The sequence below is a fragment of the Typha angustifolia genome, chromosome 15, assembly GCF_048772165.1.
Source record: "Typha angustifolia cultivar Huaian chromosome 15, ASM4877216v1, whole genome shotgun sequence".
In the NCBI taxonomy this organism is placed as follows: domain Eukaryota; kingdom Viridiplantae; phylum Streptophyta; class Magnoliopsida; order Poales; family Typhaceae; genus Typha; species Typha angustifolia.
In genome coordinates, this window is record NC_133253.1 from 13,229,268 (window position 1) to 13,373,446 (window position 144,179).

At 40.2% G+C, this 144,179-nt stretch overlaps 3 protein-coding genes and 1 pseudogene across 3 annotated transcripts; 3 read left to right on the plus strand and 1 right to left on the minus strand.

Annotated features, from left to right (window-relative positions):
• Window positions 1-14,732: 14,732 nt before the first annotated feature.
• LOC140779147 (uncharacterized) lies at window positions 14,733-55,665 on the plus strand. The gene is made up of 10 exons (XM_073124128.1): window positions 14,733-15,215; window positions 15,785-16,258; window positions 16,369-16,526; window positions 16,652-16,735; window positions 16,831-16,883; window positions 36,743-36,824; window positions 51,342-51,449; window positions 54,207-54,330; window positions 54,571-54,656; window positions 55,074-55,665. Exons 1-10 carry the CDS (start codon window positions 14,813-14,815, stop codon window positions 55,290-55,292), a joined length of 1,791 nt encoding a protein of 596 aa, XP_072980229.1. The 5' UTR covers window positions 14,733-14,812; the 3' UTR covers window positions 55,293-55,665.
• A 4,779-nt stretch (window positions 55,666-60,444) lies between these two features.
• On the minus strand, window positions 60,445-62,319 carry LOC140776985 (uncharacterized; annotated as a pseudogene).
• Window positions 62,320-93,714: 31,395 nt separating this feature from the next.
• Window positions 93,715-95,659, plus strand: LOC140779105 (LOB domain-containing protein 25-like). The gene is made up of 2 exons (XM_073124072.1): window positions 93,715-94,030; window positions 94,569-95,659. Exon 2 carries the CDS (start codon window positions 94,577-94,579, stop codon window positions 95,144-95,146), a length of 570 nt encoding a protein of 189 aa, XP_072980173.1. The 5' UTR covers window positions 93,715-94,030; window positions 94,569-94,576; the 3' UTR covers window positions 95,147-95,659.
• Window positions 95,660-122,293: 26,634 nt separating this feature from the next.
• On the plus strand, window positions 122,294-122,731 carry LOC140776986 (uncharacterized mitochondrial protein AtMg00860-like). Its single transcript, XM_073120885.1, has one exon. It carries the CDS (start codon window positions 122,294-122,296, stop codon window positions 122,729-122,731), a length of 438 nt encoding a protein of 145 aa, XP_072976986.1.
• Window positions 122,732-144,179: the final 21,448 nt, after the last annotated feature.

The following is a 144,179-nucleotide window of genomic DNA, read 5'->3' on the forward strand; positions in this document are numbered from 1 at the left end:
TTATTATCATTCTTTCCATCTAATCAAATTCACACAATCAACAACTTTTAAACTAAACCTGCTATCTTACTATCCAGAAATATATACATTAAGTCTCCACTACTGAAATAATTCATAATCCAATAATTATATCCATGTCATATTTCATATGCTCATTGCCCTATTTGGTAATCATCAACTTAAAGATTTAAACAAGACATTAATCCTCTAGTAATACTATTGGACAAACATATCCCTATTAAATTATCCATCTTGTCGGTACAATAGAAATTTTATACCTACTAACACAAGTATCTTGCAAACATAATTTATCATACTAGTCATCCCAAATATTCTTTTCCATATACAATCTACAATCATCTATATTACATCACCTAATATCTTTTCCACTATACCAAATCATCACATATCTTACTAATCAATCCACAATTAATAATTATGACCCTCATAAAGAATCAAAATTATCCTAATCTCAAATGTATCCATAAAAGATTAAAAATCTCAAAAATATGCTATATCTGTTCAGAATAACCTCCAGTCTGCTGATAATAATTCTTCTGCATAAATAAATATCTCCACATGTTTAGAAATTTCTACATTTTATCACATCATATGAACATGTCGACATCTCCAATATTATGCTCCAAAGACTATAACACTTCGACATCCATAATATCAATGCATGATTTAGTAATATCTCTTCCTATTCATTAGTCGCTTAGATAAATTCTCAATATACAAATATCACAAATTATTTCTATCAATATCGATAAGTATCAAAACTTAATAATCTCAACATCACAACCTAAATCTCTATCTTAACTAATTAATATCCCACTCGTAAAAATCGATTACTAGTATAATCCTAAAATAAACCGACAACTACTATACTTGATGATTTGCCAGATCATCCTTAAACCTAGGCTCTGATACCACCTGAATTGTAACGCCCCTGCCCGGCATAGGCACGTGCATGCTCACGCACCCACACGGCACACGCGGCACACGCGATAGGTCGGGCGGGGCCCGTCACGCACAGATACTCTCCTGTGCACATATAATTATGACATTAGCAAATAAAACTTGCTGACCTATCTATAATCACATAATCCATCACCAAATAAATTATACTATTAATCAAATAAACCTGTTAACATATGAATATCCAAGTCCATAATAATATACACTAGACCACTACATAATCTAGCAGGACCCACATAGACCACAACAAACCATCAAAATATAACTAAAATAACTAATACAAGAGTACACTATGATTCGACTTGTATTATATAAATCACCGTCTAATACAAAAGAGTACAAATATCAAATACTAGTACAATTTAATTTCTATATAAACTATCATCTATACCATCTTACATCTATAGCTCACCTCATCATCGCTCTAAAATATCTTCTTAAGATATCTCAAGTCGCTATCACAGACCATATATCTGAGTGGGTTAGAAAAGAAATAAAGAGAGTCATGAGTAAAAGGCTCAGTGATTAGACCTTACCCCGAATCAGTGATGCTAAATAGAGAGTAAATCATGTACTGGATAATATGAATTAGAAAGCAGCATGATGTCATGTATGAACATTTATATATGTATCCTCAATGACATATATATAAATGGAATCAATTCTCATGAATGAGCATATTATATCCTCAACCAAAAATATATCTCATGATGAAATTACAATATAATATCACCGAATGTAACAACATATGATGTATAACAATCATGATCCAATGATACTAGTTACATCAATGATGATGCATGATGCATACTAACCACTAGATAATCGTATATGTTAGAGCCAGATATAATCCACATATCTCTCACTATCATAATCATTCATCTTAACTCTGAATAACATCCATCATACTATACTACGGTACCCAACCCCAAACTCGATACACATCATGCCACAAGCTCAGAGCATACCTTGTCATACGCTAAGAGTATCTTTGGAGATAAATCATACCTTGCTATACGCTAAGGGTATCTCAGAAGAAAGTAATCATACTCTGCCATACGCTAAGGGTATATCAATGATAGTTGTACCATGTTATACGTTAAGAGTACAACCATCAACCATCACCATATTCTGTCATACGCTAAGAGTATGTCCAATACCAATTCGGACCAAATACCGTTCTAGCCATCACATCACATCACATACACATGTATTTTTATGATTTTCTAGACATGATAAATCATATGCATATATCCAGTACTGCAATAGATCATCCAACTCAAAAATTTAGGTGGTAAAGAAGCCAAGAGAAAAATAATGTAATGTAGACTCTAACCATGTATCTAACACATGCATACTTCTCCTAGTCAATCATGCACACTTATGATTGAGATCATCCCGACATAAAACCATAATAGTATAATCATCTCTAATCATCTCTATATATCACCAATGTACTTATATCCCAGATCAGCCTAATCAAATGCATGATAAAATATGTTTGACTAAAATTATCTTTATATAAAGTCATATAATCATACTGGAGGATAAAACATACATGTATATAATATATAATATAACCTAATTTGAGAAAGGCATCTAAGGGATAAGATTACTCACAGTCTGATTAGAAGACACAAACCATGCATCTCTCAAGTCCGTCAGTCAAACATCAACTCATCATTAGGGTCCACGGGGTCTCACATAAGGGGGTTCGGGGTCTGAAAATATTTAAGTACTATAAAGTTAGTCGTTTATCCAATTGGGATCCGTTTGTGTAATATATGATGATTTATTAGGTTTAAAATTTCTTCTTTTGTTTTTATTAAATAATTTGATCTTTATCATATATTTAATTATAATGATATTAATATGTTATTATTCTAATTGTAGATTTATTTATAAAACCATACTTTGCTAATTATATATTAAGTATATAATAGTCAATCTCTTTTGATAAAAAAGAACGTAAAATAGCTACATGTACAATAATATAATTTAAAATACAAGCACCTATATTATATAATATTATATAATTATACTTTAATTATTTTGTCACTACTACCCTTACTAAACAAATTAAGAGTTGCATATATTATAATCTTTACTTAATCATGTAATATAAACATTAAGTAAGCCTACTATTATATTACATGCATAATAATGTATAATAAGTTGTACATATATATATATATATACCAAATTATAAAGACATGTATTAATCTAATAAAAATATATGAAGTTAAAAGTATGTTTATGTACATAATTATAATTATAATTATAATTAACTGAAATCACACTAATTACACTTATTTAATAACCATGTTACTAAATATATCTATTCTTGAAAAATTAAACTAAAAATCTAATTTAGATTAACTAAATAACATAAGTAATTTAGACATGTGTTTTATTGCCAGAGAGGTAAAATGGAGGAAAAAGAAGTAGAGGAAAAGAAGAAGAAGAAGAAGAAGAAGAAGAAGAAGAAGGAAGGGAAGGGAAGGGAGGGAGGATCACCTAGGCGGCGGCAACAATGACGGCGACAGCAGTAGGCCGGCATCGGTAAGAGGAGAGAGAGAGAGAGGTAGGTGATGAGAGAGAGAGGTAGGTGATAAGAGAGAGAGTACAAGAGAGTCTTATAGAGAGAGCGCGAGACTCTTAGAGAGAGAGATAGCTATAGAGAGAGAGGCGATGAGGGGGTGTGGTGGCAGCGGCAGCGACGGCGACGGCGACGTCGGTAGACTGGTGTCGGTAAGAGAAGGGAAAGAGAGTTCGAGAGAGAGAGGTGATTAAGAGGAAGAGAGAAGAGGGTAAGAGAGAGAAAGTGCTAAAGAGAGAGAAGGCGATGAGGGGTGCGGCGGCAACGACGGCGAGAAGGAGAGAAAGAGAGAGCTCGAGAGAAAGAGAGAGCTCGAGAGAAAGAGGTGATTGGGAGAGAGAGAGGAGGGTAAGAGAGTGAGAGATAGAGAGAGAGAGAGAGAGAGAGAGAGAACGAGTCTTAGAGAGAGAGAGCTATAGAGAGAGAGACGGTGAGGGGGGTTGCGGCGACGACGACGGTGGAGGTAGGTCAACGTCGACAAGAGAGAGAGAGAGAGAAAGAAAATAAGTGAGAGAGAGAGGTGGTGGAGGAAGGGAAGGGCAGTAGCTGCAACGGCAGCGAAGCCCGCTGCAGCCAGCTGGCCCGGCCCGATTGACCGGGCCAACGGTTGTGGGCGCACGTGGCGCCCTCAACGTGTACCCACAATTTGCATGGCACAAGCTTGTGCCATGCAACACCAAATTTTTTTTTAATTTCTTTCTTTTTGTCTCTTTTTTTATTTAATTTATACATTATTATTATTATTTATTTTTCTGGGTTACTATTATTATTATTATTATTATTATTATTATTATTATTATTATTATTATTATTATTATTATTTTTGGGGGTTATTACACAGTGTCTATGGGGAGTACCACAAGTGGAGTATTTAAGCCACATCATTTCAGCGGAAGGTGTAGCGATGGATCCTCAAAAGGTAGCATGCATGACCGCTTGGCCTATTCCTACTACCACCACTGGATTGTGAAGATTTTTGGGGCTGACTAGATATTATCGCCGCTTTATCGCTGCTCTTTTCACTTCTTTGTTGAAGAAACTCTTTTAGATGGACGGATAAAGCCACTACAACATTTGAAAAACTAAAAATACCAATGATGATGGTGCCCGTTTTAGCGTTATCGGACTTCACTAAAGAGTTCATTGTGGAATGTGATGCGTCGGGAGTTGGCATAAGAGCTGTACTAATGCAAGGAGGACGTCTTATTGCCTTTCTTAGCAAAGCTTTATCACAAAAATCTCAGCAATTATCGACTTACGAGAGAGAGAGATGTTGGAAATTCTGCATATGGTGACAAAGTGGAGATCTTATTTGATCGGTAGACGATTCATTATCCGAACCGATCAAAGGAGCCTTCTATACTTTATGGGATAGCGTATACACACTCCGGCATAGCAGAGATGGGTCACAAAATTGTTGGGGTATGATTATAAAATTTAATACAAGAAAAGAACAAAAAATAGAGTGGTGGATGCATTATCACAGCAACCCAATACCGCTGATCTAGCAGCCTATTCTTCCCCCACTTTTTCTTTTCTTGATGAGCTAAAGTATGCATATACATCTGACCTAGATATTTTGAGATTGTTATAGGAGGTGATGGATGATCTAGAGCACCATCTAGAGTTGGAGAATCGATATGGTTTGCTACTAAACCGCGGATGCATTCAAGTGCCCGCAAATGATATATTGCGGTGAAAATTGTTACAACACTTTCACTAAACTCCAGAGGCTGGTCATGAGGGTGTCTTGAGGACTTATAGGAGGATATCACAGAGTTGCACGTGGCTAGGATTGAGGCGCGATGTGAGGTGTTTTGTCCGTGCTTACGAAGTCTGTTAAAGGGCTAAGGCAACCATATTGAAACCGGCCGTATTCCTTCAGCCTTTACCTATATCGAACTATGTTTGGAAAGATATTTCTATGAATTTCATAGAGGGTCTTCCGCTGGTACGTGGTAATTCCATTATATTTGTGGTGGTTGACAAATTGAGCAAGTATGCGCACTTTTTGACATTGCCATATCCATTTTAGGTGGTGTATGGACACACAACTCCGACATTATGTTCTTATGATCCAGTGGCATCTATAGATCGGACGGAAGTGGGCCTAGCTTTGATGGATAGATATACTACATTGAGGAGGTTGTGTGCCCATCTTAAACTTGCTCAAAGCCGCATGAAGCAAATTTGTGATCGCATCCATAGAGAGCAAGAGTTCGACATTAGTAGTTAGGTATTTGTGAGGGTGCAACCATATCAACAGGTGACCTTGCATCTGATGTGAAACCAAAAGTTATCACATCGCTACGTCGGTCCATTTCGGGTGTTAAAGCGTATTGGTCCGATTGCATATTGTTTGGAGCTGCCGGAGAGGTTGAGACTGCATCCTATCTTCCATGTTTTATTACTGAGAGGGAGTGGATTGGAGATTATGAGGTCGTTCGAATTTACGAAGATCAAGAAGTTACGGATCGATTTTACTTGATTTTTGTAATTTTCTGACTATAGGAGAATATTTAGTGAATATTTTCCTTCGGTTGCGCGGACTGCTTTTTATAATAAATTTAGATCGTGAAGGAATCGTTTCATAGACATACAATTGGTATCAGAGCCTATCTTTTGGTACCGTAGAGACTTATCAAATACATATGTACGTCCCACCATATAATGAGCATTGGTAGATACATAAAGCATAATAATGTTTAATATTGCTTGTCAAAGGTAATACACGGTTATACTTGATATTGCTTGCTCAAAGATAAATGCAGTAAATACATACCAGCGCATAATGTATATATATGCTCTTACTATAATAATGGATGTTTAATGCTTGATATTGCTTGCCAAAAAGTAAATGTATTATATATTTACCAACGCCCATTACATATGTATGCTCCTAGCATAGTATTAGGCGTTAGTAGACAGGTAAAACATAATAATGCTTGATATTACATATATACTAGCGCATAATGCATATGTACGCTCCCACCATAGTAATGGACGCTTAATGCATAATATTGTTTGCCAAAAGGTAAATACATTACATACGTAGCAATGCCCATTATATATGTACGCTCTCATCATAGTAATAAGCGCTAGTAGATAAGTAAAGCATGGTAATACTTGATATTTATTGTCAAAAGGTAATGCATGACATACGTATTAGTGCCAATTACATATGTATGCTCCCACCATAGTAATATGCATTGTTATATAATGCATAATAATACGATATTTCATGCTTGCATTGAATTTAATAATATTATAAGTGTAACGCCCCTGTCCAGCACAAGCACATACAAGCTTATACGACAAGTGCGGTGCACGCAATAGGACCGGCGAGGCCTCCACTGTAACAACCTAGCACTAAGAAAAAAAATCTATCTGGGCACGATGTAACTAGCCACATTATGACAGGCCTTGTGCCCAAGCTAAGCCCAACAGGTGAGAAATTTTCTCACCTGCTGTGGTTGGTTTCGAGCATGCCACATGCACCCAATCGGTAGGCTGGCCAACCCGGCCGAGCCAGCTAGGTGTTGCGGGACTCCTAGCCACCGCCAATAGCCCCCTCCACCGCCTCTCTCTCTCTCTCTCTCTTTTTCTTCTCTTCTCTCTCTCTTTCGATCTCTCTCTTTGACCCTCCTCTCTCTCTCTCAAACTCTCTCTCTTCCCTCGTGTCGTCGCCGACTTGCTGTCGCCAAGGTGACCCTCTCAATCTCTCCCTCTCTCTCTCTCTCACTCCCTCTTTCACTCTCGAGTTCGCCGAAACCGAGCCACCGACAAGAGGCCGGCCGCTGGCCCAGTCCCCTCCCCTCTTTCTTCTCTTCTCCTCTTCTTCTTCTTCTTCTTTCTTCTTTCATCTTCCTTTCTTCTTCTTCTTCCTTTCTTCTTCTTCTTCCTCAGTTTCTTCTCCTTCTTCTCACTCTCTTTCTACAACAGTGCTGGGCCAAGCCCAGCACTAGTGGCAGTGTTATTTTATTTTATTTTATTTATGTTATTTATTTAGGTATTTCTTTCTTAATTAGTGAAAATAGATCATTTAGATATTAATTATTTTTAATAGTGATATATATTCTTCAATATGATTATTATTAATTATAATTAGTATAGTTAATGATTAATTACACATAGATATAGGTAATACTTATATTTATTTATTTACATCTATAGATTAATGGATAGTTTTGTAAATTATAATTATTAGATTTATGTCCTAATATTCATAATATATAATTTTAAGTATTTTTAACCATTTATTATATACAATTGTGTGTAGAATAAGATACTAGTCTTATTAATTAATTAATTAATTAATTAATTTGTATAATTAAGTAAAAACTGTATAGTTTTTGGTTAATCAAGATTAAGTAAGAATTATAAATTTTATTATAAAATAGATCTTGTTTATACTTATATTTTATTTATAATTATTTAGCTTTTATTTTATAATTATATATTTAAAATATTTTATATAGAAAGAAACAGATATTATAACTAATATTTTATGATAATAGTATAATTATAGTATTTTGAATTGTATCTATAATATAGATCTAGTTATGTATCTATAAGATTCATACTAGACTACTATGCATAGTCAACACTCGATACCCAGTCTCATAATTCAACTCAAAGGTTTAGCGCATACCCTATTATCCACAAAGGGTATCTCAATCATAATCATACCCTGCCATCTGCTAAGGGTATCAATATTCTTTTAGACCGAACACTCTTTTAGCTGATAGAAACCACGTGAGGATAACTCGTCACATATGCCCTAGCAAACGGTATATGTATGAATGTCTATTATGCACATAGACTAACAACCTCGGATGTAAGGTCATAAGATCGCAACTATGTCGAGCGATCGATCATCCACCAAATATATCCTAACCCTCGCGCCCACTCAGGTACTCTCATGCTTTTTATCAACTATCATATTAATCAGATTTTCTACATTTCCTTTTAAATGACAGATCATAAATATTTTATCCAGTATTATAACAAGTCATGCACATTAGGAATTTAGATGGTAAAGATGCCAAGAAAAATATGATGTCATGTAATCTCCAATTGTACATGTATTACATGCATACTCATGCTAAAAACCATCTCGGCATAAAGTCATAATAGATAATAATCTCTAATCATCTCTATATATCACTAGTATATTCATATCCAAGATTAGTCTAATCAAATGAATGATAAAATATGCTCGACTGAAATTATCTCTAGATAAGATCATATAATTATGCTGGAGGCCAACATATGTATATATATAAGTATATAATATATCCTAATTTGAGATAGGTGTCTAAGGGATAAGACTACTCGTTGTTTGATTAGAAGACAAAACACGTATCTCTCAAGTCCGCCAATCGAGGGTCAACCATCGTAGGGTCCACGGGGCCTCACATAAGGGGTTCGAGATCTGAAAATGTTTAGGTAATATGAATTTAACCATTTATCTAATCAAAATCTATTCGTGTAAAATATAATGATTTATTAGATTTTAGAATTTCTACTTATCTTTATAACTAGTTAGATTTGCATTATAAATAAATGTCTAATGTTAAGAATATACTGTTATTATAAAATGTCATATATGAAATAAGAATAAAAGTGTTGCTCCTTTTTAGATAAAAATAGTCTAAGAATGACATTATAAAATAAAATAAAAGGCTATATATAAAATTATATATAGATATAATTGTAATGATAAATAAACATATAAATACAGGTAAAAAACCTAATTATAACTAAGTTGGTTCTTACTCTATCTTGATTAATTAAGGACTATGTAGTTACTTTATAAAATAATAAATAAATAAGCCTAGTAATTTATTTGTTACAAAATAATAATATGTAATAAATTATTAGAATTGCTTAAAATGTATTTCATAAGATTGTTAGTATACCTCTATAAATCTAATGATTATAATTTATGAATCTATCTATTAATCTAATAGAAATATAAATAAAAAATAAATAATATAAGTATAACCTATATTTAAAAGTAATAGCTTATAACATAATTAATCATTAATTATACTATTTGTAATTAATAACAATCATATTAATGAATATATTATTAATAAAATAATTCATGTCTAAATAATTTATTTGCATTAATTAAGTAAGAAAATAAATAAATAAAGAAAAATAAAATAAAATAAAATAAAAAGAGTATTGCCACTAGAGCTAGGCTCGGCCCAGCACTATTGTAGAAAGAGGAGGAGAAACTAAGGAAGAAGAAGAACAAAGGAAGAAGAACAAAGGGAGAGAAGAAAGAAGAGAAGAGAGAGAGGAGGAGAGCTAGGCCGATGGGGAAGGGCTTGGTTTCGGCAAACCCGAGAGAGAAAGAGGAAGAATAGAGAGAGGAGGAGGAGGAGGGAGGAGGCTCATTGTAACGCCCCCGCCCGGCACGGCACGTGCACGCCCACGCGCCCACACAGCACGCGCGGCGCACAAGACAGGTCGGGCGGGGCCCGTCACGCACAGATACTCTCCTGTGCACCTATAAACATGACATTATCAAATAACACCCACTAACATATCCATGATCACATAATCCATCGTCGAATAAATCGTACTATCAATTAAATAAATCTGTTAACATATGAATATCCAAGTCCACAATAATAAACACTAGACCGCTACATAATCTGGCAGGACCCATACAGGCCACAACAAACCATCAAGATACAACTAAACAGCTGATACACGAGTGCTATAAAAATCTGACATATACTATATAACTCATCATCTGATACAATAAGGTACAAATATAGCAAACAACGATACAACCCAATGTCTGGTTAAACTATCTTCCATACCATCTCGCATCAATAGCTCACCTCATCATCACTCTAAAATATCTTCTCAAGATACCTCAGGTCGCTTTCACGTACCACAAATCTGAGGGGTTAGAAAAGAAATAAAGAGAGTCATGAGCAAAAGGCTCAGTGAATAGACCTTACCCCGAATCAGTGATGCCAAACAGAGAGTAAATCATGTATTGGATAATATGAATCAGAAAGCAGTATGATGTTATGTATGAACATATATATATATGTATCCTCAATGACATATATATGAATAAAATCAGTCCTCATGAATGACCATATTATATCCTCAACCGAAATTATATAACCTGATGAAATTACCATATAACATCACCGAATATAACACCATATCATGTATAACAATTATGATCCAATGATACTAGTCACAACAATGATGATGCATGATGCATGCCAACTACTAGATAATCATATATGTCAGAGCCAGATATAATTCACATATCTCTCACTATCACAATCATCCGTCTCAACTCTGAATATCATCCACCATGCTGGACTACGGTACCCGGCCCCAAACTCGATACACATCATGTCACAAGCTCAGAGCATACCCTGTCATACGCTAAGAGTATCTCTGTAGATAAATCATACCCTGCCATACGCTAAGGGTATCTCTGAAAAAAGTAATCATACCTTGCCATACGCTAAGGGTATATCAATGATAGTTGTACCCTATCATACGCTAAGAGTACAACTATCAGCCATCACCATACTCTGCCATACGCTAAGAGTATGTCCAGTACCAGTCCGGACCAGATACCGTTCCAGCCATCACATCACATCACATCACATCACATACACATGTACTTTTATGATTTCCTATACATGATAAATCATATGCATATATCCAGTACGACAACAGATCATACAACTCAGGAATTTAGGTGGTAAAGAAGCCGAGAGAAAAATGATGTAATGCAAACTCCAACCATGTATCTAACACATGCATACTCATTCTAATCTAGCACATGCATACTCATGATAGAGATCATCCCGACATAAAACCATAATAGCATAATCATCTCCAATCATCTCTATATATCACCAATGTACTCATATCCCAGATCAGTCTAATCAAATGCATGATAAAATATATGCTCGACTGAAATCATCTCTATATAAAGTCATATAATCATGCTGGAGGTCAAAACATGCATGTACATAATATATAATAAATCCTAATTTGAGAAAGGGATCTAGGGGATAAGACTACTCACTGTCCGATCAGAAGACACGAACCACGCATCTCTCATGTCCGTCAGTCAAACATCAACTAATCATCAGGATCCACGGGGTCTCACATAAGGGGGTTCGGGGTCTGAAAATATTTAAATATTATGATGTTAGCCGTTTATCCCATTTAGAATTCATTGGTGTAAAATACAATAAATTATTTGATTTTATTAAATAACTTGATATACATTATACATATATATAATTATGATAACCTTATTCAATTATTTGGCAATCAATACTTTTACCTAACTAGTTACTAATCATACATATATTAATCATTATTCATAAATATAAAAATAATTATCTGAGCTCAGCATTTTATTGCATAGAAAATAATATATAATAATAATAATAATAAGGTGCTAGAAACACATTGTATACTCAAATGTATTAAATATATGCATGTATAAGCATATATAAACATTAATAGAAACTTATAAAATTTAATTATTTTTAATAAAACTAACTATATAAAATATAAGATTATTATCAATATGATTACATGTATTAATCTAATAAACAGTGGCTAAACTATATATAATCATATGCAAGTACTTATAACTATAATTAATAAATTAATATACTAATAATACTTAGCTAATACTTATGCTAGTGAGTATAAATTATCAAAATAATCTATCATCTAGATAACTGATTTACCTAAATTTTAGAAACTAAATCATATGATTAATATAAACAAATTAAAAAGGGAGCAATCCCTTGCCATAGTGCTCGGCTCGGCACTGTCTGCTACAGTGCTGGGCCGAGCCCAGCACTATTGCAGAAGGGAAATAGCTAAGGAAGATGAAGAAGAAGAAAGAAGAAGAAGGAAGAAAGGAAGAAGAAGGAGAGAAGAAAAGAAAAGGGAAGAAGGGAAGGAGGAGGAGGGAGGTGTGGACCCGGGCCGGCGGGGAGGGCACCGGCAACTGGTGGCCAGCCAGCTGCCGGCCTCTCGCTGGCGGCTCGGCTCCGACGGGCCCGAGCCCAAGGTAAGAAAAAGAAAAAGAGAGAGAGAGAGAGAGAGAGAGAGAGAGAGAGATTTAAAGAGAGAGAGGGAAGGCGGTGAGGGGGGGGGGGGGGGGGGGGGCGGTTTGCGATGGCGCCGGGGCCCGCCGCGGCCAGCTGGTCGCAGCCCATTGGCTGCAGCAGCGGTAGCGGGCACGTGGCGCCCCCACCACGCAAGCTGCATGCGCAGCTTGCATGGGCACGAGGCCGGCCATAGTGTGGCCGGTCGCGTCGTGCCCAGAATTTTTTTTTTTTTTTTTTTTTAAGATTGGGTTGTTACACTCATCAACGCTCCATGGAAGTGGCAGTAGTGAGTTCCAAGGACAGCAGTGATGGTAGCTAGAGTTGGTGAGAGAGAGAGAATAAGTGAGAGAGAGGGAGAGAAATAGAGATTTAGAGGGAGAGAGCGGTGGATAAGGGGAAAGGTGGCGGTTGCGGCGACGTTGGGGCCCACCGTAGACAGCTGGCCATAACCGATTGGCTACGACAGCAGCATTAAGGGTGTGTGGCACCCCCATGCCCATGCAATTACATAATAGATTTTTTTATAGGTTGGGTTGTTACAATAAGCTTCTCTCTATCTATCCTATAGATATATTTTAAATCAAATCAAAAGGTATTATAGTAATTTTCCCATCTTTTTTATTTACTTTACATCATAGTAAAAATAATTATTACACCCATATTCTAAAATACAAGTAAATATAGGAATATCTATTCTTAGAATAAAACTATCATTTTTAGTAATAACAAATTATATTTTGTTATTCCTATTCCTCCATATTCTAATGTGAATAAGACCTTAGGTTTTTTTTGGTGTACTTCGAATGGAGATTTTCCTCTTTAGCTAGTTCCCATTTTGGTCTCAGATATTAACATAGCTTTTTATAATCATAGTCGTGGTGGCTAATATATAAAATTATTTATAAAAATTTGCATATAACACCTTGTCTTTTAATGAAATTATGGTTAGGTCTAAGTTCAATTCACCCATTATATTTTTTATTTATATCATTTTACCTCTTTATGGTTATATTCAAACCAAAAAGTCATATTTGACAAATTCTAAATATCAAATAAAATACTTATTAGATACAAAGTTATAAATAACCAGATAATCTTTCTAATACATCTAAAATAATACAAGTATATATTCATTATATATCAGACAAGTATATATTCATTATATATCATATCCTTATCATTTGAAATCCAATTTGTGTTATTTTTGATGTATTAGGAAGCTTATTTAATTTTCTACGCCTTTGCCTTTAATAAGTATTTTCAAATTTAACCTATAGTAATCAAATATGATGGAAAAATAATAAATTTAGTTTATATATACCCAAAAGGGAGTGAAGTAACATAAAACTAAGTAAATGAATTTAGGCATGGGGTGAAATGTAGAGTTGGTAGGTACCATTATTTATGACTAAGGAGGTCATGAAATCGACGACTTGGTTGATAGTTTGGTGATGCAAGGGCTTAGAGGAGTAGCTCTACAGTGTGATGGTTTAAAATAAGTTTCAGCGACATTTAGTTTGGAGCAATAGCTTGACGTACACATAGATTGAAGTATATACTAGACAACTTATTATATTGGCTAAAATTTGGTGGGGTCTAAGTGCCTTTGTATCTAAAGAAGGTTAGCTCTTTATCCGGCCTATATCTAGTACTCGGTATAATAAAAAATTAATAATTTGGTTTAAATATTTAAATATAAATAAAAGGGAGTGAAGTAACATAAATAAAACTAGGTAAAGAGAATTTAGGTCCAGTTTGAAATGTAATTTTTTTACCAACTAATTTTTGTAAAGTTAGTAGGTAACCTTCTCTGACTTAGAAGTTTATATGATTAGCTCAAATCGGTAGTGTAATGGTTTGAATCAGATCTCGGCTGCGTCTGGTTCATAGTAGTAGCAGATCATCTATGCATTTAAGAATGCTCGGCCCTTTATTGAGACCATATTTATGGTTGGACCTCTTCAATGATAAAAACATAATGTAGATTTTATTTCCTTCTAATAAGAAGGACCATCCCCAGTCCGCGCACCTATTCCAAATACTTATATTGTATCTTTCGTCTTCGCCTTTTCGACCTCGCTAAGGCCGAAGGTGTTAGAAGATGGCCACCATCACCATGAACTCCCTCCGCAAATCAAACCCTAACACCGATCCCAAACCTGATCTCTCCCTCTCCTCCTCTCCAGTGAGGAAGACGAGTCTCTTGAGATCGAGGAATCAGGTCGCGTTTCCTCTCGAGGAGAAAAAATTCGGCGTCTCGATTCGAAGGAAGCGTGGATTTGCAGTAGTAGCGGCTCTCGATTCGTCTACGATTAATGAGGCTGGGCTCCTCGAGTTGGATCACCGGAATCCGGCCATCTCGGCGTCGTATCGGCCGTCGGATATCCCCAAGCCCAATCAGACGGTGCTGGAAGCGCAGGCCAAGGTTTGCACAGGGCCGGAGCAGACGAGGCCGCTTAACGAGGAGCAGGCTATGAGGGTTCTTGACACTATTCTCAGATCAGGTGATCTCAGCTCTGTTCTTCTCTGTTAAGTAATTTGATTTGGTGCTTGCTAGCTTGTTTCCAAATTTGGACGAGCAAATAGATATGAGTTCTTTTTCTAATATTTCTCTACCGGAGTCGGCTACCAACTACTCAGGACGATGCAGTTATTTTCGTACTAAATTTTGCTTTTCACGACCCGCTATCCTAATGCCTTTCCTCAAGTTCAGAAACAATGTATTATTTTATTTTTTATGACAGAAAGGTTAACTGATCAAAGGCATCTGAACCCTTCTCTCCAAAAACAAAAAGACATCTGAACTGACTTTTAGGTACTTTATTGTCCTTCAAATTTATCATGTGTAACTTTTGAAGTCTTGGAATCAAAACATTAAAGACAATTGCTAAAGATAGGTGGTTTTTTTTTGTTTTTTGCACTTGTTGTCTACATATAAAAACTAATGCATGTATATTCTGAACAGATGTAAACCAACCAAGTCCGGTTTTTATGTGAATAACGTAGATGGAAGTAGTTTAAAGATTATTATTGGTGAGTAAATATGCTCTCCTAATATTTTCTGTCTCTTAAGCTCGGGGAGAAATCAAAGATGAAGTAGTATCCAAAGCGCAACTCGGGGCATTTTTTGCTGGTATGACAATACGAGCAAATGCTTTTCCAGAAGCCACTCAATGGAGTGAAGGCGAAAGGCACGCTATGAATATATACTGGCCGCGCCTTGTTCAGGTTCTTCCACCAGAGATAATCTTTATAGCAGATCCGGAAGGCACAATCATGGGAGCAGGTGTAGGACCACATTATGTTGGCCAAGGAACTGCTGAGATGAGACTGGTCGGTGCTCTGAGGGAAGTTTTGGCTGGTGGTCATTTAGGTTATGAGGAAGTTCAAGGCATTCTAAGGGACGTTCTTCCTATTAGTACAGAGAGCAATAAGTCGTCAAAGGTTAGTGACTCATTGCTTGCTGCATTTTTTATTGGACAGCGGATGAACAGAGAGAACGATCGTGAGCTTAAAGCATATTGTCTAGCATTTGATGATGAACTAGGTAAGGCTTATATTAGGAGATTCAGCTATTTGTGGAAGATACTATTTCTTTGTCCATGATTTGTGAGAATGCACAAAGGATTTTACTTCTAATATCTTCATTGTTTATAGGTGCTCCTCCTGTTGCTGATGTTAACTCCTTGACTCACTATGGTGAACCTTATGATGGAAATACACGCTTCTTTAGGAGTACATTATTTGTTGCTGCTGTGAGAGCTTGTTATGGTGAATCTTGCTTGCTCCATGGTGTTGAATGGATGGCACCCAAGGTCAGTAGCATTAATTGTGTCACATACTTTCTGTCCAAATTCCTTTGCAAAGCTTCAAAAATCATCTTGCCTTGATAGTCGTGCAATGGACTTTGTCTGAATTACTTAGTTGTTAAGGTTTTCAGGGTGGCATAACGGAAGGACAATTGCTTAAATTCATGGGAGCAAACACCCACTTATCTCCAGCTCAGGCTAAAACTTTGTTAGAGGTCCACTGCAATTCTGCACCTAATTTGCAGCCCTTTTTTTTTTGTTTTCTCTTCTTTTCTCCTTCCATTTCAGTATCTGAATATGACTATTCCAGGATGAAAATGTTGGCTTTGCGTATATGGGTCTTCAAGAAGCTCGTCCATCCTTGTAAGTATACATAGAAGTTCTTGAGTTCAGTCTATTTATAATGATATCCCTTTCTTTTCTATTCATTCTTTCATTAATAGTTATTTTCATTGATGGTGGACAATGTTAGAATATATTTTTCTCAATCATAGGTGTTGTTTTGGTCAAGAGTGGATGCCACTAAATGAAAAGTGATAAAGTGTCAATCTTTTCCTTGCTCCATTGGACCATCAACATTGTATATAGATTAATGTTTGTTTACTTGTTATTAGGATTAGCATTAATGGTTTGCAATCAATGGTTTAAGAAAATATAGACAAGAGGAAGGTGGCAAAGATGTTCCCTAGCCTGTAGGTGCTTCGCAAGTGCCTAGGTCGGTATCTAGAACTAAAGCTATCGTATAATGCAAAAGTTGCGAAACCTCAAAATATTCATATGGTGCAAAACACCCTCTATCAGTCAAAACATAGGTCTTTTCAATGTTGTTACAGAAAATAATAGAAAGTATGACAAAATAATAGGAATTAACAAACCACTTAAAATGTGAAAGATAGGTAGGTTTGGATTACCATGTTACTAATAATAATGTGAAAATGTGGAATTTTAATTTAGTACTTTTTGGTAACTTATATGTCTTTTAATTGTCTTAGTTCTGTTCTTACTTTTTTAGAGTTCCAATTTCTTTAATAAGGCTGAAATTTAAGAAATCATTTGAGTGACACATAAAGGGTAGACTACATGAAATTTCATGTATATCTTCTAGTGATTACCAACTTAATGGATTTTTCAAATTTTTCCAAAAATTTGGTTTAAGGATTAGGAGTCCAATTTGTCCTTATTTTATTGAGTTTGAGGTTGAAATTATAGGAGTTGATTTTATATGGACCATTTGAAGAGTATATCTAACGATTTCTTCCAAGTGATAACAAAATTTACATTTTGTCCACTTTTTTTATTCTCAATTTAGTAACTTATGTAAATGCATAAAAGTAATTTGCCTAATTTTATTTGAAATTAGAGTTTGAAGCCTATAAATTCATAGGAGATTGAACTAACCAATGCCTTATAATTTATTCATGTGTTCTTTCCTAGAAAGCACAAATACTCCAAAATAGGTGGAGTATCCATATTCAATATATATTGGATACGAATATGAGTCGGATATGCACGGATACGTATCGAAAATATTTGGGTTAAAAATATATTATTTTAATTGCTATATTCAATACTTTTGTTTCTTTTCTTTTTTTCCTTGAAGTTGGTGCAAAAAGAGAAATATGTTAGAATAGGCCATAGGGTTTGTATAAAATGTTTTGATATTAGGAATATGTTAGTATAGGCCATAGAGTCTTTTTAAAATTTTTTGATAATAGAAATATATTAGTTTAGGCCAATAGGAGAAATATTTTAGTCTGCAAATGCTTTGATGTTGACAATAGATTTATAAATATACTTTTTATTAGTAATTTATTAATGTATCCTTATTGTATCTGTATCCCGTTTTTTAAGCATTTGCCATATCCCCATATCCGTATCACCTTATTGTTGTATTTCATATTCATATCCGTGCTTCATAGGACTTCTTTCCTTTGACTTATCGCCAATTTTAGAAACTTCCTTAACATTCTTGAATTTCTAGTTTTCTGAGTTAAAATTAAAACTTTCTCAAAATTTTGGCCAAAATGTGTTCATGGATTCTATCTCCTATGTCTATGAGCTTCACCCAAATCATGGAAAAGGAATTAGGCTTAATTCTTGCTTTTAGTTTTTTCATGTTTCAGTTTACAATTAGCTTTATGGTGTGTTTAGTTGATGGAAAATAGGGAAGTGAGTTCTCCACTTTTTTGGAACTATTCAACTTTCCTTATTTCACTTCCTATTCTAAAAAGAGAGTGACACTTCTCACATTTTTATTTATTGTATGCAATCATTAATTGCAATAATTGCTTAACTTTAACTATGAATGGTCGTTACGATCGGCATACCAGCACGTGGCATGAGGGATGCCATACGACACTTGTTCTAGTAGCTTCGCCGCGACCTCGTCGTCGAGCTTATCGTCGCCGATTGCCGAGTTGCGGCTTGTCGCTCGAGTTTGCATTCCAGTTGTGTTCCCTAGCGAGAGAGAGGGTTGGTTTAAAAATTTAAATTGTGGATTCGATCCGGATTCGCATCCACAACTTAAGTTTTTAAATTGACTCTCTCTCTTTCTCCCTCCCTTTCGTCCTCCCTCCCTCGGGCTAGGGCACCCGATAGGGGTGCGCACTTGGGCGATGATGAGCGGCGACGACGACTACGAAGATGAGTAGTCCCTTACCTTTTTCTCTCTTTTACGGCACGGTTGGCAAGTGCCACGACACGTGCCGTGCCGTGCCGTGCTTGGCTGGTTGGTGGCCGGCACAGCCCGTGCCTGTGACACGGCCATCATTGCTTTTAACCAATACTTTTGATTTTTACTAAATACCAATATATCATGATTACTTACTAGATATGACTTCACTAGAACTTTCCACCATTTTTCTCTCTATTCCTTGTCAACCAAATACACCCTTAGCAAGAATCTTCTCGAGTACTCTTCAAATGCCACTCCTCTTTTATCCATTTTGAACTAGAAATTGACTTTTTAAGGTCCAAATATCTTTGTGGTGAATGTTCGTTATTAGCCTAGAGAGACCCCTTTGACACCTTAACTTGGAAGACCACTTGAAGTTGTGCTTTTAATAAAGAGTGTTTACCAACTACAAAACTCGAGGAAAAAAAGCAATGTCATTGGCACAATTGATTGGCCCATGACCTAGGAAAAGGTGTTAGAAAATTTGAACGGAGTGATTGAGATTGAGAGCTAGAAGAGATTTCTTACTAAAGGAAAGGAAGAGTAGAAGCAAAGGATTTTCTAGCTATTGATCGAAGAACTTGATGGAACATTCGTCGGCGATTGACCATTGACTACTGATTTTTATAATTATCAATAAAATAACTCGACCAATATGGTAAAATGGGAATCCACTCTTAGTAATCATTAATAGATAAGATATATATATATATATATATATATATATATATATTACAGCTTCTGCACTTTTAGCCAAGAAGTTACCTACCACCAGATCTTAAGCCTCACCACTTGGGGCTCACATGTAGTATGTACATGTTTCACACAACCAAAAGTGAGCTAAAATCTCGGATGGAACTCAAAAAGGATGTCAAAAGTTGACATTTGTATATTTTTCAAAAAACAAAAAGTTTTCCAGAGGTAAGGAGCATTGAGTTTGTTGCACATAACTTATTTATGTTTTGGCAAGAACAGTTGTTGTTTCAGCCAAACTCTCAAAACTTGCTCGACGTCGTCTGAAAGATTTCTCACTAAAGATCTGTTTTAATAATAGACAAAATTCACGCATGATTGTGGGAATTACACTTTCCCTAGGAAAATCCAGAGGGATAGGAAATATTTCTGTGTTTAGAGAGCTTTTTCTAAGGAAGATATGACTCTTTTGGAAGGGAAAAAAGAAAAGTCAGACATCTTTTTTTAATATTTTTTCTGATACTCTCTTTCACACTCTCTCTTTCACTGGTTCTTCCCCTTCCCTATCTTTCTTGAAAACTCGTGGGGAAGAGATAAGAGTACTAGACCGATTAGGTTTATAGATATGAAAAATCAAAGCCCAAGTCAAAGTTAAAGTCGAAAACCGAATTGGAGTTGGTTTAAGAAAAAACCTAATCCTATTATATTTAAAAAACTGATTAAAATCGAACTTTGGAAATAGAAACTGATTAGGAAATTTGAATCTTATTCTACTAATAAAAACTAAACTCAAGTCGATGAGTGAAGAACCAAGAGTAGAAAAAAAAATTGAATACGAAGAGGAAAAGTAAAGCACGACAAACACATTGACATGATTTTTTTAACGTTAAAGACCTCTCAATGCATTGAGAAAGAAAAAACTATGGATCCATTCAAACTGAATCAATCTAATCATATTGTTCATAGAAACAAAAAGTACTTAAAACTCCCTTGACAGTTCGTCGTCTAAGTATCGAAGTCTGCATCTCTTACTTGAAATCCATCTCGATAAAATACTCCATGACTAGATTGCCTTCATATCTAGTTCGCAGTACGTCGTGGCGGTTCACTTCTCAAACTCCTCATGTCAATGGTGATAGTTGATGTAGACTTAGCTTTTTCGATGTTCTTGATCAATCTCTGATATAGAATTAGCATTAAGACATATTTAGAAGCTCTCCACATAAAAGATAGGAACTTAACTCTATTATAGAACTCTTCTAAGTTCAAACTAGATATTCTTAGAGTATTGATGTGATCGAACCAATTGGATCAACTCAGAGGATATTGGGTTTGATGGATTGAGGCTATTTACCATATTTATTTTATTAGCTTATGTGAGTTAGTCAGAGTTTTAGTTATTTAAGTCATTACTTATTTGCATATGCTATTTTCTTAATTGCTTGAGTAAGAGTCCTAGTAGGATAGAACTTGTTTAATTAGCTAAATCCAGTTAAGTTAAGTTCAAAGCAGTTTTAGGAAAATATTCATCAGATATTTATAAGATATCCAAATTATATAAAACTAGATGGATAAGATCGGTGATGTCATGATCTACAATTTTCGTATTTTTTTTTGATTCATAATTTATCTAGGCTGCTAAACCTCTAGGTTAGAATTCTAAAAAGTGATACATATGATGGTGGAATGTGGCTAGGGTTGAGGATATGATGTGATCAATGATGGAGACTAGCGGTAGGGTGGAGGCTATGGATTTAATTGAAGTGGCTCAGTTGTAGATGGTGGTGGTGGCTTGCGGATCTAAATGTAATAGATGGCTGAAAGCTATGATTGGCCTATACTTATGGTAGTGGGCAAAAACGAGAACCATACGAGAGATAGAGATGGTTAAGGCAAAAAGAGAGGAAGTGAGAGAAGTCAGAGATAGGGATGTAAACGAGCCGAGCTTATCTAGTCAGGCTCAGGCTCAGGCTCAGGCTCAGCTCAATTAATTTTGAGCTTAGTTTTTTTTTATTTTTTATTTAGGCTTTGCCCAGCTCAAATTAAATCGAGCTCGATTCGAGCCAGCTCGAGCTTAAGTTCGACCCTAATTGGAGGAGGTGGCGGCTTGTTGAAGGAGGAGGAGGTCGAAGGAGAATAGGATGAGGAGGTCGGAGGAGTAATAGGAGGAAAATAGTTGCTTTTAATAAATATTCCTTTAGTTGGTGAGGTGTGCAATCGAAAAAGACAACCCACACTGATTTAAGCATTAAATATACATCTCTAGCAAAAGAACAAACAAAAAATTTTATTCAAAGAAGACCAAATTAGAAAACAATTAAAAGGATTGATGTGAAAGAATCTGCCCCTAGTCTACTACTCTGCCACTTTTACCTTACACCTTTTTGATTTGTCCAATCCCAAATTAAACCACACAGCTACCAATATTAAGCCGAGTCGTCTTTCTTCTTGGTCTCATCGCTAGCTTCCAATTACTGTTAGGAGACAATTTATGACCATCGATGGCAATGAGCAAAGCTGCGTGTCCTCTTTAACTGGCTCCGCCTCCATCGTCATGGAGTTGATCGACACTCGCGGCATCCTCGTCGTGGCCTACCTCATCGGCGGTCCAACTATACTGGTCATGGGTCGGCTGTGCCGCAGCCGACAAGGAGGACTGTCGCATTGGCGGGTCGCCTGAGCGCCAAAAAGTGCTAGCAGGCCGTGTGGCCCGATAAGGCGGGTTGGCGCTTCGGCCCGCCAAACCTGCCTTATCAGGTTTTTCTATAGTGGATCGGATTATCCAATATCCACTGAAAAAACTAACCAATACCATTAACCATTAATATTTCTTCTCTGTCTCTCGCTGCTCGCTGCACGCTCTCTCTCACTAGAGTTCCTAAATCCCTAATCTCTCTCTCGCTGCGCCATTTCTCCCGGTGCGCCCTCTCTCTCGGTGCGCCCTCTTTTGGTGCGCCCTCTCTCTTTCTCTCGCTGCGCCCTCTCTCTCACTGCGCCCGCTCTCGCTGTGCTCGCTCTCGCTGTGCTCGCTCTTGCTGCACTTGCTCTCGCTGCAGAAGTATGGACCCCCCTCTCTCTCTCTCTCTCTCAAAATCTCACTCTCTCACTCTCTCCTCTCTCTCTCACTCTCTCACTCTCTCACTCTTTCACTGTCTCACACCGAAGTAGTTAATTTTTTTTTTAATTTTCAATTCTGTCTAAAGTAGTTAAATCTTAATCTGTTAGTTACTTAGTGATTATCTGATAATAATGATAATATGTTCGTTAATTAGTTAATCACTTAATCTGTTAATGATGGTTAATTACTTAATTCATAAATTAATTTAGTAATTATCTGATAATATGTTTTTCAGTTTTTCTTTGTTTCAGTGTTTCTTATTACTTAATTCCTTTAGTTAATTTAGAAATTAATTGAAGTAGTTATCTGCGATTCTGCTAATCTGTTGAATACTTGAATGTTAATTAGTAATCTGTTAATGATTGTTAATTACTTAATTCATAAATTAATTTAGTAACTATCTGATAAGTGATAATATGTTTTTTAGTTTTTCTCTATTTCTTTTCACTTAGTTCCTCATTTCTTCTATTTTTTCTCTAATTCTGTTAATTAAGATTGTTAATTATTTGATTCAGAAATTAATTCAGTAATTGTCTGATAATATGTTTTTCTCTATTTCTTATTTCTTAATTCCTCTAATTAATTCAGAAATTAAGATTATAGATTAAGATTTAACAGTGAGTTAACTTTTAGTGTTAATCTGTTTCTAACATTTCTCTTGAATTAGTGAATTACTGGATTAAGTTATTAAGTATTAACTAGAGAGTAAATTAGTAATCAATAATTAGTAAATATCTTACTATCTGTTTTACTGGAGGAGATAAAATAGTAATTAATTACTATTTTCAAATCTGAAATGTGAATTATGAATTATCAATCATATTTGTTTTTTACCTAATTTCATTATAGAATACAGGTAGTCAAATATGAAATTTTTGTGGTTGGGTCAACTTCATCTGAATTTTTTGTGTCTGTTGGCTCCAATAATCCAAGGTGGCAATATGGATACTTTCCAAATAAAATAATGCCAACACGGTGAAATGTAGATTTTGTGGGAAGGTTACTAAGGGAGGAATTAGTAGATTCAAGAAGCATATTGCTCATGTTAGAGGTGATGTTGCGCCTTGTCCAAAAGCTATAGATGAGGCAAAAAAAGTTATTAAAGAGCATATAGAGGGGAACAAAAGGAGAAAGGAGGATAAATCAAAAGAGGAAGCAGAATTGAGAGCAGAAGTAAATATATTTGGAGAAAAGGAAGATTCAGAAATTTTAGAAGTTGGAAGTAAAAGGCCAAGAAATAGAGGTCCTTTAGACAAACAAGTATAAAATATACTTTTGCAAAAGAACAAAGAGATAGAGTGCTAATATATTTAGCTCATTGGGTTTATAAGTGTGGCATTCCTTTTAATGCTGTTACTGATAAATCATTTCATATTTTGATGGAAGCAGTTGGTCAGTATGGTCTGAGGTTCAAGTCGGCAACTATGCATGAGTTACGTGAGCCACTTTTGAAGAAGCAAGTGGCTAGAACAAATGATGATTTGGAGAACCATAGAACTGCATGGAAGAAAAAAAATGGCTGCTCCATTTTAACTGACGCTTGGATAGATCGAAAAGGAAGAAGCATTATGAATTTATGTGTCAATTATGAGCTGGGGGTTAGTTTTCTACGTTCAGTTGATTGTTCTAAAGATTCATATACAGGTGAATACATTCACAATATTGTTGTTGAGGGTATTAAGGAAGTGGGAGAGGAAAATGTACTTCAAGTTGTGACTGATAATGCTGTTGCTAATTTAGCAGTTGCACGGTTGCTAAAGCAAAATTATCCTCATATATATTGGACATCTTGTGTTGCCCACTGTATAGATTTGATGTTAGAGATGATATCAAAGGAAGGAAGGATTAAGGGTTCAATTGAACGTGGAAGGGAAATCACCGTGTTCATTTATGGACATTATAAAACATTGAGTTTGATGCGTCAGTTTACACAAAAAAGGGAGATCGTGAGACCCAGGGTTACAAGATTTGCCACTTCATTTCTCACATTACAGAGTCTTTTGGAGAAGAAAGAAAAATTAAGGCTTATGTTTACTTCCGATGAATTTTTAAGTTGTAAATGGTCAAAAACTGCGAAAGGAAAGAGGGTTTATTTTACTATCCTCAATAACCAATTTTGGAGGCAAGTGTCATTAGCAGTTAAAGTATTCACTCCTTTGGTGAAGTTGCTATGAGTTGTTGATGGTGAAAGAAAGCGACCAATGGGATTTATATATGGTGGATTGAAATATGTCAAGAAAGAAATAAAGAATTTTTTCAATAATAATGAGACATCTTCCAAGCCTTTTCTAGATGCAATTGATCACTATACAAATGGAAAGCATGATACACATTTCCACGCTGCTGCTTATTACTTAAATCCATACTATTTTTATAGAGATTTGGATGAGATGTAGATTGACTTCAATATAATGGATGGTGTTCTTAGTTGTATTAAGAACTTTTATCCGGATCAAGCCATTTAAGTTCACATTTCAAATGTGAAGATGAAAACATATAAGGATGCCACTGGGATATTTGGGAGACCGCTAGCAAGATTAACAAGAGAAGTTTACAATGATGAATTCAACATATGTAATAATTATTAATTAGCATATGTTGTAAAAGTGTAAAACATGTCTTTTACAGTTTTATTCTTTGTATGTTACTAAGTTACTTTTTAATTTTTATGGTTATAGCTTATTGGTGGAGTGTATATGGAGCCGGTGCCTCCTACTTGAAATGTATGCTGGTTAAGATTCTTAATTTAACATATAGCTCCTCAGGATGTGAAAGAAATTGGAGCTCCTTTGAATGAGTAATATATCATTAATCATTGTATTGAGTAAGCTAAATTGATGAATTTTATTATCAAATTGATTTATTCTTTGATTTGATAATTTCAGATTCATTGAAAGAAGAGAAATAGATTGGAAGTGAAGAGGCTAAAGAATCTTGTTTATGTACAATTTAATGCAAGAATGAAGGATCGAAATATAGCGAAAGAGAAAGATCCAGTCGTTTCAAAAGAAAGAAATAATGCAAGGGAATGGTTGGATAATGATTATGTAGAGCAAGAGGTCTTTCTAGGTGAAGGGTTAACTTGAGAGATGGTGACAGGAGCATTAGGAGTCGAAGAATATTTAAGATCAAGGAGGAGCACTAGATCTACTCAAGCTACTACTAGTAGCACTTCTTCCACTTCTCTAGATGAGCAATTAATTGAGTCGGATGAAGAAACAGATGATGAGGATGATGTTGAGCTAGAATTTGATGATGATTCTGATGATAATCTTTTGGTTGATGAAGTTCCTCCCATAGATTGTGAAGAAGATTAGAAGATGACCTTTATGTTATAATTGTGAACTTGTTATGAACTTTGTCACGACCCAAAATAGGAATCATGACCGGCCATGCATCTCAATATGCTTGAGATGCACGAAGCCTTAATAATACTCTCTAATATATAAATAAAATGAGAACATGCTTTATTAAATTTTTATAAATAATTGCAATAAAGATAAACTAAAATAAAACATAATGTTAATGTTTTTGAGTCTCTAAACTAAATAAATAAAACATCTAATCTAAAGCATAAAATCAAAGGAGCGGAAAGGTAAATAGGTGAATCCTAAGTGGAGGTGGAGTCCGGGTACATCTCGCTCAGTCGCCCCGCTGACTATTACCTGAAATAAATAAACAAATACAAAAACAATAGAACCCATGAGCCAACAACTATAGCTCAGTGAGTGGAATTCACTCGAAAACCAAATAAATTTTAATTCATATTAATGTTGAATAAAATTAAACTAAAAGCAACAATATCCATCACAATATGCAATAGGCATGCTCTCTAAATAATAACAATGATAACAATAGAGAGATGTCACAACTTGTACCTTGCACGTTTTCAACATATTAACATCTTTTTGATATTTTTACTGTCATGTCTCAATGGGTCTAAACCCTGTGGATCCACATCAACTAGAAGTCACCTCGAGATGACGCTCGGGACTTTTCTTAATAGCTGATCCGGTTAGGGTCATCAGAGGGTATCACCCTGTGATCAACACACTCTGTCTTTTCCTTTAATTGTTGAGAGAAGTTAGAGTCACTTAGGAAATTTTCTCATTCATCCTAGGACTGTTTCCTAACTCTGCCAGAGTCACTTAAGAAAGTCACCGTAGTGATCTAATTTAGGACTTTCCCCTGGACTTCCAGATAGACTTGAGTTACCACGGAAAATCGCCAACGATTTATACCGGGACTGTTCTTTAAGTCGTATCAATACTAGTCTCATTTTTTCTTTTCACAAATTTCAATATTTGCACGAAGTATGGTGATGCACTGAATATAATGATTAAATACACAGAAAATAAAATAATTAAATATTCGCACGTACGGATGAAATAAATATATTTGCACACAGAAATTGTAACAATTTAATTTTTACACATAAGGGTGAAATAAATAATTTGCATACAGAAAATTTACATGGTCTGACAAAAATACGAAATACAATAAAATAAACATGTGAGTGAACCCACTCACCTGAGTCTAGGCAAGACAACCGAAACCTCAAATCTCTAGCTCACGTACTTGAATTCACCACCTTAAATAATAAATAATATTCAAATTTTTAATTTGAATAATAACAATATTTTTAAAATTTAAAAACCAAAAAGAACTAAAATGGGTTTAAAATTACCCATTGGATTGGGCTGGGCTACTGCTGACCCAACCCATTCCAAAAATTTTAAATTAATCGGGTTGGGCCGAGGCCCAGCCCAAAACTAGGTGGACTGGGCTACGGGCTAACCTAGCCCACCAAACTTAAGTGGTTCGGTTCGGGTTTGTGGATCCGAAATCCAAACCCGAACCGAACCTGACTTAAAAGGAAAAAGGGGGTTGGCTCGGGCCCAGCCAACCCCTTATTCCCTTTCGCGGCCGACGCGAGAAGGTGACTGAGGGAGAGGGTGACCGCCGGCGACTCCATCACGACCACCCTTCAACCTCTCCTCTCCTTCTCTCTCTCTTACTCTTTCTTTGTCGTCCTCATGAGGTCGAGGAGAACTCATCACCGACAGTTGACGCGGAAGCTAACGCCGATCGGAGCCACGAGGGCCCCGTAGAAGACATCTCTGACAACAGGCTTGGAGCACGAAGCCTTCGGTGACGATGCGATTGCGACTCGAAGCCGCCGGCCGGCCAGATTTGCCGACGAGGTCGAATTCTGCGAATTAGGTATTTCTGATTTACCTATTTAAATTTAAATTAAACTAGAGGGATGAGAGAGGGCTCACCGGGGAGGAGTGTGGTGGTTCCAATTTTCTCTGGCGACGCTCCGGCTGGCCGATTCCACGGCAACGACTCTAACGGTGAGGAAGAAGCGAATGAAGGGAGGAAGGAGAGAGAGAAGAGGGCTGGGGGGTTGAAGAGAGAGGATTATGGCTAATTTATAGATTAGAAGAGGATTAAATCTAATCCGATTCGGATTAGATGAAATCCCCCCTTATCAGCGCCTCGACGCGTGCTGGAGAGGGAGAGGGGAGGGGCTGCACTAACTTAAATCTAATCCGATTCGGATTAGATGAAATCCCCCCCCTTTTTTTTGTTTCTGGTTCTGACAAACTTGATAATTTTGAATTTTTGATTATATGTTATTTGTTATGGACCTTATGATTTTGATATGTTTTATCATATTATTTGTTTTGATTGTGAACTTGTTGCTAGGAACTTATGGTTGTGATAATTTTGAATCTTTGATTATGTATTTATGTTATTATAATTGTGAATTGTGGTAATGTTATTGTGGTTGTGAATTGTGATTATGTTATTATGGCTGGGAATTGTGATTATGTTATTTAGTATTTTATTTTAGAACTTGTTGCTATTTATGTATTTATGTTATTATAGTTGTGAATTGTGATTATGTATATTATATATGTTTATTTATTTATTTATAATTTTTTTATATTAAAAATACTAGACTGCCTTGTCATACGCCTTCCGCCTAGGCGCTAGGTGATAGGGTGACCGTCCGCCACTCGCGGCCGCCTTTCAATACATTGGATGGAATATTAATGTTGACTCATAGAGGGGGAAATGGGAGAGAGGTCTAGGTCCTTTTGTCTTATATAGATGGTGGTAATTTTTGTCTTTAGATGGGTGTAAATGAGCCTATTGAGTCGAGCTTGAGCGAGCCGGCTTTAGCTTATGCTTGGCTCAAAGTTTAAATCGAGCCTCAATTTTGAGCCTCAGGTTTGGCTTAGCTTGAGTCAAACCGAGTCGAGCTCGAGCCATTTGTTTATTTTGACACCCTTAGTCAGAGACAAAAGAGATAGCTAGGGCCACTAGATATGAGGAGATAGAAGAAAAGAATAATCTATTCAATAATTCAAAAATATGCCTAAGATATAAGTCATAAAGCCCTATTTGTATAGAGAATAAAACAAAAGAGTCCTAAATTAACTCAAAATTGAATAAGAAACAAACTAATAAACTTAACTAAACTGGTTCCCATATCTCCTTTAAATTTTCTGTTCTGCGCCAGATAGATTTCAGATGACGTCATCGATCTGGTTTCATATTATTTGGATATTTATGAATATTAGATGAATATTTCTCTAGAACTTCGCAAAACTAAATATAACTGGAATTAACTAATTAAACAAGTTATAGCCTACTAGGACTCTTACTGAGTAATTAAGGAAATTAGCACATCCAAATAAGTAATGACTTAAGCAATTAGGACTTTAAGGAAATCACATAAGCTAATAAAATAAATAAGGTAAATAAACTTGATCCGTCGAGCTTAATGTTGATGCAAAACGTGGTGGTGGTAAGGGAATAAGGAAAAAAGGAATGGGATTTTAGACCTATATCCTAAAAATGGTTTCACACCAAGATTCTCAAAAGAGCAAAAAACAAATAATCTTTCATTAGCCTTAAAAGAAAATACAATAGGTCTATATATAGACTTACAATGGAATAAAGCAAAAGACACTCTACATAGAAAATAAATAAAAGACATTCCAGATAAATAAAAATCATAACCAAATCCTCATAGGGGGTGAAACACCCAAACCTCCAAATACACGTGTAAACCGTGTGGGTAAATCCCCCCACGCGGTGTATCACATGACCCGTCAGTAATAGGTATTCACAAGGTACATAACAATATAGGTTTATACCATAAATAAACTCAACCATAAGAGTCCGGATATAAGTTCCACAGGCCACAATAAGCCTTCAAGATATACATCCAACATATAACTCTAAAGCCTCAAAATGCATCAATCATAACGCCTTCATAGGGGTTCAATACAACTAATAGACATAAGCATAACTAAAATAAAAAGGCAGCTACTCCTCGCTGCTCGCACTTGTGTCCCCTAGCTCTGAAATAATGCCACCAAGAGTTGGTGAGCACACAGCCTAGCGAATAGAATCCATATAATCTATAATAATGAAATCACAGGTGCATATTCAATAACTGTCTATAATTGCTAGCAATAACAATATACTTGTTTAAATGACTTACCATGAGTTACTAAATCAATGCAACTAATAAAGACTACCCGTCGCTATCCTAGAGCATGCCAACTCCTAATCATATCAGGATAAATCCGCATAGATATAAAGCTCGATACAATCTTTTATTCATATAAATCTCAATCATAGTGTTCACATGTTATGTATAACAATAAATGAGTAGTTTAGTCATCTTATGCTCACCAAGGCATTAATCATGTTTTATCATAGCTCACTGAGCCTGTCAGAATCAAAAAAAAAAAAAAAAAAAGAGTTGGGATGAGAGAGGAGGGTGCACGTGCTATGCACGTGCAACCCCTCCCCTCTCCCTCTCCAGCACGCGACGAGGTGCTGTTAGGGGGGGGGGGGGGGATTTCATCTAATCCGAATCGGATTAGATTTGATCCTCATCTAATCTATAAATTAAACCCTAATCTCTCTCTCTCTCTCTCTGCTTAATGCTTAATGATCTTAGCCCTCTCCTCTCTTTTCTTCCTCCTTCACCGACGGAGTCACACCGTGGAATCGGCCTGCCGGAGCATCGTCGGAGCCAGCGGAGACCACCACGTGACTCCCCCGTAAGCCCTCTCTAACCCCTCAAAGTTAATTTAAGAATAATAGGGTTTAGTGAAAATACCTAATTTGGGGGTTTTCGGCCTCGTCGGCAAATCTGGCCGGCCGGCGGCTTCGAGTCGCAGCCGCTACCTCTGGAAGCGCCTTGCCGTTGGCCTCGTGCCGTGGGCAGTCACCGTTGGAGCCCTCGTGGCTCCGGTTGCCGTCGGTCATGGGATCGACCACCGTTCGCGGGTTCTCCACCTCGCGAGGACGGCGGCACCGTATGGGTGTTGGGGAGCTAGGGGTGCGGCCGACGAACCTTCGCCGTGGCGGTCGCCGGCGTCTTCCTCTTTATCTTTTTCTTTCTCTCTTTTCCTCTCTTTTTCTCTCTCTCTTCGGTTTGGGGAAGACAGACTCGGGTTGCCCGAGTCTGATCTTCTCCCTTTTAGTGTTGGATTTGGGTCGGGTTGGATCCGAATCCAAGGAACCCGACCCGGTTCCATTATCTAATTGGATTGGGCCTTGGCCCAATCCATTTAAGAATTAATTGGGTGGGCTGCGGGCCAACTGCAGCCCAGCCCAATTGATTTGGGCTTATTTTAGCCCAAATTAATTATTCTTAGGTTAAATTGTATAAACATTTTTAATAATTATTTTAATTAAAAATGTTATTGTTATTTATTATTTAAGGTGGTGATTTTTAGTACGTGGGTTAGAGATTTGAGATTTTGGTTGTCTTGCCTAGACTCAGGTGAGTGGGTTCACTCACATGTTTATTTTATTGTATTTCTTATTTTTGTCAAACCATGTAAATTTTCTGTGTAATCTATTTATTTCACCATTATATGTAAAAATTTAATTGTTTTATTTTCTGTGTGCATTTAATTATTATATTCAGTGCATCACCATACTTCGTGCAAATATTGAAATTTGTGAAAAGAAAAATGAGACTAGTATTGATACGACTTAGAGAACAGTCCCGGTATAAATCGTTTGTGATTTTCCGTGGTGACTCAAGTCTATCTAGAAGTCCAGGGGAAAGTCCTAAATTAGATCACTACGGTGACTTTCTTAGGTGACTCTGGTGGGGTTAGGGAACAGTCCTAGGATGAACGAGAAAATTTCCTAGGTGACTCTAACTTCTCTCAACGGTTAGAGGAAAAGACAGAGTGTGTTAATTACAGGGTGATACCCTCTGATGACCCTAACCGGATCAGCTATGAAGAAAAGTCCTGAGCGTCATCTCGAGGTGACTTCTAGTTGATGTGGATCCACAGGGTTTAGACCCATTGAGACATATGACATTATAAATATCAAAAAGATGTTAATATGTTGAAAACGTGCAAGGTTACAAGTTGTGATATTTCTCTATTGTTATCATTGTTATTATGTAGAGAGCATGCCTATTGCATATTATGATGGATATTGTTGCTTTTAGTTTAATTTATTCAGCATTAATATGTTTTAAAATTTATTTGGTTCGAGTGGATTCCACTCACTGAGCTATAGTTGTTGGCTCACGAGTTCTATTGTTTTTGTATTTGTTTATTTATTTCAGGTAATAGTCAGCGGGGCGACTGAGCGTGATGTACCCAGATTCCACCTCCACTTAGGATTCACCTATTTACCTTTCCGCTCTTTTAGATTTTGTGCCTTAGATTAGAAGATTTTATTTTATTTTATTTTAGTTTAGAGACTCAAAAACATTAACATTGTTTTTATTTTAATTGCATTTAGTAATAAAATTTTAATAAAGCACATTCTCATTTTATTTATTTATCTTGTCATCGTATACGTAGAGAGTATTATTAAGGCTTCGTGCATCTCAAGCATATTGAGATGCATGGCCGGTCATGATTCCTATTTTGGGTCGTGACAGAGCCGTTCACCACATAGGGTAGATATTTCCAAAAAAATCATCCATCACATAGCCATCCATTATCTCATACACCGAGGGGGGATATATACACATCTAGCGCGCGATGAGGCGCTGATAAGGGGGGATTTCATCTAATCCGAATCGGATTAGATTTGTTCCTCATCTAATCTATAAATTAAACCCTAATCTCTTCTCTCTTTCTGCTTAACGATCTCAACCCTCTCATCTCTCTTTTCTTCCTCCTTTACCGACGGAGTCACGCCATGGACTCCTTTGTAAGCCTTCTCTCACCCCTCAAAGTTAATTTAAGAATAGTAGGGTTTAGTGAAAATACCTAATTTGGGGGTTCTTCGGCTTCATCGACAAATCTGGCCGGACGGCGGCTTCGAGTCGCAGACGCTACCTCTGGAAGCACCTTGCCGTTGGCCTCGTGCCGTGGACAGTCACCGTTGGAGCCCTCATGGCTCCGGTCGCCGTCGGTCATGGGATCGACCACCGTTCGCGGGTTCTCCTCCACCTCGCGAGGACGGCGACATCGTATGGGTGTTGGGGAGCTGAGGGTGCGGCCGGCGAACCTTCGCTGCGGCAGCCGCCGGCGTCTTCCTCTTCCTCCTTTTCTTTTTCTCTACTTTCCTCTCTCTCTCTCTTCGGCTTGGAGAAGACAGGCTCGGGCAACCCGAGTCTGATCTCCTCCATTTTAGTGTTTGGATTCGGGTCGGGTTGGATCCGAATCCAAGGGACCCGACCCGAACCATAAATCTGGTGGGCTACAGGTTAGCTCGAGTTATTTAAGGTGGTGATTTTTAGTACGTGAGCTAGAGATTTGAGATTTTGGTTGTCTTGCCTAGACTCAGGTGAGTGGGTTCACTTATATGTTTATTTTATTGTATTTCGTATTTTTGTCAGACCATGTAAATTTTCTATGTAATTAATTTATTTCACCCTTATGTGTAAAAATTAAATTGTTGCAATTTCTGTGTGCAAATCCATTTATTTCATCCATACGTGCGAAAATTTAATTGTTTTATTTTTTGTGTGCATTTAATTATTATATTTAGTGCATCACCATACTTCGTGCAAATATTGAAATTTGTGAAAAGAAAAATGAGACTAGTATTGGTACGACTTAGAGAACAGTCCCGGTATAAATCATTTGTGATTTTCCGTGGTGACTCAAGTCTATCTAGAAGTCCAGGGGAAAGTCCTAAATTAGATCACTACGGTGACTTTCTTAGGTGACTCTGGCAGAGTTAGGAAACAGTCCTAGGATGAATGAGAAAATTTCCTAGGTGACTCTAACTTCTCTCAACGGTTAGAGGAAAAGACAGTGTGTTGATCACAGGGTGATACCCTCTGATGACCCTAACCGGATTAGCTATTAAGAAAAGTCTCGAGCGTCATCTCGAGGTGACTTCTAGTTGATGTAGATCCACAGGGTTTAGACCCATTGAGACATATGACAGTATAAATATCAAAAGATGTTAATATGTTGAAAACGTGCAAGGTTACAAGTTGTGATATCTCACTATTGTTATCATTGTTATTATTTAGAGAGCACGCCTATTGCATATTGTTATGGATATTATTGCTTTTAGTTTAATTTATTCAGTATTAATATGATTTAAAAATTTATTTGGTTTTCGAGTGGATTCCACTCAATGAGCTATAGTTGTTGGCTCATGGGTTCTATTGTTTTTGTATTTGTTTATTTTTTTTAGGTAATAGTCAGCGGGGCGACTGAGCGAGATGTACCCGGATTCCACCTCCACTTAGGATTCACCTATTTACCTTTCCGCTCTTTTAGATTTTATGCTTAGATTAGAAGTTTTATTTATTTAGTTTAGAGACTCAAAACCATTAACATTGTTTTTATTTTTATTGCAATTAGTAATAAAATTTAATAAAGCATATTCTCATTTTATTTATTTATTTTGTCATCGTACACGTAGAGAGTATTATTAAGGTTTCGTGCATCTCAAGCATATTGAGATGCATGGCCGGTTATGATTCTTATTTTGGGTCGTGACAATCCATCTGTGGATGGTAGGCCGAACTGAAGTTCAATCGAGTCCTCTGCAATCTGAAAAACTCCGTCCAAAAGTCCTTTTGCATTGCGTCAACTCTATGCAGCAATATTTGGAACATGCCCCTAAGTTCATCTACTAAGCCTATATTTACACCCATGGACATTGGTTGACTCGGTCTTGCCGTGGTCGCTCCAAAGGAATCAGCCTCACGGTTAGGATTATCGTGGGTTGAGTCTTCTCTTGTCGGTGTGATCTCCATTGGTCTCCTTGTTGATGTCATCTTCCTTATTTCCATCATTAATGGGGGTCTGAGATTCGTTTGGCTTTGGTACCAAATTGATGGGTTATGGTACTAAAAGATCGGCTACGGAATGATTTTTTTAAGATCAGGATTTATTACAGGAATCAGTTCGCGTAGTCGTGGAAAAATATTTGTCAAATATTCTTTTGTAGTCTGAAAATTACGAAACCAAGTGGATTAGATTCGTAACTCCTTGATCTACAATTTTCGTATTTACGCCCTTTGCGAATTCAAACTGAAACTGGGATGAAAACACGATATAACGCGGGTGATGGTGATAGTGACGGGTGGAGTGGATGTGTTAGGGTTATGGATGATAATGGAGATGAAGGTGGATGGTGGATGTGGTTAAGGGATAAAGACGAAAGGAAAAAAATGGTTGAGATCCCAAAGAAGAGGGAGGACTCAACAGACGAGGGAGATTAGAAGTTAGGAGAGACCTTGCCAACGGTAGAGGTGGAAGGATGGTGAAGAGGGAGAAGGGAGAGAGAATAGAGAAAAGATAGGATACAAGAAATCAATAATCTAATAGCATAATGAATTTGGCTGTCATCCACACCTTTATAGAGGCTAGCCAAAAGCCCTAATAACAATAAGTAATCCTAATCCTAGTGTAATCCTGCCGATCGCGTTCGAACGCGCCCAATTGCGTTCGAACACATAAAAAACGTTCTCTGTATGTGCGAACGCAATGCACGCGTTCGAACGCGTCCGATCGCATTCGAACGCACTTTTCGCGTCCTCTGTATTTGCGACCTGATGCAGGCGTTCGCAAGGGCGTTTGAACACAACTCTATCTGCGTTCGAACGCGACCTACATGAATTTTATTTTAATAAAAATAAACAATTAATACAGTAAAAAAAGATTCTAAATAAATGTATCATGAGATTGAAGAAAAATCATAAGTTCGAAAATCTCCTACTAGATCTTTTACTTTGATAGTGTCAGCATCTTTATTTTTCTCAATGTTTTTCTCAATTACAGATACTTACATTTGGAATCTTTAGGTAGTAACCGAAGGATCCTCATGGCAATTTAACTTTCAAGGATATTTTCGCCAAGGTTGAAGCTAGTGTTCACAATGCCTCTTAGCTTGATGTAAAACTCGTTGAAGGGCTTTGATTCTTTCATATATAGCGTCTCAAACGAAGTAGTCAATTTTAAAGTTTAGAAATTGTAATTGCATGTGTCCCTTTGTGTGTAGTCTCTAATATGTCCCATGGTTCTTTTGCGATTTCAAAATTGTTGATGTGTCTGAACTCATGCTGAGGGACACTGTTTAATATGACATTGATTTCTTTGTTGTTCAAAAATTATCTTCTATTTTTTATGACTATTAACTTGATAGAAGCCATGTTTCTCAAGCAATTCTAAAATATAGCCATGTTGTTCCTGTTTTTGCAACAACTAGATCTATTATTTGGAAAACAACTTTTCAGTTCTAACTCATGATTTACTGCAGATATTCACTCATTGGGCTTAGGGAGCACATAAAGAAACGTCCACCATTGGCAACCTCTGAGAAAGTTCAGCAGTTTGTTAGAGTGAGTGGCACACTGAACACATTATATATAAGAGATACCGTTGATGAAATCTTTTAGCATTTTCTGCTATGGAAAGGGCTATGAAAATTGGAAGTTTTCTTGTCTGTAATGTTTGTCACGTCCTACCAAATTCATTTTCTTCTTCTGCTTCTCTCAAAAGTAAAGTTTATGGATGTTTCCCATACATTTGAATTACATTTCACTGATTAGTTTGTACTTGAAGTTGATTTTATTAGAATTTGTTACACTCACTAAGCACATAATCCTAAACATATTTCTTTTTCCTTTATATTTTTGTTTGTTTATTTGATAATTAGATAAACAAACAGCATTCTAGATGATGTGAATATCCTACATATTATGTTAATTTTGTTGTCGTCCCATTTAGTTATAGAAAATTGCCAATAATGTAGCACATTGTTTGATGCAACTTCATTCACAAAAAGTAAAAATACGGACTATTTTATTGTGAAAGTTACTCTCTCAGGCTAGAGCTAATATATTTCTCAGATAAGAGAATATATATCATTAACTAGGTGAATGAACCACATGGGAGAGTGAGAACTGAGTTAGGTAGCCAGCCTATCAGCATCTACATTGCCAAACCTTGGAATAAAAGTAAATGAAACTTTGCCAACATGAATAGCTTGTGACCAAACTCAAGGACTTTTGCTGTTCTCCTTTTCAAATAGCTTTTGCTTAACCAACTATCTTACATTTATGTGTTGTAGAATGTTGATCTTTTATTTGTTGCTTATGATTACTAAAGATGAACCAAGACGATGGTCACATCATTTTCCAACTTATTTAAGGTTCTTTTAAAATAGTCATTTAACAGAATGGTTTTGTTTCCATTGACTTCAGCACAATATGATAAAAGTACTGTATTATTCCATTCAAACTTGTAGGAATCACTTAAAGTTAATGATATACACTGTTTTGAAAAGCGGTAATGGCAGCCGCAATGGCGGGCGGCGCACCAGCCGCAAAGTAGCAATGTAGCTTGCCAAGGGTGGCAAGGCCACATTGGTTCTCTGGAAGGGCCGCTTTGGTGCCTAGCGGCCCGCTTTGTTGGTAGACACGAGTCGGGTCTGTAGATGCCTGTCGGGTTCTGGCTAACTTGAAAAACATTGTGATTGATCTCCTCTTCTCATTCAATCCTCTTATTCTTCCCTAAATCAGTATCTTTTGATCCTTGTCTCTCGCGCAGTAGCAGCAGCATGAGCGCTGGCTGAAACAATCTAGAATTTTAAAACATAAATAAATAAATAAATAGAAATATATATAGTTTAGATAATAATGAATTTTATTTTATCTTTTATATTTTAGGATTTTTATTAAATTAAATTAAATTTTTAGATATATCTTTAAGATATTAGAATCCTTATTGTAATAGGACTCTTATTATATTTTTTCAACTATAAAACGGGGGCCTAAAAGAAAACCTTAAAGTTATTTTTTTTAGGAGAGAAATTAGGCACTACAATACCGAGAAAAAAAGAAAGAGATTATTCTTGAGGGAGATTAGAAAAAAAAAGATAGAAAATAGAGAATCATACCAAAGAGAAGGAAAGAGAAGACAATTTTGGAGCGCTTTGGAATTCGTGCAGATTACGATTAGGATGCGAAAATCAAATTATTTTGGATTGAGTGATCAAGGTAAGTTCCCACTCATATTTTCTTAAATTTTTATTATGTAAAAACAGAATTGATAAATTGTAAATATCTCTTTATGTTATTTTGATCGTATTTAATTTATAAGATAAGAAACTTTATAATATGATGATGTCAATTATACGGGAAGTTAAGAAGTTCGTTATTTTAAGGATTACAATAAAAAATTAGAAATATTAAGATTTTGTATTTTATAGGAAATTCATATTTATCATTCTTTGAAAAAAAAGGGATTTTATTGTTTATTATTTTTCAGATTTCAAAGTATTTATTTTTATTGCAGAAAATAAGAAATAAATTAGGAATATTTCAATTTAAATGAATTTCTGGATTTCTGAAAATAATTAATATCTATTTCTAACTGTAGAAAATAAGATATAAAGTAGTAATATTTCAATTTATATGGATTTCGGATTTCTGAAATAAATAATATTATTTTATTTCTAGAAAATAAGATATAAATTAGAATTAGTTCAATTTAAAGGAATTTCGGATTTGTAAAAAGAAATATTTATTATTATATTTTATTTTGAGAAAATAACAGAGGAAATCTTTATGCTAATATATTTTATTTTCTATAAATAAAATATAAGAGATCTTTATTTTTAGAATATGATCAAAAATGAAATATTATTTTTGAGACTTGAAATTTTGCAAGATTATTATTTATTTGTGTTTTCTGACTTATTAAGAATGATTTATATTATATCTATATTAGAGGAAATAGTATTATTTGAATTTATGGATTATTTGTTTATATATTATATTTGAAGAATTGAGAATTTTGGTAATTGAGAAAATTGATAATTGAGATTCAGAGTATAGTTGAATACTAATAAAAGTGAGATCTGGAACCCAATTTGTTTTCAAGAAGATAAGTCTAGGGAAAATATTCTTGGAATGTAACGTTGTGACGTGCTACCAAGTGACTCTAGCGGGATTAGGGAAAAGATTCCTGAATTTTTATCCTGATGACTCTAATCTTTCTCAACAGCTAGTGGAAAAGTCAGTAGAGCACTGTCTAGTACCTACTGTGACTCTAGACGGATCAACTATCTAGAAAAGTCTCGGGCACCATCTCGATGGTGACTAGGTAGTGCGATGTGGCCACGGGTCAGAGTACTCATTAATGAGACAATATGATATTTTATCAGTTTTGGCGGGTTTCCATGATAGTATACTTTTGGCAGAGATCGACTGCTTTTATATTGATTTATTCAAATTGAGATATTATAAATGATTTATGATTTGATTCCCATGATAGTACATTTTTAGCAGAGATTGATTTTTTTATATTAATTTATTTAAATTGAGATATTATAAGTGATTTATGATTCGAATTCCATGATAATACACTTTAGTGGAGATTCATTTTATATTGATTTATTCGGATTGTGTTAATAGGAATGATTTATGATTTGATTTCCATGAAAATAAACTTTTAGCAGAGATTGATTCGTTTCATATTGATTTATTCAAAATGAGTTAATATAAATAATTTATTATTCTAATTTAGTATATATGGATTTTGAAATTCAATATAAGAGACAAGAAAATTATTTATTATTCAAGATGGCTTATATATTATTATTATGATTCTTTTTCTGCTACTATATGTATCACATGTTGATCTTTGTCATTAGACATATTATTAGTAGAACGGGTTACTTGCTGGGCGTCTAGTTCATGAGGACTCATTATTTTGCAGGAATTTAAGAAGTCGCTTAGTGAGGACTCTGAAGACTGAGTACCGTTTTCGCTGTGTCAATCTATTTTAGGATTTGATTACTATTTGGGCTTTCATGTTTTCTTCGGGTTTTATCCTAGAGATTCACGGCCATCATGTTCTCGGATCAGGGCGTGACACTGGCGGCAGGCCTTCTCTCTGTTTCCAAAGACACCAAGATGTTTATCTCTCTCGCTCTCTGCTTCCCTCCTTTTCAAGCTTTTTTTTCTATGTTTTCAATTTTGGCCCTGCTATAAATGGGTGATAGACTGGCATTTGAGAGTACTGAAAGGGTAGCATGGGAATTTTTTAGTTTTCTAGCTACTTGTAATCTTAGCATGGGAATTTTTAGTTTTCTAGCTACTTGTAATCTTAGCATTAAGTTTTAGCTATATTGAAATTGATATAGCCAAGACCTTGTCATGAGTTGGATTTGAACCAACACTCAGAAAAGAAAGAACTCAAATCCTAGCAAATTACCAAAATATTGTGACTTTTGGTTACTCTCACCAAAAGGTTACATTCAGGCCAGCCCCTCCATTTATATTAGAATTCTACAGATTGAGGTTTTTATTTTTAGCAATCGGAATACAAAATATATTATATATCATATATAATTTTTTAAAATTTTTTATATATTAAAATACTACACCACCTTAGGTCCCGCCTTTCTCCTATGCACTAGGCAGTGGGGTGACCGCTTGCAATTCACAACCCTTTTTCAATGCACTGCTCTTTTGTTTATCTTCTTATTTATTATCTTGTTTGTTGGGCTAGTAACCTTATTAGAGGATGAAAAATGTTTGATGGACTGGTAACCTTATCAGAAGATGAAACCGCAACACTTGTGGTACTTGATAGATTTATTTATCATATTAGCGTATCTAGATCGCTATATCTACCAAGGCAGTTCACCTACCCCGCAATCTCCATTTCAAGTTGCCACTTCTTTTTTATTGTAATATGTATGTGATGCAAAACATGGTGGAGAAAGATGAAATAGGAAAATAAGAAAGGAAGGAATGGGGTTTCACACCTCCATCCTAAAAAATGGTTTCACACGAAAATCCTCTAGAGAACAAATCACATAAACTTTCATTAAGTTTCAAAGAAAATATAACGGGTCTATATATAGACCTACAATGGAATTAAGCAAAAAACACCCTACATAGGAAATAAACAAAAGACACCCTAAATAAATAAAAATCAGAATCAGATCTCAATAGGAGGGATCATCAACTGTCGGCGCCTCCTGCGCTGGTACACACGTCATCGCGTCCTATAGTAATGTCTGCATCATTCTCCCCGGGTGGGAGAGAAGTCGACTCCGTCGAGTGTGCTACTCTGCTGCTCTCATACTGCTCTAAGGTATCAGGGTGATGCACCTCCAAATCGTGACGATCAAGCCACGTGTTATTAGATGTAGGTCGTCATTTCCAACGTACTAGATACCGTTGGGATCCACCTTCTCTAGTTGAAATAATTTCATCATCTAAAATTTTATCAATTTCGTCTGCTGTGTTAGGTGGACTATTGGGAAGTGGAGGTAAAGAGGCTCTCTCATAAACAGGCTCTCTCATAAACAGGCTCATAGGTAGGCCCAGTATCTAGTGGGTTATCTGGAGTAAAATCTGGACCTTTATAAGCTACTAGATCCTCAATATTAAAAGTAGAACTGATGTCGAAATCACTAGGGAGATCTAGAATATAAGCATTATCATTAATTTTCTTGAGAATTTTAAAAGGTCCGGTACTTCGTGCATGCAACTTTTTGACAGTTCCAGGTGGAAATCGCTTCGGACGTATTCGGACTATCACAAAGTCTCCAACATTAAATTCTTTGAATCTCCTTAGATTAGCTTGAATTTTATAATTAGTATTACTTTGAGTAATTCTATTATTGATTTTTTTATGCAAGTCATGAATATGTGATGCGAATGCAGATGCAGACTCAGACTCAGACAACCTATGATAATGGGACATAGGAATGAGATCTATAGGTTGTCTAGGTTTGTAATCATATACTACCTCAGTTGGACTCAGACCTATGGATCTATTAACAGAATTATTATATGCAAATTCAGTAGTTGGCAGTTTTTGATCCCAGTCTCTTGGATTCTCGCCGACAAGAGTTCTTAGTAGGTTACCTAAGCTTCTATTGACTACTTCAGTTTGCCCGTCAGTTTGTGGGTGGAAAGCAGTTGAATACTGAAGCTTAGTTCCCATCTTATGTCATAGGGTTTTCCAAAAATAACTAGTGAATTTTACATCCCTATCTGATACAATAGTTTTTGATAGCCCGTGCAACTTAACGATTTCGTCAAAATAGATTTTAGCAACTCGAGAGGCGTCAAAAGTTCGGGAATAGGGTATAAAGTGGGCTATCTTTGAAAATCGATCTACCACCACAAGAACCGAATTATGCTTTCGAGTAGTCTTTGGAAGTCCAAGTACGAAGTCCATACTAACATCTTGCCAAGGGCAATTAGGAACCGGTAAAGGCGTGTACAATCCTGTATTTTGCTTTCGTTGCTTAACGAGTTGACATGCATGACATCGACTAACAAGTCTTATAACATCTCTCTTTAAGCTTGGTCAGAAAAATTGATGTTCCGTAGCTTCAATAGTTTTTGCGTGCCCAAAATGTCTAGCTAAACTCCTAGCATGCAATTCCCAAATTAAAAATTCCCTTAATGAGGTGCTGGGAATGCATAACCTTCGGGACTTAAATAGATAGCCATCCTGCAAGATGAAACCATCAATTTCTTAAGTCGCTCCATCGCTTAATAAATTGTAAACTTCATGAAAATTCGGATATGATTCATATTCAGTTTTGATTTTATCAAATCCTATTACTTCTGCGTTCATCCTTGAAAGAAGAATCATGCAACGACTCAGTGCATCAGCCGCTTTGTTGTCTGCTCCAGACTTGTGTCGCAAGGTGTACGTACAGTCCTGGAGAAATTCGACCTACCTGCCGTGTCTAGCATTAAGCTTTTTCTGGGAATAAAGGTAGCGAAGAGCTTCATGGTCAGAGAAGATTACGAACTCTTGAGGAAGCAAATAATATCTCCAATGGCGAAGAGATTGAACCACAGCATAAAATTCCTTATCGTAAGTGGTATATCGTTGTCTAGTTTCATTTAGTTTTTCACTAAAGTAGGCAATCGGATGGCCCTCTTGGCTCAGGATTCCCCCTATACCAACTCCAGAAGCGTCACAAGTGACCTCACAAACTTTAGTAAAATCGGGGAGTCGCATGACAGGGCTTCCACCATTTTCTTTTTGATTTCAGTGAAAGCTTTAGTAGCACTTGCTGACCACTTAAATTCACCTTTCTTGAGACATTCTGTTATTGGAGCCATAATGGTATTAAACCCTTTGATGAACCGACGATAGAAGGTGGCGAGTCCATGAAATCTTCTCATATCTCTTATGGTACGGGGTTTAGGCTATTCTTTAATAGCTTTGACCTTATCAAGGTCAGCAGATGCTCCTTCAGATGAAACAATGAAACCCAAGAAAACAACTTTGTTTGTCAGAAACGTACATTTCTTAGGGTTTGCATACAGTTGCTCTCTCCTTAAGATAGCGCAGACTTGATGAAGATGATCTATATGTTGCTTCCGAGATCGACTATAGATAAAGATGTCATTAAAGTATACGACTAAAAATTGTTCCATAAAAGGTCGTAATATTTGAATCATCACTCTCATGAAAGTACTCGGAGCATTAGTCAAGCTAGCATAACTGTCCATTCATATAACCCATCTTTTGTTTTCAACGCAGTCTTCCATTCATCGCCAGGGTGTATACGAATTTGGTGAAAAGCCACTTTTTAAATCTTTGAAAAGATCGTGGCCCCTGCCATCATGTCCAGCATGTCATCCAAACGAGGAATGGGGAAACGGTATTTTACTGTTATTCGATTAATAGCGCGGCTGTCGATGCACATACGCCAGGTTTCATCTTTCTTTGGCGTTAATAATACGGGAATTGCGCAAGGGCTTAGGCTTTCCTTTAGAAAGCCTTTTCTCAATAACTTGTCAACTTGCCGTTTGAGTTCACCATGTTCAGTTGGGTTAAGTCTATAATGAGGCAAGTTAGGAAGAGATGCACCCGGGACGAAATCGATGGCATGTTGAATATCTCTCATTGGTGGCAATTCATCCTAGAGATCCTCAAGAAAGACATCCGAGAATTCCTCAATCACAGCAGTGGCTTCAAAAGGAATCGATTCACTAGGCTCATTCAGAATTTTTCGAGCAGCAAGAATCAGAATAGGAGTTCCTTTACTCATCTCGCGTTCAATGCTTCTCGCACTAATCAAATTGACTTTATTGTCCGAGTGGATGGGATCAGACTTCTTTTCCATCTTACCACCTCTAGGCTGCGATGGAAGAATCTTGATTTTCTTACCCTCGTGTTCAAACATACAGATATTTGAACGGCCATAAATATGCACATCATTATCAAATAACCAAGGCCTTCCAAGGATAATTTGACCCACATCCATGGTCAATACATTGCACCAGATTTTATCCTTATAAGTCGTGAATTCAATTGGAACCAAACAACGCTCTTTTATTTCCAGCGTGGTTGAATTTATCCACGAAACCTTGTATGGATTAGGATGGGAGATTGCTTTCAGGTTTAGTTTTGAAATGATGGTGGAGGACACGGCATTTATACAGCTGCCACTATCCATTTACTTTACAATTTTTACCTCTAATTTTCGTGAACGTGTGGAAAATGGAGCTGCGTCTCCAATAATCATTGACTTTAGGTTGAGAGAGGGCATATCTAACAACATGTAACTTTGTGGAATCTATGTGCCTCAGGCATCCTAGGGTATTTTCTTCCTCTTCATCTTCAAATCTCCTTCTTCACCGTCTACATGGTGAACATATCCATCAAAGTCTTGTTCAGAGTCTTCTTCGAAGGGTTCCTCAATTAAACTTATTTTATACGGGCTCGCACAATTTGCAGCAACATGTCTATAGCCTTGACACTTATAGTATTTGACCCGAGGATTAATCTTAGAAAAGTCTTTCTCGATGTTTTTACCTTTGTATTCTACCTTGGATTGTGAAAGGCTAGGGGTAGATCGATTAAAAGATTGACTGGTAGATTTGGCTTGATGAGGACCTGTGGAGAATTTATGAACTTGAGGTCTTGTTTCGTAATTTCTTGAAATGTGGTTAGGTCTAGACTCCTCTAAGTCTTGAACTAAGCTGTAGGCCTTTTCCAAAGTATCAATATTACGAGCAAAAAGTTCACTTCTCAATTCTTCACGTAGGCCAACCCTAAATCTGGACAAGATTTGCATAGGGGTTTCTGATTCGATCACGCTACACCGAACAAGAAATTCATCAAAGGCCGCAACGTAATCCTTAGCTGACTTACTCCCTTGGGTAAGTCGGTTCCATCTATCTAGAAGCTTAGGGTAACAGGAAGGTGGGAGATATTTACGTTTTAGTTCATTTTTCATGTCAACCCAAATTTCAATTAGAAGCTCACCCCTAATCTCACGAAGAGTCTCAACGTTGGTCCAGTACTGATTTGCTTTCCCAGTCAATTTCATGCAAACCTGACTTTACGGATTTCTGACATATCATACCATTTAAAGTAACGGTCTATGTCTTTGATCCAGTCCAAGAAGTGTTGCGGATCTAGACGACCATCAAACATCGGAGCATCAATTTTAATGCTTCGAAGGTACCGTTCATTAGGATCTCGCTCATTTCCTTGAAAATGCTGACGAGGTAAAGGAGTGGGAGATTCATCACATTCAAGGTCAAGGCGGTGATTATTTTGAGGCGCGATGTGCTCACGGGGTCTTTCTACCCTATATAGTCGTTTATCGGTCACCCGTTGATACCCAAGTAAAGTATCTTGAGTATCTCTGACTTGTTGAGCTAAGGTACCTAGTTGTCCTATAATGTCGTCGAGGTTTTTAATAAGTTTGGGATCCATACTGCTATTGCTGGACTCACTAGAATCACTGAGGAGATAAGTCTTACCTCTACGTGTTGGCATACACTAATATGCAAAGAGTGAGTTAGATATTGCTTTATATAATTTTATTTATATATATATATATATATATATATATATATATTAATTTTATGCTTGCTAATTTAAATAAAATTAAATAATGTTCTAACCTAATGGAATGCAGACTCTTATATTTAATCCAAATACAAATGTCTTAACCTCCTACCCAATTTCCTATTTCTTCTCTAACATCCCAACAAATCCTATCTTTCCTAATTTTCCTCCCTCCAATATTTCCAATTTTCGAATTCCCTCCCTAACTTGAAACCTAAGAAGCACAGACACGGATACGTGACACGGATACGACACGATACGGACACGGGAATACTACAAATCTTAAAAAAACAGGACACGATACGTTTAGGACACGACAAAATAAATAAATAAAAGCATTATATATATTATCGATACGTTTAAAGAAATATTTTTTTAAACTTATAGAATAAATACACAAGTATGCATAAATTATTCATGAGAGAAAAACAAAACGTATACAATACTACAAAGCCAAAAATGATAATGCTAATACGTGATAATACAATTCTATATTATAAGAATAAATATCTAACTCCTGAGACTTAATAACTAACTACTATTACTTAACTATAGTGAACGGCATAGGCGAATCTATGGTTTTACAATATTAATATTAATTTTCTTGTATGTACTAACTTGTGATTGTTGCATTATATTTCTATAGCATATGCAGAAATTTCCTAAAATCGATAATTTATGTTATCAACTTTTATAGTATATGATAAATCTTATGTCCAAAAAGTTTCTCAAGATTGTCTAAAAGTGTCTAAGGAGTGTCCGAATTTATTCTATAATTTTTTAAATATGGGATATGTCGTAGAAGTATCCGACACGTGTCCAATGAGTGTCCGACGAGTGTCGGTGTCCGATAAGTGTCGGACACGGACACGGCATACTATTTGAAGTGTCCGTGTTTCATAGCTTGAAACCAACCCAATCCCATTAAACCCATCAAACCTAAACCCAAAACCCATTAGCCCAAAACCCAAACCTTGTTAGACTAAACCCACAGTCATTAATCATTTTCTCCCAACCCGTTACCCAACTTCATCCCTAACCTCTCCCTCACCTCACACCAAAATCCTAGCCTTTCCCGTCGCTGCTGCCCCAACGGCGCCCTGAGTCAGCGCAGCCCCGACGACGCCACCCGACGCCGTCGCTCCACCCGACGATGCCGCCCCGGCTCTGCCTCGCCCCGACGACACCACCCGACGCCGTCATTCCACCCGACGACGCCGCCCCGGCTCTGCCCTGCCTCGACAATGCCACCCGACGCCGTCGCTCCACCCGACGATGCCACCCCGGCGCTGCCCCAACGCCACCCCGATTTAGCGCAGCCCAGACAACGCCACCCGACATCGCCGCCCCGGCTCTGCCTCGCCCCGACGACACCGTCACTCCACCCGACGACGCTATTCCTTTGACGCCTGCAGCCATCACAAACGACGCCGACGCCCGCGCCGTGATCTCCTATGCCTCGTTCTCTGCCGTAGCTAACTGCGACCACCACTGTCTCGAACATTGCCGCCGACGTCGCCGATATCGCTGTTGACCATTCCCCGGTGCTGACGGAAAGAACCTGTACAACAACCCATTGTGCACGAAGAGGGGAAAGAAGGGTGAAAACAAATTAATTAATTTTAATTCGTTTTTTTTTTCTCAGATGGTCAGGTACATGCTCTTTTCAATGTATTAAATATTTTTGGGTCATTCTTTTCTAGTATCATCTCTAAGCTGTTTTCAATTCCTGCTGTCCACATATAGTGAGGGAGAGACTACATAGAAACCTTCTATGTTTTAGTCCGGATATTAAGAGATGAACTATGCCAAATAGAATCTTAGCATTATATTAATTTTTGGAAAAAAATTTAAAAGGTTTGGCATTTATTAAATGTGACTTTTGTTTTAAAACCATTAAGTCTTGACATTAGTCTTTGAATCTCCAGAATAGAAAATCTAAATTCTTAAGTATTCATTTTTAAGATTTTCTTGATTGCATAGTATAAAGAAGGAATTGGTTGGTATTTAATAGAAATTAAAAGCAAAAAATGAAATTTTTGAAAATTTGAAACATTGTTTTTTTTTCTACAGCAAAAGAGACGTGTTGTTTTCTTTTTTTTCTTTTTTTTTCAATCTAAAGAAATAAAAATAACGATGAAACAGTAGATCACTAAATGATGCAACAACAATTAATTTTTTGAAGGACTTGGAATCTTACGCGGTAGCGATTCCACTATGACAACAGATTCTTGTTGTTTCTCGACGACGGTAATTTCTTTGCTCGTTGTACGCTAGATTTCTTGACGTTTCGATGTTCGTGGAGCGATTGGTCGTGCGAAGAACAAATGTGGAGCGGCGTAGAACCTGGGAGGAGGGACGTCCATAAACTAGGATCCTCTCTGATACCAAAATGATGCAAATTGTGATGGAGAAAGATGAAATAGGGAAATAAGAAGGGAAGGAATGGGGTTTCACACCTCCACCCTAAGAAATGGTTTCACACCAAAATCCTCTAGAGAATAAATCACATAAACCTTCATTAAGTTCCAAAGAAAATATAACGGGTCTAGATATAGACTTACAATCGAATTAAACAAAAAACACCCTATATAGGAAATAAACAAAAGACACTCTAAATAAATAAAAATCAGACTCAGTTCCCTATAGGAGGGATCATCAACTGTCGGCGCCTCCTGTGCTAGTACACACGCCATCGCGTCCTATCAGTGATGTCCGTATCAGTACGACTATCATTGTTTTTGACAAACATTTCTTTTCTAGACTAACTCAAAACCGGAGTTTTGTAATTTATACCCTTTTCCACCATTATTGTATACTAAGATCACTTTCTAGACAGACCTTCCTTTCTTGTTTCCCCCTACATAATTTTCTACCACCATCTTGTTGCCCCATAGTTATATCATCCCCAACTTATTGCCATTGTTGCTGTCTTATATCAAGGGCTTGACTATAACTATGCTAAGATAGTGTAGTAATTCATTTATTTCAGATTAATTCTCTGAACTCATGTGTGTTTGTTGTATGAATTTTTATTCATCATTCTTTTGCTATGAAGGGCATACCTCTACCTTAGGGGTGTCAAAATAAACGAGCAGCTTGAGCTCGGCTCAGATCTAGCTCAACTGAAGCTCTAGCTCGGCTCGGTTTGGCTTAAGCTGAGCTGAGCCTAAGCTGGAGTTGGCTCGGTCGGGTTCGGCTCAATTGACTCGTCTTAAATATATTATTTATTAATATTATATATAAATATACTCATAGCCATTAGATCTTTGATCCAATGGTTACTATCATCCTATCTCCACCTAACCCTATATCTAAATCTAATAAAAATCTCTCCAACAAATCCAACCTCCACCATCGACCAGCTCCTCCGGCCTCTTTCGGCGGTCTTCCTCCATTGTCCTTAGCGTTAGTGTCGGCTTCCTCTATCGTCCTCAGTATCGGCGTCATCCTCCTCACTTTCCTCATCCTCCTATCTCCCCTCCTCCTCTATCGACAAGTCAAGCCGTCGTCATGATTGTCCTCGCTGCTTCCTCCTCTTCCTCATCTAATCAAGTTCGAGCTTGGTCTAGCCCATCTCGAGTTGAAATGAGCCGAGCCTAAACACCTTTGGAGGGCTCGAAATTAGTTTCGAGGTGAGCTTGTACTATCTATGTGAGTTTGTGCATTTGCAGAATTTGTGGAAAATTGAAATCCATTTCAACAACCTCATTTTTGCTAATTAGGTATTAGTAGTTTATGATCCTTCTAGATTTTTTTGAGATACATTTGCAAGCTTCTGTTTGTCTGATCTTTAGGTGGTCATTGCTGCAAGTGTGCATCTTATAATAATGACTTAGATTGCTTCTTCCTTTATACTTCTCCTATCTAGGTTTTATAGAAGTTAACCATCCATTTGATCTTTTCCTCAGCTTCTGAATAATAAAATTTTGAAAGCTTACATTGCTATATAATTCCTTATTCTTTTACTTAATGAGGAATAGTGTTTTGAATGGCGGAAAAGGCAGTTGCGCCGCTAAGCTGATTGCCGCCAGCGAATGGTGGGTGCCTAGGCTGGTCGACGCTTCATCCTGCCAGCTACCAAAGCGGGTTGGAAGCGGGTCTGATGTGGATCGTGTTTAATAACTAATCACTAGCCCACTCCATATTAAAAAAACAAACCCTTTAGATGCTCTCTCTCTCTCTCTCATAGCAATTCTCTCATGTGGTGGCTAGCGGAGGTAGCAAATGGTGGTGTCAAGCAAAGGCATCGAGCGGCAGCAGCAAGCGAAGGTGTTGAGCGGCGGTGGGAAGCAAAAGGCTTGAAGGCGCCAAGCAGCAAGCCAAGGCGTCGAGCGGTGGTGACAAGTGAAGGTGTCGAGAGGCGGCGACAAGTAGATGGGGGTGCCAACCGTACGGTGATTTTGTTGAAGCTGTGGATTGCCTCATTTCCTCTTCTTTCCTCTCTTTGACATTGGAAACCACCAACTTTTTTTCTTTTTTTTTTCCTTTTTTTTTTCTTTCTTTGTGCTTTAATTGGTGGGAAAAGGTTAACATCCGAGACCACAAACATTGGAAACCACCAACTATTAATATTATTTCAGATTGTGATAATTTACTATTAAGATGTTAATGAAATATGTATACATACTTGTGAATTATAAATTTATAATCTATTATTTTTATGGTTGTGAACTATACTATTCAAATTTTATAAATGCTATATTAGTATATATATATATATATCATATAGAATTATTTTTATTATTTTTTATATATTAAAATTACTAGACCGCCTTAGCACCTGCCTTCCACCTAGGTTCTAGGTGGTGGAGTGACCATCGGCAATTTGTGGTCGCCTTTCAATATACTCATGATATGCAGTGGATTTTGGCAACCAAGAACTGTTGTATATTACATAATGTATATTTTTCTGAAGTTTGAGCATGGTCTTGGCACTTAATTACAGCAGATTTCAATTGGCGTATATGCATAACAAGTCTAACAGGTTGTTCTCGTCTTCTAAGGCACGTGGGAAGGAAGCTATTGTTACCGGCTTTTACCATGAGGGCTATGAAGACTCATTGCTAATGCTTATGAGAAGAAGAAGTGTTCATTCTGGTTTGGTTGTAAAGGTATGTGAAATCATTTGTTATTTCATGACTGCTGTACTTTGAGGTTTGATTGCTCTTTATTTCTTTCTTATCTGTTTATCTATACCGTGGTAGCTTAGATTTTGTCTTTTTGCTTTCTTATTTTACCCGAACTTATGGAGATATCAATTTGTATACAAGGAAACTATACAAAACTATCATGGCTTTGATTAATAAAAGAATACTAAGGGGCATTTGGCAGCCCAATTACCAGAGTAATTTGGTCAAAACCCTGGAATTTCATATTCTTGAGTAAGGTGTCCATTTTCTAGTGTGTTTGGATGCTCATTTGTTATATTGAAATAATCTGCTATTATAGAAAAATACAGCATGTAGGATGTTAGGACTGACCTTGCCACTACCACCCATTGTAGCAACCTCTTTGGCTGCCTCGAATGGCCGCGAGATCACAAGTTGCAACCATCACGGCTAGCATACTAACCACATTTATAATTATGATCTTTCAACCCATGGCTGACATATGATCCATGTCACTGGGGTCTGACAAACTTTCACGAGCTTTAGTAATGTTTTTGAGTTTGATAAAACTTGTTTGAAATTTTATCAAGCTTTCAACCCACAGCTGAGATATGGCTCCTGTTGGTTGGGGTCCAATAAAGTTCCTGCTACAGCTTCGGTCAAGCCAAGTCGCCTTGGGTGAGTGTATGGGGATTGGATCCCTATTTTATTTTAATTGCTGCTATTTGTTTATTATATTTTAGTCCTTACATTAGTACTATTTGCATTTAAGTATTTAAGAGCCCAATCCGGATGGGCTAGCCGAACCGGCTCGATGGTAGCTACCTATATAACATTGTGGTGTGCACAGTATTAAATTATCGAAGGAATTGATTTTTTTTTTTGGGCTTAGCTCTCTCCCTCTCTTTCACCCTTGTTGTCTCCTCCCACGGCAGCAGTCGTCACCTACCCCCGTCGATCGGCCAACCATCCTAGTCCTTTAGGGATGGCCCCACTCCTCTCTCTTCCCTTTTCTTCTATTCTCTCTTCTGTTGCTCTAACCGTCATCATCTCTAACATTTCACCACTACCAACCCTACCGGTGCCACCCTATCATTGCCGGCCTATCACTACCATCCCTCACATAGTTTGTGCCTACACGCAAGGACTCCAAAACCACTTCGAACCTTTATCCCACAGGTTTGTCTCTTTGACCCTCCTCCATTGATTCAATAATATCTCTAGATCTAGCTATCCAAATCTTGAGATATTAGATTCATTGAAAAGCTCTCTTTCAGACTATAACATATTCAAATTTCAAGAGCATCATCCGACTAGTAGAACTCCCACAATATTTATTGAAAATTCTGTGCAGAACCAGTTGCGAGTTGGATTGATCCTCTTTGAGGGGAGATTGTATCAGTTTCATGACATTAAATAACATCTTAACGCTCGATGAGACTTGTTTGAAATTAAGGTATTAAATTTTAATCACAGTAAGGGCATATTTTCTGTCTGTTTATTATAATCAAGTTATTTGAGCTTTTTATCGAATTATTACATGTGCATCATCATTTACTCACAGGGATTATTGTAATTATCCCCATGGATCATATTCCCTTCTGCCCCACATTGTGGTTGGCACTGGGAAATTGCTCTGCCGTGGAGTGCAGTGTTGAGTTGTTTGGGCAACAAAAACTGCTGACGAGCCTACTAACCTTCCTCTCGACCTTTTATTTTAATAGTCTTAGGGTACCCAGAAAGTATCATCTTTTCATTACTCTGGGAGTAATTCTCAGAGTAATCCTTGTTTTTTAATACTCTGGATACCACATCTAGAGTTGCCCAACTGAGTTCCCTAATGGAGCTCATCTGGATTTCATATTTGGCATGCTTCAAAGTTTCAGTTGGTTTTCCTTTCGGTTCCTAAAGAACCAAGATGCTACGGAGTTTTTCATTTGTTTCAGCTGCTTCAGCTCTAGTTGCTATGATGACTGTTCGAATTTTCTGTTAATATATCAAGATTCAAACAAACTCCGAAATGCTACCAGAAACATTTCAGATAAAATACACAGATAGCATTATGACAAAAATAAAAAGTACTAGTGGCCAATTGGTTATTGGTTATATTTACTTGGTTTGGTACAGGCTACATTTAGGTGAAATTCAGTGTGACATCTGAGACCAAACTTAGAAAAGTTGGTATTGTTTTAGGTGGAATGCAATGCTATCTTTGGGGAAATTTTTAAACCATGCTCCTTATGGACTAAGTTGATCTTGCTGAACCCTATGTTTCTTAAAAGTGTTTTCATTTGGGATGTTTAGCCTAGTTTTTTGTAAGGTGCACGTTATAAATATAAGGATTGGTTGGCACAGCACGACAGGTGCCGCAGCTCTTACCTGCTGTGCCCTGAGAAAAGAGGCTCCACCATTGGTCCAGAGGGAGAGAAAAAGAGGAGAGGAGAGTGAGATTAGTTATCGTGATGTCGTCACCTAGTTGTCCATCGCCTTAGCCTTGGGTGCCTAGCATCAGGAAGAAGAAGATAGAGGAAGAAGGCAGGCCCTGAGCAAGGGTGACGGCTACCGCAGCGGTGAGTATTAACAGCAATTCGTAGGTGCCATGCAGTATCCCTCGTGCCACGTGCCAATCCTATCCTAGCATGGCAATCCTTTGCTGGGTGACACTTGCCGGTTTTACCTTGGCATGGCAATCCTTGATACTAATTCTCAAAACTTGTGGTTTTGTACCTATCTGCTGACATGTGATTTATCTCAATGTAGGGTGAGGAAGGTGCACTCTCTATGACAACAAAGGCAAGATCCATCCATGCATCAAAAGGCCTTCCAGTGAACCACTGTTCAGGGTTTCGCTCACCAAGCTCTGCAATTTCCTCAACCATTGATGGTATGAAATGTTAATTTTCTTTTTCCTATGCATATATCTTATCAGGGATACTGTTGCTAGTTCTTGGTGGGTTCTTACTGCATTGTTATTGGGAGTTCATTTTCTGAAGTAGTATATTTCAATACTCAACTAATTTACAGACTGACAAAAGTACTATCCATGTAAACCGGCTATTTACTATACTGCTTTTTGGTTAATATTTTTAGGGAAGTTTGACTGCTTTTTCGTTATTCTGGTTAGGAATTTCACGTGAAAGCTTCAATATTGTCGTGAATGCCGCTGATTATGGTTTTGAATCCACAGATACTCCAAGGACAGATAGATCAGTAAGCTTCTCTGTATCTTCTATGTTCCTTTGTATCAATTCACATGCATGTGATGATTTTAAAGCAATTGTAACACCTTAAAGGCCTAAAATGCCTAATAGCTAATGGACAGCAACATTTCATGACTAATTTCTAACCATATTTCTGAGTAGAAAATGAATGAGAACGGGTTGAAAGGGTATAATGTAACAAGTATGCGTACTGCAAAGTAATTTATATTGATATTGCTGCTTGAATAAGAGATCACAGCTAAGGGTGGTGTCTGGATGTTGTTGTGTGTTCTGCACGTATTTAACATGGAAAATCTTGATGAAGATTAAGTGGATAATATGTTAATTGTGTGAAAATAGATATCATAGTCATTTAAATTTTGGTCATGGAAATCAATTAAAGAATTTTCTTGATCTACTTAATCAGGTCTTGAGAAATATAGAGTTGGGTTTAGCGGCACTTGGTGGTGAGAAAGGACCAGCCTACGACAGGATTGTACTTAATGCAGGAATTGTTGACCACTTATTGGGCTGCAGTGGAGCAGAGGATACTACATCAGCACTGAACCGGGCAAAAGAAGCTATTGATAGTGGTAAAGCTTTAAAGAGGCTCATGAATTACATACAAATCTCTCACAAAGTATAGTCTTGCTCCTGGTCAAGCATATGTGCCTACCTATCATATCTGGTTGCCCCCATAGCTGAACTGGAATGGAAGGGGCACTACAGTGGGAACTTGTAGGGAGTGATCTATACCTGCGCATACTACCAAAGAATAGACAAAGGAAAAGGGAACATTTATAGAGACCATGTTTGGAAGTTTTTATTCATTCCTGTTCTTTTGACTTCTTTGTATTTGTAAGAAACAGAAGCTAAATTTTGGCTGTTCTGTTGTTATAAGATACAGAAATACACCACCAACTTTTCCACTGGAATGAATTTTCAGTAAGGTGGTTCATTGGATAAAATTATGGTACTATTGTGAGAAAGTTGATTTAGGAAAAGTAAATTACATTTCATACCCTCTTGTGTTCATGATCTTGTGTTTCACACCATGCCTCTTTAGTATTTGAACTTTGGGCCCCTTTTCGCTTAGCCTTTATCTCAAAGCACCTTAGGCTAGTGAATCTATAAGGGAAGATTATTTCGTAAGAATCAAACTTGATTCGTCATAGATTCTCTCTTAGTTTCTCAAAATTTTTATGGAAAGTCAGTTTTATTCGATTTTAAATCTTGATTAACATGATATGATCCAGGTTCACCTGAGTCTGAGACTGAGTGAGTAGATTGAATCAGTCTTTTGAGTGTAGGATTCAAACCTGATTCGATCACATGGGAGAATAGTTTATTGACCTTATTTTTTATTTTCTTATGTGGATTATGATACAACTAAGGTTAAATCTAGTTGCCTCAAAAGAAATAATTTTTGTTTTGAAGAATAGAGGTTTTTGGCTAGGGCGTTAGAACGTTAAGAAGTTGCATTCGAACACCCCATTTGAACACATGCACTTGTTCGTACATATAGAGAATGGTTTTTGTCCATTCGAACGGGGCTCGCACTTGTTTGAATGTGCCACAGTGAGGATGCATTATTTTTAGGATTATCTTTTATTGTTTTGGTTGTTATGTTAGGCTCTAAATATGTGGAAGATAGCTTCATTGAATCTATCAAAGACTATTAATGTTCTCTTTCGTATCTCTTCCTTATCTCTTTCTCCTACTTCTATCTCCTTCCTCCCTCAATCTAACCGTGCCCTTTTGCCTATCAAGGATTGGTCTAATCTCTTCCCCTTCGTCTAGCTTTAGGCTTTATCTGACTACCGCTATCATCACCATCTTTCAAAACCCTAACACTTAGTTTGTATTTCCTCCACAACTACTAATCCACACCTCCAATTGTCGTGGTTTTGGTTGTGTTGGATTCGTGACTTTTAGGAGTATAACCTATTAGAATCTAAGATCTTTTGGACGGTTGGATCGGTTGGCATTGTCCTCCAAAATTTCGATTCTAATTCTGTCAAGAGTTAGTCCTTGATGCGATCAAAACCACCCTGAGGTGATCGTATCAACTTGATATCAAAGCAGGTCGATCCTTGGACCACACATGGAGATGATGACCACCAGATCAATGGCCTCAAGGCGCGTGATGGAGGAGAACATTTAGGGGCCGTCGGCACATGGAGAAGAGCTTAAGGGGTGCTAACCTCGAAACTCCTAGACACACTAGTGACCGATCGAGTCTAGATTCACGCTCAGCCACCGAGGCCTTGATGTTAGAGCTCATGAGAACCATGGAACGGAAACAAGATCAGTTGATCCAATTGCTCACGGAGGCTGTCAATATGACCCAAACCGAACTGATCCAAGTGTGATCGGGCTCCTACATCTGAACTAGGAATTTTACTACATTTCTTTGGGTCAAGACCTATATTGGAATCCTGTTGGTGCTCAATCCAATAGAGGATGCATTCTAGATGAACCAAGAAAATAACTTGTGGGCTGGACTCGAATCCAAGTCCGAGTAAGAATTTGAGGGATTGAGGCGGTGCGCACCACAGTGAAGAAACTGACAATAGCAGCAGATGTTGCACCCTCATGACATGCCACAAGGGTTTGAGTATGATCCAAATCGCGAGAATGCACTTAGGGGGAGAAATGCACAGCTCAACTTCCCTTAAATACAAAGAAGGAGAACCTCTCGAGTAGATTTTTCGGGTAGAACAATTCTTCAAGTTTCAAGGAACCCCCGAAGCTCACAAGGTAGTCATGGCGTCATTCCATTTAGAGGTTAGTGGTTTTGCTCGACGAGCTTGCACTGTGAGTCCCACATCGGGATTGAATTCAGTGATGCATTGTGTAAGCGGTTTGGACCAACTAGCTATGACAACTTCCATGCCATGCTAACCAAGGTGAGTCAAAAGACAACCGTCAAGGCATACATGGAGGAGTTTGATAGAATCCATAGTAGATGTGACCCACTATTGTATGATCTTCACCAATGTGTGACAGTTTTGTCCAGTCTCTATGACGAGATCCAAGCTGATGTCAAAGCATTGAGGTTGAACACTATGGAGGAGATGGTGGAGGATGTGTTGCCGATGGAAGAGAAACGTAGAGAGTTGAGGTCAAATATGACGAGAAATACATGTTGGGTCATCACTGCACACGACCTATGGGCGTGGTTCTCCTTCTCGACGATCTAGAAGATGAAGAGGACTTTGCTGCCACAAAAGGTCTAGAGGAGGAGCCCCACAAGCTTATGGTGGTCGAGACGGAGGAGAATGATGGAGACATGGCTATTGAAATTTTGCTACCCACATACTCAAGAATAGTGGCACCCAAGATGTTGCAGATGGAAGGTATGATTAAGCGAAGAACAGTTAACATTTTAATTGACACAGGGAACACTCGTAACTTCCTAGATGAGAGACTAGTGAAGAAGATTGGACTGAACGTGTTGCCGACGGTGGGCTTTCACGTTACAATAGACAATGGCAGGACGTTACGAGTAGACAGGGTGTGCTGTCGAGTATTTCTACAGGTGCAAGGCTGTGATTTCTCACTCGATTTGTACCCATTAGTGTTGAGAGGAGTGGATTTAGAGTTGGGCATCTAGCGGGGCTACAGAGCTTAGGGGCTATCACCTTTAACTTTGCAAACCTAAGCCTCACCTTTCAGTAAGGAGACGAGGTGGTGCGGCTAGAAGGTAGCCCGGCTATGCCATGGTCCAACACTACGTCCGCTAATAGGAGAGCCATCTAGGTGATTATGGGGTATTTATATACTAACACCCATTGTGCTAGAGCTTATTCCAAAGGAAGGTATAGCCGCTGACCTGGATAGGTTGTTGTAGGACTTTAAAGACGTGTTTGAGGAGTTGCGGGGACTGTTGCCCACTTACGGGCATGAGCACCGAATCCAAATTGTACATGGAGTTGAACTAGAGAACGTTTATTCCTATCGATACCCTCATTTACAACAAGGAGGATATTAGCAAGATGGTCAAGGAGATGCTCAAGTGAGGCATTATTCAAACAAGCCAAAGTGCCTTCTCCTCGCCGGTGTTGCTAGTGCACAATCTTTTGAGTGGATTATCAGGCTTCGATTGCAATCACCGTGAAGGACCACTATCCCATTCCAGCGATCGAGGAGTTGTTAGATGAGCTCACAGTCCTATTTTAGCAAGCTCAACTTGAGGTCCGGTTATCATCAAATTAGGGTCGATCCAGCAAATGTACACAAGACAACATTTCGAACTCATGATGAGCATTATGAGTTTTGAGTCATGCTATTTGGTCTCACCAATGCACCAGCAACTTTCCAAGGGCTCATGAACTATATTTTTCACCCCCTTTTGCATCGGTAGGTACTCGTCTTTTTTGCCAACATACTTGTGTAGGAAACAGAGTGAGCACTTGCGGCATGTGGAGAAAGTCTTGAGCATCCCAAAAGGAAGCAAATGGAGTAGAAGTTGATGGGCCTTCACAAGCTCCAAAAGGAAGAAATAAAAAGAGAAGAACTAATGGCCTTTGTTTGATAAGTTTGGACTGCCACAAACAATTCTATATTAGGGTAATTTGCCACACCCAAGAAGGAGAAGAAGGTGAGTGATAAGAATTGATAGATTCGCCACTAAACCAAGGTTTAGATAAGAATGTTGTAACTCTTAAGCAAGAGAAATTTCTGAATTCCTTTCATGTCCATTTTACTTCCAAAACAAGCCTTTCCAAAGGCCAAACAAATTATTTATTCCCAAAAGCTAATAAATGGCCACTAAACAACATTAAATGATTAGCACACTTACTAAGTCAAAAGAATTGAAAAGGCACTAAATGATGAACGAAAATGATAACTTCCGGCCAATTTATCCTCAAAGTATGGAGTTAAATCCCTAACATTGAAAGTTGTAGATATATTGTAGTCCCCTAGTAATTGAATCTCGTAAGCATTCTCATTTACCTTTTCCAAAACCTTAAAAGGTCCTTTGACTGGGGTATGAGTTTGGATTTTCTCTTGCTTGGAAATCTTTCTTCCTCAAGTATATTCAAATTAAATCTCCTGGATCGTAGCTAACTTGCTTCTTTCCTTTGTTGGCAGCCTTCTCATAACTTGCATTTTGCTGCTCAATTTGCTTCTTAACATTCTCATACAATATTTTGACAAATTCTGCCTTTTTGTGTGCCATCTAGACAAGCTCGTACACCAGCAAGAATCAGTAATAGATCAAGTGGAGTTTTTGGGTTGAACCTATAAACTATCTCAAAAGGAGTATATTTAGTAGTCCTACGCAAACTTCTGTTATAAGCAAACTCAAAAAGTAGACATTTGTCCCAATTCTTCAAATGTTTACAAATAATAGTACGAAGTAAAGAAAAAAAAGTTCAATTTACCACTTCAGTTTGGCCATCCATTTGAGGATAACACGCCGTGCTAAAGTGGAGTTTGGTGCGTAGCTATTTCCATAAATAGCTCAAGAATTTGGCATCCTAGTTTGAAACTATGCTCCTTGGAACTCTATGCAAACGAACAATCTCCCTAAAGAACATATTCGCAAAATAAGAGAAGCATCATCAATTTTGTGGCAATGAATGAAGTGTGACATCTTGGAAAATTTGTCAACAACAGCGAAAACTGAATCTCTTCCTCATTGAGTCCATGGCAGCCTTAACACAAAATCCATGCTCACGTCCATCCAATGTTGGTTCTGAATTGGAAGAGGCATATACAATCCGTGGGAAGCCTTTTTGCGTTTTGCCTTCTTGCATATAACACAATGCTCAATTATCTTGTGGACATCTTTAATCAATCCTTGGCCAATAAAAGCGTTCCTTGAACATTTCCAAGGTCATCTTTTCTCCAAAATTAAACCCCTTGGAATGCCAAGCCAGTCCACCGCCATGTGCCTCCCTTACTAAGAGCTCTCGAATTGAACCCCTTGGAATGCATAGCCTTCCAGATTTGAGGAGAAATTCTTCATGTTTATAAAATCCCTTTATAGCCCCCTTTTCACAAGTTGCATAGATAATACCAAAATCTGGATCCTTCGAAACTTGTCCTTTGATTATTTCCAGCCCCATCAATTTAACATTAAGGATAAAAATCAAAGCATACTTGAAAGAGCATCAACCACTATGTTTACTTCTCCCTTCTTGTACTTGATATAAGGAAAGGATTCTAAGAACTCAACCTCACTTAGCATGCCTCTGATTAAACTTGCTTTGCCCCTTTAAATGTTTTAAAGCTTTATGATCTGTGTGTACAATAAACTCCCTTGGAAGTAACCACTATGTTTGATTTCCATACAGCTTCTTGATACATTAAGTCAATGCTCAGATTAGTGCATAAAATTCCTTATCATAAGTAAAATAGTTCAAGTGAGCAGCATTTAACTTCTCACTGAAGTAAGCTATCAGCCTCTTCTCCTGAATTAGGATAGTTCCTATTCCCACCCCTGAAGCATCGCATTTGATTTCAAAAATATTCGAAAAATTTGGAAGTGCTAGTACTGGTGCAGTGTAGAGCTTCTCCTTGATTAGTTTAAAATTCTTTTGTGTTGCTTCATTCCATGCAAATTCTCTATTCTTCTTGATACATTAAGTCAATGGAGTAAGTATAGGACTAAAATTCTTGACAACTCTCCGATAGAAAGAAGCCAAACCATGCCTTACCTCTGAAATGCTAGTTGGAGTTGGCCATTCTCTTATAGCTTTAAATTTTTCTTCATCAACCTCCATCATAGATGAGAAACAACATAGCCAAGAGACACTACTCTATCTTTGCAAAAACTGCATTTCTTTTGATTTCCATACTGCTTCTCTTGCCGGAAGACTTCAAAAACTTCACATGCTCCTTAAATGTTTGGCTAAAGATCAAAATATTATCAAAATACACCACAACAGATTGGCCAATGAATTTACGCAGTACATGGTTCATCAACCTCATAAAAGTACTTGGTGCATTTGATAGACCAAATGACATTACCAACCACTCATACAACCCATATGTCTTTTTAAAGGCAGTCTTCCATTTATCTTCTTCCTTTATGCGGATTTGATGGTAACCACTTCTTAGATAAATCTTTGAGAAAACCTTCGAATCATGCAACTCATCAAGCATATCATCCAAATGAGGAATAGGGTAGCGGTACTTTATTGTGATCTTGTTGATGGCTCTATTGTCCACACACATCCTCAAGCTGCAATTTTTCTTTGGTACTAGAAGAGATGGTACTGAACAAGGGCAGATTGATTCACGAATATAGCCTTTCTCCAACAACTCAATGACTTGTCATTGAAGCTCTTTAGTATCCTCGAGATTGCCCTACAGTTTGGAAGGATAGCTCCTAGAATAAGGTCAATTTGATGCTCAATTCCTCTAATTGGTGGTTGCCCCTTTGGCAATTATGCAGAAAACACATCAACAAACTGAGACAGAAGTTCTTCTATTTCTGGGGGTAGAGTATGGCTTTCTTCATGAGATGAAACTTCCTTGGCATATATTAGATAGACTAGTTTTGAAGAATTCAAGGCTTGTTCAACTTTTTTCTTGCCCACAAAGAAACTGTCTTTCCTTCCCCTTTTCTCCTTGATTTTCTTTACTTTCTGTGGGCTGAGGGGAGCCAAAGTTATCTTCTTATCATTCAAGGAAAATGAATTAAGTATTTTTGTAGCCATCATGAATCAGTTTTTTTTTTCATATTGTCATGGCCTTCCTAAGAAAAGATGGCTTGTACTCATTGGAACAACATCACAAAGAACCTGATCTTTGTAAAACTTTCCAATAGAAGAAGGAACTAAAACTTGTTTTGTAACTTTTACCTCTCCACAATCGTTCAACTATTGAAATCTGTATGGTTGAAGGTGTTTGGTGTAGCTAGACTAAGTTTCTCTACCATTATACCAGAAGCAACATTTGCACAACTGCTACCATCGATGATAACTCCACACACCTTGTTGCTAATAGTGCAACAAGTGTAAAATATGTTCCCTCGGTGCTCATCTTCAGCTACAACTTGTAAACTCAAAGAATAATGAATTACAAGTAATTCACCTTCGATGGTGATTTCATTGAGGGTCTTCTTCTTCCACTTCCAAGTCAGCTTCATCCTCACTAACCACTTCTCGAGTTTCCTGAATGATTATGACTCTTTTGTTAGAGCACTTGGATGCGATATGGCCATGACCAAGGCACTTTGAAACATTTAACATCATGACTTCTTTTGGGAGGTCCTGCTTCGATCACCTTCTCTTTCTCCCTCAAAAGGTTCCACTAGGGGCTTATTTGGAGACTCCTTTTTTGCTGGCTTGGCACTCCAACTATTGGAATTCCATGAAGAAGGCTGTTTACTCCCGAATGGACAAGATGCAACAACCTTGATTGGACCCCATTTTCTTTTGTCTCTCCACCTTCACTACTTGATGACATCTTCAAGGAACACAAAATGCTAAAGTTCAGTTGTGTCTACAATTTCTTTGTTTAATCCTCCTAAGAATCTAGCAGTTGGTTGCTCTTGTGGTTCTTGCACTTTGCACCTCATCATCAAAGTTTCAAACTCTTTAACATAGTCTTCTACGCACATTCCACCTTGACTAAGACTCTGCAAATCATTATACAGGTCTTGACAATAATATTCTGGTACGAAACGTCCATTAATCTCTTCATAAGTCTCCAACTTCTGACCTCTACTTCTCCATATCTTTGTCGTTGTGTCTTTAGACTTTCCCACCACAAATTATCATCATCAGTGAACTTAAAGGCAGCACAGTTGACATTTTTGAACCTCTAAATACTCTTGGTATTCAAACACCTTTTCTACACATTCAAACACTTGAGTGCATTCACAAAGACTGAGAGCACACAACTGTGTTCGAACACCTGAATGCATTGGCAAAAACAGAAATCACTCAAGGTGCATTCAAATGCCTTTTGGGCGTGTTTGAATGCACTCGATGAAGATGCTTGTATTAGGACGTGATTTTTCAGTTGTTTTTGCTAGGTTAGCCACCAATACATAATGTGGACGGTTAGCCTCGTTAGGGTTTATGAATGAAATTATCTTTTCTTCTCCCTCCTCCTTCAAGTCCTAGCCGTGCACTTGATGACACCAACTCACTTCTCCCTCCTCTTCCTTCACTCTACAGCCCTCAGGCAACCCCTATCATTACCCCATATTCATTACATATCCACCATTGTCATCACTTCCTGTCACCAACCCTTCCATCGAGATTCGATCGAACTTTACCCCTAGCAGAGATTTGAATTTGCGAAGGGCGAAAATACCAAAACGTAGGTCAGAAAAATATGAATCAAACCCAATAGGTTTCGTAAATTTTTGATAACGGTACAATATTTGGCGAATATTCTCCAAGGACTGTGCAGTCTGTCTTCCTGCAACCGTGGTTTATCCAAGCTGATTTTGGTTCATATTATTCTTGGTATCAGAGCTGGTCGAACTTTGGCCACCCATGGTTACAACAAGATCCATGGCTAGAAGAAGGGAAAAAGAGGACGACGTGGGAGAAACTCCTCAAAGAACTCAAGCGGACACACCTCCACTCGAGGTTGAAGTGCGACGCGAGGAAGTGACTCCGTCACCCATCTATCGGAGTGCCAACGGTCTAGATCCGTGATCTCAACCATCTTATCCTCAACTTTATCTCAAGCACTAATGAGAATACTATGTACTTGAGGTCAATGAGAAAGAGGCAAGATCGTCTGTGGGAGGGACTTGAAAGGTTAAACCCAGAGAGCTATATCCAAGGATCGACTCGACTTGCCAGCCCGGGACGTGTACATCTCTGGTCTTCCATGTATCAGTTCTCAAGGCTAGAATCAGACCAGATCTAGTTGTGGGAACCGAGCTACCCAAGCCCTTGGAGGAGATACAGGAGGTAGTTGAACCCATGAAGGTCTTGGCCAAACAGAGACGTCGACATGGAGCCAGACTCGAGACGGAGGTGTTGATCGAGTGGTTGGGGTGATCGACTGACGAGGCTACTTGGGAGGTAGAGACGGAGATCTTGAAATGTTCCCTCACTTCACACCTCGATGACAAGGTGGGGGAAGCGTGGACTATTAGGATTTAACTTGTGGTTTCATTTCTTGTGTAATTTCTAGTTTTCCTTCGAAAATAAAGTTTCTGGCAAGAGCATTTGAATGCGGCTGTTTGATCGCCTGAGTGCGTTCGCAAAGACAGAGGACACACAAAATCTGTTCCACGACTGTGTTCGAACGCCTAAGTGTGTCCGCAAAGACAGAGTCACACGACGAAAAGCGTATTAGGATGTGATTTTTTAGGTTGTTTTTGCTAGGTTAGCTACCTATTAATGTGAAGGGCTGCCTCATTAGGGTTTATGAATGAAATTATCAAATTATCTTTTCTTCTCTCCTCTAGACTAAAACACTTTCTCCCTCCTCCTTCAAGCCCTAGCCGTGCACCATCATCGCTGGTTACCTCTAGCCTCCTTCGTCTATCGGATCCACCCTTCTTCTTGGGACACCGACTCACTTCTCCCTCCTCTTCCTTCACTCTACAACCCTCGAGCAACCCCTATCATTACCCCATATTCATTACATCTTCACCATTGCCATCACTTCCCGTCACCAACCCTTGCACTAAGATCCGAATCTGCAAAGGGAAAACATACCATAGGTCAAGAAGATATGAATCAAACCCAACCAGATTTCGTAATTTTCTAATGACGGTACAATATTTGGCTAATATTCTCCATGGAGTGCACAGACTGTCTGCCTTCAACCGTGGTTAATCCATGATGAGTTTGGTTCATATCACTTCTACCAATAAGGGATCAACCGCCAGCGATAAGTACCGGACTACCTGAGAACACGAGTCTGCTGCTAAAACTGCCGACTCCACCACCCTCGACAGCTCAGCTGGAGGCGTTGCAATGCCTGCAATCAATACAAGCATTCACGGCTGAGATGTTGTCCGCTTTTCACGAACTCTATGATGACCGGACACAACAAGCACTAATAGAGAGGAGTGTTGTTTTCTCCTGATCCAATGAGTTATGAACTGGTCGGAGAGGAGGATGCTGTAGGATTTGGAGCGGACCCATCCCTTGGGCGTGCACACAAATGGCTGAACCCACCAGGGTTAGGTGCATGAGATGGAGTTCGGCGAACTAAAAAAACTCCACCCCATCCAAAAGTTAGGGCTTGGTCTTACCCGATGACGCCTAGGACTTTGAACGAGCCACCTGCAGCTAGGGTTTGGCCCAAAATAGAGCAGGGTAGAGCCTAGCATGAATTGCCTACACCAAAACTAGGGATTGAGTGATCTGCAGCCAGAGATTGGCCTGACCCATGTTGGGGGATGTCACAATCAGATGGTTCCAAGTGGCACAATGAACTCAACCATTTCCATCTTGGGATGAATTTGCGTCTACCTTATATACTCACTCAGTTCAGTCCGACTGAGTATGAAGACTTCCAAGGAATCTTGACTAAGCTAACACAATGGACCATGATCCTAGCTTTTCAAGAAGAGTTTGAGAGAATTTGCAACCATATATTAGGTTGGTCAGACTTAGCCCTCCGTAGCACCTTCACTAGTGGACTCAGGTTCGACATACAAGCGAAGGTCAAGGTCATGAGGCCTAGGACATCGTTGGAGGCCTTTTCTATATTGGCTATATTGGAGGAGAAGGTCAGGAGATATGAAGAAGCTCCAAGGTGCCATGGAGCCCTATGGACTAGAGAGGATCCTGATTGACTCCATCAAGCAATGCTGGATTTGGTCCTCCCACACGACCGCTAGGGAGGAAGTCCCTACCAGCTAGTGCTCCTCTCACTGACTTTGGAGGGCAACAGAAGATCTTTTCTCGACGGCTAACCCTGGCACAAATCGAGGAAAGGAGGACCAAGCGTTTGTGATTCTACTACGACGAAAAGTTCGCAATGGGCCAGAAGTGTGAAAAACAACCTACGATGATCATGTTCCTTGGAGGAGACGAGGAGGGCAAAATGGAGCCGTGAGGTGATGAAGAGGAGGTAGTGGATATGGAGGTTGCGGACCACAAGGATGAGGTGCATGCCAAGTTGAACTTACATGCCTATTCAAGCTCACGAGCACCTTGAACTATACGGGTAGAGGGACCAATCAGAAAGCATTGAGTCGAGATACTAATTGACTTGGGCAGCACACAATTTCGTGGATGAAGTTGGTGTGACAAGTTGGGTTGGGGGTAATTGCAACCATCGGAGATGGCACAGTCTTGCGAACCAATAGTAGGTGTGATGGAGTTGAGGTGTAGATCCAAGGTGAGATGTTCTGATTGGACTTGCACCCATTGGTTCTCAAGGGGGCTGACTTGGTCCTAGGAGTTCAATGGCTTCAGGGCTAAGGCTCAATCCTAGTCGATTAGAAGGGTTGCAGCCGGATCCTAGGGGTAGCCTTCAAGTCCTAACCAGGTTACCACAAGTTGGCTGCCATAGCTTGTTGATATGGTTGATCTCAACCACAGAGGAACCGAAGTTTGGTAATACAATAGCCACTGATTTGGACTCACTTATCCAAGGGTTTGATTAAGTCTTTGAAGAGCCGCACAAACTACCATAGATCTGAGACCACAATCATCGGATCTATATCACACTGGGAGCCGGACCAGAAAATCTGAGGCTCTACCGGTATCCACATGCCCAAAAGGATGAGATCACATGGCTAATACAAGAGATGTTGGACCAAGGCATCATCCTGCTAAGCCACAGTGCCCTACTTTTCGCCAGTGCTATTGGTGCGAAAGGACAAGTCATGGTGATTTTGCGTGGATTACCGAGCACTAAGTACCATAACCATCAACGACCGGTAACCAATAATGATTATTGAGGAATTATTGGACGAGTTAGCAAGGACCACCATCTTTAGCAAGCTAGATTTGTAGACCGGCTATCACCAAATCAAGGTTCGGGCGGTGTTCACAAGACAGCCTTTCAAACCCATGACGGGCATTACGAGTTCCTTGTAATGCCCTTTGGCCTGACCAATGCCTCCTTTGATGTATTTCACCCACTCCTTTGATGGTATGTTTTGGTGTTTTTTAATGACATTCTTGTTTACAACCGATCGAGAGAAGAGCACCTACACCACCTACGAATAATCATGGAGATATTATAGGTGCATGGGCTAAAGGTGAAGAAAAGCAGTGCCTTTGGGGTAGCCAAAAGTTTGAGTACCCAGGGCACTTCATCTCTTCTGCAAGTGTGAAGGTGGCTAGCATGGTGCACTAGCCACTACCGAAGATGCCCAAGGAGCTCCAAGGCTTCCTCGGCCTCACTATCTATTACCGTCAATTCATCCAGGCACGGTACGGGCATTTAAAGAACTGAAGCAAGCCATGACTGAGGCACCATGTTAGCCCTACCAGATTTCACCAAGACCTTTGTTCGAATGTGATGATTTGGGTCTGGGATTGGCACAATTTTGATGCAGGAAGGGCCCTTTTGCAACAGTCACGCCAATTATTGATGTACAAGTGAGAGATGTTAGTTATGGTCTATGCTGTTAGCAAGTGGCGCCCATACCTGATCGAAAGGCAGTTCATAGTGTGCACCAATCAAAGAAGTCTGCCCTACTTACTTAAGCAAAGGGATCCACACTTCAGCACAACAAAAGTGACTCTCCAAGTTGCGCTGGTATGACTATGACTTGGTTTACAAAAGGGGTTCGGAGAATGGCATAGTCGATGCACTCTCACGCTAACCTAGTGATGCCAAGCTAACCACCTTGTCGATTCCAGCCCTCCCCTTGTTAGACCGGATCGGGGGGCCACCTTGAAGGACCCAAGCCTAGTGGAACTTGCGGCTCAGGTGACTCAAGACCCATCAAGTCGGATCGAGTACAGCACAAGAGACGGACTAGTGCTCATAGGGGACTGGAACCTAATCCCAACTAATGCAAACTTGCAGACCACTTTGATTAGCCACTTCCACGACTCACCACTCGCGGGCCATGAGGGCATCTTTCGGACCCACAAGCGACTAGACCTCAATTGCTAGTGGATCGACATGAAGAATGATGTGCGCAACTACATCCGCACATGTGAAGTCTCCCAACGAGCCAAAGCAGATTTTCAACTCAACCAGCCAGCCTTTTCCAACCCCTTCCCGTGCTCAAGTGAATTTGGGGAGATACTTCAATTGGCTTCATTGAAGCCCTACCAATTGTCCAAGGGCGATTAGTTATCATGGTGGTGGTTGACCGTGTCTCAAAGCATGCGCACTTCTTATCGCTTAGCCACCCTACATAGCACAGAAGGTGGCGAAGGTCTTCATTCGTGATGTGGCTAAACTTCATAGTATACCATGATCTATTGTGTGCAACTGAGATTTAGTATTCACTAGTCAGTTCTGGCAAGAATTCTTTCGTCTACAGGGCACGATATTTCGGATGAGCTTGTCATACCATCTACAGATGGATGGGCAGATAGAGATCTTGAACCGGTGTTTGGAGCAATACCTATGGTGCTACGTTAGAGAGCAGCCAAGGCGGTGGCTCCAATTCTTACCATGGGCAGAATAGGCCTACAACACTGCCCACCACTTAGCCATAGAGACCACGCTGTTTGAGTCAATTTACAATAAGCCGCCTCCTACCTTGGTCTCCTACGCACCAACTCGACGAACGGAACACATGGACATCGAGGAAACCCTAGTGGATAGGGATGCTCAAATTCCATGGTTGAGGGCCAACTTGGCAGCTACACAGAACTGGATGAAGTAAATCTACAATCAAGGACACTAAGATCGGACGTTCGCAGTAGAAGATTAGGCCTACATCAAACTCTAGCCATACAGTCGAACATCAGTTTGACCTATTATGAACCAAAAGCTAGCACATAGGTATTTTGGGCCATACCAAGTGATTGAACGGATAGGCAAGGTAGCCTTTTAGGTCAGTCTAGTTTAGACATGTGACCCAAGTACAAATAAGTCATGACAACCCTTACGGCAAGTCTTGTTAAGTCAAGTAAGCATTTTAAGGCAAGTCAAATAAGTTATGTAAGCCTTTGAGGCAAATCCTAATTCGAGTCTTGTCAGCATTTAGGGCTAGTCCTAGTGGGACTTATTGTACTCGACCTCTATATATAGAGGGATTGGTTCCTTTATGCATCCAAGCATTGAGAAATTATTCTAACCTTGAGTTTATCTTAGGAGTAAGAGTAAGATAACTTAGGACTAGAAGTAAATTACTCTCCCTTCATAATCGCCATTGCTGTCCATCATCTTCCTCACCATCACCACCGCCATCATCCCTCCTTCCACCCTATCCATCTACCATCATTCACCCTAATCGAAGCCTACACTCACTTATTGTGGATCTTCTCTAGTTGGTCCGTAACAAGTGGACGGGAGGGAGGAGACAATGACCAATGAGGCTTGCTTGGCTAGGGTTTGAAGGATGGAGGGATTAGACCTAGGTTGAGAAGGGAGATATCAGTAGGAACTTGATCAATTAGTCCGTGCTTAATCTAGGTTGCACTCCATTATATATTAGAGGCTAACCGATTAACCCAAATCATAATTATTAACCAAATCATATCAAGTCCATCAATAAACCAAACCGACTAACACAAACTGAAATTAAATTAGACCTAGTGATGAATTAAACAACTAGCTAGATAAGTGACTCAAGCAATGAGCCTAATTTCAACAAGGTGGTCCGGTGACCTAGATCATATCAATCTCCCATGCTTCCAAGTCGAGTCTATTTTTTTTTAATTATTTTGTGATGTGAGCTTTTTAGGCAAGTCTAGTTAGTTATGTGAGATATTAAGGCAAGTTGAAAAAAAGTCCTAATAGCCCCTTAAGGCAAGTCTAAATAAGTTACAATAGTCTTTAAGGCAAGTCCAATTAAGTCATGTAAGCTTTTAAGGTAAGTCCTAATTCAAATCGTGTCAGCCTTTGGGGTTAAGTCTGAGTAGACCCCACCTCTATATATAGAGGGCCAGGGCTTCTTTGTTATTTATCCAAGAATCCAAGTACCCAAGCATTGACAATTAATTGAGTTTAATTATTTCTTATTACCGTATTTATCATTTTATCATAGCCATTAGATCGTCTTTACCTTTCTAGGAGTAAATAATAGTCGTAGAATCTTCAAAGCTTTCAAACCCTAGCCACCACCTTCCTCTAGCAACCATCCTACCCTATGGCCGTCCATCACCACCCTTGGCCATCTGCCACCCTCTGACGACCACCTCAACGTTGGTTATTTACCATTCTACCCTATTTTGACCTATCTCCATTATTTTATTTTTAACTTTTTATCCTGACCTTCAATTTAGAAACATAACCCATGACCACCTCCACCTAAATTTTTATAATTTTCTTATATACGGATCAGTCCAAATCTGGTTAATAACAAATATTAAGCATTATCACACTTTACCCCTACTAGATCCCATTATTATGATGGGAGCATACATATTCATTTTGAGCTGGTATGTATATACAACATGTTTATAGTAAAATATTTATACCAAAATTCTTCAAAAATTAGTGGCTAACAAAAAAGTCATCGAACTCTAAAAGGTTTTGTAATCTTTTTATATAATAAATATTTTACAAGACATTGAAGCTATATTTACTTTACCAAAACTCCTCACCGTTACAAAATGGTGCTAAAAAATAGGTCACATAAACAAACTTTATAACATTCAAAAGCAACTCATTGCATATGATTGTAAAGCAACATATCATCATCATGTGAGGCATGTTATCTAACGAAATTTATAACTCATTGAAAAGCAACTCCATCCTTACGTATAATTTATCAAACCTCAATACAATTTATCTAACGAAAGAAATATGTGAGGCATCTGCATAATATTTAAATATAATATAGTCCACAATAATTAAGAGACACAAAATAGAGAACACAAGGTCCAGATTCTACAACTAAAATATGCCACAAGACAAAATGGCCTATTGAATACTTTGTTGATATTCGAAGAGCTACACACTAAAATCAACTACAACAAAAATGATGGCTTCCAAAGTGGCATGTTAAATATTATGAGAAATTTTCACTCGAAGCAAAAGCATATAGCTAGCTATCAGCATCATCTCTAGCTTACATAATACTAATTTTGTTTGCAACATCAAGAGCATCATAATCTCATAGACGCCTTCCTTTTACCATCAGGCCTGCACCAAATGACAGCTAAAAATTTATAACAATTGCTATTATACATACACAAGAAGCAACCAAGAAATAGATGTCCAAATTTAACCTTATCAGGGTATTGATTTTTTTTTTTGCTTTACTAACTACATCTTCTTCTATGCCGCCTAATTAAGGTATTGCCTCGAGTTATGTACAAAATTTGCGCAAGTAGGATGATAAAATAACTTTGGTTCTTTCATTAACGCATATAAAGAAGTTATTAGTAGCTAGATACCTACAGTACCAGATGAATTCAATCTAATGTTAACACACACACACACACACTCATAAGAATTATACCTTATTGTGTGTTGAAGTGTAGATAGTGTTCTTGTATGAGTACACTTCTATGCCAAGTGATAGCTACTTTTTTAAATTACTAAAGCAGTCCAACAAAATAGCTGAGGGAGCAGATACAGAACTGAGCTATCCCTTATAACGAAAGCCCCAAAAACCCACATCACTAGAGGTTAGCTTTATATTGACTTACCTAGTATGAAACATCCATCCTTAGACCATTGACGAATAACTTCTTCAAACAATGGCTTATTTGTATCGATAAGAGGGAAATCCACGGGATGTCCAAAGGAGGTATCATTCGAAATCTCCCAATATTGACCACGAACATACTTTTTAACTGCATCTCTAATACCCTTTGGGAAGCAATGGTTTGTAATCTTTACATCAAAATTTTGATTTTGTATACGATTCTGAGGTACTTACTACAAAGAATAAATCAAGAAATATTACTGTTGCTCTTATATTAACAAAATATTGACACTAATAAATCTTAATTATCTGAAATATGTTATGACCCAAGCCCAAGCTGATACAGCCTAGCCAAGCAAAATCACTTGATCTACTTTTGGACTTGCACATTGTCCATCCCAGATTTGCTTATTTCCTTTAAGTTGTTCAATATAGACCTTATGGTCTGTCGCATTTGTTTATTAGACCTAGTTGGTCTAAGTTTTCTTATTAGCATTAGTCGGTCTTCAATTTTCGATTTTGTAAACAGCCTAATTCGGAGTTGGCCACCTATAAATTGTGGTGTGCAGCTCTTTTGCTTGTTATGAAATGACTTAGCTAATTTTAGCATTAAGAGTAGCCATAATCTAAATAGCCTCCATAGCCTCCCCTAACACCTCCGAAATTTCCCTCTACAGCTCCATTGCAGACTTCTCCACTACTCCTCCATCGGGTCGTGGCCACCCTCTCTCGGCCCCAAACGAAAGAATTACCACACCTAGAAGCATCTGTAACTCCTTCAAATTCAGATCTGCTTTTCCAGAAATTGGGCCGCTACAATTGGTATCAGAGCCCTTCCTTGAAACGTTTCTATGGTGCAAACCAGATCTGGAGTAGCAAGGGCAGTAGAAGATGAAGTTCCCCACATTGCTGAATCATTAGGTACTGAAGACACCTCTCCTGTAACGTCGACACCATTGAGAGACCAGGCAACTCCGACCATGGCAGCACCACCTCCGGTCGCACCACCACCACCAGGACCACCTGAGTGGCTGGGTTTCCTTTTGCAAGCGCAGGATGTGAGAGAGAATGAAAGATAAGCATGACTGAAAAGAAAATTTGAAATGATGTTTTCCCTTATTTCTGGTCATCAAGGATCTCCATCCACATTTGCACTAACAGCAGTGACAGCTGCAACAAATACTCAGGAACCCCTAGGATTTCATACAGACCAAGAGACCTAGGGCACGTTCACCAAGGCCCAGCCCAAGATGCACCTGGTTCATCTTATTGTGCAGCCTATGAGCGAGATCCAATGCCTAGGGTTCTAAATAAATCAGTTCAGTCTTGGCTTCGCCCTACTGACTGAACCAGGCACGCAGATTGAGCCACAAGTTGCACGGTTCAACATCGAACTAGAAGAAGTAGATCCGCAAGGGCCAAGACGGCAATCGGGCCAATCGAACCCACACCAAAGAGTTCTGCCAGTTCAAGTGTATAGATCGTACAACCAACCATGGGCTCAAGTGGGTCGAGATGAAAATCAGATCCCTGGAGTTCAAGTTTGTACTTTGCGACTTGAATTTCCTACTTTTTCAAGTGGAGATTCACTGAACTGGTTGCATCGAGTCGAGCAGCTATTTGACTACCAAGGGACCTCGGCTTACAAACAAGTCAAACTCGCGTCGTTCCACTTACAACATGAGCATGTGATTGGTTTTGGGCTGCCAATTGAACCCAACCGTTTTAGACCTGGGCCGAGTTCGCTCATGCCATATCTAGGTGATTCGGTCCAAGCCACTACAAAAACTTCGGGGAGGCTTTACACCGACTTCAGAAACCACGGTGAAAGCATACAAGACTGAGTTCGACCGAATCAGCAATCAAACCAGAGGATGGTCTGACTTACAGCTACGCTCAGCTTTAATTTGTGAACTCAAACCTAAAATCCGAGCTGAGGTGAGAGCCATGAATCCGATGACCCTCTTGCACACCTATACATGTGCAGAGGTCATGGAGGAGAAGCTGCAAGAGATGGGGGTGGACCAGCAGATCAGGAATGGCCTCGGATTGAAGAGCACATGTCCTACATCAAGTTTGACTCCATTCAGACCTTGCCCTAGGTTTGGAACGAGATCGAGTTGAGGAGCACCGAGTGCACACCTACCACCACGTCGAGGACCCCTGACCAATGATGAAGGGCAGAGGAGTAGTAGCCAGCAGTGACTTACACCTGTTGAAGTAGTAATTGTAGAGCGAAGGGCTTATGCTTCCACTGCGACGAACGGTTCACACCGGGCCATAAGTGCAAGAAGCAACCTGCAGCGATGATACTACTTGATGTCACTGAAGAAGAGGAGGGAACTAAACAATGGGAAGATGAGCATGAAGACCATAAAGAGGTTGCGGAAGAAGACGAGGAGATGATGCACGCTGAGTTGAGTCTCCATGTCTATTCAGGCTCATGTGCTCCTAGGAGACACTATGGGTAGAAGGAATGATCAAACGAAGCTGAGTTGAGTTTTTGATTGACTAGCGCAGCCCCCACAACTTTGTAGGAGAGAAGATGGTGCGACAATTGGGCTTGACCATAACTCCTACTGTTGGGTTCGATGTCGCAATTGGAGATGGCACAGTTCTTAGGACTGAAGGAAAATGTGAGTGAGTTAAGGTGCTGATACACGCGTACGAATTTAAGCTTGATCTGTAGTATCACCTCACTCTCGAAGGGGCAGATATGGTCTTAGGAATCCAATGGCTCCTGCTCGGACCCATCACATTAGACTTTGCTGCAATGCGAATGGAGTTCAAATCCAAAGGAAAGAAGGTGCAACTATAAGGAATCAAACCGAGCCCAAAAGCATCATTTCAGGCCCTAGAAGGACCCGGAGCACTGGGTAATGAAATTAAGGCTAATTTGAATAAATTCTATCTTTGAAGCCTACCCACGAGTATTTGAGGAACCAAAAGAGCTGCCCCCTATTCAAGACTGACCGCTGGATTGAGATCACACAAGAAGCTGGTCCAGCCGATGTACGGCCCTACTAGTACTTGGATGTACGGATCATCCAACTGAGCCATAGTGCCTACTCTTCACCAGTACTTCTTGTGCGCAAGAAGGACAATTTATGGCGGTTTTGAGGAGCCCTCAACTTAACCACTATCAAAGACCAGTACCCTATTCCGGTCATTGAGGAGCTCCTAGATGAGTTGGTGGGTGCAGAAATCTTCACCAAACTAGATCTGTGTGCAGGATACCAGCATATGTGAGTTCGAGCTAAAGACGTTCACAAGACAGCCTTCTGGATTCATGATGGGCATTACGAGTTCCTCGTGATGCCCTTCGGCCTCACCAATGCCCCAGCAACATTTCAAGGCCTAATGAATGATGTGTTCCATTCCCTACTAAGGCAGTATCTTTTGGTTTTCTTTTATAACATTCTCATCAATAGCAGAACCCGAGAGGAGCTCATGGACCACCTACACATATTTATGGGGGATCCTGGACTCGCATGGCCTCTGAATCAAGAGTAGTAAATGCACCTGGGCTCAGCCTCGAGTTGATTTATCTAGGCTACATAATCTCAGCCAATAGTGTAGAGGCAGATTCGGAGAAGATAACGACCATGGTGAGCTGGCCTAAGCCGAGATCACCCAAGGAGCTTAGAGGGTTTCTTGGCTTGACTGGATACTATCGGCAGTTCGCTCAGGGATATAGGGATTGTGACACCTTTGACTGCACACTTCTGTGCAAGAACGGGTTCAATTGGAGTGAAAAAGCTAAATCAGCATTTCTGGAACTGAAACGAGCTATGACGAGTGCACCAGTCCTTGCCTTACCTGACTTGACTTAGACCTTCGTGGACAGGTCTAGGAGCGGTTTTGATGCGGGAACGAAGACCAATAGCATACATGAGCAAGGCTCGATCGGAGAGATCGCGCCATCTTAGCACCTATGAGCGCGAGATGTTAGCTGTGGTTCATGCAATTGAGAAGTTGAGACCTTATCTACTTGGTCGCTGCTTCATTGAGCGCATTTATCAGCGGTCGCTGCCATACCTCCTAAGACAATCCATACTCCAGCATAGCAAAAATAGTCAGCCAAGTTACTTGGGTACGAATACCACTTGGTCTACAAGAAGGCCAGCAAAAATAGTGCTGCAGATGCTCTATCAAGGCACCCAGAACCGGCTGAACTAGCAACCTTGTCTGGTCCATGACTCTAGCAGCCGGCCATGAAGGTATGACTAGAACTTATCTCCATCTTAAACACAGCTGTAGATGGATAGGGATGAAGAAGGATAGGCAAGCCTATGTCAAAGCTTGTGATACATGCCAATGGGGTGACTGAGTTAACTAAGTCCACTGGCTTGCTGCAGCCCCTGCATATGTAGATCAGATTTGGGACATCTCACTTCATTTCATCGAAGGCCTGCCAACGGTTCAGAGAAAATCTGTGATCATGGTTGTGGTTGATTGCCTCAGCAAGTACACGCATTTCATTGCACTAACTCATCCTTACACGGCTCGGACAGTGCAGAAGCTTTTATACGCGAAGTGGTTAATCTCCATGGGGTTCCACGCTCTTTTGTATCCGACCAAGATCCTATCTTCATCAGCAAGTTCTGGATTGAAATGGCACATCTCGCCTACCATCCTCAAACTGATGGGCAAACTAAAAGAGTTAATCGTTGCATGGAGCAATATCTACATTGCTACGCTGGCGACCAACAACGAAGATGGATGGAATTCCTCCCCATAGGCGGAGTGGGCATACAACAGCGGCCAACATTCTGCTATTGGTGTCACGCCCTTTGAAGCGCCACCCACTCTTGTGGCACATCTTCCAGAATGGCGTTCAGAGAGGACAGACGTAGAAGAAGCTCTAATGGAGCGAGATGAGCAACTTAGAAAATTGAAGCAAAATCTAACTCCAGCTCACAATCGGATGTGTCAAGTTTATGATTGCAGACACACAGATCAAGTTTTTGCTATAGGAGATTGGGTCTTTGTCAAACTACAACCATATCACCAAATCTCAGTTCGATCGGTGCCCAACCAGAAATTAGCCCACCGTTACTTCGATCCATACCAGGTTGTGGAGCGAATTGGTGAGTTAGCATACAGATTCGGCTTGCCCAATGATGTGAGGATACATCATGTATTTCACGTGTCGGCTCTACGAGCGCGAGTTGGAGCTAAGAAGGTTGTGCTGGATCGACTTCCTGAGCCTATCATAGAAGACCACAATCCAGTTCCACTCCAAACTCTAGCCAAGCGAAGGACACAGGTAGGAGGTCGACTTGAGACCCAAGTCCTAGTGGAGTGGATCGGTGGATCAGTTAAGGACCCAACATAGGAGTTGGAGTCAGAGCTGATGCAACGATTTCCAGAATATTCACCTTGAGGACAAGGTGAATGGAAGCGTGGAGTGTTATGACCCAAGCCCAAGCTGATCTAGCCTAGCTAAGCAAACTCACTTGATCTACTATTGGACTCACACTATCGATGTTAGATTTGCTTATTTCCTTTAAGTTGTTCAATTAAGACCTTATGGTCTGTTGCATTTGCTTATTTGACCTAGTTGTTCTAAGTTTCGTTATTAGCATTAGTCTATCTAGATGAGGGTTAAACAGCCTAATTCAGAGTTAGCCACCTATAAATTGAGGTGTGCAACTCTTTTGTTCATTATAAAATGAATCAGCTAGTTTTAGCCCTAGGAGTAGCCATAATCTAAATAGCCTCCTCCACAACCTCAGAAATTTTCCTCTACACCTCCATTGCAGCCCTCCTCCACCACTCCTCCACCTGGTCGTGGCCACCCTCTCTCGACCCCAAACAATATAATTACCAAACGTACAAGCATCTGCAACTCCTTCAAATCCAGATCTGCTTTTCAAGAAATTGGGCAACTACAAAATAAGGGTCCTTTTGTACGACACAATATCTGTGCATTCAGGAGAACAACTAGCCTGTGAAGAATAAGATACCTCCAGTTAGAACAAGAGAAAATCTGGTATAATTGAAGTCCTATATTGCAATATTAACAAACACACATCTTACAAAGTTTTAGTACAGAAAATATGCTATAAACAAGCTTAGAACATCTACTACATAAATTGAAGCCGTACTTCGCAAGATAAACCAACATGAAATAGTCCAAACTCCTACTCCTACAAGTTTATTAGAAAAAAAAATTAGTACAGAAAATCTGCTATAAATCTATAAATTTCGAGGAAAGGGCTTTGCATAGAGAAGATTGCTTAGTCTCAAAAATAAATTTTGCTACATAATCAATCTTTCTATAATCTCAGACAAAAATTTTGGGAAAATATTTGATCGAAGGAACCCTAACCTGTTCTTTGAGAAGCATTTGTGCAGCCTCAACCACTGGATTCTTCTCATCGTCTTGTCCTGCTCCTGACATGTTATCAGTAAAATACCAAAATCCCAATGAATCCAAGGGTCGATGTCTTTGTCTAGGACGCTAGAGAGCAAAATCTGCTGTGTACATTTTCAAAGAACTCTACCGAGAGGAATATAGGGAAGATGGAGGTGGCTGAGATTCAAGCAATTCGTCTTTCAAATTTACACAAACATTTAAGGTGTGCAATGCTCCTCGGCAACGATAGTTGTGCGTTGAGCAGTCATGGCGAAGAGCACGAATAAGTACGCAATGCCCAAGTATGTATAATGGTCGTGCTATCATGAACTAAGTCTTTGAGATGGACAAAGACCGCGCGGCACTCAACTTTCAAGTTGCAAAGTTAAGTAAACTGTTCACTTCACAAGCGCTGTACCTATTTTGGATTGCGACAAAGCAAAGACAAGCAAAATGCACGCTTTGGCAAAAGATTGTGATTCTCTATTGATTTTAAAAGAAGTTACAAGACATGCCAATAGCCATGGAGGGCAAAATGAACACCATTGAACCAATGGCACTTCAGTTGCGAAGCTGGCTCACTCAATGCTTCTCGATAGTTCTCCTATACTACTAAGTATGAGCATCCCCAATTCTGCAACCCGGGGGGTTCAAATGTCTTGTGGGGTGTTACGTTTTGAAAGTAAGCCCCATTTCGGTTTTGGCCCAATAGTTTTGTAGGCATGTGTGGGGAAAACGCCAAACTAGTGTTGCGACGACACTAATATTACGATCCCAAGGTTGCTTCGCAAGGAGCTCTTGAAGGAAACCAAAAGACACTCAAAAACATGCAAAAGACATGGGATTGGCATCCCATTTACAGACTCAAAGAGTGGTAAATACAATAGGACCAACATTGCAAACAAAACGGTCCTAACAGACTCCTCCACTTAGACTCTCGATGTCCCCGTCGAGGTGTTCTTCAGCTGCTACCAAGTGATGCTGGACTTCATCTTGACGTACTCGCCAAGTTCTTCTTCCGGTATGCTTGAACTTTGTCTTCTTCATGCCGCAGAGCTTCTTCAAGTTCCCAACTAGCTTCTTCCATTTGACTAAGTCTTCACTCTGTCCGCTAGAATGGTTTCAACCTGCCTTTCAACTGACGCCATTGTGGGGATTGACCGGCTTGACACATTGTGAGAAGGGTCTTCGTGATCAGCATGATATGGTTTGAGGCAACTCACATGGAAGACCGGATGGATTTTAAGCCAAGCTGGGGGTTGCACTCGGTAGGACACATTACCTACTTTATTGATGACAGGAAAGGGGCCTTCATATTTGCGAGCAAGTCCTTTGTGCACCTTGTGAAAGAACTTGAGCGATGCCGGTTGGAGCTTGACCAGCACCAAATTGCCTTTCTAGAAGTCTCGATGCCTTCTATTTTTGTTTGCCCACTTCTTCATCTTTTGTGCTGCCTTCTCAAGATAGGCTTTGGCAATCTCCACATTCCAATGCCATTCTTTCGCAAGGTGATATGCCGATGGGCTGCTGCCTATGTAACTCACCACCAAAGTATACGGTGTGGAAGGTTGTTGTCCCATGATAACTTTGAAGGTGCTTTTGGTGGATGCAGAGCTCCGCTGCAAATTGTACGAGAATGGGCAAACATCAAGTAGCTTGACCCAATCTTGCTGATTGGCACTAACAAAATGCCACAAGTATTGCTCAAAAAGAGCATTTATTCTTTCGGTTTGGCCATCAGTTTGGGGATAAAGGCTTGTGGAGAAGAAGAGTTTTGACCCCAAGAGTTTGAACAACTCCGTCCAAAACTGACCCAAGAACTGAGGATCCCTATCGCTCACAATGTTTTGTGGAACTCCCCAATACTTCATCAGCAGTGCAATGCAGCAGAGCCGGTATAAAGGTCGCATATTTTGAGAACTGATCCACCACAACAATCACTGAGCCAATGTCCCTGACCTTTGGCAAGCTCAAAATGAAGTCCAAAGAGACACTTTCCCATGCCCACTGAGCAGTTCCAACAACCCACAAGGCTTCGCGCACTCCACCTTGTCCTGTTGGCAAATGAGACAAGTGCGCACATACTCTTCAACGTCTTCCCACATCTTTGGCCAATAGTAAGCTCTTTCCGCAAGAGCCAAGCCCGATGTACTCCCGGATGACCTGCCCACAAGGTGTCATGACACTCCTTGAGCAGTTCTCGTCTCAAGTTGTTGGCCCATGGCACATACATGCGGTTTCCATTTGTCATGATAAGTCCCTCTTGGACCCAAAACCGTCGCATCTTCCCTTCGTCTACAAGCATCTTGAGGGTCTCTGCTATCGGATCGCTTTGCATTCCCTCGCGAATCTTCCTTAGAAGCGATGCTTGCACTTGGCTTATACTACCATTCGGCATGGCTTTGAGAGCAGCAAGTTCAGCCTTGTGGCTTAATGCATCCACAATGTGATTTGTTTGACCTGGTTTGTATTCCAAAACCATATCAAATTCAACCAAGAAGTCTAGCCATCTTGCTTGCTTTGGAGAGCTTCTTTTGAGTTTGGAAATACCTCTTGTTGGTCCTCACCACAAAGCGAGACCCAAGGAGACAATGTACAACCATCGTCATCTCCTTTTCGTGCACCGTATACCTCCGCTCCGTATCATTCAAATTGTGACTTTCATAAGCAACCGGATGTCCTTGCACAAGAACTCCTCCAATGGCATAATTTGAGGCATCCATGTGAACTTCAAACGGAATGGAGTAGTTTGGCAACAGCAACACGGGTTCCTCTATCACCACTCTCTTCAAATCAGCAAAGGCTTCTTGACATTTGCTTGACCACTCCCATGAACGGTCTTTCTTCAGCAAACCTGTTAGCGACGCAGCCCTCCGCAAGTAACTTCCAATGAACCGCCGATAATAGTTGACAAGTCCCAAAATTAAGCGAAGTTCTTTCACCTTTGAAGGGATTCACCAATCATAAATTGCACGAACTTTCTCCTCGTCCATGAAAATACGACCTCCGCCAACTTGGTGTCCAAGGAACATGATTTCCTCCTGTGCGAAGTAGCAATTCTCCTTCTTGACATAGAGGGAGTGGTCCCCTAGCAACATGCAGATGTGCAGATGTGCTCTTCCAACATCTTGCTGTACACCACAATGTCGTCGAGGTAGACCACCACGAACTTGTCAAGGTATTCATGGAATAGCTGATTCATGAGTGTACAAAAAAGGTTGCGGGGGCATTCGTCAAGCCAAATGGCATCACCAAGAATTTGTATGCGCTATAACATGTCACACACGTTGTCTTTGCTTCATCACCTTCCGCAACTCTGATTTGCCAATACCCGGAGCACAAGTCCAATTTGGAGAAGTACTGTGCTCCTCCAAGTTGATCTAACAAGTCCGCAATGAGAGGGATTGGGTACTTGTTTTTTTATCATCACTTTGTTCAAGGTGCGATAGTCTACACATAGTTGTAGACTTCCATCATGCTTCTTTTGAAATAACACTGGCGCCCCAAACGGTGCTTTTGAGCGGCAGATCAATCCTCCTTTAAGCAACTCATTAAGTTGCTTTCGAAGTCCCACCAACTCCGGAGGAGACATGCGGTATGGTGCACAGGCTGGTGGCTTTGTTTCTGGCTCCAATTTGATCTTGTGATCCACTGCTCGCCGAGGAGGCAAGGCCTTTGGCAATTCGGGTACTATCACATCCCCAAACTCCTTCAAGACCTTTGCGACCCCAAGAGGAATTGGGCCATTCTCCAAAGGATCCGCCTCAAGCTTCAATGCCGTCAAGAATGTTTCCTCACCCTTCATGACACTCTTCTTCAGCTGAAGTGCTGAAAATTGCTTTGTCTCCTTTGTTGTCATCTTCGCCACCAGGACAACACAAGGAGATTCATCCCCCATCATGCAAAGAGCATTAAGAAACGATATTGGCACTCCTGCTGTCATTTTCAGGAATTCCATCCAAAGAATAACTTGGAAGTCATAAAAAGGAACTGCTATGAAATTGGCTTCGCCTCTCCAAGACCCAACCACTACATGCACATCGTTCGCTTGCCCGGTGATCGGTTGAGACTTCAAATTCACCGCCTTCATTCAACTTGAGTTCTTCAAAAGGACCAACCCAAGTCATTGTGCTTCATGGTCTGCTATAAAGTTATGAGTGGCACCAGTGTCAACCAATGCCTTGGTCGACTTTCCTTCGAGCTCAATGTCAACAAACATTACCTCATTAGGCTTTTGGTTCTTCTAAGACAAGATCTTCTCTTCTCCCCCACTTGAGGCTTGAGTGCGTTTAGGTGCCCCCATGCGAGGGCCCTCTATCAACTTCTCATCATCGCTCATGAGTCAAACTGGGGCATAACGATAAATATCCAACGTTGCGGCGGTCGTCAGAGGGTGACAAATGGCCAAGGGTGGTGGTGCACGGCCATATTGGGTGGCAAAGCTTGAATTTGGTGACGCGCGGTGGTAGAAGGCAGCCATGTCGTGTCGCCGATAGAGCCACCTTGACGTAGGGGTAGCTTCCCGCGGTGGTACCTATTGGCTTCGACAATTGGATGATTAATGACAGCTGCGGCGGGTCCCCATTGGCAAACAATCAGTATGAGGAAGCCACTCATGAATGTTGGCAATTGTTGGAGCGCCGGACCCACAGCCACCATCCGCAGGTTTACTATAGCATAAACAACCATTGCTGGCGATCTTCCGGTGGGTACTAGCACGAACGGCAGCCGACACTCAGGTATAGATGGTCCAAGGAAAGCATTGGACGTCGAGTTCGATGCCAATGGGGCCTGAATTGCTGCCGGTGGGAAGCTAGGGTAGCTCCTATCGCTGGCGGGGAAGACGACTCGGTGGGGGGGGCTGTGTTTGTTAGCTACTCTAATGTTGCTTCAGTGGCAGCAGGTCTATAATGGTGGGGGTTTCAAACCCACCTTCATGCTTGCGACTGGCCAGATTTCGTCATGGCCGGTGGCACTAGTGGTGCTGGCGGTGCGAGTAGAATACCCTGAAGGCTTGGATCGAGTCCTTGATTGCAGTTTGGATCTCCTTCAAGTTCTCCTTCAATTCGGCCAAAATTGTTTCAAATATCATCGTCGCCCATGTTGGTGGCTTGTCGTTGACAGGTGCTGGTAGTGGTGCTGGTACTAGAGAAATCCCCACAGGAATGGAGATGAGTTTCTTGTCCTCCATGGTTGAACGCTCGTTTGTCTTAGATCTCGTGTTAACCATCATCCGAGGAATGTCGATTATGATACCAATGTTATGAACCAGATCTAGACCAATCTAAACATAATAAAATTATGCAAATATAGATGGTTGTAGCCTCATGAGTTAGATTCTAATTGCTCTGGCTTCATGTCAATAGGATATCTGGATTAAAAGATATAATTAAAATAGTGGAATAAGGTCAGAACAGGGCAGAAAGGTAAATATCCGATGTTGCGGTGGTCATCGGAGGGTGGCGGACAGCCAAGGGTGGTGGTGGACGGCCGTATTGTAGGGTGGTTGCTGGAAGAAGCTAGTGACTAAGGTTTGGATGCTTGGAAGAAAATATATGATTATGATCTATTCCTATGAAGATAAAGACAATCTAACGGCTATGGTAAAAATGGTAAATGTGATAAAAAAAATAACTAAACTCAATTAATTATCAATGCTTGGATACTTGTATGCTTAAAGCCCAGCCACTCTATATATAGAGGTCGGGTACAATGAGTCTAACTCGACTTAGCCCGAAAGGCTTATACAATTCAAACTAGGACTTGTTTGAGGTTCACTAGACTTGCCTTATGGGATTACATAAGAGATAAAAATTAAACAATTAAAAGATAAATAAACTCGATCCATCGAGCGTAATGTCCTTATGATTCAATTCGATTAGACCCGGATCGTATCAATCCTCCACTCTTCCAACTCTTTGTCCTCAAGGTGACTAATCCCTGAAGTCTTTGTACTCATAGAGCTGATCATGCAAATTAGTAGACTCAGGTTCATCCTCTCTATGACCACCTAAGAACATGATGTGAGATGGTAGGCGCTTGCATTTACGACCGGGAGTAAATTGATTATCACAGTAAAAACACAAGCTTCTCATTCGGCACTCCGACAAGTCATTAGGTACAAAGCAGTGCGATATCATTTGTTGGTTAGGCTGAGCCGTTGGCATAGGCTTAGTCGGGGGTAGATGCATTCTCTAGTGGGCCGTGGGCTTGGGCCGTTTTTCTTCTCTCCACATTGCGAATCTGGTTCAACTAATCCAACATGGACTCCATTGAAGAGCTAAGGAGAAGGCCTCATCAAAAGTAGTGGGCCTCAAAGCATTGATCTCAGCCTAAATGTCAAGCATGAGCCTACTAACGAAGGTACTCTTCACAACCAAATCAGACTAGTTAGTGACTTGGTTGCAAATTTGCTTGAACTCCTCCCAATAAGCTTGAATTGTTGTTAACTAACTAAGCTTAGTAAACATGGCCTAAATGTCCTTGTACTAGGTCGGATCGAATCGAGTACAAACCACATCCATGAAGTCCTGCCAAGACTCAAATGGTCGAGTTCGCTCAATTGACTGGTACCACCTAATTGCCACACCCTCCAAGTGGAATGAAGCTAGCTAGTGATGTGATCCAAATTTGATCATATCGATTGGTAGGGACATTGGGCCCGATTGAGCGAGTCTATTTATCCTTTAATTATTTCATGATATAAGCCTTTTCGACAAGTCTAGTTAAATCTTATGAGCCTTAAGGCAAGTCCAAATAAGTCATGACAGCCTTTAAGGTAAGTCTAGTTAAATCAAGTAAGCCTTTAAGGCAAATCATAATTCGAGTCATGTCACCCTATAAGGCTAGTCCGAGTGGGACTCATTGTACCCGAGCTCTATATATAGAGGGGTTGGGCTCCTGTATTAAGTATCCAAGTATTGAGAAATTATTTTAGCAAGGAGTTTATCTTAGGAGTAAGAATAAGATAACCTAGGAGTAAATTAATCTCCATTCACAATCGCCATTGCTGCCCTTCATCTTTCTCACCATCACCACCACCATCAATCTTCCACCCTCTCCAGCCTACCATCATTCACCCTAATCGAAGCCTACACTCCCTTGTTGCAGATATTCTCTAGTCGGTCTGTAAAATTTTTGGTATCAAAGCTGTCGTTATCCTTGGACTAGATGACAACCACACAAGGGATGGTAACAAGAGTAATCGAGGAGATTGCTAGGGTCAGGGATCAACTGCCAGCGGCGACTATCGAACTACCTAAGAACACAAGTCCATCGCCGAAACTGCTGAGCCCACCACCCTCGATAGCTCAGCTAGAGGTGCTTTAATCCTTGCAAACAATACAAGCATTCATGGCTGAGATGGCATCCGTTATTCATGAACTCTGTGATGAACAAACTCCACAAGCACAAATAAAGAGGAATGTTGCGGCTCCCGAGCTGATGAGCACTAAATAGGTTTGGGCTGGACGCATCCCTTAGGTATGCACACCAATGGCCCAACCCACTAAGGTTAGTCGCACGAGATGTTGTTCAGTGCACTAGACCTCCACCACATCCAACCGCTAGGGCTTGGTCTGACCTGACAGTGCCTAAAGCTTGGCCCGAGCCACTTGTAGCTAGGTTTGGCTGCAAACAGAGCAGGGTAGACCCTAGCATGAACCGCTGCACCAAGACCAGGGCTTGAACGACCCATAGCTAGAGATTGGCCCAAACCACCTATGGCTAGGTTAGGCAATAGTTTGAACCAATGGGTCATGGAGCTGATGCCATAGTGGGCCACATCTCGACATGGCAAAACGGATCCGCACGGGGAACAAGGCCATCCATGAAGATGGGCCATTTGTAGGGGCTCAAGGGGGGAAATCCCTACCACCTAGTGCTCCTCTCACTAACTTCGAAGGGCAATGGAAGAACTTTTCCTGATGGCAAACCCCGGCACAAATCGAAGAAAGGAGGGCCAAGTATTTGTGCTTCTATTGTGATGAGAAGTTTGCTCTGGGCCACAAGTGTGGAAAACAACCTGCGATGATCATGTTCCTTGGATGAGATGAGAAGGCCGAAATGGTGCCGTTGGGCGATGAAGAGGAGGTAGTGGATATGTAGGCCGTGGACTACTAGGATGACGTGCATGCGGAGTTAAGCTTACATGCCTATTTGGGCTCGCGAGCACCCCGAACCCTACAGGTAGAGGATTCAACCAAGAAGCACTGAGTCGAGATACTAATCGACTCCGGCAACACACATAATTTCATGGATGAGAAGTTTGTGCGACAAATTAGGTTGGGTGTGCCTCCAACCATCGGATTCAATGTAGCCATTGGAGATGGCAGAGTCTTGCAAATCGATAGTAGGTGCGTGCCATGGAGTTGAAATGCAGATCCAAGGTGAAATGTTCCAGTTAGACCTGGACCCATTGGTGCTCAAGGGGGCTGACTTGGTCCTACGAGTTCATTGGCTTTAGGGCTTAGGCCCAATCTAGTTTATTTTGGCATGATGAGTATAAACTTCGAGTATGAGGGGAGACCAATTCAACTCGAAAGGTTGCAGCCAGACCCTTGATCTATCCTTCAAGCCCTAACCGGGTTACACATGCCGGCTGCCATGGCTCGTTGATGCAATTGTCTCAACCACAGAGGAACCGAACCCAAGTAACACAATAGCCACTAATTTGGACTCACTTCTCCAAGGGTTTGATCAAGTCTTCAAAGAGCCGCATGGACTACCGCCAATCCGTGACCACGATCATCAGATCGAGATCACACCTGCAAACTTGAGGCCTTGCCAGTATCCACATGCTCAAAAGGATGAGATCACACAGCTAAATGCCATTACCATCAATGATCGATATCCGATACCGATTATCAAGGAATTATTGGACAAGTTAGCTAGGGCCATAAGTTTCACCAAGCTAGATTTGTGGGCCAGCTATCACCAAATCAGGGTTCGGGTGGCCAATGTTCACAAGACAGCCATTCGAATCCATGACAGGCATTACGAGTTCCTTGTAATGCCCTTTGGCTTGAGCAATGCCACAACAACTTTTCAAGGGCTGAGGAGGCCGAGTATGAGAACTTTACAATAGTATGTTTTGGTGTTTTTTTATAACATCCTCATTTACAGCGAATCGAAAGAGGAGTACCTACAACACCTACAGACAGTCATGGAAATACCATAGGTGCATGGGCTAAAGGTGAAGAAAAGTAAGTGCCTTTGAGGGCAGCCACGAGTTGAGTACTACCTAGGACAATTCATCTCTTCCGCAGGTGTGGAGGCCGTGCTAAGTGATTGAATGGGTAGGTGAGGTGGCCTACCAACTTGATCTTCCAAATGATTTGCGACACCCAGTGTTTTATGCTTCAGCCTTGTGAGCCCGAGTTACAGCCGAGACAGGTGTTGTGACCAACATACCCGGTCCAGCCACCCATGACCAAGAGCCATGCCACTTCGTGTTCTAGCCAAGAGATGGATTCGAGTAGACGGAAGATTGATCACATAAGTACAAGCGGAGTGCACTAATAGACCGATGGGAAATCTGACTTAGGAGTCCGAGTTCGAGTTGATGCAGCGCTTCCTAGACTTCTCACCTTGAGGACAAGGTGGTTGGAAGCATGGTAGAGTGATGTGATCGATCTGAGCGGATCAATTCGCGGTGGGGACATTTTCATCCTAGCTACAGCCTGAATCTGTGAAGGGCATAAATACCACAAACTTAGTTCATGAAGAAACAGAACAAACTCATCTAATTTTATAATTTTTTAACTACGAGAAAATATCTAACGAATATTCTTGTCCAACTACGCAGACTGCCTTCCTACACACGAACGCAAGCCAGTGGCTGAGATCGGGTCATAACAGATAGAGTCGTTGCTCCAGTATCAACTGACTTGCAAGTGGAGCTAATGCGCCACTTCCATGACACATCAATGGTTGGACATGAAGTGGCGTTATACACTTATGAACCAAAGCTACTTATGGTCAAGTGTGAATAAAGATGTGCAAGCATACGTGTGGGCTTGCGAAATGTTCCAAAGAGCCAAAACTAAATCGCAAACTCCGCTGGCTTGTTACAACCATTACCTATACCGAAGCAAAATTTAGGAAGTCATAGGCATGGATTGCATTTATGGTCTACCCACGTTGAGGTCACATAGTGATTATGTTCATGTAGATTGCCTCAGCAAGTATGCCCACTTCTCGGCTTTAGCACATCTATACACAGGGAAGAAGGTTGTGGAGATATATGTGCATGATGTGGCCAATTTGACATGCTAAATTGTTGGTAGGAGAAAAACCACGGGGCTGTCTTATTTACCACGGGATGAATGGTTTTACAATACGGCACATCTGTAACAACCATAACAAAATATATATATATATATATATTTGGACACACACATGCTCAGCACATGCGCTAACTTAAGGGCGCACATCCGCCCCTTTCCTCTCTTCCCCCTCTCTTTTCTTCTTCTTTTACTTCTTTTATTTTTCTTTTCTTCCTTCTCCCTGCCCGCAGCTGCCTTGTCCCACCTTTGGGATGCCTTCGCGTTGGACCACCGCCAAGCTTGCCGACCCGAGGATCGAAGCGCCAAAACTCCCTTCATCATTAGGTATGTTTAATCTAAAAATGTGTTAGTGAGTTGGGTTTTCTCCTTTGATTTTTCCTCCTCTCGGTCTTGCCATAATCCAACTAGCCAACGGCCTCGTATTAGGCCACATCGGTTTGGTGCGCTTCCCTTCTTCGCAAGGATGCCCCCAGTGGCTTTCTTTGATGCGCTCGTGGTCGGAGCCACCAGGTGGCCCCTCGCCTTGGCAGCCAGCCAAGGCGAGGTGGATTCTTGCCACCGACCGCCTTTAACAACCCGACTTCCCCTCGGTTGGCTTCTCCTTGCGAAGGGGAGTGTGTTGGGTTTGGCTAGCTTGTCAATGGCCGGGTTCACCGATAGCTCCCCTCCTCTAACCCATCAATTGGGTCCTTGCCGTTGGTGGGTGGTGGCTGTCTTTCCTACCGATGGGGTAGGTATTGTGCGTGCCTTCCTCCACTAGCGGGGGCGTCGACTGACTTGTTGCCCTAGCTGCCGGTGACGGTGACCATCAGCGGCCATCCTCCCTCATTTTAATCAAGGTGAGGAAGGAGGGAGGAGGTGAGTGGTGCCTCAGGCTCAAGCTGGGTGCAACCAGCCCGAGTCTGGGTCAAACTGGGTGCAGCCAACCTGAGTGCCGGGTCGGGTTTGGTGCGGCCCTGCCCAGGCCCAATTTTGCGTCGAGCTGGGTGCAGCCCAGCCCAGGCCCTCGTTCTGGGTCAGGTTGGGTGTGGCCCATCCCGAGGCCCACGTGTCGGACTAGGTGTAGACCAGCTCGTGCTCTAGGTTAGCTAACCCATGTATTTTTCTAGTTAAGGTGGGCTTTGGGCTATTTTTTTGTGGGTTTATTTTGGCTTGTTGAATTTGGCTATCAGTGGCGGTGGCCACCGGCAACCATCCCCCTTCCTTTCAATCAAGGTGAGGAAGAAAAGAGGGGTGTGGTGCCTTGAGCTCGAGCTAGATGCAGCTAGCCCGAGTCCGGGTCAGGCTAGGTGGAGCCAGCCCGAGTCCCGAGTCGGGCTAGGTACGGTCCTGCTTACGCCCGCTTCCGGGTCAAGCTGTGTGTGGCCCAGCCTAGGCCCACATTCTAGGTTAGGCTGGTTGTGATCCATCTCGAGGCCCGCGTGCCCGACTAGGTGCGGCCTAGCTTGTGCTCTAGGTTAGCCAACCCATGTGTTTTTCTAGTTAAGGTGGGCTTTGGGCCAAATTTTTTGGTAGGTTTATTTTGGCTTTGTACTGGCTAAATAGAGTAATTACCCGCTAATTATCTCTTTAAATTATTTAAGTCATTATTTAATTATTTTTAGTGCCGGCAATTGTGAGCCTTAATTAATCAATGTTTTAAGCAAATAGTAGTGTTCGCTTTATTAATTATCTTACAAATTAATTTTAATGAATTAGACCATGGCCTGAGAGTGCCGTTATAAATAACATATAAAAGAAGCTAACTCTAATTTAGGATTTAGCAAGGTCGTGTATACTTGGTTAAATTAATTTTAGCAAATTGAGTCGGTGATCTTAATAGAGATTATTGTAAGGAAAGCATATTAAATAGATTATCTTAATTAGCAAAACAGTCTAATCCACAACGAGAATTTGAGGTGAATTATTTTAAATTGCTTTTAATAATGTGTTGGGCGTTAGTACAACTATGCTAGCTCAACTTAATTAATAAATATAAAAATTCACAAATGGATCTACCCAAGCCTGTAATGAATGCTTATGCTTTTTATTTACTTTTTATATTGAGGAGGTGGACTCCGTATGCTATGAGGATGATCTCGTGACATAGTTGAAGCTTAGGAAAGCGGTTCAAGCAAGTGAAACTCCTAAATCTAAGAGTAGTGTAGAGAATAAAATAACTTATGACATCATTACATTCATAGTATGTATGTGCATATGTTTTCATTATTGTTATTATTGCACGTTATGCATAGTAATTTATTTTACTGTTCGGTAAGATTTCGCATATCATGATTTCTGCACAAATTTATTAGGCATCATACATGTATGTTGGCATATAAATCATGATAATAATGTGTTTCATTATGTTTATTATGATGTATAATATTATACCACTTGCACACTTACACGACCATAAAGGGGGTGACTACTACGTCTCGACAATACCCAACACCTCCCTAGCCAGGTTTAGGGGTGGGGAATATACTTATACTTATATATATTAGGGCCCACACCTGAGGTCTTAGTTTATTGATCTCAGACAATCAAGTAGCTATTTCGCCTAGCGATAGGCGATTTACTATCGATCAACGAGAATCATATCATTTAGGGTATTTAAGATAGACAAAGAGAAGGGTAGGATAATGTAGACCTAGTGGTACCAGATAACGTAGGGTGAAGACATTCTTGAGCGACGGCTCATGATTTCAGTATAGTGGTGCGACGATATGGAGCCGAGGGCTTAGATGGTAGTATCAATGTGCGATACTAACCTTCATGATGGGCTTATGATTGAGCTCCTTAGTTTGCAATGGCGAACAATTTGGTCATGTTGTTCGCCAGGTGATGAGCTGGTGATTCTATCGCAAGGGTCTACCCTCCCTTGGAGTATATGTGTAGTCAAATGTAGGATTGATATAGCCTACGGGTATAGCTGTGCATGAGCCTATATTATAGACTTTGTAGTCTGAGATAATACATATTATTTGGTGTGGTGTTAACATGGCCTATGGGCGGAGCTCTATGTGAACTCGAGTTTAAGGACTTGATAGTCCGAAGTGATACATTGATTTGATCAGGATACGCATATTCATAATTACTTATTGTTGCATCATTTATTGTACTACTTTTTAGACTGTAGAAATAAAAAATTGCTTAAATTTATGTTCACCACTTTCTGGTAAAAATATTTTTAGATTAGTTAATGAGCCAGGGTTTGTGATGGAGCTGGCAAAGAATTATCTTTAATTTCTCTTGTTTATTTATTCTTGTAAATTAAGCTAAATAGCTTCTAGCTCTTGCGTAGGTAATTTTATTTGTCTATGGATACGTATTTTGGGGTTTACTGTAGCCTATGGTGTTATGGGCTTATTTTTGTCTGTTTTATTTGTGGAAATGTGGGGTTTTTTGTTTGTATATTATGTTAAAATATTGACCAACAAGTCACATAGTAATCATGTGAGTTCTATCCACATGGGAAGCACGTGTTTGGTTGTGGGTGTTATAACATTACTAGCCAATGGCATGACACCATTTGAGGCTGCATATGGTCGACTGATACAAACTGACTTGGGGTCGATCTGTATTGCAGACAATTTTGTATAGTTGAGGGGAATCAATATGCACGCTTAAATCTGAAAATAAAAACTCATGCGAAAGAGAACGAACACTATCATGCATGCATTAGGACAATGCGATAGCTTGTCGTATTGAAAAATTAACATTAATACAAGAGCAAGATCATGTGCCAGCATTCTCATCGCAAATTAGTTTCTTTCATCAGGATAGTTACATGACTGTAAAGGATTGTGTTCTGCCTCGAACTTTAATGGGAAAATAGAAAGACTACAAAATGGCGTCAAATGTGCAACTTACGCCATATTAGCTATAACAAATGGGTTCGTTCAGGTGTCAATGATATCAAGAATTGCTTGCTAATCCGGACTAATGATTTAAGTCTTAACTGTATCAAGACTGACCCACTAACGGACATGCATACAAATGCGTATAAAACAACAAAGGCCATGTGAGCCAATGATTGCAAATATTTCTAACGTAATCTTTGACATTTATATTGGTGTATCAAATGATCTAGGAGCTCACACATCCACATATTCTGATAGATTCCAGACATAATGACCTTAGTAGGGAAATTAAAGCTACAGAAATATGATAAATGCTATGTCGTGCATAAAACACCTACTAATTAACTTAAAAGGTAACAAAATACCTTTCTCAAAAATAAATAAATACAATTTTCATAAGTACGATAATCACAATACAAACAACAACAATTATCGGAAAAGAAAAAAATTATTGAAGGGATAAAATTTAATAATTGTTGATTAGCAACAGTGGAATTAACTATTTCAATTTATGTACGTAGGTTCATTAACTATTCTTCTTATATATACTTCCCGCTGGAAAAGCAAAATTATCCACTAGTATTTAAATCACAATGCTGCAGTGCGTAAATCTTCTACGACTCACTTCACTGTGGACTCCAGCGATATGCCCCTTCGTAATGCTCAACAATTAGTCTTCTTGCTTGTCTTAATTACCTTAATGACAATATGTTTTACTCTTATTTGTTTAATTTTATTAAAAAAAATTTAATTATTGAGTAGCTAGATAGATCCATTATGGTTTGACAGTAGAAATCATTACTCATGATAAATATATATGTTATTTTGCACGTCATTTATTTTCCATCATAAGATGAGCATAGATGGTCCGGTGCAAGATTGTCATGGGTGCAGTGCCACAGTCCATCTTTTATTTATTTGTTCATTTTCTTTTGGACTTCCATTTTCTTCTACTTATCCCTAAATGCTCCTGTCTGTCAAACTTGCTTTCCTTTGTTCTGCAGTGTTTACAGCTTTCCTCGCCGGATGAGAGTTTGGTTGTCTCCCTATACCCCCCACCACCCCAAAGAGAAATAAATCTTTGGAGTTTCTTTACATCATAAATATGAATGCAGCTTCTTGGATTCTGCAAGAGTATGAGCACCTGAAGCTGAACGAGAGTGGATTCGTTTGCCATTCTCTCTAATCAGATAGATCTATTTTCGGGGTCTCATAGAGGTAATATTTAGCATCTGGCACTTCCATGTATGATAGAAGTAGATTTCTCTGCCTAAAAGTCAGGAGGAGGCTTGACATGGAAACTTCACTTGCAAGTGTATGTTTTCTTCTAGGCAAGATGATGGTTTCTTATTTGTAATTTTTTTTTTCCATGTGATGCGAGTACCACAATAAAAAAACAATCAAACATAATCATGGGCATGAGAGAAAGGAAAGTACCCTAACTATTCTGAGGAACTTATTGGCAAGATCTAGCTTGGCTTGGTACTTGGGGAGACTAGATTTTATGAGATCAATAAGTTTCCCTATCAATTTTTTCTCTATTCTGTATGAATTTAAGTAAGCTTCTCAACCAAAGAAACCAGATGTAAAACTTGGTAGGTTTTGATGTCTGTTTTAATTTTCCCTATGAAAGGAAAGAAATCAGTCACCACCAACATCACCAAACCCTAACCCTAGAATGAAAGCTCTTCATGAGTTCAACTAGATCAAAGTAGCTAGCTGGTGTCTTTTCCATCATTATTTCTTATCTTTGCAGTGTGGGGCATGGCTTCCTCAAACCCTTCTTCCTCCAACCCTCCCTGCGCCGCCTGCAAGTTCTTGAGGAGGAAGTGCTTGCCAGGCTGCATCTTTGCACCTTACTTTCCCCCAGAGGAACCCCAAAAGTTTGCCAACGTACACAAGATCTTTGGCGCTAGCAACGTCACAAAACTCCTAAACGAGCTCCTCCCACACCAGAGGGAAGACGCCGTCAACTCTCTGGCCTATGAGGCCGAGGCACGGGTGAAAGATCCCGTCTACGGCTGCGTCGGTGCCATCTCAGTACTCCAGAAGCAGGTGCAGTGGCTCCAAAAGGAGCTCGATGCCGCTAATGCCGAATTGCTTCGCTACGCCTGCGGTGATGTCACGACAGGAATGCCCGTGCAGCAATTGAGGGCTGCGGCGACACCGCCAATTGGAAGCTATCAAAGAGTTGAGTATGTTTCTGTGCCTTATCCTCCTTCATGGACCAATAGTAATCCTTCAGGAGAGAGCAATGCTTCTGAAGAGATGGATCAGAACGAAAGAGGGGAGAGCAGTATGTCGCCTGAGAGGAGTACTAGCAAGTTTAGGTAGAGTCAGATGGTAAGTAGCTCTAGGATTTTTTTCTCTCTCTATGATAAGTGGAGATTAGTCAGTATCTCTGGACAAGGTAAGCTTTGCTGTTCTTTAATTGTTTGAGAATTATATGTATGTCATAGGCAATGTGTTTCACTTAAATCCTTTCTGGTTTCTCCCCATGAAGGACTATATTGAGTGAAATCCATGTCTCGAATTAAATCTTATAAAGAACAATATACTGTTTCCCTTTCTCCTTAGGGTGGAGTTGCATTAAGAGAATTTTTAAGAGGTATGTTATTCTCAATATCTCCCTTAGGAACTTAACGCAACATTCTAGGAAGATTTCCTTGCTTATAATATTTAACATTTAGGTTTTTAGATTATTTTCTAACTCATGTTCTTGTTTCTGTTGGAGTTTCATGTTTTGCAGTACAAGTATCATATGTGGAAACTTTAGCTAGCTTAGTGCTTGGTGAAACAGATGCTTGGCCAAGGAACTGAAACATATGCAGAAATGATCAACTTGGAAATGTTTACATATGGTTGGCCTAAGAATTCTTCTATGTGCTTTAAAATTAATTTTAGTCAGTTTAGTTAAAAGAATGCAATTTAGAAAGAGACGTATAACGTTCTAGTTGAACGATATATTCAAATTCCCTCTCTAGTTTTGGTCGTGGATCCTTACGTTTCAGAGAAAGCTCAATCTTTATTTGCACCATGTTGAAAAATATCTCATAAGTCATCTCACGTTCATCATCCACATTATTTACTGTTTCTCTTGTACTAGCTAGAGGTATTGCGTTATGGGTTATGGTGTTTTCCAGGTCTAATAAGATAAACTTTAAACCCTATATATTTGGCTTCTCTTCCTTTCTTGACATCCATATATTTCTAAGATTAAAAGACTTGACCAAGGGACAGAAAGCAACTCTTTTCACAAGCACATATTCTAAATAAAGGAAGGTTCAAACTTTATTTGGTTAACCTAATATTATTCCTTGTGATCGTCCTCAGATTCATGCTCGAAAGCCTTGAGTTCACACGTAGGTATAGATTTGTGTTTGGGTTTGGGAAGTATGGATGAAGACAACTCTGACCCCCTTTACCCACCAACATGTTAATGTGTGGGAACAACCCAATCAGTGAGTCTCATCCGTGCTTGATTTGACACATAACTCCTTATCTTTATCGATCTGCTGTAGCTCACCATGAAACCCCCTACTGATTGCACCCCTTTACTGGACATTTTGCGTCTTTATTCATGTGATGCCAAAGCAGAGAGGTTGTTAAGTTGTTATCCTTCCAGCCCTTTTTCTGCTTTTCTTTTAACCCCTTAATTATATAAAGGTAGTCAGCTTAAATATTGTTTCTTAATGGTAAAAATAAAGCTTGTTAAGGACCTGCTCATATGTCACCTTCAACATCACCATGCTGCCGTTCATATTTGGCAAGTATTGCCATTACTATTGTATATGTAGAAAGATTCTGCACAGGACTCTGTTAGATTTTGACATGACAGTGAACATGAGCAACCTTGTATTTTTCTTGACCTAGTACTCGGTCCTTAATAAAAAAAAGTATATATTACATATATAGAAACAGAAGGGAAGGGAAATAAAACAAAAGTTTGAGGGGGCCGGCAAATAAATGAAAATTTAAAATTCAAAGAGCACGCAATTGTTCGGTCATTTTTGTCCTTTGGCTTTGTTGGGAGGAGCGGGAGCGGTCACTTCCATCACGATGCCAATTCCTCGGCATTGGCCTCGGAAGGGCCCACGTCCCCAGCAAAAGATCGCCTCTGCGACAGCAATTAGATCTTTCACGATGTCTCCATCGCGACTGATAGTGGTCTGAATGGTCTGGTCACCACTAGGTACATTTACTAGGTTTTGCACCGTTCCATCAAAACCTGATGGAAAAGAAAGCATATTTACGTATGCAAAAAAAAAAAAAAATTTGTACCGAAGTAAAAAATTTAACGATGCCCAGTTAAATTAGTATTATTTAGATTTAAATATAAATATATTTATTCAAAATGAATCTTTATTTGACTAATTATGCACTATTCTATTAGCGGTCAAAATATGAAAAGTTAAGGAGCAGCTACTTTTTTACATTTACGACTGAATTTTTTTTTCAAATATCGTAATGACCACTATATTTTTAAAAAAATTAAAAATAAATTAAATTATTTCGCTTTAATATCAATTATTTAAAATTGTCAAAAGCTATTCAATATTTCACTATAATATTGCAAGACAAAAAATATTCTTTTATGCAACATAAAACTTATTGATAGATGTTTTATGCTCTATACTTCAATAAATAAAAGTAACTTTAGCTATTTAAATGTGATCGTTATCTTTAATAGTAATAATCTATTAGGAATATTTGAAAAAACTAATTATAATAATATTTTGGAAAATAGTCAAGATTTTAATGATAATTATAAATATTTGAAAAGAATGCAATTGTGATTATTATATTTTGACAGTTTTCATTAGCAATCATTGACAAAAAAATAACCGAAGAGTAAAATTGACTTCAACGAATGTGAGATTAGGGCTTAGTAGTCCTCAGAGACGCACATAATGTATTAGAACTCATTTACTCGAAATAAGATCAAATTCTAAAATATGTATTATTTGTTATGTTTGAAATCATATTTTTATTTTAAAAATAATTATTTTATGTTCACTTATATTAGAAAATAAATGTGTAATAATTATTTTTAATATAATATAAAGTGAAGAGAAAAAAAGAAAAATAAATTTTTTTAATGAAATTATTAGAAATACTCCTTGATTTAACATAAAGTAGGTTGATGATATAGATATTAATGATAAATTTATAATTGGGTTAATGTATAGTAGAAGAAATAATTTTAATATATAGTGTTTTGTATTTAAAATATAAAAAAATTATTCTTGAAGTGAACAGGACTTAGTATTCTTAAAATGATTTTTTACTCTTTACTATCCTATACTGGGATTGTACTCGTTACCAGGTTGGGATTACTAGTCCTAAGCGCCTCTTGCGATCTCTCACTATCTCTCTCTGTCAAGAATGAGACACACTGTCACCATCCAGCCAACATTTGACTATACGGCCTCCTCAGTTCTTAGTTTTCTAAATATCAAAGACAGCATACTGGTGTAACATGCTTATAGAAGGACAGTCATTATTTCATTCTTGAAACAAAAAAAGTTATTTTATATTTATAAAGAAACTAGAACATAATATATTTTCGAATAAAATTCCAATATTAGATAATATTGCTTTTCCTATGAAAACAATTAGTTCCAAAAAGGGCATCACGCAGTGTTTTTGCATAAGGCTAGACTCAATTTGCAATGAGTTGACAATGTCTGTCACTCTTAACTTTTTTTTCTTTTTTTTCTGATAGAAAGCTCGATAGGCAGAGGATTTCATTTATATCATAATGACACATAATACAGCTCGACACAAAGGAAAACGACGAAAAATTATGTAATTAGTAATATATTCTAAAATATGAAAAATACATAATAATGTTTAGAATTATAAGCATATGCAAAAGTTGATACGGAGGTCGACAAAAAAATTAATTTAAAAATAAAAAAGTTGAAGTGAAAGATATGTTTTATGAAAAGTGTTCGCAAGATGTTTGTAAGATGTTACATCACAATTAAGAATATTCTCAAATATAGAGACTATATTTATGAGAGTTGTAGGTGTTCATGGTGATATTCAAACACGGATTTGAATGGGCTTGGAATTTTAGATTTAAGTCATCACGTTCAAATAATATTACAAATCTTTATCTAGTTAAAGGATTTCACAAAATATATTTGGAGATTTCTTTTGCCTTATCTCTATATGTAACACCCCCGCTCAGTACGGGCATGTGCACACTCACACGGCACGTACGGCTCACGTGATAGGACAGGCACGCATAGATACATTTTTGTGCATATATAATTATGACATTATTAAATAAAACATGTATCATATCTATGCTCACATAATCCATCACCAAATAAATCCATACTCAACATAATCCATCTTAGAGGTCAATCATACTATCAACCAAATAAACCTATTAATATATGAATGTTCAAGTCCACAACAATCATACTAGACAGTTACATAATCTAGCAGGACCCACACAAGCCACGACAAACCATCAAGATACAAGAGAACACTATGATTCGACCTGTATTATACAAATCATCGTCTAATATAAAGGAGTATAAATATCAAATGCTAGTATAACTCAATTTCTATATAAACTATTATCTATACTGTCTCGCATCTATAGCTTACCTCATCATCGCTCTAAAATATCTCCTCAAGATACTTCAAGTTGCTATCACGTACCACATATGTGAGGGGTTAAAAAAGAAATAAAGAGAGTCATAAGTAAAAAGCTCAGTGAATAGACTTTACCCTGAATCAATGATGCCAAATAGAGAGTAAATCATGTACTGAATAATATGAATCAGAAAGAGCATCATGTCATGAATGAGTATATGAATATATCCTTAATAATATATAAATAAAAAGTAGATGACATATCATAACTAATAAAAGTATATAATCCTTAACAATGAATAAATAGATCACCATGCCATACTATCATCATAACTCTCTCTCAAATATGATAATGATGCATACTGACCATACCATACTATTGTACCAAATGCAACCATATATGATGTATATTGACAACTTGATAATCAGGTAATTAGATGATAATAAAATCATATGTATTTCTCAATATCTTAGTCATCAATGTCAGCTCTATATGTCATCATCATACTAGACCACTAAGCATAGTCAATACCCAGTACCCAATCTCAACATCATGCTCGAAGACTCAGAGCATACTCTACCACTTGCAAAGAGTATCTTAAATATAATCATACCTTGCCACCCGCTAGGGTATCAACATTCATTCAGATCAAGCACTCTTCTAGCCGATAGAAACTTGGTGAAAATTGTAACGCCCCCGCCCGGCACGGCACGTGCACGCCCACGCGCCCACACGGCACGTGCGGCGCACGCGACAGGTCGGGCGGGGCCCGCCACGCACGGATACACTCCTGTGCACATACAATCATGACATCATCAAATAACACCTGCTAACATATCCATGATCACATAATCTATCACCAAATAAATCATACTCTTAACCAAATAAACCTGTTAGTATATGAATATCAAAGTCCACAATAATACACTAGACCGCCACATAATCTGGCAGGACCCACACAGGCCACAACAAACCATCAAGATACAACTAAAATAACTAATACAAGGGTACACTATGATTCGACCTGTATTATACAAATCATTGTCTAATACAAAAGAGTACAAATATCAAATATTGGTACAACTCGATTTCTATATAAACTATCATCTATACCATCTCATATCTATAGCTCACCTCATCATCGCTCTAAAATATCTTCTCAAGTCGCTATCACGTACCACATATCTGAGGGGGTTAGAAAAGAAATAAAGAGAGTCATGAGCAAAAGGCTCAGTGAATAGACCTTACCCCGAATCAGTGATGCCAAACAGAGAGTAAATCATGTACTGGATAATATGAATCAGAAAGAGTATCATGTCATGAATGAGTATATGAATGTATCCTCAATAATATATAAATGAAAAATAGATGTCTCGGTATAATATCATCATACTAGACCACTGTGCACAGTCAACACCCGGTACCCGGTCTCAACATCATGTCCGAAGGCTCAGAGCATACTCTGCCATCCGCAAGGAGTATCTCAAATATAACCATACCCTGCCATCCGCTAGGGTATCAACATCCATCCAGACCGGGCACCCTTCTAGCTGATAGAAATCTCGTGAGGATAACTCACCACATATGCCCTGGCGAACAGCATGTGTCCGAATGTCTGCTGCGCACACAGACTAACGACCTCGGACGTAAGGCCAACAGGATCGCGACCATGTCGAGCGATCAATCATCCACCAAGCGCGTCCTAACCCTCGCGCCCACTCGGGTATCCTCACGCTTTCTATCAACTATCCTATCAATCACATTTCATGCTTTTCTTTTTAAATGATAAATCATATGCATATATCCAGTACAATAACAAGTCAATGCATAACAGGAATTTAGGTGGAATAGGAATCAAGAGCAAAATGATGTAATGCAAACTTCAACCATGTATCTAACACATGCATACTCATGCTAATCTACCACATGCATACTCATGATAGAAATCATCCCGACATAAAACCATAACAGCATAATCATCTCCAATCATCTCTATATATCACCAATGTACTCATATCCCAGATCAGTCTAATCAAATGCATGATAAAATATATGCTCGACTGAAATCATCTCTATATAAAGTCATATAATCATGCTGGAGGCCAAAACATGCATGTACATAATATATAATAAATCCTAATTTGAGAAAGGGATCTAGGGGATAAGACTACTCACACTGATCAGAAGATACAAACCACGTATCTCAAATAAGGGGTTCGGGATCTAAAAATGTTTAAGTAACATAAAGTTAGTTGTTTATCCCATTATAATCCGTTCGAGTAAAATATGATGATTTATTAGATTTTAGAATTTCTACTTATTTTTATGATTGACTAGATTTTAATTATAAATAAAATATAAATATAGATAAAAACCTAATTATAATTAAATTATATCTTTGATTAATTAGGGACTATGTAGTCATTATCTTATTTGTTACAAAATAATAATGTATAATAAATTAATAGAATTACTTAAAATGTAGATCATAAGAATATTAGAATATAAATCTAATAATTATAATTTACAAATCTATCTATTAATCTAATAGATATGTAAATAAATAAATAAATATAAGTATTACCTATATTTATGCCTAATTAATCATTAATTATAAAAATTATCATTAATAAAAATACATTGAAGGATATATAATATTATTAAAATAGTTAATGTCTAAATAATCTATTTGCATTAATTAAGAAGCAAAATACTTAAATAAATAACATAAATAAACTAATTAATTAATAAATTAATTAAAACTGCCATCAGTGCTGGGCTCGGCCCAGCACTGTCTGCTACAGTGCTGGGCCGAGCCCAACACTGTGCAGAAAGAAAGAGGAGGAGTTGAGGAAGAAGGAGAAAAAGAAAGAAAGAAAGAAGGAAAGAAAGAAGAAGAAGAAGAAGAAGAAGAAGAAGAAGAAGAAGAAGAACAGAAGAGAAAGAGAACAAAGGAGGTGAGGGAGGTGTGGACCCGGGCCGGCGGGGAGGGCACCGGCAGCTGGTGGCCAACCAGCTGCCGGCCTCTCGCCGGCGGCTCGGCTGCAACGGGCCCGAGCCCAAGGTAAGAAAAAGAGAAAGAGAGAGAGAGATAGAGAGAGAGAGAGAGAGAGAAGAAGAGAGAAGAAGAGAGAGGAGGAGAAAGAGCTCACCGGCGCTCGTGGAGGTGGCGGCGGTGGCGATAGTCCGGCCTCGGCGAGAGAGAGAGAGAGAGAGGTTTAGAGAGAGACCAACCGGGAGAGAGAGAGAGATTTAAAGAGAGAGAGGGAAGGCGGTGAGGGGGGGGGGGGGGCGGTTTGCGGCGGCGCCGGGGCCCGCCGCGGCCAGCTGGTCGCAGCCCATTGGCTGCGGCAGCGGCAGCGGGCACGTGGCGCCCCCACCACGCAAGCTGCATGCGCAGCTTGCATGGGCACGAGGCTGGCCACAGTGTGGCCGGTCGCATCGTGCCCAGAAATTTTTTTTTTTTTTTTTTTATAGATTGGGTTGTTACAAGAATAATTCGCCATATATACCCTAGCGAACGACATGTGTTCAAATGTCTACTGCTCACACAGACTAACGACCTCGGACGTAAGGCCAACAAGATTGCAACTATGTCAGGTATCCTCACGCTTTTTATCAACTATCTTATCAATCACATTTCGTGCTTTTTTCCTAAATAACAGATCATATGCATATATCCAGTACGATAATAAGTCAATGCATAACGGAATTTAGATGGAACAGGAATTAAGAGAAAAATAATACAATGTAGTCTCCAACCATGTAGTCAACACATGCATACCCATGCTAATCTATTACATACATACTCATACTATAGATTAACTGGACATAAAATTATAAGAGTATAATCATCTCTCATCATCTCTATTTATCATCATCATACTTATATCCAAGATCAACCTAATTATATGTATGATAAAAATATGCTCGACTATAATCATTTCTAGATAAAGTCATATAATCATGCTGGAGGTCAAAATATGTATGTACATAATATATAATATAACCTAATTTGAGAAAGGCGTCTAGGGGATAAGACTACTCATAGTCTGATCAGAAGACATAAACCACGTATCCCTCACATTTGTCAATTGAGTGCCAATTCACGCCAGCTGGGTCCATGTGGTCTCAAATAAGGGGTTTCAGATCTGAAAATATTTAGATAATAGAAAGATAGTTATTTATCTAATTATAATCTATTTGCATAATGTAACACCCGTAAAAAAAAAAAAAACATTTAGCGCACGCTAACCGTAGCGCACGCGCTTGGCGCGTGTACTGACTCCTTCTTCCCCCTCCCACACCTCTCGTAGTCAGTTGCGAGAGGTGGGAGAGAAGTGCGCCGGAGTGGAGTTAACTCCACTCCGTTGCCCTCTACACCTCTTCTCTATTTAATCTCCACTCCTCCCCTCGAGTTTCCCTTTTTCGCAATTTCCTCTTCTTCGCTCTTCCCTTTTCTCTTTTCTCTCCCGAGCCGTCAAAGTTTTCATCACGGGCAGCGAGTCACCGGAGCGCCGGCAGCCAACCAAAACCCCTCACCTCGATCCTCGGGTTAGTCTCCATCCCCCATTTAGTTTAATTTGAAAATAGCCTAGAAAATCATGTGTAATTAGGAATTTATTTATGTCTGCCTTCCCGGAGAAATTCGTCGGCCGGCGACCTCGGGTCGACAACCCACCGATCCGGGAAGTTTCCCCGCTTCAACCCCTTACTTTGGATACCCAAATTGGGTACCCACGGGTCGCGAGGGAGGCGATGACATGTCGCCTCCCACCGCTGGGTTTCTTTGGTACAAGGAACCCCCACCGGCGATGGTGGCCTGGCTCATCAACCTCGACTGACCCACCTCTTCACTTAGAAGAAATAGGTACCCGAGATGAGGGCTTCGAGCCCACCTAGCACTGAGTCGAGAAGCTCCATGGCCGCTGACCATGGAGTTCCTCAACTCTCACCCTCTAGCCGCACTGGCCGGAGGTTCTGATCGCTCCTGCACCCAAGTCGACTTGGGGAGGAGTTGCCGGAGCCGGGGGCTGCCGGTGACGGGGATCACCGGCAGCATCATCCCTTTCTCCTCCTTTTCTCCTTCTCTGACAAGGAGACGAGGAGAAGGTGGGGGTTGGGCCAACCCCCACCGCTCCTTCTCTGGGCTGTGGCGTGGGCTGCGCTGCAGCCCAGGTCCTCAGACCCTCTTCTCTAAGGTCTCGGTGGGCTGGGCTCCGGAGCCCAGTCCACCCCCTTAGTTTTTGGTGGACTGCGGTAGGCCCCGCAGCCCACCTCCTCATTTTGTCTGACTGGGCTCTAGAGCCCAGTCCACTATCTCTGGTCCAGTGGGCTGCAGGTAGGTCTGTAGCCCACTCCCCCTCTCTCACTCTCATCTAATTTGCTGGGCCTTGAGCCCAGCCCAACCTTTAACATTTTAACCTTAGACTAATTTATTATGAGTCTATTATTTTTCTTAAATTCTGTTAGCTACCTAAATTGTAATTATTATAATTTTCTCAACCATGTTATTAATAAAATTAGGAACTATACAAAATCAAAATAGGTATTTGAATTTATTAGTCTTTTCAATTATCTTCACATTTACAATGTGAACGACTCTAAATGACCATTATTATTTTAATTAAGACAAATAATATCTCAGACCTAGAGAATCAAACTTAAATTTATACAACAAGATGGTTAGTTTATAAGTCCATTAATCTTATATTTATTTTATTTATAAATTATTAGATTCATTATTGTGCGGGAAGGATCTTGAAATTCAAGAAGAGCCGACTGATTAGAAGAGTAAGACGGATTCCAGAAATATCCCAAGCGAGTAGAATTCTATAATAGTCTATGAAAAATGCATGTTTATGTCATTTCTTACCTATAATAATTACATGTCATTTTCTTACTTGTGAAACTTATATGACATATCATATTTGCATTTAATTACATGTCAATTTTTACTTGCATTATTTATCACTTAATGCACATGTATGATAGACTCTATAATTGTTTATAATATCTGTTATTGTGATGATTATGTTAAATAAATAATGGAGGTCATGGCATCACGTGCATGTATCACTATTATTCAAGTCCCAGTTAGGCATAGCCCTTTTACCCACTCAACCCAGGGTTAAGGGTAGAGTGCATATTATATAATATTACATTAGCGGTCCACATCTGGGGTCAGTAGCTGGTGGAGCATTCAGGTGATTACACTGCCCTAGTTGGAGACTAGACTAGTATGATATTAGAAAAGATGATTGAGAGGTAGGGATTGTAGTTCTAGCGGTACCCGAGGACGAAGGATCAGGGCGTCTATTGAGCTATGTGCTCTTATCAGCCGTATGTGATGATTTTGCTCTGTGCGATGATTACTAGAGCGATGTTGATGGGCCTATGACTAGGGTCCTTAGTCTAATGGCCACAGACAACCGATCATATGCAGCGTCGTTAGGCATGTATGTGCGATAATATCGCTAGTTGACTAGCCCACCTCGATTTTTATGGTGCTTGTGAGATATGTTATCGTGACTTGACTCCTATGTGGATTTCTATGTGAAATGAGCTATAATGATGAAACTTATTAAAAGTCATAATGTACATTTTTCCTGACATGTTATGAGTTTCATCTTTATCATGTAATATTCGTAGATTATTATTAGATTTTACTTGCTGGGCCCCGTGCTCACCGCCTTTTTGGTGGAAATATTTCAAAGTTGATTATAAAGGATGCAGACATCGAGGAGTAGCAGATTCATTTCTTTATTTTTTAGCATTTGTTTATTCTATTATTTCAGTTGGACCTAGCCCCTGCGATGGTATTTATGTTTTAACAAATTTGTGATGGACTTGTATTCTTAGAGGCTTGTTGAGGCCTGTGATATTATAATTCTGGACTATTTGTTGGATTATTATGGTATCTTCTTGGCTTATTCAGATACTTGGTGAGATTATTTCACTAATAGGTCACGTGAGAATTACGTGGAATTTCTCCACGTGAGAAACACGTGAATTTTTGGAAGTGGGTGTTTCACATAACATATGATGATTTATTAGGTTTAGAATTTCTTCTTTTGTTTTAATTAAATGATTTGATTTATATCATATATTTAATTATAGGTTAATATTCTAATTTTAGATTTATTTATAAAACCTTAGTTTGCTAATTATATATTAAGTGTGTAATAGTCAATCTCTCTTTTGATAAAAAAAATGTAAAAGAGCTACATGTACTACTATACAATTTAAAATACAAGTACATATACTATATAATTATACTTTAGTTATTTTATGACTACTACTCTTACTAAACCAATTAAGAGTTGCATATAAAATAATATTTACTTAATCATATAATATAAACATTAAGTAAACCTACTATTTTATTACATGCATAATAATGTATAATAAGTTTTATATATATATAATAAAAATATATGAAGTTAAAAGTATATTTATGTACAAATATCTATAAATATAATTAACTGAAATTACGCTAATTACACTTATCTAATAACCATGTTACTATATATATATATATATACTCTTGAAAATTTAAATATCTAAAAAACTTCTTTAGATTAATTAAATAAAATAAGTAATTTAGATAGGTGTTGTGAGAGGAGAGGTAAAACTATGGCAGGAAGAATTAGAGGAAAAGAAAAAGAAGAAGAAGAAGAGAAGGGAAGGGAAGGGAGGGAGGCTCACTTCAGCGGCGGCGGCAGTGACGGCGACAACGGCAGGCCGGCGTCGATAAGAGAAGGAGAGAAAGTGAGAGAGAGAGAGAGAGAGGTGATTGGGAGAGAGGAGAGGGTAAAAGAGAGTGAGAGAGAGAGAACGAGAGTCTTAGAGAGAGAGAGCTATAGAGAGAGAGACGGTGAGGGGGGTTGCGATGGCAACAACAGCGACGGTGGTAGTAAGCCGACGTCGGCAAGACAGAGAGAGAGTGAGTGAGTGAGAGAGTAAGACCGAAAGAGAGAGAGAGAGGTGATTGGGAGAGAGAGGAGGGTAAGAGAGAGAGAGAGAGAGAGAACAAGAGTCTTAGAGAGGGAGAGAGAATGAGAGTCTTAGAGTGGTAGAGGGCTATAGAGAGAGACGGTAAGGAGGGGTCCTACGGTGACGACAGCGACAGCATCGGTAGGCCAGTGGCAGCAAGAAAGAGAGAGACACCGTAAGACTAAAAGAGAGATAAAGAGAGGAAGAGGAATTTAGAGGGAGAGAGAGAGAGGCGGTGGCTACGGTGGCACCGGGGCCCACCACAGCCAACTGGACCGGCCTAGTTGGCTGGTTCGGTCGTTGTGGGCGCGAGCCCACAACTTGCATGGTGCGAGCTCGTGCCATGCAACACTAATTTAATTTCATTATTATTATTATTTCCTTTTCTTTTTACTATTCTATTATCATTATTTTATTATTTATTTATTTATTTTTATATGGGTTATTACACTATATGGTGTTTAGGGGAGTTTTAACCTAACCCTAAGGAATCATCTATTATCTTTTTTGATCATCTTTTAGAGACAATTGATGATGCAAATTAGGTCAAATCGGATCACATCAAGGGGATATTGGGTTGGGCTCAATTAGGGGTGGCAAAATTTGACCCGACCCGATAACCCGACACGATAACCCGGCATTTAATCGAGTTTGGGTTTGGTATAATCGGGTTCGGGTCATAAACGGGTCAACCCGTCTAACCCGTTTAATAAACGGGTCGTGTTCGGGTTTATACAACTGACCCGTTTTGACCCGTTTGACCCGTTTAATTATACGGGTCGGGTCTAGTTGGGTCGGGTTAACCCGCCAACCCGTTTATATATATATATAATATATATATAACCTAACCCTCTCTCTCAAATATATATATATAAATATATATATATACCTAACCGGCTAACCCTCCCCACTCTCCACTCCAGCCGCCTCTGCCTTTCCAAATATTTGCCCCCATCTCTAATCTCTCTCTCCAGCGGCGATCGTCTGCCACCGTGTCTCCGCCTGCCCCCTCCCGCATCTCCGCCTGCCTCCTGCTGTCTCCACTCTGCGTCTCCCGTACCTCCCGCGTCTCCGCCTGCCATCTGCACTCCCCATCTCCTGCATCTCCGCCTGCCGTCTCCTCTCTCTGTCTCCGCCTACCGCCCACCACCGAGTCTCTCCCTGTCTTCACTTTTCACGGTGCTGTAGTCTCCGCCTGCCGCCCCCGCTCCCTTTCTCCGCTTGCCGCGTCTCCTCTCCTCTCCCTGTCTTCGCTTTTTGCGGTGCTGCAGTCTCCGCCTGCCGCCGTGCTGCAATCTCCGCCTGCCGCCCCGGCTCTTTCTCCGCTTGCCGCAACCGTCTGCCGCGGTGCCTCTGTCCTTGTATCTGCTTGCCACGGTGCCTCCATCCCCTTCCCCGTCTCCGCCTGCCCTCCTCTCCTCTCTTTGATGTGTTCACTCTCCTCCAACCGCCTCTCCGTCCCTAGCCGCACCGACCACCTCGTCTTCCTTGGCAGATCCGGAGCTCGCGCCATGGGAGCCAGCTCCTAGAGCCTTGCCTCCACCGCTGCTGCTTTGTCAACACCAACGTTGAAGCTTGAGACATTTGAATTTATTTTTACTAAATTTTCCTACAATATTGTAAATTATGCTGGATTTGTGTAAATTTGTGATAGTTTATCTCTGCGGCCTGCGGGTGATGTATTACGCCGATTAACTCTAAACGGGTTAAATGGATGTAAATTTAAATGGGTTGTATTTACGGATTAAACGGATGGTTAAATGAGTTGAATAAAAAATATAATATATTATTAAACGGGTTAAACGGGTTATATAAAAAATATAATTTATTTATTAAATGGGTTATACGGGTCGTGTCGTGTTACCTGTTTAATAAACGGGTCGTGTTCGTGTTTAGAAAAATTGACCCGTTTGTTAAACGGGTCGTGTTCGTGTTAGTACTATCTTAACCCGACCCGAATCTGACCCGACCCGAACCCGGCTAACCCGACCCGATTGCCACCCCTAGGCTCAATGGATTGAGTCTAGTTATCTTATCGTTTATTTGCTTTAATTATAGTCTTATTAGGTTAGAATTTGTTAGTTAACTTAATTCAGCTCTGAGCAGTTTTGGGAAAATATTCGAAGGATATTTCACAAATGATTAGATATTATGAAAACTTGGAGAAGATTGAAGACGTCTTGATTCCGTATTCAAAGATTCTCCATATTTGGACTCTATCTGTGGCAGAACGAAGAATCATTCAGAGAAGAATAAGGAAGGTTGATTTAGCTAAGTCATATTTAACTCTAGGTCATATTTATCTCTTATGTAAGTACTTAAGATAAATCTAGTTAAGTCATATAAGTCATTAAAGTAAGTTCAATTAAGTCGTGTAAGTCTCTAAGGCAAGTTCTAGTTTAAGTCATATAAGCCTTTAGAGTCCGAGTAGGACTCATTGTACCTGACCTCTATATTTAAAGGGGTTAGGCTTCTTTGTTTAGTCTTGGAATTGACCTTGAATTACTTATCATCCTTATCTTTTACCGTAGCCATTAGATTGCCGTTATCTTTCTAGGAGTATATCTAAGTTAGAAATCCTAATTCTACCTTGAACCTATAGCCACCATCACCTCCACCAACCCCATATCCTACGGTCGTCCACCACCACCCTTGGCCATTCGCTACCCTCCAACGACTGCCACAACGTTGGATAGTTACTATCCTGCCCCGTTCTAATCTTGTTCCACTATTTTAATTATATCTCGTGAGGCTCACTAGACGTTCTAATCTTGCTCCACTTTTTTTAAGGGCTTTCTATTTTATGAGGCTACTACCACCTAAATTTTTATAATTATCATATGGACAGATCGTTCCAGATCTAGTCCGTAATAATTAGAGATCACTTCCCAAACAAGATCTCGAGTGTCACTAATTCTGAAGGATTAACCTCAAAGATCATTGAGGTCAGGGAACTGACCAAAGCTGGGCATTGTAGAATCTAGCGAAAATACTATTACATATTAAGTTGTAGAGATCGATGAGTGATATTCGCACCCTTTAACCTAGTTTGGGATTTTTTAACATAAAAAATTGTTTATGATTTTTTTTTTCATGTTTTATATTTTGCATTTATTTTATTAATAGCATGTGATAGATCTATCCCCCAGGGCATTTTTATTATAAGATTTTTTTTAATTGTTATGAGATTGGGCTTTCTTATCCTAGAGAGATATTTTTTATAAGGTAAACTTTTTGAGAGAAACTCAATCTATTAATAGACCTCCTATGTTAGATAGATGTAATAATTTATCTTAAGAAAAATATAATGCCTGCTTTTCTAGAGCCCAATGACAACAATGATATTAATCCTGAGTTGATGAGGCTTTTCATAAGAATGATTAACAAAAAATCTAAGGCTGGCTCCAACAAAAGAACCTAGAAGCAAATATCAAAAGGTTATAATTAATATTATGAATGCTAGGGTTATGGGCATATTATTCAAGAATGCTCAAATTGCAAAAAGAAAAAAGAGAGAGGCAAGATTATACAAGTCTCTTATAATAATACCAATAAATCTAATGGTGATGATTTAGAATCTGATCAAGAAAATTATTTTGCTTCTACCGCTTTCTTGTTATCCTCTAATAATTCTTGTGAGATATCAAATACATAAGAGAAAAGTGAAAACAATCAGAATTTTAGGTCTTTTAGACGCTAGATAGGTTTGCCATCGATCTTGAAAGTTTCAGTTTCAGATCTATTCCGAGCTGTACTCGGGTCGTAACATGTTCCACCATCCATAATCCTAACCCAAGCCATGATGTGATCCGAATATGATTGGATTGATTCATTGAGACATTGGCTCGACAGATCAAGTCTAATTTATCTTTTAATTAGTTCATGATATAAGCCTTTAAGGCAAGTTTAGTTTAGTCATGTGAGTCATTAATATAAGTCTTAATAAGTCTTAAAAGCCCTTAAAAAAAGTTTATTTACGTCCAGTAAGCCTTTAGGGTAACTCCAATTAAGTAATGAAAGCCTTGAAGGCCAAAGTCAAGTCTTGTAAGCCTTTAGGGCTTTAGTCCTAGTGGGACTCATCACACCTGACTTTTGTATATAGAGGGTCCTTCTTTGTTGAATCATCCTTGAGTTTATCTTAAGAGTAAAAGTAAGATAACCCAAGAGTAGACGCAAACGAATATCCCTTCATCACCACCATCACCGACCATCCTCTTCCTCACCGTCACCACCACAATCATCCCTGCTTCCACCCTCTCCATCACCTTCATTCATCATCACTGAAGCTTACACTCTCTTGTTGCAGATTGACTCTAGTTGGTTCATAGTAATTTGGTTTCGGAGTTGTTATCTTTAGACCATATAACAATCACACAATTGATGGCGGGAAGAGTAACTAGGGAGACTTCTACAGCTAGGAGTCCAGCACCGGCAACAACTACCCCACTACCCGAGAACATGATTCCACTATTAAAAATTCAACCAAAGATGTTGTAGCCATTACAATCAATACAAGCATTCATGGTGGAGATGGTGTTCACTATTCGCAAACTTTGAGATGAATGGACGCCATGAGCACAAATAAAGAGGGGTACTATAGCTCGTGAGTCGATAAGTGCTGAACCAGTTGAAAATGAGGATGCCCTAGGGTTTGGGGTGAACCGATCCAAATCGCTAGGGCTTAGTCTAACCCAACGACACCTAGGGCTTAGCATGAACCACCTACACCTAGGGCTTGGATCGAGCCACCAGCTATTAGGGTTTCGCTCAAAATAGAGCAGGTAGACCCTGGAATGAACTGCCTGCACAAAGACTAGTTGTTGAGCGACTTGCGACCTAAGATTGGCTCGAACCACCTATAGCCAGGCAATGATATGAACCAATAGGCCATGGAGCTGATTCCACAATGGGGTCTCGTTTCACATGGCAGAAGGCACTAGCATAGGGAATGGGGACATGTCATCCACAAAGATGGGTCATTTGGAGGGGCTCAAGTCTGGACCATATGACTCGAGTTCCAAAAGTTTGTGGGTGGCGATCCGCTAGACTGGCTCTATCGAGCAGATGAATTCTTCACCTGCGAGGAGACCCCAAATCAGTAGAATGACCTAATAGCCCCATTCCAGTTGGAAGATGTTGCGATCAAATTGTTCCAAGTGGCATAACAAACTCAGCTATTTTTATCTTGGGACGAGTTCACGTCTGCCCTATATATTCAGTTTTGTCCAACTGAGTATGAAGACTTTCAAGCAATCTTGACTAAGCTAACTCAATGGACCACGGTTTAGGCTTATCAGGAAGAGTTTGAGAGAGATTGCAACCATTTACCGGGTTGGTCAGACTTAGCCCTCTATAGCATCTTCATCAGCGGACTTAGGTTTGACATATAAGCAGAGGTCAAGGCCATGTGACCTAGGGTATTGTTGGAGGCCTTTTCTACAGTAGCCATGATAGAGGAGAAGGTCAGGGAGCTACGAAGAAGCTCTAAGGCACCGTGGACTAGACAGGATCCCGATTAGCAGCATTGAGTGGTGCTGGTTTCCGTATTTCCTCTCAGCCACAAGAGAGGAAGCTATTACCATCTAGGGCTCCTCTCATTGATGTCAGAGGGCAGCGAATGAGCTTATCCCGATGGCTCACCCCAACACAGATTGAGGAAAAGAAGGAACCATTGTTATGCTTCTACTACAATGAAAAGTTCACTCCGGGCCATAAGTGCAGAAAACTACAAGCAATGATCATGTTCGTTGAAATGGCATGAGGAGGAGGGGAAACTGAGTAATGGGTCAACAAAGAGGAGGTCGCAGACCAAGAGGACGAGGTGCATTCCGAGATGAGCCTACATGCCTATTCAGGCTTGTGTGCACCCCAAACCTTACAAGTAGAGGGTTCGATCAAGATGCACTGCTTCAAGATACTTATCAACCCAGCAGCACACATAATTTCATGGATGAGAAGTTGATGCGATAGGGGTTACTCCAACTATTGGGTTCAATGTAGCCATCGAAGGTGGTACAGTCTTGCGGACCGGTAGCAGGTGCAATGGAGTCGAGGTGCAAATCCAAGGTGAGATGTTCCGGTTAGGCCTACACATGCTAGTTGTTAGGGCGGCAACTTGGTCCTAGGAGTTCAATGGCTTCAGGCTTAGGCCTAATCCTAGTTGATGTGGTTGGTCTCAACCACGGAGGAACTGCTGATTCCACTCACTTCTCCAGGGGTTCAATCAAGTCTTCAAAGAGCTGCATGGACTAATGCCGATCCGAGACATCATCCTGCCTAGCCCCTACTTTTCTTCAGTGCTGCTAGTGCGGAAGAAGTTCACTCTTGGCAATTTTGCATGGATTACCGAGTACTAAATGCCATCACCATCGAGGACTAGTATCTGATTTCGGTTATCGAGTTATTAGGCGAGTTAGCTAGCGCCACCATCTTCACCAAGCTAGATTTGTGGGCCGACTGTCACTAGATCAAGGGTTAGGTGGCCGACGTCCACAAGACAGCCTTTGAAACTCATGACGAGCATTATGAGTTTCTTGTAATGCCCTTCAGCGTCACCAATGCCCTGATAACTTTTCAATGGTTGATGAACGATGTATTTCACTCACTCCTTCAATGTTATGTTATGGTATTTTTTGATGACAACCCCATTGATAGTTGATCAAAGGAGGAGCACTTACACCAACTACGGACGATCATGGAGACACTTACTATAGGTGCACAAGCTGAAGGTGAAGAAGAGCAAGTGCCTTTGGGGGCAGCTACTAGTTGAGTACCTGGGGCATTTCATCTCTTCCACAAGTGTGGAGGCCGATCCGTCGAAGGTGGCTAGCATGGTGTGCTAGCCACTCCTGCTCGTTAAGTCCATTCATCATGGTATTCGTGAATAGCAGACACTATCTCAGCCATGAATGCTTGCATTGATTGCAAGGAATGAAGCACCTCCGGCTGAACTATCGAGGTTGGTGGGGTCGGCGGTTCCGGCGGTGGACTTGTGTTCTCAATTAGTCGGGTAGTCATCGTCGGTGGTGGATCCCTGACCGTAGAAGTTTCTTTGATTACTTTTGCTGCCATCCCTCGTGTGATTGTCATCTGGTTTGAGGATAACAATGGCTCTGATACCAAATTGTTACGGACCAAATAGAATTGAGCCGCAACAAGGGAGTGTATGCTTTGATTAGGGTGAATGATGGTAGATGGAGAGGGTGGAAAGAGGGATGATGGTGGTGGTGAAGGTGACGAAGAGGATGGCCGTGATGGTGGTGATAAAAGGGATATTCGTTTAAGTCTATTCCTAGGTTATCTTACTCTTACTCTTAAGATAAACTCGCAGCTAGGGTTTAGCCCGAAACATAGTAGGGTAGACCTTGGCATGAACTGCTTGCACTAAGACTAGGGCTTGAGTAATCCACGGCTAGAGATTGGCCCGAGGAATGATGGTGGTGGTGATGGTGAGGAAGATGATGGACAGCGATGCTGGTGATGAGGGGAGATTAATTTAGTTTTACACCTAGGTTATCTTACTCTTTCTCCTAAGATGAACTCTTGGCAATAATACTTTCTCAATGCTTGGATGCTTAACAAGGAGCCCAACCATTATATATATAGAGGTAGGTTACAACGAGCTCCACTTGGATTAGCCCTAAAGGTTGACACGACTTGAATTAAGATTTGCCTTAAAGGATTACATGACTTAATTGAACTTGCCTGAAAGGCTTACTTGACTTAACTAGACTTGCCTTAATGGGTGCCATGATTTATTTCAACTTACCTTAATATCTCGTCTGACTAAATTAGACTTTGCCTAAAAGGCTTCCATCATGAAATAATTAAAATATAAGTAGACTCAATTAATCTAGCCCAATGTCTCTGTGAATTGATCCGACCAGACCCGGATCATATCACTCCACCACGCTTTCGACCACCTTGTCCTGAAGGCAAAAATTCTAGGAAGCGTTGCATCAGCTTGAACTTAGACTCCCGTGTCGGATCTCTTGTTGGTCCACTCCACTTGTATTTGTGTAATTAATTTTCCAGCTACCCGAATCCTTCTCTTAGCTAGAACTCGAAGTGTCATGGGCTCTTGGTCATGTGTGGCTGGATTGGGTATGTTGGCGGCAACGGTTGTCTCGGCTGCAACTCGGGCTCACAAAGCTAGAACATGGAACACTATGTGCACCCGCTAATCATTTGGAAGATCAAGTTAGTAGGCCACCCTACCTACCCGTTCAATCACTTAGTACAGCCCAAAGTACCTACGTGCTAGCTTTTGGTTTATGATGGGTCGAATTGAGGTCTGGTGATAGGGTTGCAGTTTGATGTAGACCCAATATCCTATGAATGTCCGATCCTGGTGTCGCCGATTATAGATCTGCTTTATCCGGTTTTGTTGAAAAACGAAGTTGACCTTTAATTGTCGAATATGAGCATCCCGATCCACAAGGGTTTCCTTGATGTCTATGCATCCATCTATTGAGTTAGTGCGTGACCAAGGTAGGAGGCAGCCTACTATAAACTGCCTCAAACAGTGTGACGTCTATGGCAGAGTGGTGGGTAGTGTTGTAGGCCCATTCCACTGTTACGAACCAAATTTGGAATAATCCGAAAGTAGTATGATTATGAAATTTTAGGTGTGGTAGCCTCAATAGTTAGGGTTCTAACAGCTCTAGTTTCACCTAAATCGGTAGTTGGGATGAAAAGTTAAAAATAAAACAGTAGAGATAGGTCAGAATAGGATAGAATGATAGATATCCGACTTTGCGGTGGTCGCCAGAGGGTGGCGGACGACCAAGGGTGGTGGTGGATGGCCGTAGGGTAGGGTGGCTGCTGGAGGAAGGTGGTTGCTAGGGTTTGGAAACTTTGAAGGTTCTACGACTATGACCTATTCCTAGAAAGGTAAAGACGATCTAACGGCTACGATAAAATAGTAAGTACGGTAATAAGAAAATAACTAAACTCATTTAATTCTCAATGTCTGGATACTTGGATTCTTGGATGAATCACAAAAAAGCCCTATCGCTCTATATATAGAGGTGGGGTACAATGAGTTATGGACTTAGCTCTAAAGACCAACACGACTCGAATTAGGACTTGCCTCAAAGGCTTACTTTTAATTGGACTTGCCTTAAAGCCTTACTTGACTTAATTAGACTTTCCTTAAGGGCTATCATGACTTATTTGGACTTGCCTTAACTAGACTTGCTTTAAGGGCTATCACAACTTATTTTGACTTGCCTTAATGGCTCACATTACTAAATTAGACTAGTGGCTTATATCACAAAATAACTAAAGGATAAATAGACTCGATTGGACTCGACTTAATCCACGAGGTCGGATCATAACATCTTCCCATAGTAATAAGTGGAGCCACTATGAACCGCCTTCCAATCGGATATGGGAGCCACTTGCTAACAGCGTGGACTACGGCTAACATCTCTTGCTCATACGTCAACAATTGGCACGACTGTAGCGAGAGGGCCTTGCTCATGTAGGCTACGGGCGTCCCCTTTTGTATTAAAATTACGCCGACCTTGGTGGAATCTGGTAGGGCTAGCATAGGCACCTCAGTCATGGCTTGCTTGAGTTCTTCAAATGTGTGCTCACCTTGACGTCCCACTCGAACCATGTAGAGTAGGGCAGTTAGCGGGGCTGCAATCTTCCCGTAACACTAGATGAATCGACGGTAGTAGCCGGTGAGGCCAAGGAAGCTTTAGAGCTCCTTGGGTGTCTTCGGTCGTGGCCAGCGCACCATGCTAGTCACCTTTGTGGTATCGGTCTCCACACCTGCGGAAAAGATGAAGTGCCCCGAAAGGCACTTGCTTTTCTTCACTTTTAGCCAGTGCGCCTGCAATATCTCCATAACTGTCAGTAGGTGGTGTAGGTGCTCCTCTCTCAGTCGACTGTAAATGAGGATGTCATCAAAAAACACCAAAACATTCTGTCGAAGGTGTGGGCGAAATGTATCATTCATCAGGCCAAAGGGTATTACAAAGAACTCATAATGCCCGTCATGGGTTCGAAAGGCTGTCTTGTGAACGTCGATTGCCTAGACCCTGATCTGGAGATAGCTGGCGTGCAAATCTAGCTTGGTGAAGATGGTGGCACCAGGTAACTCGTCCAATTACTCCTCGATAATTGGTATCGAATATCGGTCTTTGATGGTGGTGGCATTTTAGATCTTGGTAATCCGCACAGAATGACCATGAGTTGTCCTTCCACACTAGGAGCACCGGCGAAGAGTAGGTGCTAAGGCTTGGCTGGATGATGCCTTGGTCTAACATCTCTCGTACCAGCCATGTGATCTCATCTTTTCGGGCATGTGGATACCGGTATGGCCTCAGGTTTGCTGGTCCAGCTCCCAGTGTGATCCTGATCCGATGATTGTGGTCTCGGATTGGTGGTAGTCCATGCGGCTCTTCGAAGGCTTGATCAAACACTTGGAGAAATGAGTTCAAATCAGCTGCTATTGTGTTACTTGGGTTCGGTTCCTTCGTGGTTGAGACCAACCGCATCAACAAGCCATGTCAGTCGGCTTGTGGTAACCCGATTAGGGCTGAAGGCTAGCCTAGGGTTCAGCCGCAACCCTTTTAGTCAAATTGGTCTCCCCTCACACTTGAAGTCCATCCCCATCATGCCAAAATCAACTAGGATTTGGCCCTAAGCCCTAAAGCAATTGAACTCCTAGGACCAAGTTGGCCCGCTTGAGCGCCAAAGGGTGCAAGTCCAACCGGAACATCTCACCTTAGATCTACACCTCAACTCCATTGCACCTACTATTAGTCCACAAGACTGTGCCATCTTCGATGGCTACATCGAATCTGATGGCTGGAGTCACCCCTAATCCAATTTGTCGCACCGACTTCTCATCCGTAAAATTATGTGGGTTGCCCGAGTCAATTAGTATATCAACTCGGTGCTTCTTGATTGAACCTTCTACCCGTAGGGTTTGGGATGCTCGTGTGCCCGATAGCCATGTAAGCTCAACTCGAGATGCACCTCATCCTCAAGGTGCGTAGCCTCCATATCCAGTACCACCTCTTCATCGCCCATGACTCCATTTTTCGCTCCTCGTCTCCTTTGAGAAATATGATCATCGCATGTTGTTTACCACACTTGTGTCCCAGAGCAAACTTCTCGTCGCAGTAACCCTTGACCCTTATTTCCTCAATTTGTGCCGAGGTTAGCCTTCGGGAGAATCTCTTCCGTTGCTTGCCAAAGTTGGTGAGAGGAGCACTAGATGATAGCGACCGGGATCCAGCATTGCTCGATGGAGCCGGCCAGGATCCTCTCCAGTCTGTAGGGCTGCATGGCAGCTTGGAGCTTCTTTGTAGCTCCTTTGTTTTCTCCTCCATCATGGCCACCGTAGAAAAGGCCTCTAACAATGTCCTAGGCCTCATGGCGTTGACCTTCACTAGTATGTCGAACCTGAGTCCATTGATGAAGGTGCTGTGGAGGACTGAGTCTGACCAACCCCGTACGCAGTTGCAAATTCTTTCAAACTCTTGTTCATAAGCTCGGATTGAGGTCCATTGATTTAGCATAGTCAAGATTGCTTGGAAGTCTTCATACTCAGTCGGACCGAACCAAGTAGCTACAAACTCATCACAAGACAGAAACGGTTTAGTTTGTTGTGCCACTTGGAACAATCTGATCGCGACATCCTCCAAGTGGAATTAGGCCATTAGGACCTTCTGGTGGTCTGGGTCCCTTGGTACGTGAAGATCTAATCCTCTCTATTGAGCCCAGTCTAATTAGTGGATCACCTCCCGCAGAGTTCGGAAAATTGAGTCCTCTGGTCCGATCTTGACCCCCTACAAATGGCCCATCTTCATGGATGGCATGTCCTCCTCCACGTGTGTCACTTTTAACACGTGGAGGGGGGCCCATTGTGGCATTGGTTCCACGACCCATTGGTTCGGACCATTGGCTGCCCTAGCCGTAGGTGGCTCGGGCCAACCTCAATTAGAATTTTGGTGATTGTGTTATGTACTGTGATTTGAATATTATCGGATCTTGTTACAAACCGACTAGAGAAAATCCGCAACAAGGGAGTTTAAGATTTTATTAAGGTGAACGATGGTAGATGCAGAGGGGGGAAAGAGGGATGATGGCAGTGGTGATGGTGAGGAAGATAATGGGCAGCAATGGTGATGATGTCGGGAGATTAATTTACATATATTCTTATGTTATCTTTAAGATAATCTAAACAGAGGAGCCCTAAAAGCTAACACAACTCGAATTAAGATTTGCTTTAAAGACTTACATGACTTAATTAGACTTACCGATTTGACTTAACTAGACTTGCCTTAAGGACTGTCATAACTTATTTAGACTTAAATTAATGGCTCACATAATTAAACTAGACTTGCCTAAAGTCTTACATCATGAAATAATTAAAGGATAAATAGACACGATTTGTCGTGCCCAATGTCCCCATGAATCGATCTGATCAGATCCCGGATCACATCACTACACATTTCTTGTGACCACCTAGTCTTCAAGGTGAGAAGTCTAGGAAGCGCTGCATCAACTCAAACTCGAACTTGAACTCCCAAGTTGGATATCACGTTGTTCTATTGGACCACTGCACTTGTACTTGTGCTAGCAATCTTTTGGCTACCCGAATCCTTGTCTTGGCTAGAACACGAAGTGACATGGGCTCTTGGTCATGTTCCTTTAAGACAAATAAGTCATTGCAGCACTTAAGATAAGTTTAGTTAAGTCAAGTAATCCTTTAAGGCAAATAAGTCATGTATATATAGTGGGATTCGGCTCCTTAGTTAACCATCCAAGCATTGACAAATTATTCTAGCCTTGATTTTATCTTAGGAGTAAGAGTAAGATAACCTAGGAGTAGAAGTAAATTAATCTCCCTTCATCACACAATCATCGCTACCCGTCATCTTCCTCACTATCACCACCTTCATAATCCCTCCTTCCACCCTCTCCATCTACCATCATTCACCCTAGACTTCCTTGTTACGGATCTTCTCTTGTCAATTTGTAACAATTTGGTATCAAAGCCATCGTTATCCTCGGGCCAGATGTCAACCACATAATGGATGGCAGCAAAAGTAACTAGAGAGACTTCTACGATCAGGAATCCACCGCCGATGACGATTACCCAAGAACGTGAGAACACAAGTCCACTGCTAGAACCGCCACCGACCCCCCCACCCTCAACAGCTCAGCTGGAGGTGCTGCAATCTTTGCAATCAATACAAGTATTCATGGCGGAGATGGTGTTCACTATTTTGAAACTCTATGATGAATGGACACAACAAGCACAAAAGGAGAGAAGTGTTGTGGCTCCCGAAGCTATGAGTGCTGAACCAGTTGAAGAGGAGAATACCATAGGGTTTGGAGTGGATCTATCTCTTGGGCGTGCACAGCAATGGCCAAACCCACACTGGTTAGTTGAATAAGCTAACTCAATGGACCACAGTCTGAGCATATCAAGAAGAGTATTGAGAGAATTTGCTGTGTACTGGGTCGGTCAGACTTAACCACCTGCGGCACCTTCATCAGTGGACTAAGGTCTGACATACAAGCATAGGCCAAGGCAATGAGCTCTAGGACATTATTAGTGGCCTTTTCTATTCTGGCCAAAATGGAGGAGAAGGTCAAGGAGCTACGAAGAAGTTCCAAGGTGCCAGGGAGCCCAAGGGATTGGAGAGGATCTCGGCCGCCTCCATCAAGTAGTGCTGGATTTGGTCCTCCCACTCAGTCGCAAGGGGGATGTCCGTACCACCTAGTGCTCCTCTCACCGACTTCAGAGGGCAACAGAAGAGCTTCTCCCAACGACTACCCTAGCACAAATCAAGGAAAGAATCACTAAAGGTGCTTCTATTGCGATGAGAAGTTTGCTCCGGGCCACAAGTGTGGAAGACAATCTATGACAATCATTTTCCACAGAGGAGATAAGGAGGGCAAAATGGAGCTGCGGGGCAATGAAATTCTAGGAATCAGATATGGAAGCCACAGACCATGAGGATGGGGTGCATCCCAAGTTGAGCTTACATGCCTATTGGGCTTGCAAGCACTCCGAACCCTACAGGTAGAGGAGGGTTCAATCCAGAAGCACCTAGTTGAGATACTAATCGACTTGGCAGCACACATAATTTCACAGATAAGAAGTTGGTGCAAATTGGGTTGGGTGAGTCAAACCATCGGAGATGGCACAATCTTGCGGACCAACAGTAGGTGCGATAGAGTTGATGGGCAGACCCAAAGTGAGATGTTCCTGTTGGACAATAGCCGCTGATTTGGACTCACTCCACCAAAGGTTTCTTAAGTCTTCAAAGAGCCACATGGACTACTGCCAATCCGAGACCATGATCATCGGATCAAGATCACAATAGGAGCCGGACCTGCAAACGTGAGGCGCTACCGGTATCCACATACCCAAAAGGATGAGATCACAGGGCTGGAACAAGAGATGTTGGATCAAGGCATCATCCGGCCAAGCCATAGTGCCTACTCTTCGTCGATGCTACTGGTGCAGAAGAAGGATAACACGTGGCAATTCTGCATGGATTACTGAGCACTAAATGCCATCACCATCAAGGACAGGTATTCTATACTGCTTATCAAGGAATTATTCGACGAGTTATCCGATGCCTTCATTTTCACCATGCTAGATTTGCAAGCTGACTATCACCAGATTAGGGCAGCTGACGTTCACAAGACAGCCTTTCTAACCCATGATGGGCATTATGAGTTCCTTGCCATGCCTTTGGCCTAACCAATGCCTTGGCAACTTTTCAAGGGCTGTTGAATGATCCCCACTCCTTCAACGGTATGTTTTGGTGTTTTTTGACGACATCCTCATTTACAACCGATCAAGAGAGGCACACCTACAACACCTTTTGACAGTCATGGAGATATTACAGGCACACTGGTTGAAGATGAAGAAAAGCAAGTGCCTTTGGGGGCAGCTACGAGTTGACTACATAGGGCACTTAATCTCTTCCACAGGTGTGGAGGTCGATCCCATGAAGGTGGCTAGCATGGTCTGCTGGCCACTACCGAAGATGCCCAAGGAGCTTCAAGGGAGGCTTTCTTGGCCTGTACTACCGTCACTCTGCGAAGACGGGTTTGAGTGGAACGAGGCAAAACAGGCATTTGAAGAACTCAAGCAAACCATGCTCAAGGCACCTCTGTTAGCACTACCAGATTTCACTAGGACCTTTGTTGTCGAGTGTGATGCATCTAGGTCCAGGATCAGCACAATTTTGATGCAGGAAGGGCGATCCATTGCCTACATGAGGAAAGACCTCTCGCAACGGTCGTGCCAATCGTCGATGTACAAGTGAGAGATGTTAGCCGTAGTCTATGCTATTAGCATGTGGCTCCCATGGCTGATCAGAAGGTGGTTAATAGTGTGCATCGGTCAAAGAAGTCTGCCCTAACTTGGCAAAGGTTCCACACTCCAGCGCAACAAAGGTGGCTTCCCAAGTTACTTGGGTATGACTGATTTGGTTTACAAAAAGGGTTTGGAGAAAGGCAAAGCCGATGCACTGTCGCACTAATGTAATGGTGCTGAGCTAGCCACCCTGTCGATTCCAACCCTCCCCTTGTTGCACCGGATCAGCAAGGCCACATTATTGAAGGACCTAAACCTAGTGGAACTTGCGGCTCAGGTGACTCAAGACCCATCAAGTCAGGTTGAGTACAGGACGAGGGACAGACTCAAGCCCAAGGGTGACTGGACCCCTTTGATTAGCCACATCCATGACTCACCCCTCGCGGGCCACGAGGGCATCTTTCGGACCCACAAGTGAGTAGGCCTCAATCGCTGGTTGACTGGCTTGAAGGAAGACGTGCGCACCAACATCCACACATGTGAAGTCTGCCGACAAAACAAAGCAGGTTCAACTTGACCAGCCAACCTCTTCCAACACCTTCCCATGCTTGAGCGAATTTGGAAAGATATTTCAATGGACTTTATTGAAGGCCTACCAACCGTCCAAGGGTGATTGGTTATCATGGTGGTTGTTGACCTCCTCTCCAAGAAAGTATGCTCACTTTTTTGTGCTCGGCCACCCCTACACCGCATAGAAGGTCATGGAGGTTTTTGTTCGTAACGTGGCTAAACTTCACAGTATACCACAATTTATTGTGTCTGACCGAGATCTGGATTTCACTAGTTAGTTCTGGCAGGAATTCTTTTGTCTATAGGGTAGGACGTGTCGGATGAGCTTTGCATACCATCCACAGATGAACGGGTAGACAAAGGTCTTGAACCACCGGTGTTTGTAGCAATACCTACGGTGCTACGCTGTAGAGCAGCCAAGGCGGTGGCTCTAATTCTTCACATGGGTGGAGTGGGCCTACAACACTTCCCCCCACGCAGCCATAGACACCACGCCATTTGAAGCAATTTGTGTTAGGCCGCCTCCTACCTTGGGCTCCTATACACCGACTCGACGCATGGACATCGAGGAAACCCTAGTGGATACGGATGCTCAGATTCGACGGTGGAGGGCCAACTTGGCGGCTGCATAGAACCGGATTAAAATGGGTAGGCAAGGTGGCCTACCAACTTGATCTTCCAGGTGACTCGTAAGTGCACCTAGTGTTTCATGTTCTAGCTTTGCATGCTCAAGTTGATGCCGAGACAGCTGCTACAACCAACATACTCGATCCAGCAACACATGACCAAGAGCCCAAGCCACTTCGTTTTCTAGCCAAGAAAAGGATTCGGGTAGATGGAAGATTGATCACACAAGTACAAGTAGAGTGGACCAATGGACCAACGGGAAATCTGATTTCGGCGTCTAAGTTCGAGTTGATGCAGCACTTCCTAGACTTCTCACCTTGAGGCAAGGTGGTCAGAAGTGTGGTGGAGTGATGTGATCCAAGTCTGATCAGATCGATTCATAGGGACATTAGACTTGATTGATCGAGTCTATTTATCCTTTAATTATTTCATGATGTAAGTCTTTTAGGCAAACCTAGTTTAGTCATTTGAGGCATTAAATCAAGTCCAAATAAATCATGATAGCCCTTAAGGAAAGGCTAACTAAGTCATGTAAGCTTTCGAGGCAAGTTCAATTAAGTCATGTAAACCTTTAAGGCAAATCTTAATTCAAATCATGTCTACCTTTAGAGCTAGTCCTAGTGGGACTCATTGTACCTGACCTCGCTATATATTGAGAGGTTGGGCCCCTTTGTTAACCATCCAAGCATTGCGAAATTATTCTAGCTTTGAGTTTATTTTAGGAGTTAGAGTAAGATAACCTAAGACTAGAAGGAAATTAATCTCCTTTCATCACTGCCATAAGGGCTTTTGTGACTTAATTGAACTTGTCTTAGTGGCTTTTATGACTTAAATAGACTTGCCTTAAGCGCTTACATAAGTATGAATCAATTAAGAGATAAATAGGATCAATCCATAGAGTCCCTTGTCCTCATGATGTGATCAAACATGTCCTGGTTCGCATCAATCCACAACGCTTCTGACCACCTTGTCCTCAAGGTGTCTAGGGTGGTTTCCATACCATCTGTTGCTCTTGAATTCCATTTACCTGATTGCCGTGTGGATCTCATCTGCCATGTGGACGGCCCCACCATGGGTTCCTCTCAAGGGCCACTTGTTCGAGCCAGTTTACCCTAGCTGCAGGTGACTTGGGCCAAATCCTAGCCACGTGTGGTTGGGAGCTAAAGTCTTAGTGCATGTGGTTTAGACCAGGGCTCGGGTGCGGGTGGTCCAAGGAAGGTACCATCATCAGTGGTGGCTTGGACCGAAAGTATCTAAATCACCATTGATGGAAAAGCTAGGGCTTTCGGCCTTATCTCCCAACGTAGGTGGGGAAGACGACCCTGCAACCACTACTGCTGCAGTAGTGGAGGGACCTCCACCGTAATAGGAGGATGGGTTAACGCCGCAGTTTGAGCCAGCTCGTCCCCTCCCTCTTGGCTTGGAGTTGCTGCCAGTGGCTGACTGGTTTCCACCATGTACGGCGATGCTAGCAGTGTGGGGTCGCCATAATGAGCCACGATTGCTGCTATCAAGGCTTGGAGAGCATTCTAGGTCCTGTGAGAGTTCTCTTTCAATTCTGTCAAATTATTTAAAAGGATGCCTTCGTCCACATTGGCATCATCAATGATTGCTGGTGATACTGAGGAAACCTCCATCTTTCGGCCTTGGATCCCATGGTTAACGTCTGTATCAAACTCTCATCAAAACCTTACCTGGAGTGGATGTGGCCCCATTCTTTGATGATTTCTGCTCCTTTTTACCTCAAGCTCAATGTGTTTTCCAGGTCTTGTTCTTCTGGTTAATCATCATATTCATCGAAATTCCCCAAATTAAATAGGTTCTCGTACCCATCATTGGTCGATTCTTGGAAGGTTGTGTCTACTGCTCTAGCCACTCATGGATGGGGCCGCAAGGGTTCCATATTCTAGTAGAAAGGAACGAAAGGAGCTTGATTTGGTGCAATCTCGGTTGATCACCATCATCCGAACATTGCTCTCGTGCATTAGGGAGTTTTGAGGGTAAGTCTCCCTTGCTCTTCTCCGCATGCTGATGTCTCTAGTACATCATCCTTAGTCACAGATTTGGTGGTCGTCATGTCTGCATGTAGTCCAAGGTTTGACCTGCTATTACGATCACCCTCGTCTGACATGGTTCCGATTTGGAATGCAATTCTGGACAGAATTGAGACAGAACATGCGAAGGCCCTGTTGGCTGATCTACCTTTGAAATTATCCGTGATCCAGATATTTATTCCTCTAAAAGTAAGGAATCCAATGCAACCGAGATCTTGTCAGTTGTATTGTTAGATCGAAAATTATGGCTAATACAATGATCAAAGGTCAGCGAATGCAGGATGAATGTGGATGGTGGAAAATGGATAAATAGCTAGAGTTAGGGTTATGGATAGTGGTCAATGGCTGAGATAGATGTGGGATAATGTTGTAGCTAGACGAAGGGGCAGAAGGGGACCGACTCAAGAGCTATTAAACACAAGGGAAGGGCAGTGGTGGGCATGGCCGGTGTCGAGCTCAGCACAAAGAAAGAGAAGGCACGAGGAAGAGAGAGAGAGAGAGAGTTAGGGCAAAGATTCAATTCATTCAATAATGCTCATTGGGGGCGCACCACAGATTATATATGGCCTCACCAGAAATGAGAGGTCAGCTATTTTTCAGAAAAGGACATCCTAAAATTTGACTAATTTAGGGAGTCAATAGCAACGAGAACAGCCAGCTTTGGATGAAGATGATTAGTGTCCTCTCTCAAAGCGTCAAATGAGTGTGATGCCTACCAAAATGACCAGCCCAATCAGTTTCGCCCTATTACATTATCTATAGGCTTGTACAAAAGGGAAAGATAACAAAGAACAACATTTTAACTTGCTTTGGTGGATGATGTCGCAAATGCACTAGAGAACATCATCAACACGGCAGTTGTATTGAACAGCAATAGTAACGGATTTATGCCTCCACTCGGCACAAGCATGTGCATGCACACATGCAACGTACGCAACTAGACGGGCGAGGACCGTCACACGCAGATACACCTATACTCAATATAATCCATCTCAGAGGTAAATTACTATCAACCAAATAAACTTGTTAACATATGAATATCCAAGTCCACAACAATCATACCAGACAAGTACATAATCTTGTAGGGCCCACACAAGCCATAACAAACCATCGAGATATAACTAAAATCACTGATACATGAGTACACTATAATCCGACCTGTATTATACAAATCTTCGTCTAATATAATGGAGTACAAATATCAAATAATGGTACAACTTAATTTCTATATCAACTATCATCTATACCGTCCCATATCTATAGCTCACCTCATTATTGCTCTAAATATCTTTTCAAGATATCTCAAGTTGCTATTACATACCACATATTTCAGTGGGTTAGGAATGAAATAAAGAGAGTCATGAATAAAAAGCAATCAGTGATGCTAAACAAAAAATAAATCATGTACTGAATAATATGAATCACATAGAAGCATTATGTCATAAATGAGTATATGAATGTATTCTCAATAATATATAAATGAAATGTAGATATAATGTCATAATTGATCAAAGTATATAATTCTTGATACTTTTTTAACAATCTCCATGTCATATATCCTCCTGATGAGTGATATTCGCACCCTTTCACCTAGTTTGGGATTTTTTAACATAAAAAATTGTTTGTGATTTTTTTTTTCATGTTTTATATTTTGCATTTATTTTATTAATAGCATGTGATAGATCTATCCCAAGGGCATTTTTATTATAAGATTTTTTTTCAATTGTTGTGAGATTAGGCTTTCTTATCCAAGAGAGATATTTTTTATAAGATAAACTTTTTGAGAGAAACTCAATCTATTAATAGACCTCCTATGTTAGATAGATGTAATAATTTATCTTAAGAAAAATATAATGCCTGCTTTTCTAGAGCCCAATGACAACAATGATATTAATCCTGAGTTGAAGAGGCTTTTCATAAGAATGATTAACAAAAAATCTAAAGCTGGCTCCAACAAAAGAACCTAGAAGCAAATATCAAAAGGTTATAATTAATATTATGAATGCTAGGGTTATGGGCATATTATTCAAGAATGGTCAAATTGCAAAAAGAAAAAAAAAAGAGAGGCAAGATTATACAAGTCTCTTATAATAATACCAATAAATCTAATGGTGATGATTTAGAATCTGATCAAGAAAATTATTTTGCTTCTACCGCTTTCTTGTTATCCTCTAATAATTCTTGTGAGATATCAAATACATAAGAGAAAAGTGAAAACAATCAGAATTTTAGGTCTTTTAGACGCTAGATAGGTTTGCCATCGATCTTGAAAGTTTCAGTTTCAGATCTATTCCGAGCTGTACTCGGGTCGTAACATGTTCCACCATCCATAATCCTAACCCAAGCCATGATGTGATCCGAATATGATTGGATCGATTCATTGAGACATTGGCTCGACAGATCAAGTCTAATTTATCTTTTAATTATTTCATGATATAAGCCTTTGTGGCAAGTTTAATTTAGTCAAGTGAGTCATTAATATAAGTCTTAATAAGTCTTAAAAGCCCTTAAAAAAAGTTTAGTTACGTCCAGTAAGCCTTTAGGGTAACTCCAATTAAGTAATGAAAGCCTTGAAGGCCAAAGTCAAGTCTTGTAAGCCTTTACGGCTTTAGTCCTAGTGGGACTCATCACACCTGACTTTTGTATATAGAGGGTCCTTCTTTGTTGAATCATCCTTGAGTTTATCTTAAGAGTAAAAGTAAGATAACCCAAGAGTAGACGCAAACGAATATCCCTTCATCACCACCATCACCGCCCATCCTCTTCCTCACCATCACCACCACAATCATCCCTCCTTCCACCCTCTCCATCACCTTCATTCATCATCACTGAAGCTTACACTCTCTTGTTGCAGATTGACTCTAGTTGGTTCATAGTAATTTGGTTTCGGAGTCGTCATTATCTTTAGACCATATAACAATCACACGATTGATGGCAGCAAGAGTAACTAGGGAGACTTCTACAGCTAGGAGTCCAGCACCGGCAACAACTACCCCACTACCCGAGAACATGATTCCACTACTAAAAATTCAACCAAAGATGTTGTAGCCATTACAATCAATACAAGCATTCATGGTGGAGATGGCGTTCGCTATTCGCAAACTTTGAGATGAATGGACGCCATGAGCACAAATAAAGAGGGGTACTATAGCTCGTGAGTCGATAAGTGCTGAACTACTTGAAAATGAGGATGCCCTAGGGTTTGGGGTGAACCGATCCAAATCGCTAGGGCTTAGTCTAACCCAACGATACCTAGGGCTTAGCATGAACCACCTACACCTAGGGCTTGGATCGAGCCACCAGCTATTAGGGTTTCGCTCAAAATAGAGCAGGTAGACCCTGGAATGAACTGCCTGTACAAAGACAAGTTGTTGAGCGACTTGCGACCCGAGATTGGCTCGAACCACCTATAGCCAGGCAATGATATGAACCAATAGGCCATGGAGCCGATGCCACAATGGGGTCTCGTTTCACATGGCAGAAGGCACTAGCATAGGGAATGGGGACATGCCATCCACAAAGATGGGTCATTTGGAGGGGCTCAAGTCTGGACCATATGACTTGAGTTCCAAAAGTTTGCAGGCGGCGATCCGCTAGACTTGCTCTATCGAGCAGATCAATTCTTCACCTGCGAGGAGACCCCAAATCAGAAGAAGGACCTAATAGCCCCATTCCAGTTGGAAGATGTTGCGATCAAATTGTTCCAAGTGGCATAACAAACTCAAGCTATTTTTGTCTTGGGACGAGTTCACGTCTGCCCTATATATTCAGTTTTGTCCAACTGAGTATGAAGATGGTTTAGGCTTATCAGGAAGAGTTTGAGAGAGATTGCAACCATTTACCGGGTTGGTCAGACTTAGCCCTCTGTAGCATCTTCATCAGCGGACTTAGGTTTTACATACAAGCCGAGGTCAAGGCCATGTGACCTAGGGTATTGTTGGAGGCCTTTTCTACAGTAGCCATGATAGAGGAGAAGGTCAAGGAGCTACGAAGAAGCTCTAAGGCACCGTGGACTAGACAGGATCCCGATTAGCAGCATTGAGTGGTGCTGGTTTCCGTATTTCCTCTCAGCAACAAGAGAGGAAGCTACTACCATCTAGGGCTCCTCTCATTGATGTCAGAGGGCAGCGAATGAGCTTATCCCGATGGCTCACCCCAACACAGATCGAGGAAAAGAAGGAACCATTGTTATGCTTCTACTACAATGAAAAGTTCACTCCGGCCCATAAGTGCAGAAAACTACAAGCAATGATCATGTTCGTTGAGATGGCATGAGGAGGAGGGGAAACTGAGTAATGGGTCAACAAAGAGGAGGTCGCAGACCAAGAGGACGAGGTGCATTCCGAGATGAGCCTACATGCCTATTCAGGCTTGTGTGCACCCCAAACCTTACAAGTAGAGGGTTCGATCAAGAAGCACTACTTCGAGATACTTATCAACGCAGCAGCACACATAATTTCATGGATGAGAAGTTGGTGCGATAGATTAGGTTAGGGGTTACTCCAACTATTGGGTTCAATGTAGCCATCGAAGGTGGTACAGTCTTGCGGACCGGTAGCAGGTGCAATGGAGTCGAGGTGCAAATCCAAGGTGAGATGTTCCCGTTAGGCCTACACATGCTAGTTGTTAGGGCGGCAACTTGGTCCTAGGAGTTCAATGGCTTCAGGCTTAGGCCTAATCCTAGTTGATGTGGTTGGTCTCAACCACGGAGGAACTGCTGATTCCACTCACTTCTCCAGGGGTTCAATCAAGTCTTCAAAGAGCTGCATGGACTAATGCCGATCCGAGACATCATCCTGCCTAGCACCTACTTTTCGCCAGTGCTGCTAGTGCGGAAGAAGTTCACTCGGCAATTTTGCATGGATTACCAAGTACTAAATGCCATCACCATCAAGGACTAGTATCTGATTTCGGTTATCGAGTTATTAGGCGAGTTAGCTAGCGCCACCATCTTCACCAAGCTTGATTTGCGGGCCGGCTGTCACTAGATCAAGGATTAGGTGGCCAACGTCCACAAGATAGGCTTTGAAACTCATGACGAGCATTATGAGTTTCTTGTAATGCCCTTCAGCCTCACCAATGCCCTGATAACTTTTCAATGGTTGATGAACGATGTATTTCACTCACTCCTTCAATGGTATGTTATGGTATTTTTTGATGACAACCCCATTGATAGTTGATCAAAGGAGGAGCACTTACACCAACTACGGACGATCATGGAGACACTTACTATAGGTGCGCAAGCTGAAGGTGAAGAAGAGCAAGTGCCTTTGGGGCAGCTACAAGTTGAGTACCTGGGGCATTTCATCTCTTCCACAAATGTGGAGGCCGATCCATCGAAGGTGGCTAGCATGGTGTGCTAGCCACTCCTGCTCGTTAAGTCCATTCATCATGGTATTCGTGAATAGCAAACACTATCTCAGCCATGAATGCTTGCATTGATTGCAAGGAATGAAGCACCTCCGGCTGAACTGTCAAGGGTGGTGGGGTCGGCGGTTCCGGCGGTGGACTTGTCTTCTCAATTAGTTGGGTAGTCATCGTCAGTGGTGGATCCCTGACCGTAGAAGTTTCTTTGATTACTTTTGCTGCCATCCCTCGTGTGATTGTCATCTGGTTTGAGGATAACAATGGCTCTGATACCAAATTGTTACGGACCAAATATAATTGAGCCGCAACAAAGGAGTGTATGCTTTGATTAGGGTGAATGATGGTAGATGGAGAGGGTGGAAAGAGGGATGATGGTGGTGATGAAGGTGACGAAGAGGATGGGCCGTGATGGTGGTGATAAAAGGGATATTCGTTTACGTCTATTCCTAGGTTATCTTACTCTTACTCTTAAGATAAACTCGCAGCTAGGGTTTAGCCCGAAACATAGTAGGGTAGACCTTGGCATGAACTGCTTGCACTAAGACTAGGGCTTGAGTGATCCACGGCTAGAGATTGGCCCGAGGAATGATGGTGGTGGTGATGGTGAGGAAGATGATGGGCAGCGATGCCGGTGATGAGGGGAGATTAATTTACTTTTACACCTAGGTTATCTTACTCTTTCTCCTAAGATGAACTCTTGGCAATAATACTTTCTCAATGCTTGGATGCTTAACAAGGAGCCCAACCACTATATATATAGAGGTAGGTTACAACGAGCTCCACTAGGATTAGCCCTAAAGGTTGACACGACTTGAATTAAGATTTGCCTTAAAGGATTACATGACTTAATTGAACTTGCCTGAAAGGCTTACTTGACTTAACTAGACTTGCCTTAACGGGTGCCATGATTTATTTCAACTTACCTTAATGGCTCGTCTGACTAAATTAGACTTGCCTAAAAGGCTTCCATCATGAAATAATTAAAATATAAGTAGACTCAATTAATCTAGCCCAATGTCTTCGTGAATTGATCCGATCAGACCCGGATCACATCACTCCACCACGCTTTCGACCACCTTGTCCTGAAGGCAAAAATTCTAGGAAGCGTTGCATCAGCTTGAACTTAGACTCCCATGTCGTGTTGGATCTCTTGTTGGTCCACTCCACTTGTATTTGTGTAATCAATTTTCCAGCTACCCGAATCCTTCTCTTAGCTAGAACTCGAAGTGGCATGGGCTCTTGGTCATGTGTGGCTGGATTGGGTATGTTGGCGGCAACGGTTGTCTCGGCTGCAACTCGGGCTCACAAAGCTAGAACATGGAACACTATGTGCACCCGCTAATCATTTGGAAGATCAAGTTAGTAGGCCACCCTACCTACCCGTTCAATCACTTAGTACAGCCCAAAGTACCTACGTGCTAGTTTTTGGTTTATGATGGGTCAAATCGAGGTCTGGTGATAGGGTTGCAGTTTGATGTAGACCCAATCTCCTATGAATGTCCGATCCTGGTGTCGCCGATTATAGATCTGCTTCATCCGGTTTTTTGCAAAAACGAAGTTGACCTTTAATTATCGAATATGAGCATCCCGATCCACAAGGGTTTCCTTGATGTCTATGCATCCATCTATCGAGTTAGTGCGTGACCAAGGTAGGAGGCAGCCTACTATAAACTGCCTCAAACGGTGTGATGTCTATGGCAGAGTGGTGGGTAGTGTTGTAGGCCCATTCCACTGTTACGAACCAAATTTGGAATAATCCGAAAGTAGTATGATTATGAAATTTTAGGTGTGGTACCCTCAATAGTTAGGGTTCTAACAGCTCTAGTTTCACCTAAATCGGTAGTTGGGATGAAAAGTTAAAAATAAAACAGTAGATATAGGTCAGAATAGGATAGAATGATAGATATCCGACTTTGCGGTGGTTCGTCAGAGGGTGGCGGACGACCAAGGGTGGTAGTGGATGGCCGTAGGGTAGGGTGGCTACTGGAGGAAGGTGGTTGCTAAGGTTTGGAAACTTTGAAGGTTCTACGACTATGACCTACTCCTAGAAAGGTAAAGACGATCTAACGGCTACGATAAAATAGTAAGTACGGTAATAAGAAAATACCTAAACTCATTTAATTCTCAATGTTTGGATACTTGGATTCTTGGATGAATAACAAAAAAGCCCTATCACTCTATATATAGAGGTGGGGTACAATGAGTTATGGACTTAGCTCTAAAGACCAACACGACTCGAATTATGACTTGCCTCAAAGGCTTACTTTTAATTGGACTTGCCTTAAAGCCTTACTTGACTTAATTAGACTTTCCTTAAGGGCTATCATGACTTATTTGGACTTGCCTTAAGTAGACTTGCTTTAAGGGCTATCACAACTTATTTTGACTTGCCTTAATGGCTCACGTTACTAAATTAGACTAGTGGCTTATATCACAAAAGAATTAAAAGATAAATAGACTCGATTGGACTCGACTTAATCCACGAGGTCGGATCATAACATCTGCCCATAGTAATAAGTGGAGCCACTATGAACCGCCTTCCAATCGGATATGGCAGCCACTTGCTAACAGCGTGGACTACGGCTAACATCTCTTGCTCATACGTCAACAATTGGCACGACTGTAGCGAGAGGGCCTTGCTCATGTAGGCTACGGGCGTCCTCTTTTGTATTAAAATTACGCCGATCTTGGTGGAATCTGGTAGGGCTAGCATAGGCACCTCAGTCATGGCTTGCTTGAGTTCTTCAAATGTGTGCTCACCTTGACGTCCCACTCGAACCTTGCAGAGTAGGGCAGTTAGCGGGGCTGCAATCTTCCCGTAACACTAGATGAATCGACGGTAGTAGCCGGTGAGGCCAAGGAAGCCTTAGAGCTCCTTGGGTGTCTTCGGTCGTGGCCAACGCACCATGCTAGCCACCTTTGTGGTATCGGACTCCACACCTGCGGAAAAGATGAGTGGGAGGACCAAATCCAGCACTACTTGATGGACCAAATCCAGCACTAACTGCAAACGTGAGGCGCTACCGGTATCCACATACCCAAAAGGATGAGATCACAGGGCTGGAACAAGAGATGTTGGATCAAGGCATCATCCGGCCAAGCCATAGTGCCTACTCTTCGTCGATGCTACTGGTGCAGAAGAAGGATAACACGTGGCAATTCTGCATGGATTACTGAGCACTAAATGCCATCACCATCAAGGACAGGTATTCTATACTGCTTATCGAGGAATTATTGGACGAGTTATCCGGTTGGACGAGTTATCTGGTGCCTCCATTTTCACCAAGCTAGATTTGCAAGCTGACTATCACCAGATTAGGGCAGCTGACGTTCACAAGACAGAGCCTTTCTAACCCATGATGGGCATTATGAGTCCTTGCCATGCCTTTGGCCTAACCAATGCCTTGGCAACTTTTCAAGGGCTGTTGAATGATGTATTTTCCCCACTCCTTCAACGGTATGTTTTGGTGTTTTTTGACGACATCCTCATTTACAACCGATCAAGAGAGGCACACCTACAACACCTTTTGACAGTCATGGAGATATTACAGGCACACTGGTTGAAGATGAAGAAAAGCAAGTGCCTTTGGGGGCAGCCACGAGTTGACTACATAGGGCACTTAATCTCTTCCACAGGTGTGGAGGTCGATCCCATGAAGGTGGCTAGCATGGTCTGCTGGCCACTACCGAAGATACCCAAGGAGCTTCAAGGGAGGTTTTCTTGGCCTCACCGGTTACTACCGTCGATTCATCCAGGGCTACAGGTAGATTGCAGCCCTATTGACTGCCACTCTGCGAAGACGGGTTTGAGTGGAACGAGGCAAAACAGGCATTTGAAGAACTCAAGCAAACCATGATCAAGGTACCTCTATTAGCACTACCAGATTTCACTAGGACCTTTGTTGTCGAGTGTGATGCATCTAGGTCCAGGATCAGCACAATTTTGATGCAGGAAAGGCGATCCATAGCCTACATGAGGAAAGACCTCTCGCAATGGTCGTGCCAATCGTCGATGTACAAGTGAGAGATGTTAGCTGTAGTCTATGCTATTAGCATGTGGCTCCCATGGCTGATCAGAAGGTGGTTAATAGTGTGCATCGGTCAAAGAAGTCTGCCCTAACTTGGCAAAGGTTCCACACTCCAGCGCAACAAAGGTGGCTTCCCAAGTTACTAATGTAATGGTGCTGAGCTAGCCACCCTATCGATTCCAACCCTCCCCTTGTTGCACCGGATCAGCAAGGCCACATTATTGAAGGACCTAAACCTAGTGGAACTTGCGGCTCAGGTGACTCAAGACCCATCAAGTCAGATTGAGTACAGGACGAGGGACAGACTCAAGCCCAAGGGTGACTGGACCCCTTTGATTAGCCACATCCATGACTCACCCCTCGCGGGCCACGAGGGCATCTTTCGGACAAGTGAGTAGGCCTCAATCGCTGGTGGACTGGCTTGAAGGAAGACGTGCACACCAACATCCGCACATGTGAAGTCTGCCGACAAAACAAAGCAGGTTCAACTTGACCAGCCAACCTCTTCCAACACCTTCCCTTGCCTGAGCGAATTTGGAAAGATATTTCAATCGACTTTATTGAAGGCCTACCAACCGTCCAAGGGTGATTGGTTATCATGGTGGTTGTTGACCTCCTCTCCAAGAAAGTATGCTCACTTTTTTGTGCTCGGCCACCCCTACACCGCATAGAAGGTCACGGAGGTTTTTGTTCGTAACGTGGCTAAACTTCACAGTATACCACAATTTATTGTGTCTGACCGAGATCTGGATTTCACTAGTTAGTTCTGGCAGGAATTCTTTTGTCTATAGGGTAGGACGTGTTGGATGAGCTTTGCATACCATCCACAGATGGACGGGTAGACAAAGGTCTTGAACCACCGGTGTTTGTAGCAATACCTACGGTGCTACGCTGTAGAGCAGCCAAGGCGGTGGCTCTAATTCTTCACATGGGTGGAGTGGGCCTACAACACTTCCCACCACGCAGCCGTAGACACCACGCCATTTGAAGCAATTTGTGTTAGGCCGCCTCCTACCTTGGTCTCCTATACACCGACTCGACGCATGGACATCGAGGAAACCCTAGTGGATAGGGATGCTCAAATTCGACGGTGGAGGGCCAACTTGGCGGCTGCATAGAACCGGAAGAAGCAGATCTACAATGGGCGACACATGGATCGGACGTTCGCAGTAGGAAATTGGGTCTATATCAAACTCTAGCCCTACCGTCAGACCTTGGTTTGACCAGTCATAAACCAAAAGCTGGCATGTAGGTACTTTGAGCCATACCAAGTGATTAAAATGGGTAGGCAAGGTGGCCTACCAACTTGATCTTCCAGATGACTCGTAAGTGCACCCAGTGTTTCATGTTCTAGCTTTGTATGCTCAAGTTGATGCCGAGACGGCTGCTACAACCAACATACTCGATCCAGCAACACATGACCAAGAGCCCAAGCCACTTCGTTTTCTAGCCAAGAAAAGGATTCGGGTAGATGGAAGATTGATCACACAAGTACAAGTAGAGTGGACCAATGGACCAACGGAAAATCTGATTTCGGCGTCTAAGTTCGAGTTGATGTGATCCAAGTCTGATCAGATCGATTCATAGGGACATTAGGCTCGATTGATCGAGTGGCCCCATTCTTTGATGATTTCTGCTCCTTCTTGGAAGGTTGTGTCTACTGCTCTAGCCACTCATGGATGGGGCAGCAAGGGTTCCATATTCTAGTAGGGAGGAACGAAAGGAGCTTGATTTGGTGCAATCTCGGTTGATCACCATCATCTGAGCATTGCTCTCGTGCATTAGGGAGTTTTGAGGGTAAGTCTCCCTTGCTCTTCTGCGCATGCTGATGTCTCTAGTACATCATCCTCAGTCACAGATTTGGTGGTCGTCATGTCTGCATGTAGTCCAAGGTTTGACCTGCTATTACGATCACCCTCGTCTGACATGGTTCCGATTTGGAATGCAATTCTTGACAGAATTGAGACAGAACATGCGAAGGCTCTGTTGGCTGATCTACCTTTGAAATTATCTGTGATCCAGATACTTGTTCCTCTAAAAGTAAGGAATCCAATGCAACCGAGATCTTGTCAGTTGTATTGTTAGATCGAAAATTATGGCTAATACAATGATCAAAAGTCAGCGAATGCAGGATGAATGTGGATGGTGGAAAATGGATAAATAGCTAGAGTTAGGGTTATGGATAGTGGTCAATGGCTGAGATAGATGTGGGATAATGTTGTAGCTAGACGAAGGGGCAGAAGGGGACCGACTCAGGAGCTATTAAACACAAGGGAAGGGCAGTGGTGGGCATAGCCGGTGTCGAGCTCAGCACAAAGAAAGAGAACGCACGAGGAAGAGAGAGAGAGAAAGAGTTAGGGTAAAGATTCAATTCATTCAATAATGCTCATTGGGGGCGCACCACAGATTATATATGGCCTCACCAGAAATGAGAGGTCAGCTATTTTTCAGAAAAGGACATCCTAAAATTTGACTAATTTAGGGAGTCAATAGCAACGAGAACAGCCAGCTTTGAATGAAGATGATTAGTGTCCTCTCTCAAAGCGTCAAATGTGTGTGATGCCTACCAAAATGACCAGCCCAATCAGTTTCGCCCTATTACATTATCTATAGGCTTGTACAAAAGAGAAAGATAACAAAGAACAACATTTTAACTTGCTTTGGTGGATGATGTCGCAAATGCACTAGGGAACATCATCAACACGGCAGTTGTATTGAACAGCAATAGTAACGGATTTATGCCTCCGCTCGGCACAAGCACGTGCATGCTCATGCACACATGCAACGTACGCAACTAGACGGGCGAGGACCGTCACACGCAGATACACCTATACTCAATATAATCCATCTCATAGGTAAATTACTATCAACCAAATAAACTTGTTAACATATGAATATCCAAGTCCACAACAATCATACCAGACAAGTACATAATCTTGTAGGGCCCACACTATAATCCGACCTGTATTATACAAATCTTCATCTAATATAATGGAGTACAAATATCAAATAATGGTACAACTTAATTTCTATATCAACTATCATCTATACCATCCCATATCTATAGCTCACCTCATTATTGCTCTAAATATCTTTTCAAGATATCTCAAGTTGCTATTACATACCACATATTTGAGTGGGTTAGGAATGAAATAAAGAGAGTCATGAATAAAAAGCAATCAGTGATGCTAAACAAAAAATAAATCATGTACTGGATAATATGAATCAATTACATAGAAGCATTATGTCATAAATGAGTATGTGAATGTATCCTCAATAATATATAAATGAAATGTAGATATAATGTCATAATTGATCAAAGTATATAATTCTTGATACTGTTTAAACAATCTCCATGTCATATATCCCATAACTCTCTATCAAATATGACACATATGATGCATGCCGACCATGACCATATTATGATATCAAAGACAACCACACATGATGCATATTGACCACTCGATAATCAGGTATATCAGATGATAATAAAATCATATACATTTCTCAATATCTCAGTCATCAATGTCATCTCTGAATATTATCATACTAGACCACTATGCACAGTCAATATCTAATAGCCAATCTCAAAATCTAACTTGAAGGCTCAAATCATACCCTGCCAACCGTTAAGTGTACCTCAATCATATAATTATACCTTGCCAATCGTTAAGGGTACCTCAATCATATAATCATACCCTACCAATCGTTAAGGCTACCTCAATCATTTAATCATACCCTACCAACCATCAAGAGTATCATCATCATCTAGACCTGGGTACCCAACTAGCTGATATAAGCCACATGAGGATAACTTGCCACATATGCCCTAGCGAACGATATGTGTCCGAATATCTGCTGCACACACTAACTGATTACTGACCTCGGATGTAAAGCCATAAGATCGCGACTGTGTTGAACAATCAATCATCTCTAGGCACGCCCAAACTTTTGTGCCAATTTGGGTATCCTCATGCTTTATACTAGCTATCCTATAAATCAGATTTCATGCTTTCCTTCTAAATGACAGATAATATGTATTTTATTTAATACTATAACAAGCCATGCATATCAAGAATTTAGGTGGAGTCAAAAGAGATAGGATGCTATGCCATCTCTAACTATAAATGCATCTAAGTTATAATAGTATAGTCATCTCTAATCATCTCTATATATCATCAACATACTCATATCCAAGATTAGTTTACTCATTAATTAAATATGCTCAACTTAAATCATCTCTAGATAACATCATATAATCATGCTAGAGATCACAACATGCATATACCTAATTATATAATTTATTCTAATTTAAGAAAGGCGTCTAGGGAATAAGATTACTCATCTCAGATTAGAAGACCCAACACACGTATCCCTCGTGTCCATCAATCAACTGTCACTCATCGCTAAAAAGGTCCACAGAATCTCGCATAAGGGGTTCAAGATCTGAAAATATTTATGTAACATGAAATTAGCCGTTTATCTAATTGAAATTTGTTCATGTAAAATACGATGATTTATTAGGTTTTAGAATTTTTAATTATCTTTATAACTAGTTAGATTTATAAATATAGATAAAAAAAACCTAATTATAATTAATAAATTCTATCGGATATCTTGTCGCATGGTCAGCCTATGATTTAATAAAATAAAATAAAAAGGTCCGGCGCCTATGTCAGTATGTATGCAGGTATCTTGTAATAGTGATAATGAATGAATCATAAATGCCGCAACAAAGAATCATATAAGTATGTTCGGTGGGAGGTGACCAGATGCATAGCACGTCTGCCTCGTGGACGTAGTTTCATGATGCATGCACAGTAACGCTGGGATAGGGTTCGTGTACTTGTGCCTGCGAACGAAGAAGACGACAGCAGCGAGAATGTGAGCGGTCGGGAGATGCGTTTCCCAGTCCCAAGGCATGCACGCAGCTAGCGTGGTGGTCACACTTCCCGAACCTGTTTTGTTTGACGCAGTACAGTTTACTATGATCGATCCATCTCTTCTATCTGCAGTGCGCCTAAGATAGCTTAACTGTGGAGTTTGGTGGGTAGCATGCATGCAATGTCCGGTGAGTCGTGGAGGTAAAAGTTGTCTTGTCAAACTGCCCTTCACCTTGATTATATTAGTTTTTGTCGAGCAAACCAAGCTCATGGGCCATGTTCTGCATGTGAATCCAAAATGAAGCATAGCCGCGGGACGTTCTTCTTATCATCCAAGTTAACTTATACCAATAGCATAGAGCTATGTAGGGATTTGATGTAGAAATTTTGCTTCAGCTGCTGACTGCTATACTTTTTCAGGTCATTAATAAACTTTATTTGTCTAGGCAGTTGCAAATATGGGAGCTCTTCTTTTCCTTTTTTATCCCCCTTCAAACATGACGTCCTGGGCAAATTATTTTAATTGAATAGACATCCTGGGCAAATCAGTTGTTAAAGTAGGGCATGTCATTGCCACGTCTGATCGATTTTGGAACTTATAAACCGTTTATAAGTTCCCAAATTGACTGCTCACTCTATTTATTTATCTACTTTTTTACTGCTCACCCTATGTTAACGGTTTTGTTATTTAATGCAGACTTTAGAGCAGTATATCAACGTCCTAAATAAGAAGCGTACGTATTATGCCGAGGTTTCGACCAATCTACTGTAACTGTAAAAAAAATTATAATTTCACTATAGTTACAAAATTATTCAGCAGAACCGGGCTCAAAGTTAATTTCGAGCCGAACTTGTCACGAGTTGGCTCGATCAAACTTAGTATCAGACTCAAAATAATAATATAATATTTACAATTAAATAATATATAATACATATAACTAATATGAACCTTGAATCAAAATAAAAAACTTCATATATTAGTTCCTTTAGGGCTATAGTTTTTGACCTTGTAATAACTGTAATACAAGAAACTATTGGTCTAGGACTACATATTTTTTAATTATAGTTTAGGTTTTGTAATCACTGTGTTTTTTGTAGTTCAAATTATTTCTCTAAATATTGCTAAGTCTACTTCAATCTTGAATTAGGCTTGATCCAAGCCTTATTTAGGCCCGAATCTACAATATAATTGATTGGCTACTTTAAGCTCGATTTGACTCGAGCTTAAAGTTGACACAAATTAGAATTGAATTAATTCTAGCTCAATTCTGATTCAAGCACAAAATTAATTTCAAATAGACCTTGATTGGCTTACAAAATTAATTTCAAATTTTAAAGAAAGTTCGTAAACTAATCATATCATTCATTTCAATATACCGATTACAACTTGATACAAAAGATGATAAGAGGAAATAGAAAAAAGCCCTAGAAGCAAGTCCTATACTTGGCTGTAGTACAAATTGAACAATAGTTAATGCAGGTATCATAACAAGAAATCAAGCATAAAAAAAACAGAGGAGATAGAACAAAACTCTAATAGCAAGCCTCTCGCTTGGCTAATCGGTAGCACTATAGGTAGAACAGCATGAGCCTTGATAAGCTAAGTAACTAGCTAAGGAGCAAGCTTTGACGGTATACAGAGATGCCAATGACGAAGTCCAGTGAATTTAACAAAATACCTAAAGACACCATTTGGGTAGACCTGTGAATCCAAGAGAATGAAGAGCAAAGTATCTACTGCCTATTACAACGCATTGCATCCACACAGGTCTAATTCAAAAGAAAACGTAGATGGCTCAAAATTTAAAGTAACGGGGCAGATGCTAGCTTCAACGGTGATAGAAGCTAGATGTGGCGAGTCGGAACGTAGCAACGAAGGTGAGGCCCAGTAACAGAGGTTGAGGTGAGGCAAGTCGTTTAGGTGCTTAACAATATACCATCAAGAATAAAGAGATTCAAAAATAAAACAGAAGCAGTAAGAGGCCTATGGGCAATAGCAAATCCATCAAAATACATCAAAAAGGGTGGAAACCCTTACATGATACATATCTAAAAGTAAGATACAACAAGGGGACAATATAAACCTCTTATAAAGGAAAAGGTCCTATAGCTTTCCATTAGAATGTTAATCAATCTACATAATATATCAACATGGAATGAGCCTAACACTCAGTGGCACTATCACTAGTTAAGCATCACGGATAATAATACACCTATCATAAAAAAATGAAACATGCATGTTTTGTATTTGGCTAGCATGGTCCAACTGGATTACCACTACTCTATCCACCATTTACACATGGCATGCCTTCCACATAGGCTCTTGGCCACCAACACCATGCTCAACAACCACAATGGCCCCTAATGGAGGGTAGACTCAAGCCGTAGAATCGCTTGCTTGCCACTCAGCAAACAACATGATCGATCACCCACCATTGCAAACTAAGGACTCCAATATCGCACATCAATACAACCATTTGAGCTCGCGGCTCCACAAATTTGCATCATTGTGTGAAAACTCATTAGTAGTTGCACATGGATGTCCTTCTCCTACATCATTGGGTACTGCTAGGTCTATGTCATCCTACCCTTTTCTTTCTAAGCCTAAACAACATAAATGGTTGACTTTCATCAATAGATAGTAAATTGCCCATCACCCGACGAAACAGCTGCTTGATTATCTGGAATTATCAAATTAAGACCTCAAGCGTGGACCCTACTATGTATGTGTGCTAATGGCATGATAAGGTAAACATGACTAGCAAAATGTAAACATAAGAAGGGAATTGAGCTCGTGAGAGGGAAGCGAATTGAAAATCAACTGATCATCTACCAGAAATCGAAGGTGAAAGCTGGAAAAAGATGAGAAAACTCTTTTCTTTTCTCTTCAACCTCACAATTTTGAGCTCGTAAGTTTGACTAGTCATACAAGTTCTAGTACTTTTCTATTCTAGCTTGGAATAGTGACTCACTACAAAGACGTTGAGACGAGATTCTGGGATGATCAATGGAAATAGGACTCCGAGATGACAACCTTGACATTGATGATTCACCCGGGATTATTAAAGGAAAAATGACACTCCATCAAATGATACCAAACAATAATTGACCATACCATACTGTATCCTCGACTCAGTACTCCATATAGTCAAAACTTCTTGATCCAGTTGAAGATTGCCCCCATCTTCCACCAGGTGACCTGAATGCTATTTCTCAGGTAGCACCAAGGGTAGTACTGTACTTGGTATTCGGTGAGTCTCTATCTTTGGTTGCCTTATCTAGTTTTTGGCTGTCGATGGTGGAATTGTATTCTTGGGTAGTGGGCTATTTGTTGCCGGTGGTGGACTCTGTAAAATAGAAGTCTCCGCATTTACTCTTACTGCCATCCCTCATGTGATTGTCATCTAGTCCGAGGATAACAATGGCTCTAATACCAAATTGTTACGAACTGACTAGAGTCAATTTGCAACAAGGGAGTATAGGTTTTTATTAGGGTGAATGAAGGTAGATGGATAGGGTGGAAGAAGGAAGGGACGGTGGTGGTGATGGTGAGGAAGATGATGGACAATGATAGTGATGATGAAGGAAAATTAGTTTACTTCTACTCCTAGTTATCTTACTTTTATTCTTAAGATAAACTCAAGGCTAAAATAATTTCTCAATACTTGGATGATTAAATAAAGAAGCCTAATCTCTTTATATATAGAGGTTGAGTACAATGAGTCCCACTAGGACTAGTTCTAAAGTCCGACACCACTCAAATTCAGATTTGCTGTAGAGGCTTAAATGACTTTATTGGATTTGTCTTAAAAGGCTTCCTTAACTGAACTTGGATCATATCATATAAATACATTATATATAGGGTTAATTCACTATTCACCCCCTCAACTATCACTCTTTTCCACAATGACCCCTTGAACTTTATTTCG

Excerpts from the sequence above, each read along its gene's own strand:
- LOC140779147 (XM_073124128.1), top strand. The coding sequence starts at position 14,813 with ATGGCCACCATCACCATGAACTCCCTCCGCAAATCAAACCCTAACACC. Across the intron at positions 36,825-51,341 it reads AAGTTCAGCAGTTTGTTAGA|GCACGTGGGAAGGAAGCTAT; the intron begins GTGAGTGGCACA and ends TCGTCTTCTAAG. Across the intron at positions 54,657-55,073 it reads CTCCAAGGACAGATAGATCA|GTCTTGAGAAATATAGAGTT; the intron begins GTAAGCTTCTCT and ends CTACTTAATCAG.
- LOC140779105 (XM_073124072.1), top strand. The coding sequence starts at position 94,577 with ATGGCTTCCTCAAACCCTTCTTCCTCCAACCCTCCCTGCGCCGCCTGC.
- LOC140776986 (XM_073120885.1), top strand. The coding sequence starts at position 122,294 with ATGGAGATATTACAGGCACACTGGTTGAAGATGAAGAAAAGCAAGTGC.